Here is a 144179-nt window from a genome sequence, read left to right as displayed (position 1 = left end):
GTCTTTCCACAAAGAATACAAATGTATAATATGAAAATCCAAGCATCACCATTTAAAAGTGATGGGCAAAGTAAAAGTTTTGAATTTTTGTGTAAAGTGGGTCAAACTCCAAAGTCAAAGTCAAAAGGTTATGGACATGGTTTAAGTTTTTGCGGACAGACAGTCAAACAGACAGACAGGCCTTGTTGAATTGATTGTTTTAGTTCATTGTAGAAAAAAATGTTCAATGTTCACCTGGAAATTATTGTACATAAGGAGCTATGTGATAATTCGTATGTTGACCTCATTTGTCTGGGTTTTAGGCTTGAAGGACAATATGTAAATATATGAGATATTCAAGTTTCTTTTGTGAAATTCTATAACGGGTTAAAGTTGTACCAAATATGATGTATTTTATATTTACTTTGTAACATTCTAAGGTTGGCAAATGGAAGGATTTCATTATAGCCGACCGCTTGTAAAAAGATCGAGCTTCGATATTCAACATTGTTTTTAATGAATTCTGAATAGTTTTGTGCAAAAATCTAAATTATATAAATGAAAATAAACTTTAACTTTAACTTTTGTTAAATGAAAATTAAATTTCTTGGTACACAAAGTAAGGTCTTCTCACTAAACATTAATACAGATGTGAAATATGAAAGCCCTAGCACCACCTATTCAAAAGTTATGGCCAAGGATAAAATTTTTAAAGGTACATCAAACTCCAACGTCCAACTGTCAAAGTTGTGTTTTCTTAAGAATGGTCCAAGCACGTAGCAACGGGGGGAGGCAGGGGGAGGCAGGGGGGTCTCCCCCCCCCCCACTTTTTTCCCAACTTTTCCTTTACTATTGAAAATGTCTGTAGAAAGGTTGTTAGCCCCCCCCCACTTCTTACCACCGCACCACCGCATAGTAATATCAAGGAAATGTAGTAGTGAATGCAAAAAATTGGAAGTGAAAGGAAGTTGGCCTTGAAAAAAGTTGGCCACTACCCCCCCTCCCCCCCCCCCTCCCCCGAAATAAGGTTTTCGGGGGTTGGACAATTTCCTTTTTTTGCTTGTCAACTTTTTACAGGTTAGTAAAAAAAATTTCTCTGGTTGCCCCCCCCCTTTCAAAAACGATGCTAAGTGCCTGGTCTATTGTGACAAGGATTACATTTGTAATGGTAGGAAGCCATGGCCCTAACCGTTCAATAGTTATGACCAAGGTTAAAGATTTTTAAAACAATGTCAAACTCCAAGGTCAAAGTTCTTAATATCAAATGAAAGGTCTTGTCATTCATATTGAAAATATATTATTGATTATTTCTATTATAGTTAACTATAGCATCTATAAGTAAAAACATGAAAACTTTGAAACTTTGATTCCCTATTACTATAGCGAAGAACTTTACTTTGATCTACTATATTGAAAATTTTAAAACATTGATATACTAGAGTAACTGGAGTAAAAGCTTTGATTTACCTTAATAAAAATTTTAAAAATCATGTATTTACTATTGTTAAGACTTTAAATAACTATACATATTTATACCTAAAAATGAAAAGGAAAAAAGAATTTTTGCAAAAAAAAATTACCTTTGGACAACCGTAGTATTTTAAGCCATAAACACTTATCCAGCTACAAAACTTGCATGGTCCAATGATAAGTTTAAAATCTTCCGAGAGAAAAAAATGCTGTGTTGAAATTCAATCCAACTTGGTAAATATTACCTAATGAAATAGGGCCATATTGTATGAGCGTTGTATTATTTCTTTTAAAAAGCACGTAACTTTATTTTTCTCTTCTGACAATCATGTCTCCTTGACTCAAGGTTGACGGTGTGCTACTCTTAATCGATGGAGATTGTAATACAATACGAATACTGAATGACATACTTAGATTATATTAAACTAACTCAAAAGTTTCGAGATTAAAATAAATACCTACCTCCCTAATGTTTCTTAAGTTTACAAAGTTAACTTAATGTATGCCAATGTAACAGGGGTATTAAAGAAAAGTAAGTTATTCGTCAAATGAAACGCCTAACACATTTTATCTCTACACTCTAGCATAGAGGTATTATTTACAATATATCAACTACATTTCATGTTAAAAAAAATTAACCAACATTAAAAGACATACTTATATGTCCCGACTAAAAAAAATACTAGTATTTTTTTTGAAGCTATGAAAAATATAAATGATTTAAATTAAAAGCAAAAGAAACTCCAACACAATTTATTTATTTTTGTCAATTTAATGTTCCCTTCGAGAACATTTTACTACTAGTAACTTTAAGATTACAAGTGCAGGGCTGCAAAATCTAGACCTTTACTCGGCACGCAGGACCATTGACATGAGAGGGATCTTTACTCGTTTTATACGGTCTCATCCGAAGACAAGTTTTCCCTTATATATATATAGGACCCTCCTCCCCCCCCCCCCCTTCGATATAGACCCCTGGGCTTTTACGACTTTTTTCTCATAAATAATTTTTCATTGACATATTTGTGATAAGATCTATGCCAACAAATCAAAGAATTACCTAAAACAAACGTTCTATAAAATCTACCCTACATTCTATGTTAAATAGAGAGTGGGGTAGAAATTTTTATAAAATGTTAGTTTAAGCAATTTTTCTGAATTGACGGGATAGATTATATCACAAATATGTCATCCGTATATACTTTATGTGAAAAAAAGTCTAACAGGCCCGGGGGTCTATACTTGGGGGGGGGGGGTCCTGTCCTCAAGCACCTGTGGACTAATAGAGTTCCAAAACATCCCAGGTACAAATTGGACCCTAAGGGTTTGATGCTCTTTTCGCACTCTTGAAACCTGTAGATTAAATTCAGTCGATTCCAAGTGCAGCGTCAAAAACTTGTTTAACACGGGTAGTGACATTTCCAATCCTAAGTTTTTAGCTTTAAAAGTAAATGTCATGGGTCGTTTGGATATTATCTTTAAAAAATGTCCCGTCCTGCGCTAGGCGTTGGTCAATAATGCAAAGTGCATTAATCAAAATTTTGACACTTGTCTTTTAAGTGGATGATCTCTTTATCTGGGTGAAGAATCCTAAAATGGGGTAAAGCAACATTCAATTATCAATCATATATGGCATTTATGAAAGCATTCCCCCTTTTCAGTTTATTTTCTAATACAGGACTGCTGTTCTCGTAACTTATATCAAGTGTGATAAATAGATTAAGTCCTCTCAATTAAGACCCAGTTAACAAAATATATGGATCCTTGTTACTCGTACGGAAGTGTCCCTTTAAAAGTTATGTGTGTAGTAGAAAATAAATTTATAACACAAATAGAAAATGTATACTGAAAAAAAAAAACGTTAAGGATCATCATATTAAATATGTTTTACAAATACTGTATCATAGAAAACAGAATTCAGTTTTAATTTTAGTATCATATTTTTTATTTAAAAAGTGAAAATTAAACATTGGATGTGATAAATTTGTTTGAACACACGCTGCGAATTGTTCATTACGGTCACTTTAGAATTCGGCATGTTGGGGGTAGACCTCAACATGAGTTTTTTTTTCCAGAAGAGTCAAATTACGTCACTAAAATGATTGCCAGTATTTTGTATGACCTCCCCGCGAGGCCGTCCAAGGCTAGCCTGATGGATCTGTTGCAATTCCTCCTGCAATGCTGTCTGAAGCTCCCGTCGATTTTGGGGGAGTGTAAGATGAACTGAAATGCTTTGCTAAAGAATGTTCCAGGCATGTTCAATTAACTTCAGGTCTGGAGAACGACTTGGCGGGTCCATACGCTAAGTTGTTTCACTTTCCATGTACTCGTTTAATGATTCGGACTCTATGAGGTCGAGCATTATCGACCATTAAAATGAAATCTTCCCCCAGAGTACATGCAATACGTCTAACAATAGGATGAAGAATATCATTTCGGTATTTTAAACCTATCAGGTTGCCTTCAATAATGTGCAGATCAGTTTTGCAGTCAATACTTATGCCTGCCCAAATCACCACCAAACCTCCATTTACTCTGTATTTCTCAGAAGTGACACAATCAGCATATCTTTCAAAACTGGCGATCCAAACAAGTCTCCTGTCATCATGGAAGTCAAAACAAAATCGCGACTCGTCTGAGAAAAGAACAGAACTCCAATGACGTTATTGCCAATTTTTTGTGTTCTGTTGCCCACTGAAGTCGATTTGTGCGGCACTCTAATTTTAATATAGGACGTACGGCTGGTCGGCAAGCCTTGAGATTTGCTTCCTGAAGTATGTTTCAAACTGTTTGAGAAGAAATCCGTCTGCTCGTTGCTCTCTGATGCTCAGTATTAAGCTTAAGAGCACTTTGGAAGCGATTCGTCTCAGCAAAATTGGCCAAATAACGATCCTCACGGACTGCCGTACACCTTGGACGGGAGTCCCGATTTTAGCCTTTTTGACAATATTCTGCGTGTAAATATCGGTTCCATAACCGTTAATTCCTCTTTGGGAAAGATAAAGTCTATCTGCAATGTGACATTGCGTTTTACCAGCTTCCAGCATCCCTGCTACCATGGAGTGTTCGTCCATACCCATATGCCTCCTCATAGCGTCTTATCACCAGTTCTGGCCAGATATGCTGAAATTTTCTGATGTTCACTAAAGAAAACCCTCTTTGATACTTCTTTGCTCTCATTGTTCCACTTACTTTTTGAACGCCACGTATTTTCTTGACCAATATGTCCCAAAACTCATTAAACACTTGTGATCTAAGTATCTAATCATGTAAATTACATGTTTTTAAAACTACTTAAGCCTTGTTGTCACATAAATTCATGGGTATAAAAATATTATTCTTGTGTAAAAAAAAAAAGTTATCCCTAACTTATTTTGCCCAGTATATTTTACCGCTTCAACAAGGATGGCTTTATCATTTATAGAACAAATACAATACTTAGAAGGAAATACAAAGATGATATGCAGTACTCATAAGAGGATTCAAAGAAGTAGCATACATGGATAAATAAACTATCATTATAAATATTCATACATGTAGTTATAAAAGATAACTCATATTCACGCCTTCTAGCCTATAAAAAAGTTTTGATTTTTATCAGACATTTCAACGAAACGTCTCCACTTGTAATTTCATGACATCCAGTCTTTCTAGTCCTTTGATTTTAGATTAATTTAGTAAAAGGCGGACATATTTTAGTAAAATATGCATTGTTTATATAAATTCTTAGTAAATCAACAGAAAATTGAACTCTAACCAAAAGTTCGTAAAAAGAAATAATCAACATCAGCTGATATCCTTCATTGTTTCTGCAAATACCGTAAAAAATAAGCGGAAAGTTTTTATTTACATGTCATAAGCACCTTTAACCAAATTCACAATTTGGTAGTCACTTTTTATGTTTATAAGAAATTTACATGCAAATTTTGGTGTTAGTTAAAGATGGTTATGATATGCGTAGGAGTTATCTGACACAACCACCCTCTTGAGTTTTCCCATTACTCTAATGCTAGTACGGACCGTTGGTACTTAACTTTGTGCCCCTATATCATAACAAATACTATTGTATCATTAACCAACCAATATTTATCATTGAATTGGAACATAAGCCTACTGATTCATGCGAGTTTTAAGGGAAAAAATACTATCTGAATACTTGAAGTCATTGTTGGCCGAAAAACGGCCTTATAGAGAATTATCCTTTTTCAAGAAGTGGGTCAAACTCGTAGGTCAAAGTAAAACGGTTAAAAATATTTAATTCAGCTGAAAGGCCTTGTCACAGTGAATACACATGTGATGTATGAAAACCCTAGATTCAATTGATCAAGAGTTATGGCGAAGGTTAAAGTGTGTTATTTTTTGTAAAAGTAGGTCAAACTCCAAGGTCAAAAGAGCAAATTTTGGTGGCACATAAAGGAATGCTATGTTACAAGAAATACACCTGTGAAATATGAAAGCCATAACCCCACCAATGAAAACTTATCGGCAAGGTTTAAGTTTTTGCAGAAAAACAGACGGACGGACAGCTAGACAGACGGACGAACAGAAAGGGCAAAAACCGCCAAAACTTATTTTTCGAGGGCATACTTCTTTAACTTTGCACAGTTAAAAGTAAATCAGTGCTTTTTATGTGTATCACACTGATACTTCGAATTTTACGATTATAAATGAAAAGAAAACTAGTAATACAAGTCACCAAGAACGACATATAATATTACATGTCTGCATGCATTATTTATTTTAACTTAAATCAAATATAAGAGAGGTCTAGGTTTGTGAGAACTAGAGCTTAGCCTTGGTCAGAACTTTGTCAATCTTAATTTTTATACACACCGCGTAAAAAGCGGGGGGGGGGGGGGTTATATAGTTATCGGGATGTCCATCCGTCCGTCTGTATAGCTGTTCGTCTTTTCCTCTGTCCGTTACTCTTTGGGGTACCCATGTCTTATTCGCAAATCATCTTATACCACTGAATGAAATTTCATGAAACTTTCACAGAATCTTTGTTACATATTGCCATTGTGACCTCCTTATTTTAATTTTTAATCAGACACATACTAATACTAATTACTTTAAGCCACAATATAACACAAATTCTCTTTTGAAAATGTTCATATTATTTGAAACATTTTCCAACTGTATTTTTCTTCTACTTTTTAAGATTATTTTGTACTTCCATATTAAGAAGAGGTCTGGAAAAAATTCTGTGCTAAAAATAGACCACGTACTGCTATCCATGAACTACTTTCATAGTTCTTTTACACTCATTTTGAAGACATTAGTACCTTGTTTTGAACTTGAAATTACCATTTAAAAGTGCAAAATTTAGACATTTTCTCAACAAATAGTTGTAGAGAGAACATGAATGCACACTTTGCATATTTTTTTGGATTTTTTAAGCCTCGGCTGAATTCTGTAGCTTCGCAGTTCTAAGGAGCATATCAAAAGCATTTTCTGAAAAAGTATGGATTATATACACAACTTGCATTCAATTATGCATATTTATTGTATCTTTATCATAAGGACTTGAAATATGATCAAAATTAATATAATGTATTTTAGCCATTTGAAGAAATGTTTACATTTTGTTCTCATTGCACTTATGGTGGCCGTACATCCCCCTTAATTAAGTAGATTTTGGGAATATAATATATCACAACCTCCCAAATGAGGATATAACTTGTCTTCCTTATTCCTGCTTTATTTATATACCCATAAGTGTATAAACATCCAAAAAGGTCATAGGTATTTTAAAACAATCAATATGCTACAGAGAAACATTGGTCTTTTTTTCTGTGTTATCATCGTCTATGTGTATGGCTGTCCTGATAAATGTTCTTGTAATGGGACAGTGGTGATGTGTGAAAATCAAGGATTTTCGTTTGTACCACAAGATATCCCCGACAAAACGACCGAACTGTAGGTATTCTGTAAACCCTCTGGCATATTCATATTCATTATGTAGTAAATATATTTTCTTTTAATTATTTCTTCAAGCGAGGTGATAATTCTTTTTATGTCAATTTTCTGTTGTATATAATAATTTTAATCATTTCTTGATTGTGGGTACGTGGATTGCTTTCTTAAAGACAACCGCCTCGTCTTTAAAACTTTCATATCTTGTCAGTTTTCAAAATAATTTTAAAGCTTTTTGACTCATAAAGTTCCATTACAATTATTGTCTTCCTCGGCGAATATACTTAAAACATTGTAAGTTATAATGTAGTCCTTGTTTTTAAGCTCACTATTTTAAGTATTGTAAATCAACTATTATTCGCGTCATCTTTTATTCGCGATTCGTCAATTTGAAATCAATCTGCGACCATTAATTTTTTCTAATGAATAAACATTCTCTTCATGATATCCAAAGCAAAATAAATAGTTTCCGAAGATTAATATTCGAGAGTTTAAGTAGGTCGCGAAACTCGCATGCAGATATTTCTCTCAAACGATTTTACAGTATATTGAAGAAGAACTTGGATTTAATTCTGATAATTGTTATCCACCTTAATGAAAAATTTTCTTTCATATTATATGTCAGTCTAAATTTGAGATATTTATACAATCAGATTGAAATTAATTTACGTATACCTACAATGGAAACTTGTGATGTTTAATATTACTAGTATTCTTATACATGTACTTTAAAAGAGCTTTAGCAAAATTTGAATACTTCTTTTTTTATTTTACAAAAAATCAATATCATCAAAACATGGATTTTTTTCACACTTACTACAACCATTCCCAACGAATAAGTAAACTCCAGGCTTTCTAAACGTCACAGATAGCTGCTTTTTCAGTAAATATACGTACCTTGTTATTGATCATAACAAAAATAATTATGTTAATAAATATCTGATTATTCTCGCAATCACTCTGAAGTTGATATTAAAAATGCTTTTTCTATTTAAATAAATGACAATAATATCTGTGTTACTCTTAGAGATAAAGTCTTTCAACAATCTATTTGAATTCCCATTTAATTTTATTGCGCTTCGATTTTGCAGACCTATTTTTCGCATTCACACAGAAGCAGCATTTACTCAAAAACTTTCCTTTTCCTTTTGATATATGAAATATAACTAATATCTGTGAATGTATTCATACAAACTAAAACAAATTCTGAATGAAAATATAAATGCTGAGCGTGCTTAACATCATAATATATAAATATACATGCTTGTTTTAAAACCAACATACTACTAATGCACTGATGTGTGCTCATTGAAATAAGTACCAAATGTCTTGAAAGTTATATTTCTTATGCATTGACCATGTTTTTTTTTAAATAATACGTTATAATATACGAATTATTACTGACCAAATATCCCAAATTTATTAAAATATGCCTGGTCATTTGTACAGAATTCTTAATTAATTCTCTACTTCGTAGATTTTTAGGAAGAAATGAGTTTGAGAGCATAACTGAAAATCAGCTTGAAAAAGGTGCTTCCCTGAAGAAATTGTAAGTATTTAATTACCAGTCTGCTTGGAGATGATATATAGACCATGCCTGATGTACAATCTATTTAAGAAAATGGATTTTACATAAAAAAAAAACTAATTGAATCAAATTAATTACCAGAAATATTCAACACCATACATTTTTGTGAAAATATTTAACTTGATTACAATTTATATTTATAAACTCTTTATCTATTTATGCTTAAAATTAAAAAAAAATAGTTGTTTAAGGACAAAAATTAGTTGAAATCGATTACCAACAACATGTGTCCTAATTTTTAGCACGTTCTTTCACAGTATTTCCTCATTTTAGGTATTTGTACAAAAATAGATTAAGTCATATTCACCCTGACGCCTTTACCTACTTGAAACAACTAGAAGTACTGTGAGTACAAACATTTCGTGTTCTGCTTGTGTCAGATTGTTTTCAATATACATAAATATAATGTGGGCGAAGAAATTACAAATGATATAATAAATATAAAAATTATATATATATATATATATATATATATATATATATATATATATATATATATATATATATATATATATATATATATATATATATATATATATATATATATATATATATATATATATATATATATATATATATATATATATATATATATATATATATATATATATATATATATATATATATATATATATATATATATATATATATATATATATATATATATATATATATATATATATATATATATATATATATATATATATATATATATATATATATATATATATATATATATATATATATATATATATATATATATATATATATATATATATATATATATATATATATATATATATATATATATATATATATATATATATATATATATATATATATATATATATATATATATATATATATATATATATATATATATATATTATATATATATATATATATATATATATATATATATATATATATATATATATATATATATATATATATATATATATATATATATATATATATATATATATATATATATATATATATATATATATATATATATATATATATATATATATATATATATATAATGATGAATATGCCTAAGTGCCTCTCTATCATTCTTGTTTTCTTTATTCCTGTAGATCGGCATCATACAACCACCTGAAAGTAATCAAACGTCAATATTTCTGGAAAACAATTCGACTGAAGTTATTGTAAGCGTAAAACATATAACATAAAAGTAAATTTTGATATGCTTATCTGTAGATTCAGTAATTAACAGCAGTCTGACAAAAGCCAGCCCCTACTATTTCACATCGTCCATAGGTCCATAAGGTCCCTGTTAACAGTATTATCTGAGAATATTTTCTGTAATTTAATTTTGCAAACCATCTATTAATGAGGAGTTTCTTGTTGAAGCAATTAGGAACATGAACATTTGTATATTGAATTCCAGTACGACGTATATACATACAGTAAATTCATAACAGTCCGCAAACCAAATTATTGTATTCAAATGTAACATATTTTTATATGATAAATAAGATATATATATTGACATGAAAGAAAGGATGATTGAGAATTATATCATCGGGATTTTTAAAATAACATACAAGATAATATGGTTATATATCCCAACCTAAATATAAGTTATTTTGCTGGCTATTAGGTTAACGTAATATATCTTTTATGTTTGTCGACATATGTAACTGAACATATGATATCTATTCAATGAAATATATTCAAATTAGTGTATATATGTACAGATTTACTTCTGAGTTTCCTTTACAAAAGTAAAGTTTCATTTGGACATAAGAATCTAAAATTAGCTCTAGGAGTTTTTTTTTTTACAAATAGTTATTTGGATAATGTTTTGTAGAGATTTCAGCAAAAACAAAATTGAAATGATAGAGGACGGTGCTTTTGAAAAGCTTCCAAATCTTCAGAATTTGTAAGTAAAATTCAGAAAAAAATATTTGTTAAAGTTTTATTGAAAGCAGCAAATAAATATTAATATACGCTAATCTGGCTTTAAAAACGGATCATGTATTTTAAGTTCCAATGTTTCAGAACCACCCCTGGTATGCTAGAATATTTTCTTTTTTACAGACGTCTAAACAGTAATAAGATTAGAGCGATAAGCAATGACACTTTCCGCATGGTTTCAGGATTGGAAAAATTGTAAGTACTCGTGGTACATATGTTAGAAAAAAAAAATTAGTAGAATGTCGATTTTTTCTAAGCATTTGAATAGGAATTACTTTCTTTTGGTTTGTTTAATGAATGGAGTTTGTGGAACATATTTTACAGAGAATTGCAAGATAATGCCATTCAAACAATAGGGAAACTTGCTCTACGGGATCTACAAAATCTACGAATGTTGTATGTAAATTTTCCAGTTCTAGTGCTAGTGTAAAACATTTATGTCAAAACTGCAGATAAGGCTACTTTGTTTGATATTGCACCGCCAATTTGGGGTAGTGGTGTGATATCAGGATTGTACAATGCTGATTATGTGATGCTGCGATATTGATAAATTGATGTTAAAGATGTGATATTAAACGAAAACGATATCTATCACTTCGTCTAACTTGTGACTTCGTATTACATCATCGCATCGTTATTCTTTTGTCCCATTGTATCATCGATACATTATCAACGTTCCATCAATCAAAACTTATGGCGCGAAAATGAACAAATGTCAAAGTTCGTAATTGATACACACGCAGAATAATTGATATTGTAGGTCAATGAGCAAAAATGAATTGGAGACCCTTCCAACAGGACTTTTTAATGGATTGGATTTAATAGAAGAAATGCAAGTATTTCAGTTTACTACATGTTTTTACCTTCTGAAAAAGAAATAGAATGTGAATATTTTTTTTTGTAATTTTCAATCTGCAAGTTCACTTTTTTGTATTATATTTCACATTTTTCAGACACCTATTTATCCATTTATCAGACGTCTGTTGAAAACATTTTTCAGATTTCTATTTATATATTTTTTAGATTTCTATTTATACATTTTTCAGATTTCTATTTATACATTTTCAGATTTCTTTTTATACATTTTTCAGATATCTATCTAGTAATAAACTTGCTGAAATCCAGAAGGGAACTTTTAAGAATTTATCAAAAGTGAAATACATGTAAATACTAGTAACTTCTAATACTTTGCTAATTCTTTTTAAAAAATATTATTTTTATCTATGTTGATTATTTCAAGAAGAATAAGTGTTAACAAAATAACAGATATCATATGTCTTTTTTTCTGAATTACAGTGTACTCAATAAAAACTTAGTGAATAGAGTTGAAAGTCATGCATTTGAGTCTCTTCCTGCTTTAGAGAGAGTGTAAGATATCATATTCAACAATTAATGTGAGAATTATATAAAATACGCTCAAAATATTCAAAACAATATTTGAAATAAAATAATTATATCAACAACGGGCTTCTAATATTTTCAGATACCTAGACGCGAACAATATAAAAGAAATGCAGAAAAACTGTTTTGGTAATGGAACGAAACTTGATCGTTTGTATGTACATGTATTCATATAGATACTAGTATACTTTCCTAAGGGATGTCAAAAATTGTTTTCAATGCTTAAATATGTACTTTCTGCTGTGGATACTTTATATTGACCATCTTAGGTATCTGGGTTCCAATCCCTTGATATGTGACTGTGGAATGAAGTGGTTAATGGACTACGTGAAAACCCATCACACCTCGCTAGAACTAGAGAGCAGGGAAGGAAGTCGTGTCGATGTGCTTTGTGACAAACCAGATACACTTAAAGGGAGACGTGTTCTGGATCTTCCTGAGAACAGTTTTTACTGTGGTACTACAACACTTTTACCTTTACTCAGCTTATACAAAATATCTTCTTCCCTTTCTCAGTTGATACAAATATAGTCTTCAGCACTAAATTTAGCGAGTAACAACTTCCTACATTGCTTGTGAAATTTCTAGAAAACACACAATCCTAAATCATAGAGTCCCTTTGAGGGAAAAATTTTCGAGAGGGTTTTAAACTTCTAACTTAAATATATATGTAGATAACGGACAATATTACAGCTCAAAAATTAAAAATACAATTTTCGGAGCAGAGCAAACTCGGACCACTAAGACATCAGAGGTGGGATCAGGTGCCATGAAGGAGTGAGCATCCCTTGCCTACCAGTCAACCCCGTTGTGTACTCCGTGTCATGATCAGGAAATAACGGGACAATCTGTTAACAATTGAGTTTGTAAATAATAGCTTCACAATTAGTATGAAAAACGTCAGTCAGCCATTGACTTATAAATAGATTGTATTTGCTGACAAGGTCATTATATCCATCATAGAACTTAAGAAATGATGCGACTTTAAACTTTGAATTTCAATCACACAGAATGTCATTGGGTCCAGACTCGATTATGAACTTTAATTCCAGAATGTCGAATTCCTGGAATCATGTACAGCGGGACAGAAAACAAAACAATGAAAGGTTTAGGATGTCAATATTGGTCAGATCAGAAACCACACAGACATGACTATGACATGCTTGGTATGAACCAATCAAACTACTGCAGAAATTTTGACCGTGACAGAGCATGGTGCCTGACCAATCAAACAGATGTATTGTGGGATTACTGCTATGTCCCGGTTTGTGGTATGTCTTACATCAAGTTTACTATTGAGCTTTTCATAAAGGGTATAAGAACGTTCTTGTTTAGGAATACAAAAATTTACTGATATTATATTTACATACTTATATTACAAAAATATAATTTTCCATTCTTTTCTAATTTTCCAAGGAGGTGATTTGTTTTGCTAAAAAGGGACAATGAAAATCATGTTTCCATTTTTTTTTTAAACTAATACTTGGATATCAATAGTACTCTTTTTTCTTATAAGCTGTATCAATATGATAGTTTCTTTAGTTTAAATATTTCTAGAGAGATTTGCTTATTCTTATAGGAAACATAAAAATATACCAACATTTCAGCAAATGGTACAAAAAAACTTCAAAACTTTAATCATCTTCATTGGCGTCGGAAGCAAATTGAAAGTGGGGGGGGCTAAGTGTAAAAAAAAAATTTTGTACCTTCAAAAAAAACCTGACAAGCAAAAAAAAAAAAAAAGGAAATGTCCATTTCCCAAACACGAAAATCCTATTTCGGGGGGGGGGGGGGGGGGGGGGGGGGTTAGGTTCCTTCAGTAACCACCACTTTCCCCATTTTTAACCGATACTAAGACATATCTGTGGAAAGTGGGGGGGCAAAAAAGATATGTTCAATGTCTATACTAAGTATATATTTGGAAAAAAAGTGGGGGGGGGGGGGGGGGGGGGGGGGGGGGGGGGGGGGCCCCCCTAGCCCCCCGGTTCCGACGCCTATGATCTTGTCAAATACATCTTCATTTCAATATTGTAAGAGTGTACATTGAGAAGCATAAATTTAGAATTGTTGCGTGAAAAGATTTCAATTTCAAGCTTTATTTTGAGACTTTTTGAATTAAGATATAAATTAAAGAGTAATCCTTCCTGGCTTAGGATCGGATATCCTTAAGAGGAATATGCTACCTGATTTAAAGTTAACATATTCAAAATTGAGCACATTGACTTTCCATAGACTAGTTGGTTTGATCATGAATTACCGATACAAATTTCTGTGCGCCTATCTATTGTATTTAGTTATGATTTATTGAATGTTTAAATTATGAATTAGCGCATTAATATCTGCTGTAAAGTCGCTAAAATGAAAAGCTCGATCGCTTTTTAAGGTATATCACTCGTGAAATTTGTTATATCAAGGATTTTTTGAGAAGTATGTTTTGGATTAGTACTCATATAGAATGACTCAAAATCGCACAGAAAATAGGGGGCCAGTCTGCATCTTACTGAGCTATTGTAAAATTCTGTTGACCTTTGTGCACTTGAATTATAACTCTTTGTTTAATTACTTTAACCTTTATCATAGTTTGCCAGAGGTAACCACGGCAATAAAAACATGTTTAATCTTATTTTACGTAAAATAGCTTGAATAATATTTATCATTGAACAAATCTTGCAAATTAATGCGCGTAAATTATTGTGTGACCTTTTTGCATTTAAATGTAACATATCTGGAATATCAAAAATCTAAATAGGCAATAAAACATTTTTCTTGTATCAACTTTTTACGACTCAATTGCTGATCAGTCACAAGTATCGAGTAGTTTAAAATAATGAAAGAAAAAGTTGAGAACAGTGTTGTTAACTTTGAAATATTGGTCCAAATATGTGATTTTCAGGCGAAAAACGGTGTAAATGTTATCTTGACTTCTTTAACATATCTTCATTTCCCGGCAAAGTTTGTTGAGGGAAGGTGTAAATTTTGTTTTAAAACGTAAATTGAGACCTATATTATATATTCCTAGCAATATCATAACGGAAAAGATTCTCCGAGTAAAAGTATGTGGGGCTAAAGTTCCAAGATACTATAACTTAAATAAATGTGCAGATTTGCAGAATTTTCTGCTAAATATCCTTCCACCACAAGAAATAGTCCCTCATAAATCTTGCTTTTTTTGGTGGATTTTTGAGCGTTTTTGTTTTTTCATTAAATACAGTTTAAACTGTTGATTTTAAATGTGTTATTTAAATTGAATTATAATATATAGTTTTGAAGTAATAGGTTCTACGTGAACTTTTCTTAAAATCTGATGAATGACATACCTTAAATACAAATGGTTTTGAAATATTTAAATTCTGTATTTTTCGTGAGTAGTAGATTGTAATTTAAAGGGAAAAAATTAGTCTCAATGAATGACCATCGTCTGTCCGTCCGTCCGTATATCTGTTTATCCGCAAAAAATGCTTTGATTGGTACCCACACCTTCGATGTATTCGATGCTAAGACTTTATACTTCACATGTATTTATTGTTACAAACCCTATTTCTGAGTATAGAAATATTTTTAACCTTTCGAATTTGATCTTGGAGTTTTGTCTACGTTTGAAAACTTAATTTAGCCTAAGCCATAACATTTGAACAGTTGCTGATGTGGTCTTTTTTTTATTGTAATGTAACATGTAATGTTTGTTAAAAAGACCTTCCTGATGATACCCCTAAGTTTGACCTGGAGTTTGACCCATTTTGAAAAAAATAAATTAATCCTGTCACTCACTTTGGATTGGTTGGGCTTTCATATTTCATATGTTTCACCTTTGCTCGGGCATTCATATTTCATGTATAAATTAATGAGACGAATTCTTTCTTTTTAACAGCATTCTCTTCTTCTTTACCATATTTACATTTGAGAAACCATAACCTTTGCTATTAGCAGTTATGGTTGGCGTTCACAAACACATCTACTTAAGTTGATTTCTCAGTAAAAATATTAAATGAATAACGATATGATAAGTATTTAAATGATAAATGTATTTCGTGTATCAAAACAGGAAATATCTGTTATGATTTGAAGTCTTCGAGATCCTTGCACAGATGTTCCATGAAAACCTTTCATTGCAGGTAATCTTTCATTAAAAAGCCGTAGGAAAAAACTCGCATGTTTAATTCACTTTAAATACCGTTATTCATGTCTCATCCATACAGAAATATTCAAAGTCCGTTCTTTTTTCTCCTTGAGAAAGATTCTGTGTATCACATTAACAATACCTAAAATGGCTCTGAGAAACTATTTCTTAAAAACAAAAAGAACATACATTGATAATGAATTGAAAAATAATTGAGACATTCAGTGCTATAAGAATGCACATACAGGAATCATTAACCGCTTATCTGCGTCCTGAAGTGTAATATGTTTTGGTTTTTAGTGAAATTGATAATTTGGTCAGTTGTCATATTTCCCACGTGGAGAAAACATATGAGATAGAATGCGTTGATTCCTGGATGATGAGGAGGGCTATCGTGTCCAACCTTGTGGAGCATAATGTAATTAAAGAGCAATTAAGACTCAAGTGTAAGCAATCTGGACTTGTACTCACCATTCATTTTAGCAGAAAGTAGTATGCATAGTAAATTGGCGGTCTTATTCTTTTTGTATTTTCTTTTCTCTGTTATTCTACATTAGTATCTTATATATTAACTGTGCAAATAATGAATGTACTATCTACATTTTAATAAATAGAAGAATTTAACATAATATGAAAATTAAATCTTTTACAGGCTTTCCCTCGCCATGCGCTTCTGAAAATTCCTTGAAATTAGCTAAGTCAGGGACATACACCGGTTTGTTGCCTTATTCCCAACAGATTTTCTGTTGGTGAGGATGTTTTCCTCTTCTGCTGATGTATCAAAATAAATAAATAAATAGATAAAAATAAAATGATATTAATAAAAATAATTAACTTTCAAAATAATTATACTCATATATGGGAATGAAAAATAAATAGTTCATTAAATGATTTATAAAACGATTTTGAGCAACTTAAACAAAATTTCAGAATATTATTTTTCACCAAGACCTCTTCTGGGGTATCACTAAGTCTGAATTGACAGTGAAACAGCCAAATTCTCTATGAATAACGATTCTCTTTTTGATTTAGGTCCGTGATGCGCCTTGTTAACAATGGAATAGCTGCCATTACAGATACAAACAAATCAGTATGTTATACTAGCGACAAAAGGAGGTTCCTAAGTGCCATACAAACTAAACTAGAGGGAATGTGGGATAAAACTAAATTTCAAATTCATGAATGTGAGACGATATAAAGATATACATTTACATTATTTGTTTGAATTTTTTAACGAAAAGATGTACAAAATAGATAAATATTAATTTAAGCAAGACAAAATCCACTAATAAAATTCGTTTTCTTTCTTTTTTTAATTCGTTTTCTTTCTTTTTTTTTTTTTTAAATTCCAGGTCCTTTAACAATTACATATGACAAGATGGAAGGTAAGCTGGTTAATAATCTGAATATGATACTTGCTGAACGAATGATTGCAAATCAATAATCTGATTTCAATTCAATCAATCAATCACATTACATCTTAATTTCAATTTATTGACAAAGTTATTTTTCGAACATTGGAATGATTATAGGTTTGTTTTCCATTTTTAAAGGAGAGATGGAGATCACCAGAAGCACCGCAAAGAAGATAGAGATGTTTATACTTACAAATTTACACTATGGTAATAGAAATATAAAGTTTCCTCTAACAATCTTTTTCTTCGACTTTCTTGATTTGTATATTGACTTCGTATTCGTTCGAATAATGCTAAATGGTTCTATAGTAATAGGTGGAATTGCTGGTGTTTTATTGATTTTGGTGTTTGTCCTTGTGGGTCGCCTTAAATTTAATAGGTAGGTATGGTCTTTTTATCTTTTTTCTGACAGTTTATGAAAAAATAAAGTCAAGTACAACGAAACGCGGCCATTGACCTTTCCTTCTGAATGTCTAATTAAAAATGTACAAACATCTCTTGGAAATAAAAAGAAAGGGCATTTGATTTTGCTGTGAAATATTTTGAAATGGAAGTTTAAAAATGTATTTTTTTTAGCAAAATAATTTCCAAAGACAAAAAAGAGTTACCCAACAGAAGGAGTTATCTTAATAATAGACAGTCCCACGTTTACCACGAAATCGTTGACTTTGACCAGAGCCTGAAGATGCCATATGAAATAGAGGAAAAGAAAGAGAGGGAAGGTCATTCTTATGTCACTCTTCAGCAGAAGGAAAGTGGTCCCAATGAGACGCCTACAATGGTAGATGCCAGTCACAATCGGTTGTCGGTCTTGTATATAAATACCGCCCATTCGGAGCAATATGATAAGTCGTCAAAGAGTAAAGACACATCACTAAAAGAAACAAGTATGTTCTTCAAAATCACTTATTAAATAAAAAATACTGGGTTTTTTGTGAACGCTGAAAAAATTCTTGGATTTTTTACAACGTGATTTTTATATCAAATATAAAGCCAACTGTAAATAATACCCGGTAACTATATCAAATTTTTAACATAAGAAATTTTCCGGTTTTAAAATAGTGAAAGATTTTTAATCCTACTTAAAATATTTCTGCTTTAATGTCATGTTTGTTTATGGAAAATTGTCAGAAATATTATATTATTACTAAATGTGCATAAACTTTCAAAAAATTATAGATTCCAAAAAATCTTTTTAGTAAAAAAACAAACAAACCAGAGAAAGTTATTCAAGAACTGGTTTGTATAAATGACATTTCAATATCAAAGGGAATAGCACCTTGTTTATTCTGAGTATTTATGGAGAAGATAATGGTTATCAGAGAACTTCCTTATTTGAAATCAATGTCGCTTTTTTCCTGGTAAAGAATAGAATCATTTTTATTTAATTTTCACCAATTCACTTTTCAAGTTGTGTTCTACAAAGGAATTTAATGACAAGCAAAATGGATTGATTTTCAATTGCTATCTTTTAAATCTATTACATGTAGCTAAAAGTTTCAAACTCAATTAAAGTGTAAAAAAATCTCTTTAAAGGGGCATGGACACAGTTTCAACTGAATTTTAAAACTAATTTTAATGTTTACAATTCCCACCTAAGGCATAATCTAAATTTCAAAAATTCGTCGCATAGCATTTGTTGATTAAGGAACATAGTTTTTAAGAGAGGGCAACGCTCTCTTTCAAGGATTGATTAATTAATTGTATGTTGTTTAACGTCCCTCTTGAGAATTTTTCACTTATATGGAGACGCCACAACTTGCCGGTGGAGGGCTACAAATTTTGTCCTTTACTCGCTTGGCACTTAGGGTCATTGAGCAGAATTTATTTCTTGCCAACATATATTAGTATATAAACCTTCGTAAATAAATATAATGTTACATGGCACGGACCTTGTTTAAATAACAATGGGATTCGATTCCGCGACGTAAGGATCTTCCTTATTTTGCGACAACTGATGTTCAAATTTTTGGTCATTGGAAAGACCTCTTTCAATGAGTGTAATTAAAAATCAAATGTCCTGAAACTAACTTTTTGGTGCTGAACATTATGTAAAATAAAATCTTTTTCCCGAACTTTAGGTTAATAGAATGAGTGAACATTTACAATATTTTTACAATATTATTAATTTAAATATAGAAAATTGTTTCAGATTTTTTGTGCTGCAACAATCTTGAGAAAGACATTCAGAGACATTGAATAGCAAAAAAAAAAAAACTGTAGGCAATGTGGCCATAATGCTTTTCTGCCTACAAAAGTCCTTATTCCTGATGGTTTTCTTAATTTTTCATTGAAAATGACAGTTTAAAATATGGTTTTTCCATCTGTTTGTCCTACGCTTTTTGGTATACACCTTCTCTTACCAATCCTACATGTTGATAAATCTTCATAGAAGGAATTACATATTTCTTCGTTTGATAAATCTATACTTTTTCATCCTACACATATTTTGGGTTTCCCATTATATTCATGTAAAAATGGAAAAAATCATTTAATAATTCACTGCTGAAACTGTAGTTCATCTTCAAATTTGTAATATATTTTTCACAAGCAGTTTTACCAATGTGTTATGAAAATTTCAGTTATACAGGAATAATATCAATTTTGATAAAATTTGGATTTTAATTTTTTATACACAATCCTTTGTTATATAAAACTTCTCTGTGAATATAAATGTATTTCAATTACAACAACATTATACATGGAGTATCCATCTACATTTTTTTATATTATAAAAAAATTAGTTTGAATTTAAAAACAAATATTTAATGACCAAACATAAAAACAGTGGTATTGTGAGAGTTTGTGTGCCGTACAAATTATCTGGTATGTAAATGAGGTTTTCCTTTTATCAAAAAAAAAAAAATCCATTTTTTTTTTCATAAATACAAGGCTTTCCCAATAAATAAAAAATTGTAGTTTTTTCCCTTCTTTCACCTTTTATGTTTCCATCTGTTGTAAAGAATTTTTCAAAACGCTATGTCCTCCTAAAATTTTAGTCTGATTTCAATATTACTTGGCACACAAGTAAACTACACTAAGATACATGAATTGCACCGGTTTTTAGTTATACCTGAGCCTGTTTTGTAAGGTGAAAAACATTATTTTTAGAGAGATCATATATATCACACATGAAAATAGTGTGTTTTTCCATCTGTCTAAAGTAAACTTTTCACATTTTGACTTATATAACCGCTGGGTGAATTTCAATTTTTGAAACTTGCCACAAAGTTCTCCTTATAAAGGGGATAAATACGTATATATTGAGCAGTAAACAAACGCAGAATTTCAATGGAAAATTCAAATTGGGAACAGAGCAAACAAGGACCTTCAAAGATATCAGGGGATCAAATGCCATGGAGGAGTAAACAATCCCTTTTAACTGGTCATTCAACCGTGTGTTCTTTGTCATGATTGGGCAAATGCAAACATCTGTTGACAATTCAAATTGTAAATTAAGTCCTAAAAAATTAATCAACCTTCGACTTAACGATATGTATTGTAATTGTTGACAATATGGTTGTTGTATCGATCATAGAATTTGCGAAGTCTACTGTGGACCTCAGATTATTGATATCCTTAATTGTGTCATCACTTTATTCGTTTATAATTTCTCGTCTTTAAAATCTTCTTCTACAAGAACTTTTTCACAGAAAGATGAAACTTTAATTCACTTTGCAAGTTAGTGTAGATAAGTTTTTATAAATAAGGGAAGGTACCTAGATAATTGAAAAATTAAAGTAATTACGTTTATCATAATTTTTTTGTTGTAGGTTAGCCATTAAAGTCTTTCTCTACATAGGAATATATTTTGGAATATATAGGAAAAATCTTTAAAAATCTTCGTATGGGACAGGAAAGAGACGCATGTGCTTCTTTTATTTCGAGTTCAATGGATATATTGATGAAAGTGAATATTGTAAATTGACAAAATGTCGATAATTGAAGAACACAGCAAGAATTTTCTCTCTTGTGGAAGTTTTTGAACAAATTCTGCTTCTTCAAATGAATGCAAAATTGGGTCTGCTAATAACGAACCGTTATAAGTACCATTAGGAATTTTAACCGATTACAATTTTTGTAAGTCTCATTTTCCAAAAGCTTCAAAGATATTGAGAATCGATTAACTATGCAGTACCTGTGATACTCTGGATGTTTTGTAACAAAATATTTTGGCAATTGATCGTTGACAATCTCATACATGAATATTGAAACTCTTCAAAGATTTCTGTACACAGATTGTTTAAATTTACTATTCATTACTCTTTGCGCTTTGCGCTGTAATTTTAATAATTCTTTTTTATTTTGTTTTTACATAGGAATATATAGGAAAATTCTTTCAAAAAGCTTCTACACCTAATATAACTTTGATCCAATTTCAAAAAGACTTGGTACACATCTTTAAATTATATTAACATACATAATTCTGGTTTTTGATTTTGACAAACGATTTTTCTGTTGCTATTAAAAATTGATGATGCTTTGATCATCTTTCCAAACATTGCATCTCCTGCAGTTTTGTTACAATTTCAATAGGAATTGATACACACGACACAGGGTGTTGCCTTGATATTTGAAATTCGATAGAAATAGTGTGATTTTGAAAAAAATCATAGAATTTTGGTCCCCCCCCCTTCTAGTTAAATTTCAGGTCTGATCTGATAATGTGTTTTTTCGATACATCATGTCTCTATATCGCTGTGTGATTTTTGATTTCCCAATATAATCACATGTTTCTTAAAAATAGAATTTTCTGTGGAAAATTCCTTAAAAACGCTACTTTTCTACAGTTTTGTTCGATTTCAATATAACTTAATCACACAATGGACTATATCAAGATACATAAATAGTGCATATCAGTTTTTGATTTGACAAACGGTGTTGCCATGGTTCTTAAAAATAGAATTTATCTGTGAAATTCATTTAAAACGCTACTTTCTACAGTTTTGGTATATATATATAACTTAACAAAGTAGACTAAAGTTGGGACATAGAATAGTGCAAATCATTTTTAATTTCGATAACAGTGTTGCCATGTTTTCTAAAAGAGAAATTCTCTGTGAAATTCCTTTAAAACACTACTCCTTCTACAGTTTTGGTCTGATTTCAATATAACTTGGCACACAAGTAGACTATCGCTGTCACTAAGATACATAAAATAGTACATTGGTTTTTGATTTTGATAAGAAATATAACCTTGCCATGGTTTTACTAAAAATAGGAATTCTGTGAAATTCCTTTAAAAAGACACAACTCTACAGTTTTGGTCTGATTTCAATATATATAAACATATGAGTATGTTCATTACAAGGTATCAGTCAGATACACATTAGATACATAGAATAGTGCATCGGTTTTTGATTTCGATGACACATGTTGCCATGGTTACTAAAAATTACAATTGATAAGTGAATTCCTTTAAAACGCTAAATCCTTCTACAGTTTTAGTTTGATTTCAAAATAAGTTGGCACACAAGTAGACTACACAAAGATACATAAAAAAGTGCAATGGTGAGTGCATATAGGCAACACCCATCAGCCACGCAATTCTAAATTTATAGGACCCGACACAGTGCTGTGATTTTTCTTATTTCTCTTTCATTTTGACATCGTTTTGAATAAGCTATTGCTTATTGACATAATTTTTTTTAGCAGTGTGTTTCGGCAGTTTTATATCGTATTGATGTATTAAAAATCTAAATCAAGGTCCGCCTTCATCAGGGTCCTGCCGTAATTTCTGTTGTGGCAAAATAGCATTTGTTAGCAAATCACCAATACTTTTATGCTTAGCATATGCAATCATTGGTTTTGTTTCAAAAATTTGTTTACATGTTTCATCTTTCAAGATTAATGACCAGTATTTTAATACTTTGGATTTCAGACCTTTGATTCTTGGATCATACTTTGTAATTAGAACATAAGGTATTTCCTTTGTTTTCTTGGTTTCTTGTAGTGTTGTGACTCAGAAAATCTGTTTTCATGGGCGATTCCGTGATGACGGATTTATGATTTATGATGGCTCGGAAAACGAAATCAAACGGTTTTTCGAAACAGCAAATAGAGGCGCGTTTGGTCGTCTGACTGGGACAGCATGGCGTTGCAGATAATACAAAACATGCCAGTGTCCGTCTGTCTGTCTGTCTGTCTAGCTGTCCTTCTGTCTGTAAACAATTTTTCAAAACGCTACTCCTCCTACAATTTTAGTCTGATTTCAATATTACTTGGCACACAAGTAGACTACACTAAGATACATAGAATAGTACATTGGTTTTTGATTTCGATGAACGGTGTTGCCATGGTTACTAAAAATAGAATTCTCTGTGAAATTCCTTTAAAACACTACTCCTTCTACAGTTTTGGTCTGATTTCAATATAACTTGGCACACAAGTAGACTACACTAAGATACATAGAATAGTGCATCGGTTTTTGATTTCGATGAACGGTGTTGCCATGGTTACTAAAAATAGAATTCTCTGTGAAATTCCTTTAAAACGCTACTCCTTCTACAGTTTTAGTTTGATTTCAAAATAAGTTGGCACACAAGTAGACTACACAAAGATACATAAAATAGTGCAATGGTTTTTGATAAGTACAAACCAGTAGAGCTACAGTCTTGACAGAGACTTCTGGTTTTTGTTTTTAATCATCGGTGTCCGCTTTTGGTTTTAACATTTATAACAGAGTACTAGATTTACCGCTTTTTGGCAGGTGATACTGCTGATTTAGTAATAAATACCTATGTTGTCTAAAGTTTTTATGTATTAATGACTTCATTTAAACCAAGAAAATGTTCAGGAAATGTTATAGTAAATTCTGTGCACCAGTAAAAAAGAAATTGTTAAATATCCAAAATCCGGGACCGTCGGGAGTCGGAAAGACTAGATTTACCGCTTGCCGTCAGTATGTAAAGTTGTCGTTCGTATCTCTTTCAGTGTTTATAGATTACGCTACACTAAAAATGAGATCCATTACGACAAACTTTTGAGGTTCTTTATAATTTAGTTTTACTTTGAACGAAATCTAATATTCAAAATAAGATTACTTTATCATTACATTTACTTACATTTCAAATTATAAAAATTAGGTCAATTCAGGAGAAAGTGACATGCACTATTTGTGGCGGATGTTTATGCATGTTTTCTGTTGAATATCATCGGAGTAAATTGGTCGACACAGTAGCCTCGCTTTCGGCTCTATATAATCAACACAAATTACTGCACATGTTAAATGCGTGATGACCATGGGAGATTGAACATAGTTCAACTCCCAAAAACTTCTGAAAATTTAGTTGCAAATGCGGGGGTTCAAGTTTGACATAGGAACATAAAAGAGAAGTAATCAAAAAAACTTCAAAGTCATAATTAGTCATTTTACTATTATGATAAGTCTTAATACAGACGTGTGGATTGTTGGAATCGTCAATTACATGTACGTCACTATGGTTGACACAAACAACAATAAGAATTCAATGCAAGCTTCAACGCTAATCATTGTGGAGGACTATTCGTAATGGTCAGGGATGCTTACTTCCTATGCATCTAGGTACTACCTAGACAAAATAGATTTTAACCCTTAGTATAATGATAGTGATCGGGATGCCCGTCCGTCCGTCTGTTACACTTTGAGGTACCAATCTCTTCTACTCGACTCCTCCTATACCACTGAATGAAATTTAAGGACAGACGAGACGTTCCTTAATAACAGATAAATTTTTCTGAGAGTTTGTCATTGAGGTATTGCTAGTTAAACATGTTTACTCACAAAAAATTGAGGTACCTTACCAGGCATTTCTGCAAGATACCAGGGGTAGTTTTTCTTATATAATCCTTTGGGGATGAAAAATAATTTTCCAATTTCAAATGTTTAAGTGTTTGGATTTTTTAAAAACGTTTACAAACTGGTTTAGAAATCACAATGTTATTAAAATTTTGAATATTTTTCATACATTACGAAGATATACAAAACGGATTTTGAGGAACGTCTCGTCTGACCTTAATGAAACTTACATCACTTTGTTACATGGTGCCATTAACCACCTTTTATTTTGCTATTTGATCGAACACATATTTCGGTTTTCTATAGCAAAACATGAATACTCACTGCCATTTTTTCTATAATGTTGAAGGGTACCCATCTCTTATCAGCTACTCCTGCATTACCACTGAATAAAATTTAATTATGATTAACAGATTCTTGATTACATAATGTCATTGTGCACCTCTTATTTTACTTTTTGATCTGACATTTATTTTGGATCAACCAGAGCAAAACATGGACTTTGCTTTTTTTCTCACATTGGAGGCGGGGGTATATTGTTGAGTGAACTTGGTGCTCACAGTACTTCTTGTCATATTATACTATGGGTTAGAAAATTTATTAACGAATCAAGTGCCTGGGACACCTAGTCTCGAAATATTTATAAGCGTGTTCAATGTTAAAGGCAGAGATTTTTTACCTGGTGGTAATTCCAGGTGAGGGAGGGGCTTATTCTGTACAGGTGTGAAAGCCTTGGGGGCTAGCAGTCTACCTGTGGACATCTGTCTCCTAATCCCTATACACAGGAAGCGATTTAATACACAGTGAAATACCCCAAGTGTCAAACTTTTCTTGTATTGAGGATTTTGAGACAATTTTAAAATTAGTAGTAAAAAGTTTTTATTTAATTATATATTGATTTATTTTTTACTGTTTGAATACACCCCTACCCATTTAAAAAAATTATTATTTTATCACACTATAAATTCATATATTAAAACAAGGATTGGTTTAGATGTTAATGTCTGTGTTGATTTAAAAAAAAAAAAAACTCCTGTAACAACCAAATTAGACTTAATTCCTTCATCCCCAGGATCCCATCTATTAATAAAATGAAAAGAGAGGTGACTTTTGTGTTAATCACATTTCACTAAAAAAATATCTAGGTTTACCCAAACCTTATAAATAAGACTTTATCACCATGAAACATGCAAAAAAAGATTGTTTGTAAATTCTTATCTGAATAAAAAAGGAAAATATACATGTAAGTGACCCATGATTGGAAACATTATTTTTAGATTTAATTTATTTTCTTCACATAGTGCTGCTCTGGACTTTATTAATAACATTTCCACTGTAGGTTTACCATTTAGCATATTAAAATTAATATCGAAATTTCATTTGTAAAAAAGTTTCATGCGCTAAAGGATAATTTAAATAAAAAAATGCATATTATAATAATCCTTTCGAATACTAAAGGTTTAATTATATAATTCAAACATTATCAATATTTTCAAAGTAATACAGTTTCTGTATACTATGTTCAGTAAACATCAAAGGATCAAAAGTTATTTAGAAGGTCGCCACGAGTCCCAAACAAGGTGTTCAGGGTATACACAGGGACCAGTAAGTAAGTGTCAATCAAGTTCTAGCAACCAATGATGGACCTTCATGCACTTGATTGACAGGGCTACCCAGACCAGGTATTTTTGAAGGCGGTGCTTAAAATCTCTGCCTTTAAATAAAGACCATGCCTTCTGGCTTGGGAGGACAATCATGAATTAGTGAAAAATAAATGACATCTTTAAAAAAATACCTCTCTAGAACCATCCTTAGGTTGTATAGTTCAAAGCATGAAGCCCAACGTAGAACAAAGTTTTACATAAGAATGCATTTGAAAAATCATATAACAATGTTTTCTCAAGAGCTGCGGAACCAGAAGAGGTGAAACTTAAACTAAAGGAAGAATTATTGTTTTGTTTCTAATTAAATGAAATATTTTCTGAAAGTATATTAAATTTTGCTTAAATGATTAAGGAATTTAAAAGATCGCTTCCTAACTGTACAATTAAAGATAGAAGTGGTAACTATGCAGAATTTCAAATCTAGAAAGTCGCTGTTAATTCTATTATACCCCCCCCCCTTTTGAAAAGCGGGAGGGTATATATATATTAATCGGAATGTCCGTCTGTTACGTTTTAGGGTACCCATCTCTTATCAGCAACTCCTCCTATACCACTGAATGAAATTTAATGAAACTTTTACAGAATCGTTGTTACACAGTGCCATTGTGCACGTCCTATTTTAATTTTTGATCGGGCACATATTAGTTTTCCAGAGCAAAATATGGAAACAGCATTTCATTGTATACTATTGAATCAGCTCACAGCTAGTACCTCGAACTACATGTAGTTTAATCTAAGATTCTGAAATAAGCATGTTATAGAAGGATCCCTGCCAGAAAGTGTAGATCCAGCCTTCATGGGGTAGGATGTGGCCACAATTGGAAATCAAAGTTGCAACAGAAAGATGAAGTAAAAATTGTTCTTAAATATCATTAAAGACCTTTTTTTACCGTACGGTTATTAATTAACACATGTTAATTAATGTAGAGGTACTGTGTTTGGTAATCAGCAACATTATGTGTTTTGTGTCTGGTTTTGAGTTAATTATTTTAATATGAAAATTGACTACCCCCGCCTCCCATTTTTTTTCTATAAAGGCAATTAAAGTCCATGTTTTGCTCTGGGTGACTCGAAATAATGTCAGGTCAAAAGTTATATATAGGAGGTCAGAATGGCACTATGAAATAAAGAATCTTTCAGAGTATCATTAAATTTTATTCAGTGATATAGAAGGAGTTGCGAATAAGACATGGGTACCCTTCAATATTATAGAAAGAATGGCTGTGTCGATGTTTAGCAAGAGGAAACTCAAAACATGTATCCGACCAAAAAGTAAAGTAGGAGGTACATAATATATGGTGCTATGTAACAAAGAACTTGTGAAAGTCTCATTAGATTTCATTCAGTGGGGTAGGAGGAGTTTGTGGCAGATAGAGATTAATGGCTGGAAACGAAATGGACGTAAGCTGGACTGTGATATAAAAAGGCATCCCAAACACTATATACCCTCCCACTTTTCAAGCGGGGAAGAAACAATGATTCATAAATCAACATTCACTACTCCTGAGTGAAGTTGAAAGGGGAGTAACTGATACAATTGATCAGGTTTTTTAAGTTGCAAGAACTTGTTACCAATCCCATTGTATAAATTATACAATAAAATATGTTCAAAACAAACAAACAAAACAAGAGTTCGAAAAATGGAAAATCCCTTTTCTATTTATAGAAAGGAAAGCAAATATAACTTTTAATGCAAATTTTCAAATTACCTATTTCTTCATTTTTTAAATCATTTCTTTATAAAAAGATCCATTCCTTACTTAGGTTGGGGAGGTCCGGGTAGGCTCGGTTATGGTATAACCTCAATAACAGTCTAGCTATTTGACTTCTCTTTTTTCAAATTAGGCTTTCTAGCATTTGGAAAATGAAAGTTTATATATTGTATTTCAGCCCAAAGTAATAGCAACAATTCTTTATTATACCCCCCCCCTTTGAATAGTGGGAGAGTATATAGTAATCGGGATGTCCGTCTGTCCGTCTGCTACGCTTTGGTGTACTCATCTTATATAGTCGCATCTCATCTCATACCACTAAATGAAATTTGATGAGACTTTCACAGAATCTTTATTACATATTGCTATTGTGCAACTCCTATTTTACTTTTTGATCTGACAAATATTTTGGGTTTCACATGGCAAAATATGGACACTGCCATTATATTCATATGGGAGGCGGAGGGTATCATTTAGTGAGCTCATTACTCACAATTATAGTACCTCTTGTTAGTAATATACCTTTTTTCGTTCATTACGTATTACAAAATTTCTTGGTATTGAAGAGAGTACGCTATGCATAATAGTTTTAAACAGATTCCTTCTTATATAATCGACCGTGATATTTTTTCTCCCCAGTGTTCCCTTTCAACGGGAAAAATATGAAAAATTCTATTGATTTCAAAAAAGAGATATATAGATTAATATTTTGACAATAACAATTTAATGACAAACTTCAAGGAATATATGTTATTTATATATAATAATGAAATATATGGAGATCACGGACAGTTTTCGATCTCGGAATACTTCAAACGCTAATTAGCTTAGATTTTTTTATATAACAATACTGGAAATGAACTACAAAGTATATTTTAGGTTTTGGAAGTTTTTGGGAACAACAAGAAGTTAGTTTTGTTAAACAGTTTTCTTTTCTTGTAGAACAGCGTCTTAATACTGATGGATTTTTACAAAGTTGTTATAGAGTTTTTGAAAGCTCGTCAAAATGTGTTTTGTATAAATTGACGCATTTGATTTGAAAAGATATCTTGTTAAGCGATTGACATACAAAGAAAACCCAGTTTTACGTAAATATCGAATTTCTGCACATTCTTAAGTCAGTTTTATGTAAATATCGAATTTCGAATTTCTGCACATTCTTTGAATACTGTAAATTCACATATTTTCAAGGGGTCAAAGGATCAAACTTTTGTGATCTGGGGTAATAATATTGATTTGTGGGAATTTTATTTCGTGGTTGGAAAATGTTTAGTAGTAATGCATATGAAATTTTGCATTTCGAGGTTGTCATTAATTCGTGGGGTTTCTCGAATCCTCGAAAACAACAAAATTAAACCCCCACGAAAATTAGTGATTTCAATTTTTCATTAAAAATGGAAAGTATAACAACCTACCCCGAAATGAACGGAAATGTTTTATTTTGTAAGATGAAAGAAGAAGAACTCCCTCGCTTTGGAAAACTGGACGAGATTTCTTGGGAAACTTATTGATTAAAGATTAATTTAAATGTTTGATAACAATACTGGAATTAGTGGAATATGCATTCGAAATAATAGTTCTAATTTACTTCAAAAGTTTACTATGTGTTTCTTTTTCCTTTCAGTATACATTAAAAAGAATTGCGCAAAATCGGAAAGTCTCTTTTCTAATTATGGAAACGAAAGCAGAATTTTTATGCAAATTCCTAACAGGCTCTAATTCTATATTTCTTCAATAATACCTACTTATAAACGTAAGTTTCCGTAGTGTGATGGGAAGGTCCGTGTAGATTCGATTATTCTATCAACCCAATAAGAGTCTTACCATTTGACTTTCCTTTTTTTTATAGCCTATATGTCGATTAGTCTTTATAAAATGAGTCTGCTGCCATATCAGTACCGGGGTAAACTCTTCGCATTCATTACTCCTGGCTGCTTTATTGTCAGGTATTGGCGTTGAATTGTCGAATAATGGCAAGCCCATTTCTTAAGAAACGAGAAAGAAATATTCGTCAGATTGCTTTAGGACACTCACCTCTTTGTGACTAGCAACTTGATGTTCACCGAAATAGAGATTTTTTAAAAAAAAAGTTCAGAGAGAGAGAGAGTTAGATTCCCCGCCTGTATAAAAAACATATTGAAGTGAATAATGTGTATGATAATGAATTTATCATGTTTATTGGATTGTCAATCGAACATGTGTTTATATGCTGTTTATGTAGATCGTCACTTTGATTGCTTATTAATTTTATGGAATACCTTGAATGAACATTTCTTTCTAAAGATTGATTACACTGAACAGTGACTAAGTGAGCGGTTTTATATAGGGTCCCAGATATAGCGAGAGACTGATCGAATATGGCGGAAAAAATTCCTTTTATGAATCGTGTTCAGCTTCAACACACGTAGATGCCAATATTTTTTGTACATTCGATTTTCTTTTATGAATTCTATTGAAGATTATGTCAGACTTCGTGGGTATGAACATGTTTGAAAGGGAAAATCTGAATCTGTTTTTAGAATGGATAATGTGCATCATTTAGTACAGAGAATGAACAAAAACCCATTTAGAACCTATCAAGAATAAGTTTTAGCTCAACCTATGAATTGTCTGTTTCGATTTAATTTGTTTCATTTTTTGAATTTCTTACCAGGAATCAAATCTGTTATAACAGATTTTGGGATTCACTAAATTAAATTCAGATAATCTTAACAACACATTAAATTTATTTAAATGCACCCTCAAATTCATTAAAAAGAATTTACTTCAAACAAACACAGAAGGATATATATAGCAACATCCTCAACCAGACAATACAAACACAGTCAGATTGTAATAAATATATTTTACTTGTATAAAAATAAAATGTTATAACTATACAGCAGTCTTTACGTATATCACAGTCACACATCACATACTGAATACAGATTGGATTGAAGCGCTGTAAGAGTTACACCAATTGTAATATCTTGTCTAAAACTTACATGTAACCGTTATACATTCTTTTTCGTTCCTTCCTGTTCCTTCCTGTTCTACTTATGGGACATTTTAAAGATTTTAAACTAAAACTTTTCAAAGACATATCACTGCTTATATGTAATAATACATATAAAGGAATATTCTCTATATAGCTTCTAAGTTTAGATATTAAAAACAACAGTTCATAGAATACTCTTTCCCCTTTCCATCATACATGTTGTTGAAAACAAAGGTCTTGGATGTGTTTCAACAAAATTTGGGATATTGCTAGTTAAAATATTATATTTTACATTTAAAATTAAGAAAACAAACAAAACTTAAAATTAATTATTTTTAAAATTAAAGTCTTGTGATAATAAACTGTTATGTAAATGAAGCCAGATTGTCATACCACTACACCATAAGCTTCAAAATAACATTCCATAGACAGAAAATACTACTATGAATTAATAACATTACGTTTTTATGTATTGCACCTAAATGATTGTTTGAAAAATGCATAGGATAAAGCATGTTATCATCGACGACTACAAAAGAACTGTGACATAATAGCTATTGTTCACAGGGCTCAAAGACATGAATTAGAACCGTGACTATGATAAGCATACTGCTTACTGCACTCTTAACAGGAAAGAATATACAATTAATACTGGCAGAATTGCATTCAGAATATCTGAGTTTGTGATCTACTGAATATTGTTAAATTATGTTTGATGAAAACATATAAGCATATAATTATAAGATTAACGCTAAATGCCCCCGATTTAAACATGTAATTGACAAAAAAAAATTAATGCATGTTAGATGTTCATAAAAAACATTAGCTGCAGCTCTCCAAAAAATAAATACTGTAGATTCCTAACTATACGCGAGGAATTAATTTCCTTGTAATTTCGCAAGAAGCATCACTAGCGAGATAATATTACACACTTTATTTATAGGGTGCTGAAATCCATTCAAATCCTATTGATCAACTGTTCATTCGCGAATTAAAGAGCCAGTACGTGATAAAAAGTACTCGCGAAAAATAAGGAATCTACAGTATATTGACAGACTGGAGAGCTACAGTGCCACCCATTGAAAAAACTGTACATTTATTGCACACAAAAAAGTTGGTGTGCTGTTTCTCGATTTATTTCTTCATGTTTTTAAACTATCGTCTCAAAATATTACTAACCGTTTGTTCCTAACATATTCTTTCACTGTTTCAACAAAAAACATATCTTAAAATTGATTTTAATAGCCCTCCTGACCCTGAAATTGAGATCATCTAAATTGTCCTCTATTTATACATGTACTGCCATTGTCTGAACAATAAGTAGGAAAAACGTCAGTCAGATTGTGCATGTATGTATTTGCTGACAATCTCCTTGTATCGACCATAGAACTTATGAAATGATGACGTAAAGCGAGACTTTTTATATCCTCTTTTAATCAACTTGTTCGCCAACAAGTTACCTTGTTTTAGAAATTGTTTATACGTGGAGCATGCTCTAGTGTATGGAATCAACTGAGAGAGATAAACACCCGTATATAGGTGAAAAGGGTATATCGCTGCATAAGGGAAGTGAAGGAGGGAAAAGTGAAAGTCATAACATCATAAAGCTTTGTTGTTAGATTACTGTAACAAGGTTTCTGATGGTAATTAACGAATTCAAAACGCCTGTTTGGGTTAATACTATTTATTAACAATGATCGTAATTATAGTAATATTGCCCTGAAAGAAATAATAACAATATTGAGAATATCATAAAATCATTTATGCACAATTTAATATTATACACAATGCTGCATAAAGGGAGATAACTCTTACATTCATTTTACACATTTATCCCTTAGAATTAACACTTTGTTCATACAATTAAAATACTTTACAACAAAATATATATTACTTTTTTAAAAAGCTGTAATATCTTCATAGACATTATATACGGTAAATAGGCAGATATAGGAGTACTTTCAGGGGAGACAAATATAGTGGACAAAACTTTTTACTTTCCTGTCCACCTCTGATACAAATTCAAAAAATGCCTAACTCAAACAATTTAAACAAAAAATGTACGAAATTTGAAATAGAAACAGCCTCTTGAGGTCAGAGATATCTCTGCCCTGAGGTCGAAACAAACCTAGATCTCGGAGCCTAATTAACCTCATCAAATACATAGGCATCAGGGGTAATGGATACTCTTCTCTGGGTATATGATATTTATTTTTAACAGAAAATTATACTTCTTTATATACTGTACATGTACATAATTTGGCATATTCAAAATTTAGCGCAATCAATGGATATGGAGTTGTTAGCGCAATCATGAATTAGCGCTAAACATGTTTGTGCTGTATATTCTATTTCTAAATGAATTCTTAGCGGTATTCATGAATTAGTGCATCATTGTCTCGTGCCTTTTACTAATAAACAATAGATCATAAAAACAAAGAATGACCAGAAAATCCAAGAACATTTGGATGGAATTTAACAAACCAATAAAACACAAGAATGCCACACCTGAATGACCATAAACTTATCTAATTAGCTGAAATAAAAATATATACAAATAGAATATAAGATAATTTGATATTTTTTAATTAATACGAAATTAATTAATTAATTCATCACTCTTACATTACCATTGTCTTTTTCTAGTAAAATATCCAAATAGAACAAATGTGTCAGACTCCGTGGTATCTTTAATTCTAGCTCACTGGGATATATCGTGTCGACAAATGAATGCATGGGAATATATTATTCAATTTTTCCTGAAAGATTTGATCCACTCCCTTTCTTAAAAAGACATCAGGCTATATTTTTAGGGAAAAATATCTTTTTTTTCGTTAGTTTTCCTGGATGATTACTTCAAACGCTAATTAGCTTACAAAATTGGACATTATGGATTACATGATTTTTTTTAAACGTAAATGTTACATTAAATTTACAACCAAACATATCACTCAGAAGCACAAAGCTTGTTTTCACATATCGTATAAGAAAAGATTTATTTTTCTTTACAAAGAGATCTATTGGTGAAGCTCTCTCATCAATGTTATAGTATTCATCTTCAAAATTTGAATCTGTTTTTCTTTTATACGCGGTTGATACTGTTTTTTTTCTAGAAAGTGTTTAGGCTCTGCGGAAAATGTTTGATACATTGAACACAGTGTGCTGAAGTCTTACACAGATCAATGCAATTCAGAGGTTAATGTTATCAAAACAAAAATGGTAGTTTTTCGAAATGGTGGTAAAGTGAAAAGCTTTAAAATGTGTTTCTTTGATAAATCTGATCTCGAAATTGCTGACCTGATTCACATACCTAGGAGATAATTTCAAATACAATGGTAAATTCGATTGTATACCGAAATCAATTGCTACCAAAGCTAAAAAAATGTACTTTTTCTTTGTGGAAAAGGGTAAAAGAGAATAATCTCAATGTTGAGACTTCGCTCTCTCTGTTTTATACATATATAGGTTCTGTTCTGCATTATGGATGTGAGACATGGGGATATCATAAAGCCCCATATGTTGAGCAAGTGCATATTAATTTTTTAAAGGAAATTATGTTGCTTCGCAAATCTACAAATAATTAAAGTAATGGTTTATTTTCAATTTGGTAGATGCCCAATGTATATATTCAAAGAAAACTTCGACTTTGAAATTCTGGTGTAATTTTCTCAATACAAATACTAGTAATTGTTTTCTGCAGACATGTTTATAAACAAATGTTATGTGAGTATGAAGAACAACAGAAAAATTGTATAGATCTTGGAATTTTTTGGGAACAACAAGAAGTTAGTTTTGTCATTAAACAGTTTTCTTTTCTTGTAGAACAGCGTCTTACTGATGCATTTTTACAAAGTTGTTATAGAGTTTTTGAAAGCTCATCAAAATGTGTTTTGTTAAATTGACGCATTTGATTTGAAAAGATATCTTGTTAAGCGATTGACATACAAAGAAAAGTCAGTGTTATGTAAATATCGAATTTCTGCACATTCTTTGAATACTATGAAATCACATATTTTCAAGGGGCCAAAGGATGAAAATTTTGAGGTCTAAGGAAATACCGGGGTAATATTGATTTGTTGGGATTTGATTTCGTGGTTGGAAAATGTTTAGTAGTAATGCATATGAAATTTTACATTTCGTGGTGGTCATTAATTCGTGGGGTTTCTCGAATCCTTGAAAACAACAAAATTAAACCCCCACGAAAATTAGTGATTTCAATTTTTCATTGAAATTGGAAAGTTTAAAAACCTACCTATGATGAAGGGAATTTTTTTTATTTTGTAAGATGAAAGAAGAGCTCCCTCGCTTTGGAAAACTGGACGAGATTTCTTGGGAAACTTATTGATTAAAGATTAATTTAAATGTTTGGTAACAATACTGGAATTAGTGGAATATGCATTTGAAATAATAGTTCTAATTTACTTCAAAAGTTTACTATGTGTTTCTTTTTTACTTTCAGTTTATATGTAACTATTGCGCAAAATCGGAAAACCCCTTTTCTAATTATTGAAACGAAAGCAGATTTTTTTATGCAAATTCCCAACAGGCTCTAATTCTATATTTCTTCAATAATACCTACTTATAAATGTAAGTTTCCCTTATTTGACGGGAAGGTCCGAGTAGATTCGGTTATGCTATAACCCAATAAGAGTCTAACCATTTGACTTTCCTTTTTTATATAGCCTATATGTCAGTCTTTATAAAATGAGTCTGCTGCCATATCAGTACCGGGGTAAACTCTTCGCATTCATTACTCCTGGTTGCTTTATTGTCAGGTATCGGCGTTGAATTGTCGAATGGCCAGTGGCGGATTTAAGGGGGGGCGAACCCGGCGCGCGCCCCTAAAATTGTCAAAGTTTACGTAAATCACAGTTTCGTCTAGCAAATGTAACTATGTCTACTTGGTAGACCTCACTTTTACCCTACAAAATCTCTAGAACCCAGGAGCTTAAGGGGGCTTCGCCCTGGACCCCACCAGGGCTTTGCCCCCTAGGACCCCACCAGGGCTTTGCCCCCAGACCCCTTGTCTCTTTTTGGCGACCCCTCTAACTTCAATTCCTGGATCCGCGCCTGATGGCAAGCCCATTTCTTAAGAAACGAGGAAGAAATACATGTATTCGTCATAATGCTTTAGGACACTCAACTCTTTGACTAGCAACTTGATGTTCATTGAAATGGAGATTTTAAAAAAAAGTTAAGAGAGACAGAGTTAGATTCCCCGCTTATGTAAAAAACATATTGCGGTGAATAATGTGCATGATGTGAATTTATCATGTTTATTAGATTATCAGTCGAACACGTGTTTGTATGCTGTTCGTCACTTTGATAGCTTATAAATTTTATGGAATACCTTGAATGAACATTTCTTTCTAAAGATTGATTACACAGACCAGTGACTAAGTGAGCGGCTTTATATAGGGTCCCTGATATAGCGAGAGACTGATCGAATATGGCGGAAAAAATTCCTTTTATGAATCGTGTTCAGCTTTAACACACGTAGATGCCAATATTTTTTACATTCGATTTTCTTTTATGAATTCTGTTGAAGATTATACCAGACTTTTGTTGAAGATTATGTCAGACTTTGTGGGTAAGAACATGTTTGAAAGGGAAAATCTGAATCTGTATTTAGAATGGATAATATATGCATCATTTAGTACAGAGAATGAACAAAAGCCCATTTAGAACCTATCAAGAATAAGTTTAAGCTCAACCTATGAATTGTCTGCTTGATTTAATTTGTTTCATTTTTTGAATTTCTTATCAGGAATCAAATCTGCTATAAAGATTTTGGGATTCACTTAAATAAATTCAGATAATCTTAATAACACATTAATTTTATTTAAATGCACCCTCAAATTCATTAAAAAGAATTTACTTCATACAAACACAGATGGATATATATAGCAACATCCTCCAGACAATACAAACACAGTCAGATTGTAATAAATATAATATTTTACTTGTATACAAATAAAATGTTATAACTATACAGCAGTCTTTACGTATATCACAGTCACACATCACATACTGAATACAGATTGGATTGAAGCTCTGTATGAGTTACACCAATTGTAATATCTTGTCTAAAACTTACATGTAACCGTTGTACATTCTTTTTCATTCCCTCCTGTTCTATTTATGGGACATTTTAAAGATTTTAAACTAAAACTTTTCAAAGAAATATCACTGCTTAATAATACATATAAAGGAATATTCTCTATATAGCTTCTACGTTTAGATATTAAAAACAACAGTTCATAGAATACTCTTTCCCCTCTCCATCATACATGTTGTTGAAATCAAAGGTCTTGGATGTGTTTCAACAAAATTTGGGATATTGCTAGTTAAAATATTATATTTTACATTTAAAATTAAGAAAACAAACAAAACTTAAAATTAATTATTTTTAAAATTAAAGTCTTGTGATAATAAACTGTTATGTAAATGAAGCCAGATTGTCATACCACTACACCATAAGCTTCAAAATAACATTCCATAGACAGAAAATGCTACTATGAATTAATAACATTACGTTTTTACGTATTGCACCTAAATGATTGTTTGAAAAATTCATAGGATAAAACATGTTATCATCGACGACTACAAAAGAACTGTGACATAATAGCTATTGTTCACAGGGCTCAAAGACATGAATTAGAACCGTGACTATGATAAGCATACTGCTTACTGCACTCTGAACAGGAAAGAATATACAATTAATACTGGCAGAATTGCATTCAGAATATCTGAGTTTGTGATCTACTGAATATTGTTAAATTATGTTTGATGAAAACATATAAGCATATAAATTATAAGATTAATGCTAAATGCCCCTGATTTAAACATGTAATTGACAAAAAAAATTAATGCATGTTAGATGTTCATAAAAAACATAAGCTGCAGCTCTCCAAAAAAAAAAAAATACTGTAGATTCCTAACTATATGCAAGGAATTAATTTCCTTGTAATTTCGCGAGGAAATAATATTACACGCTTTATTTATAGGGTGCTGAAATCCATTCAAATCCTATTGATCGACTGTTCATTCAGGAATTAAAGAGCCAGTACATGATCATAATAGTACTCGCGAAAAATAAGGAATCTACAGTATATGGACAGACTGGAGAGCTACAGTGCCACCCATTGAAAAAACTGTGCTGTTTCTCAATTTATTTCTTCATGTTTTTAAACTGTCGTCTCAAAATATTACTAACCGTTTGTTCTTAATATATTCTTTCACTGTTTCAACAAAAAACATATCTTAAAATTGATTTTAATAGCCCTCCTGACCCTGAAATTCAGATCATAGAAAATGTCCTCTATTTATACATGTACTGCCATTTTGGTTTTAAGATAATTCAGTCCAATGCACTTCCAGCAGATGCGAACTATGAGAGTACTTGATGGAGGTGTGAGAACTTTTTTTTTATATTTATCTTTTTTGCGATTGAGGTAAGAATTTGGAAGAATTAATCCAGAAATAAGCGCAATTTTTTTGTGCGCAATAAATATACAGTTTTTACAATGGGTGGCACTGTAGCTCTCTGGTCTGTCAACATATTTTTTTTTTCGGAGAGCTACAGTTCTGCAGCTAAAAATACATTTACTATGATAAACAATGAAGCTTCATTGAGGCATTTAGGCCAAAACAAATTAATCAATAGTTTCTCAGGCACCGCCGCATCAGTTCAAAAACAGCCGCATTGATCAATTTTATTGACATATTGAAAAGGGAAATAACTCAATTTTCTATTTTTCTAAGTTGAAAAAGAAAATCGAGTTATTCCCCTGTTCATAAATGCTAAGAAAGACGTTTTTATTAGAAAAACAATATATTTCTTCTAAATATAAAGTGTTTTATCAGTTAACTTTTAAATAAATGTTTGGAATAACATTATTTAAAGTTGAATGCATATTATAACTAATTTCAGAGAATAAAACTTAAGAATTAGTAGATATTATGATTTTACTGCACAAATGACTTACAAAAAAAAAGTTGTAAAACCTGCTTCCCAAAAAAAAAAAAAAAAAAAAAAGAAGCCTGCCTGCCGCATTGAATTTTGAATTTTTTGGCCTGAGAAACTATTAATTAATTTTTTTTTGGCCTCATCTTGGAATCTCTACTGCACACAATAGATAACAAAAGAGACTACTTACTGAATGCATTTAAAAGAATTAAATCAGCTGTCAGATATATTTCCTAAGTTAAAATTTGAATTCAAATATCACCAATGCTGAAGACTTATTAATAATTACATGTATGTGAAATAAAAATTCATAAAAAAAAAACAACCTATGTTATATGAAGTTACCTCTGTGAAAAACAAAAAACTGACTCAATACATGTACACTGTATATGGTGATCAATAAGCAATTGATTGCCATAAATGCAAACACAAACAGATCTCTATCTTCTTTCTTTTGGTAGCTACCTTGTTTGACATCACGGATATCTCTTTTTTCCCTACATAACAACCTTTATGAATCTCCATTCTATGACAATCTCTATGTCCATTGTATACATTTTACTAATCACTAATCACAAGCCTTAAGCACTCATTTAGGTTTAATTCCACCATAATTCCACCCTTCTCTGGATCCATTCAGAATCTTCTTTGTTTAATTCCTGTCATCATCATAAGTTTCATCTTCCTCGTACATTTCATCTTCATCATCCTCATCATATTCCTCATCCTCAGCCCCGTAAAGGATTTGTTCATCAGGGAGGTTTATATCTTCATCAGCCTCTGCCAGCAATTCATCGGAGCTATCAATAGATTACAATTATTTAATTTTAGTTGTAACACGTCATTTGATTGGGTAAAAAATATAATCCATTTCGTATAACAAAAGTTGCCTATGTCACAATGAGTTTTGTAAAAAGCGTATTACTCTGCTTGATGTTACTTTTAAAATATGCTCAATATGAAGCATAAAATTTTCTCATTGTCAACAACGAAATTAAATTATAAGGAATGAAGCTTATTTCTATTTATGTTATACAATATAACATAACATTGGGCAGTTTATGCTTTTTATTAACCGCTTTGTGGTTTATAAAGTGTAAACTGTCCCAAGTTATGTTATATTGTATAACATAAATTGAAATATGCTTCATTCCTTAATTAACTTGTGAATAACATCAGCTATCTGTGTAACACATTATTTACGAACCAAATGTAAAAGCTGCTAAAAATTCTGATTTTATGAAAATAATGGTTTTATAAACATGATCTTGAATTTTCCAAGGTGACCCTGATCTAAAAACCACATCACAGCCTTTAGTCATAAGCACTCTTAGTGTCAAATTCCAATTAGTCTCCCTTTAAAAGTTCTAGGTAGGACGCAGATAAATCACTGTGTTTTCAGGGATGTTGAACTTGCTAGAATAACCCTGAGTCATGGTCAATAAATACCCCCTAGATCATATGCAACATAAGCCACTAATGCTTTTCATCATAAGATTGCCCAACACAGAAATTAAACATTTTTTTGAGCAATTTTAAACTTGATCAAATGATACCGCATGGTTCAACATCTTGACATTTCCTTCAAGTCAATGCAATATGAATTGCCAAATTTTCTCTAAAGGGAAATTATAAACTGTGCAAGAATCATATAATTTCTTTGACTCTAGACTTAACGGAATGACATTCAGTAAAGATCATGACAAACCTTCAGATCTTTTACAATTTTTCTGTCAGTGTCCTTCAACTTGTCAGAATGGTTTTGGGTCAAGGTCATGACAAGCCCTCGGGTCACATACTCTTAATCTAAATAAGAGCTTCTTCATTACAAAGGCATAGCCCTAACATGATTGCACAGACAAACAGGGTTACCCAACATACTCCCAAAACTCTGTTTGCAGTAGGTTTGACAAGAGTTTCAAGCAGAAAAGTACATAAATTAATTTGCTACCACATGCCAGCAATGGCATCACTACTGAAAAACTGAGGTATTGATAGATTTGTAGTAAGACAGGTGACTTAATCAAGGACATCCTAACCCTGCTAAGTCTCAGGTAAATAATAACAGTACACATACCCAGATTCTTGAGTGGGCTCATTAGAGGAGGGTCCTCCCTCCATGAATGGGAGGGACACTGCTTGATCCTTTCCCGAGTGTCTGGTCTTCAGTCTCAGTAGTCCCTCACAAAACTTCTGTCCCATCTCCTCCAACATAAAGGTAGAAATATGCTGGTCCTGTAAAGGTCAAATCATAATACATGTATACAGATACTAGTACTCTGAATTAATACTAATACTATTTGTTGCTGACCATTCTTCTACAAACTTAGCTGTCTGTTTCTCAACATGAACATCTTATCAGATAAGTTGCCCTTTTCCATTTCTAGCATTATACCACTCTCTCACAATTCACTGTTAGTGATTTACTGAAGAGTAGAAAACTACATCAAAGAAATATGATAATGGAAATGACATTATCGCAACACTGAAATATAACTAATTAGATTCCGACCTTGAATTTTCCGTCCTTGTCAATGCCACAGTATGAGCTTTCCATAGTATAACTGCGTATAACACCAATCTGTCGCCACACCACCACACGAGCAGTGGTTTCCTTTGCTTTCTCTACTACAAAGCTACAATTCTGCCATGAAAACACGGGTGAGGTCAGATGAAGGATTCTGGGTAATGTCTGGAAAAAAGAAAACTTTTCAGTAAACAGTAAACCTCAACAACTTTATTACTTGACACATTTATAAATCATTATCATTTTTAAGATTAACACTAAAGTTATGTTGATGGAATTCACTCCATAAACAGGGTCAATCAATCAATTTTTGTGCCTATAGTTACTGCAGTATATAAAAATGAACTAATTAACACACAGAGAGAAAAAACTTTAATATCCAAAAATTTACACACATTTCATAACACAAGCAATGGACAAGAACTGATCACAGCCGTTAACCAAGAACCTTGAGTGACCTAAAAATAAGCCATGAAGTTTACCTTAAATGAATTATCCTCTGTCTTATTTCCTGTGCATGCTGGATTTTTGGTGTCATTCTGTATGTAGGACAGGGTGGGACAGCAGCCATAAATAAAAATGTTCTTTCTTCTGGAATGACCATGGTAGTCACAGAAAACCTGAAAATCAGAGGCCAGATGCAGAAGGCAGACAAACTATATGTTGAAATATTTCAATGGGATTTTATTCCTTTTATTTAAACTAATGGAAAGCTATATATAGTTATTTTCTACGAATGCTACATGTTGAATTTTCATCAGAGTTCACTTGTTTTACATGCTTACCATAGGAACTTACCTAAAATTTTGTGTAGCCTATCATTTGTATACATTTTTTTTTACAATTAATTTAACCAGAGTAAAAGTATACTGTATTGATTTCGTTACGGTATTAAACCTGCTTTGCATAAATCGGCACTGCATGATTCTAAATAATCCTTTCACATAAATGACAATTTTTCACTGATGTAGCAAGAGCATACATTTTTAAAGAATAGTTTAGGAAAAGAGACTGTTTAATTTTTTAAATGTTATATGTAATAACAAAGAAGGAAAAGTATTAAATGCTTCCCGTTCGTTTCACATGCGAAACAATCTACGGCTAACGTAACGTAACGTAAATGACGAGTTTAGGACAAGGGTTGTCCATTAGTGTTTTAGTCTTTCTTTATAAGATGTTGATGAATTTTCATCTTCTGTTCAGTTTTATCTTCTGCTGCGGTTGAACATCTGGTAGATATATAGGACTGTAAAGGGTTGTATATAGCTAATCTGTGACTGTAATATATAGGTAATATCAAAATGTTAGTAATTCTTCAGCAATCAGAGTTTCTCTCTTTAAATTACAGGCAAAACATGAGAGCACAAAGTCACTTTACCATCCATTGATGACACCATCAGGATTTAGCATGGGGACAATCTTAAAGATGTAGGTCTCTCTCAGTAGCTGGGCTGCAGGTCTCTTGCTCAACAGGAAATCTATTGTGCCTGCAGAACCAGAATCCATATAGATTATACATGTATTATGCATTTCTTCTTTGATTTCATATAGAAATACAGGTGCCATATAAGTGTCATGCTCTGCAGGTTAAAATGTCTCAAGTTACCTTTCATGACCCAGCTAGAGTTACTTTCTCCTGGATGAACTCTTCCTGATAGAAATATGTATGGTCTACTTCCTGTGACAAAAAGTAAGTACAAAAATTAACTTATGTTATATATCTGTAACATGTAATGCTATTTCAAATATGTCATCAAAAAGTGAGCTTTAGTTACTAAAGCAAAGTGGATGTTTATGATGTTCTGACAGAAATTCTCTTTTTTTAAATTAATATGTGATCCTTCAACAGTCTTGCTCAGCTGTTTGGCCTGTAGTATGAGTGACACTAACTGGACTGTTATACTTACTGGAGTCATAAACAAGTCCAATTATGGGTGGATTTTCATGAAATTTATAGGAACTATGTGTTTTTATCTGAAGTTATTTTATCCGAGAGATTTTTTAAAAATTTGCTTCCAGTGCCAAGTTAAGGGACGTGATTTGGGCTGAACCAATATACTAACTGAGGTTATCTACAAGTCCTTTCTCAGCGACTTGGGCTGTAATACTTACTGAGGTCATCCACAAAGTCCTTGCTCAGTGACTTGGGCTGTAATACTTACTGAGGTCATCCACAAAGTCCTTGCTCAGTGACTTGGGCTGGGCTGTAATGGTGAGGACAGGGACCCCGTTACCAGTGATTGTATTACAGAGGGTCTGTTTCCTGAAGAAGATCTGAGTATGGTCTAGATACTGCTCCCACAGGTTCAGATGGGTCTGTAGAGTGGTAAATGTGTAAGGATAGTGGTATGCTAGGTAACAGATGTCTTTGTCATGTTTGAAAGTCACAGTGAAGGTGGCAGTATAATAAGTCTTTCCCTTGACTCCCCCCGTTGCCTGGGCACTGCGAGTGAAGTGATTTTTATAGTAACAGATGGTGGAGCCCTTCCTAAACCAATATGGCTTTCCATCCATGGCTTCAGTCACAGAAAACATCACCGGTTTCATTCCTACAGATATAGGAGTCAAATCTAGCTTTTTTTTTTTTTTAATTGAATAAATCAATATTACAATTGTACATTTTCCCCCCACAAAATGAAGTTCTTCAAGAAAAATTTAAGTTTGTTAGTATGTATTAGTATATTACAATGTTTATAATGTTTAACAATTAGTAACAAAATTTTATTCCATCACTTTTCATAATAAATCTTCTAAGGATCCTTAAGAGTATCTGAAACCTACCAAAGTTAAACTGGCTGTTGAGTTTCTCACAGTTGACAATGTTAAACCTATAAGGCACATCAGCAATCATATTGCTGACCTCAAAATAGAACCACTGGTGGTGGTGATTGGTGTTCACATCTGGGTTTAAAATAAGGTCATACTCAAACTCTCGAACCTATAAACAGATACAGAAATAAGGTCAAACTCAAACTCTTGAACTTATAAATAGACATAGTAATAGGGTCATACTCAAACTGTTATTACAGTAATACAGCCAGGTTTACTGACAGTGCCTTGTGTTCTTACCCAGATGGCCTTCCTGAGATTGCCACTCTCAAACTGTGAATTAAAACGTAATGAAGCAGACCCACCAGCCTCAAGTCGACTTCCTATCCTGTTGATAAAAAAAACAGGTAACCTACATTTTAGGTAAAAAAAAATCATGCAGTGTGTACTGCAGGTGCCTTTTTTTTGTAAGTACTTGTTATTGCAAAATAGCCCTTAAGCAAAAACAATAATATGCCAGTTGAAAGTCAAATAAGAGATTTACATGGATTTCAGTGCCATAAAATAAGAGATGGTAATTTTATTTTCTAGTGGTGAACCAAGAATAAGCCATGAAAGCCAAAGACTTATTCCCAATGGGGTCCTTATACTTATATTTAAAACATTTTTCATTTCTGTTGGTTAGATGTTCCAATCTTTGACTCCATTAAAATTAAATGATTCATATTGTTGCTTTAACTACTGTTACAACAAAATCTGGTGGTGATCTAGTACAATATCTACTAGAACTAAGTTGACAGTGTTACCTCATCTGGTCCCTGTTACTGAGGTTAGAGTTAGATGGGGAGTAGGCACTAGAGGCCCGGGCTACCACGGTATCCACATCATACACCACGCGGTCTATAACATGTTCTGGGTGGATCATTCTGTCTATGTCCTCAAACACTTTCATCCTACAACAAAACATTTTCTTATAAATGTACTAAAAAATTTCATTCTTATCCTTAGAATTCACAAAGAATACTGTATACATTTTGTTCTATACCGAGTTGAGGAGTGTATACAAACCTCTGAACTCCAAATTTTCTGTGATACAGTCCCTCCAGACTAGGTGGGGATTTCCCTCCCACTAAGTCTGGATATGCCAGCTTCTCAAACCTGAAGACACTCTTGGTGGCACCAGCCAGTTCCTGGAATACGATGGGGCTGTGAAGGCACTGGTCCATCTCCTCCTCATCACTGCTGTACCCCTCCCGATCAAGGTCAAACTCCTTACTGGAGGAGGGGAATGGGGTGATACACAACGCATTACAGAACTCGGTCTCTGCTTCATTCAGCCTCACTCCTGTACTGGCTGGAGAAGACAAGGAGGAAGAACTCTTCTTCTTTTTGTCTTTTGCTATTTTCTTACTTCCTTTCTGCTTACGAAGTGAGGAGGAGGAACTGTTTGATTTTTGCAGCAGTTGTTTGGGTTTGGCACTGGGCGGGGCTTTGGCTGGTTGAGATAAGGGTCCGTCCAATGAGAACACACTGGTTCCGGTTTTAAGGTTGATGGCAGTGGCGGAGTCACACCGCGTAGCACCGTAAGACTCGTAGTCTGGTGTATCGTAATGTAAGGAGCTGTAGCCACTACTTTTAGAGCTGGAGTAACTGGAGGCTGTTGGCATTCTGACAGCAGTTTGTCTGGGCTCAGGCTCAGAAGGAACAGTTCCGTAGGAGTCTATGTTACCCGTGGGGATATAAATAGAAGCTGACGGCTCATCATCATCCTGGGGCTGAAATTTATATTTTCCTTATCAGAGCAAAGCTCACTGAACTGGTAAGGGATAACCTCAAAGAATTTATTTTCAGAAATTGAATCTGATTTAAACAGATAAATTGTTATGAAATACTGAAGTTTTAACTTCTTAAAACAATCAGACTGACCTCAATTTCAAACAGTTCTGGGAAGAAATTGTCGTACATTCTCAGGTCCTCTGGAGTTCTCTTGTATGGCTCTGGTGCTTCAGTGGCATCATCCTCAGCCTAAACACGGGAAATTCATATATAGTCAAAAGACAAACTGACATACCTCTGGTATAAGCTTTTCTATAATCTGTGGGAAATGGACTACTTAAGTCATTTTCAACATTTTATCTGTATTCCTACCTCTTCTGAATGGTCCTCTGTTTTGAACCTTTCATCATCGGAATCAATGTCGTCATCCTCCTCTAGTGAGCTGTTATCACTGTCCGGGGAGTTACCATTAAAACCATTGTCATTCAACCCATCTACAGATAAAAAGACTTGTCAGATAATAAGACTCAGGGATACAATCTATGAAACATGATATTCCTTATATTTTTTATATACTATACTGTACATCATTTTATATTCAAGAGAACTTAATTTTTCCATATAAATTATGCAAGAAAGTTTTCTCACAAATAATTCATGACTATATGTATGTATTTCACATCATAAAATTATTTGTATATGCTATTTGTAACAATAATCAAACTTTATGAAAATTTTGATTTGGTAAAAAATACTGTAATACATGTCACTATCTCAGAAAATAAGGCGACATTAAAATACGATGCTCTGTGATTTGTATGTTAAATAACTCCAATCTTACCTTGTCCTGTTGGATACAGGTCAGACTCGGGCAGTTCCTGGCAGTATGGACTCTGTAGATTGTCTAGGGGCAGTTTATTTCTGGGACAGCACTTCCTCATGATAACGCTGGCCAGAAGAATCAAGCTCTCCATCTCCCGACAATCTATCACCTCCAGGGCACTGTCATACAGGACCTGGATCCCATTAGCATCAGCCAGGGCCTTCCTCCCAGAGCCTAAAGGAGGGAGCAGTAACTCACTCAGGGCTTATAGTGTTTTATCTAAACCTATCTTATTCCACATATTCTCCAAGCTTAATTTAAGAGACTCAGTAAATTTTAGCTCTCCGACCAGTATGGATTCAGGAAGAATGAAAATCATATTCTACCTGAATACTACTTGAATAAAACTACCCCTACACTCCTCAACTGAAATTCTTTTCACTATTGACCTGATTACCAACTTAAAACTGCTGACAACTACTGTTTAGTAAATATCCTCTTCCTGCTATAACCAATGTTTTTGTAAATTACCTTAGTAAATACTTTACAGTCCCTAGAATAATTGCAATACATTCTCTCGTTAGTCACTTTCAAATGTACATTTTCAGTTTTGAGGATAAGAGATGGATAGGGGTTTTGGAATTTATAAATAGACATTGGACTTTGAGAGTGTTCTTTTTACACTGAATTATATTCATAAGCTCGAGTGAGCTCTAATGCATTTATCAATTGATATTGATCAATTCGTTTATAAGGTCTTGGACAATTTTTTTGCTTAGACAGATTGAATTGAGATGCTTTTATAATGGACATTTTAAAGATAGAGATTTTCATAAAGTGTATGCATTACATGCCTTTATTCTGGTTCATAATAATAGCAACTTACATAACTATTCAACACACTTCCAAAATAATCCAAGTGAAAAGAAAGTGTTAACACATTTCACTGAGCGAGTCATCAAAACAAAAGCCAGTGCTTAGTGACTTATGAAGATTGGTGATATTTTTCAGGATGTTTAGGATAGCTTTCAGTGACTTACGAAGATTGGTGACATTTTCAGGATGTTTAAGACAGTTTTTGTGACTTACAAAGATTGGTGATATTTTTCAGGATGTTTAGGATGGCTTTCAGTGACTTACGATGTTTAAGACAGTTTTTGTGACTTACAGGGATTGGTGATATTTTTCAGGATGTTTAGGATAGCTTTCAGTGACTTACGGAGATTGGTGATATTTTTCAGGATGTTTAGGATGGCTTTCCTGAGACTGACATGTCTGTGTTTGGTGTCCAGCTGGTGCCATTCATGGTACAGTGCCAATAGATGTGGGACGTGCTCCCCACCTATCGTTCTTGCTGCATTGTTCCCTGATAAAATATGTCTCTTCATCTTAACATTGCCAAGGTACCAAAGCTTCACAATATAGCATACAACAATTACACAATACTACATTTCTGACAGTTTTACAAAAGATTTACAGACACTAAAATCATGCATATCTTTTCTTCGAAGATACTTTGCAAAAAAATGAACCCCAAACATTAAGCAGTAACATGTACTGTGAAGCCTTTACAACTTTGATTTTTATACAACAGACTAAGTACAGTGAGCTGAGTACAGTGAGAGGGGGGTGTTTACTTGACTTGGTGAGGTTTGTCAGGATGTCCAGCGCCAGCTTCAGGATCGCTGTGTGTTTCCTCCCACATTGCTGGATCACGCGGAACATGGGAGGAATGGAGTTCTGCTTCCCCAGGTAGGAGGCATTCACACCTGTCACAAAAACAGAATTATATCAGTCTTAAAAATAAAAGAAGTTTTAATCAAATTCATAAAGGTATTGAAATACATGTACAAACTTTTACCGTTTCCTTTATCCTTAAAAATAACAAGCTTTATAAACACAGGTACATAAGAAGAAAATGATATAAAAGCCAGACTTACTATTGTTTGTGTAGGCTTTGAACACCTGTAGTAATGACTGAAGATTCTTAAAGTTGTACAGATTATTCTTGATCAAATTCAGAGTGATTAACAGGACCAAGTTAAGTCTTGCTTTGGTTGCAAATTTACGGTCTGAAATAATAGAGAATGAAAAGACAATCACTTTAATTTTTAAACAAAAAAAAATCAATTTACAGACAAATAAGAATTGATTAACACTGCTTTTAGAAGTTCCAATATTCACCTTTCTGGGAGAGTTTTCCCAGGATGTAGTGAGCCAGCATCATGGTTTCGTCGGTGGACATTTGGTCCTCAGCCTCTCTATAGACCAGCTGGAATAAAATGTTGGTGGCATTGGCACTCACTAGCACACTGGCTCGTTTACCAACCTCTGTGAAAAGAATGAAAGGCCATTAAAGCAAAAGAACAGCTAATGTTTAATATTATCTGTTATACAAAGATGTAGCTTTGTAATATATACAGCTCATACAGGAATTGGTCTGATTCTGATATGTCTTTTAAAATGAATAATTTGGTCATGTATCACTCTTTCTATTTTCAACTATTTTTTTTCTTAATTATCTAAAGTGTGACATTAATTATTTTCTTTGGTTCACCATTCTAACATTCAACTGGGTAATGTGACTGACCATATTTCTTCCATTTAAGAATATACTTTGTATATCTTTATTTACTCACGAGTTTTCCCTACAATTTCTGCTAAAATCTGTATTGTGTTCAAAAGTACAGCTCTGTCACTTGTGTTCTATATATATAAAAAAATACAAGATATATCTATATTCATTCACTGTCTGTATTTTCTTTACAAGTTAATTTAAAATGGCTTGTTTACACAAGAGATTACAAGTAATCTAGCAGTGAATATACATTACTTTGAAGTAATCATTAAACAAACATAAAAGCCTGAAAACTGATCATGATATTTACCTTTAAAGTAGCCAGAATTAGATCGATCCATCCCGAGTTCTTAATGACTGTGTCCCTGTGAGCTTTGTCTGTAGGAAATGCATTCCTCTCGTTAAATCAAGTGTTACAGAAACATGGCAATCAAGCATCTGATTAATGTGATTGTTTTAGTCCATATTTAATAAGTGTCAGAAATTCTTGTTAGTTCACCCTCTAGAAATCCGTATAGCCTATTACACTACCAAAACCATGCTCAAATATTAAAATTTCAACGTCAATCAAATGGCTTCATGTGTAGTAGTTTTTTCTTTTTCAACAATTTCCAAGGAATTATAAAAGCATTCTCCAAATAATGCCCAAAATATTATTATAACACCTGATACATGTAATGCAATTCTTATACAATATTAAATTTTTGGGCCTTTCAGATTTGTCAGAATTGTTGTCAAATTGACATATATTATGTAATGATAAAATGATGAAGTCACCTCTGTTGTCAATCAATTACTTACATGCATCAGAATCTGTACTTACCAGGACTCTGTATATTACCAGAGGCTAGAAAATAGATTTCTCTCTAATGTCGTTAACCTTTCAACCTTTATTCTCTTTTTTATGCCCACATGAAAAATGGTAAAGTTTTTAGAGAATAATTGATTTCCTTTATCCAAAACTCACTGATCTTAATTAACGAATGCTGATATGAAAAACAATGTCAAAACATACCAGTATATGAGTAAAAAAAAAGATACAGTTTGTTTGCTGATTACAACCCTTTTTTTGTAGTATTCATATTGGCACATGTCCATATTAAGTACAATTGTAACCTACATGTGGAATCCTTGGAGGAAACATATTTTATTTGTAAATTTAATGGCTACCTTGTGAGTTGAGAATCTGGTAGATTTTAGTAGTGACATATCTAATCGACTGTAGGTCCTCAGTGCTAGTCTGGTTTCTTGCCTGCTTGCCCCCGATCTTTTCCAATTGTTGAAACAATGTCTGCAGTCGAGACCTACCAAATTAAGCAAGTAACAGAATTTTATAATGATAAGCAGATGTACTGTATAATGTGTATAGATATATTCATTGATAAGTTAGAACAGAACTGAAATAGAATGTCCTAAAATTTATGTATCTTTTATGCAAAGATTGCATAATAACACATGCCAAACATAGAATCTGTTTCATCTAAAACAAGTAGAAATAGAGCTTACTTACCCTAAACTTCTGTCCATTGTGTATGTCTTTATAAGTATGTATTAAAAACTTTATAAGGTATCATTTCCTCATCAAGTCCTATAGCAAGAGAAAAGAAAATGAATTACTATAATTTTAACTTGTTGATATCTCAAGGTTTTTTAAGTGCAAGTTAGACAGGTACCACTAAAATCATTGTTACCATTATCTCTATATCTATATACAGACTGGGTATAAAACAGTCTATTCCTTATTGACTGCTGATGGAATTACATGAGATCAGAAATAAATTAATTGTTTATGTTACTATAACCAAAATGGGCATCAAAGAAGAGGAATCTGCATACATGAAAAGCGATCACTCTGATTAAGAAAAAAAAAATAATCAAACAACTGAGCGTATCACTTTAAAGGGATTTTAAATTCTTGTCTTGCAGAAATTGTTGGAGATTTTAAGTGTTCTGTCATGTGTTTAAATATTCCATACTAAAACTGGAAAACTAAAATATTTTGTTTGTTCTGAAATTCGAGTTACAGTTAAATGTGAGTTTTTACCCCACTGTAAAAACAAATCTGTAACTACTTTCCTCTCATCTTGGTTAGAATATTTGAGATTCACTAGTTTACAATAAAATACACTGTAATAATCATAGAATGAATAAAACATGCAAAAATGAGGATAAAAGTAAAAGGTTATTGGGAATGTCAAGGTCAAATACTCAAAGGGAAAATTGAACTAGAACTGTCCAAACGGGACAAAATACCCCCCGCTGGGTTTTTCAGAAGTAAGTTTTTCCATAAGAAAGATATGGACCAGACACGAATTATAAATTTTTTCTTCCAGTGACCTTGAACTTCCCCAAATGACCTTGGGTCAAGGTCATGACACACCCTTGGGTCATGGGCAATCTTTGTGTGAAATGAGAACCTACCAAGTTTATCCATAAGAAAGATATGGACCGGACACAAATTATGAATTTTACTTCCAATGACCTTGAACTTCCCCAAATGACCTTGGGTCAAGTTCAAGACAAACCCTCGGGTCATGGGCTATCTTTGTGTGAAATGAGAACCTACTCAGTTTATCCATCAGAAAGATATGGACCATACATGAATTATGAATTTTTTCTTCCAGTGACCTTGAACTTCCCCAAATGACATTGGGTCAAGGTCATGGCACTACCTTAGGTCATGGGCAATCTTTGTGTGAAATGACAACCTACCAAGTTTATCCATAAGAAAGATATGGACCAGACACGAAGTATGAAATTTTTCTTCTAGTGACCTTGAACTTCCCCAAATGGCCTTGGGTCAAGGTCATGACACACCCTTAGGTCATGGGCAATCTTTGTGTGAAATGAAAACCTACCAAGTTTATTTATAAGAAAGATATGGACACAGACACAATTTCCCCCAAATGACCTTGGGTCAAGGTCATGACACACCCTTAGGTCATGGGCAATCTTTGTGTGGAGTAGTAGATTCTAATGTCCCTCTGTAAGAAAGATATGGACCGGACACGATTGCACAGACAGACGGACAGCTAGACAGCTAGACAGACAGACGGACAAGGTGATTTCTATATACCCCCCCAAACTTCGTTTGCGGGGGGGGGGGGGGGGGGGGTATAAAAACAAATCATTTTAAAATTGAATTCATTTCTCAAAAATGTATTAAGTTTGATAAAAATATGCTGAAAATCATTGGAAAAGTCACTGTAATAGAGAAGACGAGGTTCTTACTCTGTTACACCCTCTCACCATGGCAACATGTATCTTTGTCTGTTTGTACAATGTGCACTGCAATGTCCAATTTTTCAAATTTGCTCGCTGTGCTTGCAGTTATATTAACTGCTGGGAAATTATTGAAGATATTTTCATTATATTTTATTCATTTATAACATACAAATTAATTAGGACAATTAAAATGTATTTCAGAGACATGTCTCTGGTATTATGATTTTATATTGTTCACCATTCCTGTGACCTTGACATCACTATTGCTTATTTTGCAATTACCTTGGTTTCAAAATAACTTTTCAAAATAACTTTATCATTCTTCATACACTGATACAAATTAGTAAGAACATTTGAAATGTTTCATAATTTTCTGATCTATACTTTGCCTATATGTCCTTGATCTTTACAAGATGTTTTTATCCTGACACGTTGATCCAAACATATTTTTTACAGCAGTACTGTTATCTGTGGTCTCATAATCCTTAGTGAAATGCATTCTCCACAAACTATGTTCTCACCGACTGATGGTAACAAATAACAAGACATTCCAAGAAAAAAATTAACTTGTCTTGATTTTAATGGATATATCACTGTATAAAGCACATAAATAGAAGACTAGGCCTCTGATCAAATACCTTTATTCTATATATTAAAAAATTATAAATTTTAGCTTTATTTGATATAACCAACTTAATCTTGTCCAACATTTACCTTAAATTTAAAGAGTAATCATTATTGTAACAAGAATCCCCCCACCCCAACAATTTAAAGTTTGTTTTCTGCCACAAAGCAAACGTGTTAGATGTCCGCTCTACATATAAAACATGGTTAATTCAGTCATAGGATGTTCCACCCTTTTGTTCATAACCAAAAGAAAATTCCTGACCACCGACCTTTCATTTTGGAGAAATTTTACAGGAAACAAACATTTCTTTTAAGCTTTCAACATTTTTGAATAAACATCGCACTGTTCAAAGTTGATGTGGTAATTTGACATACATACAATATCATGTGACATCAGACTCTACAAATCAAATGACACGTGCTGTTTGATAGTACGGGGTGAAACGATACGCCTCTCCTTCACAGTTCGATACGTATTGTAAAATTTGGTCTCGGTTCGGTTATTTTCGATATGATACATTTTGATGGAAGGAAACAAAGTCAACTGTTGTGAAACAAAGTCAACTGTTGTTTTATGCATCCTTTTACTTAATCTAGTCAATTAATTTATGTGCAAAATGGATAGAATAAATCAATTTAATTGATTTGACTGTTAAAAATTATTTTACAAACTTTTAAGTCCACAAAAATTTACGATTTTTAACTAATTATACAGAGAAGCATGTTTAAACCTTATGCCAAACCCGACTGAATGATGATCCCGACCGAAAAAACGAACCAAACCGAAAGTAGAGATTTTGAACCATGTATAGAACCAAGAAAAAATACTGCGGTGAACCGTTTCACTCCTATCTGACAGGACCAATCTATCTAAAGTAAAACTGAATAAGAATCTGTGCTTGCCCTAAAGGTCGCACTGTCAACATAAGGTAAATGCAAACTGTGACACAAGGTCAAGGTCAAAGGGAAAGTGTGAGTCAGAAATTATGAAAATATTAATAAGTTGGTCTTAAAATTTGTGTCCCTGTAGGATTTTTTAAATTTTAATGTGAAATGTCCTTTCTTACAATTCGTAGAACACTGCAAAAAGTGATACAATTGAAGAGAATGGAAATATATTTTAGCTGGTATTGGTATCGAGTTGCAGTATAGAACTTGCAACCATAGACATGGCTTTTATATGTCTCTGTTGCAATACACATCGGGAATTATACTTACTGTTGATGCGAACATAATTTGAACAGGTGTAGGAAAATCACTATATTTAGCTATATAGCTAAATCTACCTATATATAGCTTTATTTACCTATATAATATAGCTTTATTTAGCTATTTCAGAGTAAATTTATGTTTTAAGAAAAGCAGACAAAAAGTTACATAATGAGGCAGTATTAGTTTTCAACTTTGAAATGGACTGAAAACAATTAACCAAAAACCCACTTTTAAAAATGTTTCTCCTTTTGTGCAATTGCAATCAAAGATCTCAAAGTTTTGGGGCTACGTATAACAGTTTATATGTGATTAAACTTGCAGAGATTTTTTACTGGATGGTAAATTCCAGGTGAGGGAGGAGCTTATTTTGTACAGGTGTGAATGCCTTGGGGGCTAGCAGTCTACCTGTGGTCATCTGTCTCCTAATCCCTATACACAGGAAGTGATTTAATACACAGTGAAATACCTCTGGTGTCAAACTTTACCTGTGTTGGGGATTTTGAGTTAATTTGAAAATTAGTAGTAAAAGGGTTTTTCAATCATATATTGATTTATTTTGATTGTTTGAAAACATCCCTACACACTTAATTAATAACATCTTTACTTTAGGTTTACCATTTAGCATATTAAAATTAAAATTGAAATTCCATTTGAAAAAAAAGTTTTATGTACCAAAGGTTATTTTTTTTAATGCATGTTATGTTATAATCCTTTCAAATACTAAAGGTACATGTATATTTAATTCACATGTAATTTAAAATTCTCATAGTAATACAGTTTCTGTATACTATGTTCAGTAATCATCAAAGGATCAAACGTTAATGAGAAGGTCACCACGAGTCCCAAACAAAAATGTACAGGGTATACACAGAGACCAGTAAGTAAATGTCAATCAGACTCCAGCATCCAATGATGTACCTTCATGCACTTGATTGACAGGGCTACCCAGACCAGGTATTTTTGAAGGCGGTGCTTAAAAATCTCTGCCTTTAAGCAGCTACTTTAGTCTTTAACAAAGAAAAGCAGTTTTGGTCAACACGATAATTGCAGGTTTGGTAATAATTCAGCACAAAGCAATGCAAACACACTTAGTAATGCCTTATCGCACTTCCAGTGGGGGAACAGCTATCCAAACAATAAAGGTGCATTTTTTGATTAAAAAGTTTTTAAAAGAGGCATTGTTTTTACTATCTATGCCCTAGGTTGTTTTTATCAAACCTTTCTAAAAAAAAATATCAGCCATAATTTTCATGCGACATTTTGTCTGCTTTTCATAAAACAGAAACTTATTCTAAAATACCGAAATAGAGCTACATAGGTAAATTAAGCTACATAGCTAAATATAGTGATTTTTCTGGACCTGTTGAACAGACTTTCATACAAAATTTATAAAATCAGCTGTAATGTTATTATGTGTAATCTTCGCTACCAAAGAATTGCAGTAAATTGTAAAAAGTGTTATATTGCACACTCAAGCCAACAGTCAAGAGAATTTAATTTACAATGAATTACTTACAGTAATAATACGTGTTTAATTACTCAATCCAACTTTGTCAGACATGTTGTTTTTTCAGTTGTCACGATGAGGGCGCCACTTGCATTTGAAGACAGGTTGTGTCATGAATTATTCGTTATAGAATTTATTTTCTCTTATTTCGTTTTTTATTAATCCGGTGTGTTTTTGATTTACATTTTTTCCTTTAGATTGTATATTTTGTAAATTAAATCATTGATGAGAGTGTTTTATTTGATTTATTAACTATTAATTCAAAATACCATTTTCCCTATTTTTTCTTTAGTTCATGTCAAGTAAGTAAGTAAGTAAGTAAGTAAATTTTATTTAAAGTCGGCATTGTATACATACATAACAATAAACATGAGCTCTGTAGAGCTCTTTAACCGACTATCACAGTTAAAATATCACAGAAAGACGTTTACACATAGATTATCATGCAAAAACACATGTACATATATACACATACAAAAATTATGACAGATAAAATGAATTTTAAGAATTTAACAAATTTTAAGAATTTATAGTTTCTTTAGAATAAGTTAAAGAAAAATAGACAACTTGAAAAGCAATATGATTGCATTAAGAGAAACAAAAATAAATATAACGTGAGTATTATAAATAAATAAATAAAAGTCATATGATAGTACATGTAATAAAATTAAGCACTAAGTTCAATTCATAAATTCAGATAAAAATAACTAATTGTATTATTAATAATATTAAAAATAAATAAATAAATAAAAACCCTGATAAATGAATAAATTTGAAAGTTTAGGAAATTTAAATTCACACAGACATAGCTAAACCAAATTGAGAACGAAGGAAAGAATAAAAAATAAAAATAAATAATAATAATAATTTTTAAGTAATTTATGTTCCTCATCAATACACATCCTGCCTAGTGATTGGGTCAGTCCCTACCTACAGGCAAGATATGCATATTGTGAGGTTAAAGGAAAAAAAAAACAACTAGAAAACAATGAAATAAAATGAGATAGGTGATATCATTAGACAAAATGATAGATTTCAAAAATAAATGAAAATTCAACTATTTCTAAACATTGTCTCATCAGCTATGCAGCCCTACGCTGTGGTTTCTGCAGGAACTGCATTTGCATTTTTCCCCCGTCCATGTCTCTATGAAAGTTTTAAATTGGCTGAGGGTGGAAAGTTCCCTAGCATGATTTGGTAGAGAATTCCACAGCGTAGCAGCTGCATAGCTGAATGACTGTTTTCCATACCTAGTGGTTCTTGGCCTAGGTAATTCCAGGGTCTTTTGATATCTAAAATTGTATGTTGAATTTCGCTGTTGAACTAAATCTCGCAGGAACAGTGGGCATTGATTGTTTATAATTTTGAAAACTTCAAGGGCCATGGCTCTCATACGCCTGATTTTCAGTGAGGGGAGGTTTGATTTTTCTAAGAGCTGGTCATAACTGCTTGTGTAGTCATTATATATGAATCTTAGTGCTCGCTCTTGAATTTTTTCTATTTTTTGGCAATTTTGTTCACTGCTAAAATGCCATACCAGAGGACAATAACTAAAGTTGGACATTATAAAAGAGTGGTAGATGGTAAGTTTACCCAGTTTACAGAGATGTTTCCCGACACGTTTTAACACATTTAATTGTCGAGCTGCTTTTTTACAAATATTTGATACATGTGTATATGAGAATTGAAATTTAAGTTAAAATCAAAAGTAACACCAAGCAGTTTCACTTCATCCTCACAGGCAAGAGTTGTACCTTTCAAGTTTAAAGTAATGTTTTTATCATGCGTCTTTTTCCCCAGTGCTATTGCTTGAAATTTTTCTGGGTTTGCCTGCATTTTATTAGCTGAAAACCAATCGATGAGAGTGCCACTTTCCTTTTCAAGAGTGGTAATAACATTTTGTAAGATAGGATCAGATTTGGATAAGGTATTATCATCAGCATAATTGTACAAATCTGAATTTTTTACAAAATAAAAAATATCATTAATGAAAATATTAAAAATGACTGGCCCAAGAATTGATCCTTGAGGTACACCTTTAAAGATATCCAACAAGGTGCTTACATTTTGACTAATTTTGACACACTGTTTTCTGCAAGATAAATAGTTCTTTATCAGATCTACCGCAGGTGGAGAGAGACCATAAGATTTTAGTTTGAGCAGAACAAGATCATGAGGGAGGCAGTCAAATGCCTTGGATAAGTCCATTAAAATAGCAGCAACATATTTATTTTCATCAAGAGCTCTCTTCCAATCCTCGGTGATTCTTAATAAGGTCGATTGGCAACCATACCCTGATCTAAATGCCGCTAAATAAGGGTTAAAAATTTTCTCAAAATAGTTCGATATTTGAGTGTTAATTGCATTTTCAAAAACCTTGGAAAGAGCTGGGAGGACGCTAACTGGTCTATAGTTTCCCTTATCTAAGACACTGTTCTTTTTGTGAATAGGGACTACTTGGGCTATTTTAAGGGAATCTGGGAAAACTGAGGATGACAGCGACATATTTACCAGTTTGGTCAAGGGACTGATAATAACAGGCTTCGCGTAATGTAGTATCTTTGGGGAAATCCCGTCTATGCCTGTAGCTTTTCTGGTATTGATCTTACTAATTTGTTTACTTATAAATTCTTCATCAATAGGTTTAAATTGGAAAGATTGATCACTGAGTTGTGGCAAGTTTTCCCTAATTGCTTTAACACTTGGGTGATTATCATCAGTGCTTAAATTTGAATTTCCTATATTTTTGGCCACATTAACAAAGAAGTCGTTGAAGATTCCTGGTATTTTGGATTGGTCAGTTTCAATCACATCATTTTCTAACAAGACTGTATCTTTCTGTGCACAACTGCCCTTGTTTGTTAAAAAGGGTTTAATAGTGGGCCAGAAGTCCTTAGATTTCGGACCACCTGTACATCTTTCCAAAAAGTAATTATTAACTGATTTATTCTTTAACTTTGTAACATAGTTCCTTTGAACTCTATAGGCTTCCCAGTTCTTACTTGACCTACAAGTTTGGTATTTGTTGTGTAGCATTTTTTTGTTATAGATAGCTTTGCGTAGTTCTTTGTTCATGTATGGAACCTGATTGGGTCTTATTTTTCTCATTTTCATTGGCGCATGCTTGTCTATAATGGTTACAAACTTGTTGCTAAAATCAGAAAATGCTAAGTTGATATCATTATGGTCCTCATAATAGAAATCCACCTGCGCAAGATCTGATATAAAAGATTCTTCATCGAAATTTTTAAAGGTACGGCACCTCTTCCATTTGCTATCTGGTTGTTTGATGTTGCATTTAAATTGAACACCTATAAAATTATGGACATCACTGAGGGAAGCAACAATAATAATAAATGAGTTAAAATATGTAAAAATGATACAGGTCACATGTTCTTTATATGTGGCATTAAAAAATATTTATCTGTTTAAGTATTTTTTAATCCGACAAAATTCTGAGCGAGATATCAAAAAATATTCCCGAGTTGTTGCCCGCAAGTGGAACTCTTTTGTTTAACCATCAACAATGTCGTTGGTCACCCAAACTGGCCTTCGGTGCTTTAAACGGCTTATTCCGCAGATAGCATCAAGGTAAAACATACTAAAATGGGAAGTGACTTTTTACGAAATACTTTTTTCTTTGCTGCCCATTCCTTTAGAAAAAGCAATAATAATAACTCGAATTTTCTCTATGAAAAAAAATCAACACAAATTGGTCTTGTGAAGTCTGGAAAACATGTCAGTACTCTGAACCGCTTTACAGTATACATAGATTTAGAAAAAAAATGTTATTTGTTTGTTTGGTTGGGTTTTTTTTTTTTGCATATTTACATTTATGTCACACATCCAGACATTTCAAGAGCGTTTGTGAACATGTACAGGGAAACCAGTGAATCAATTGTAATGGTTTATTGCTTGAGGTGTAATGTTAATACTCACTTTACAGGGGCTATTCCACAGCAGACCCAGACAGCCCAGGGGCTTTAGTGGCTCCTATAAAGAAATCAATAGAAGTACGGACACCAACGAGAGAAATACTAGTACCAGAGCAGGTATTAAGAAACATATAGATGATGATGAAAATCTTTAACAAAAGTACCTTAACTGAAGTGAAATGATCTACTTCAAAACATTCTCTTTTGAGTTAAATGGGATTAAGCATATATTGATTAAGTACACTTCTACTGCACTCTCTTTTACCAGATAAATTGCATATAAAACATCAATTGTGACTCAGGTAACAGTATCTAAATGATAATAGTAAATACATGTATCATGAACAAAAAGAATACACTCAATGCTGCATTGACTGTGTCAATTAACACAGGTGATATGAACAGCAATATCAGGGACCAACCTAGACCCAAAAATTAGGGAGACTTCACTTCTCCCTCAGAGAAATTTAGGGAGAAGTTTTGAAATTTAGGGAGACTTCTTAGCGCACGTGATGCTCACTGATCATTATAAAACTTTTTAAAAATGAAACTATTTCATTGTTTATAACTTGAAATACTTTTCAATAATTTTTTTCTGTATTGAAATCCTAGTAAAAATAATTTAAGAAGGAGAAAAAGAATCTGAATTTTTTTTTCCAATGACAAGGTACATCTAGCAAAAAAAAAAAAAAACAACAACAAACAAAACAAATCAAAAAAAATAAATAATGACAATGTAAAAGTTTTTTTTCATTTCTTGCATAATAATTAATATGCACAATTAAATTTTAAATTCTATCTTTTCATTTTAAATTTTAAGCCTCATGGCATAGTGATAATTTTGTTATTATCTCTTTAAAATTTGTTTTCAATCTTAATTTTTTTTTTTTTTCTGAAAAAGTTTTGATGTACTACGTACTGCATGCTGATTGAATTCTGTATATCAGACGTGTAATTTCTTAGACAGTCAATAACTACACAATTTAACAGTAAAATAGGTCTTTATTCACAGCATGAATTAATTATTTGGCAATAAAAAGATCTAAAATCATCTTCAACATCTTTGGCATGACATCGATATAGCTGACCAGCTGTTTTGTGTCTGGTTGTGCATAACTTGTAACGATGGACTTTATCATACCCGGAAGTGTAAAATCTAGAGGAGTTCCGTCACAGTATTCGATGCATTGGACATTAGTAGCGAAACAGGTGCAAGTGTCCTGCTGTTTCGTTTATTTCAGCAGTAATAAAACAGGATTTATAAACTACTGACGATTCTACCATCTTTCTTAATAGATTTGCTTCATGATTTTCAATAATGGGGTTGCAAATGTTAGGGCGACTTTAACTTCGCTTTCATGATAAATTACGGCGAAGTTTGGAGCCCAAAAGCGACTATTTCGCCTCAGTCGCCCCCTCGGTTGGTCCCTGAATATATATGTAATTCTTGAATACCATGGATATGACAGAGTAAGTTGAAAGTCCAAACTACTTTTTCTTGATGTATTTTATATTTAAAAGCTGGAATCCTTACATAGCTTGAAGTTTTTCCAAGCTCCATCCAGTTTTAGACAATGAGGTTTGTAATGTAGATACAGTTGTATCAAACAGTTTTTAAAAACATTCATAAAATAAACCTTTAGTTACATGTATGATCTGATTTATTTACTTGATCCAAAAGCATTTGAACAATTCTTCTTACCGTTATCTTGAACTACATGTAGATGGGACTGAAGAAAAATTGTGATATTCTGGGATTCGATATATCATTCAAAGGAAATATGCTTGATGAATAAGTGTTTGAGACTTTCAAACTATTGCAACATATCCTTGGTATTTGATATATCAGTGTTCTAGATATGAAGTTCATGCAATCGTAATATTTACATGTACATTGAATAAACCAATTTCCCCTTTTTTATTTTATGAAAAATTGTTTATTTCCTGAAAATTTGAAATAACAATTGTGTTTAATTTTAAGTTTGAAATGTCCACTACTTAATTTTTGTCTTATACTTGTACTGAATGAGCATAATTATAATACTTATGTTTGACTTGATTAGGCTGATATTTCCTGTCTGACTGGGGTACCAGAGGAACACATAAAGACACGACGAGTTCGGATCTTCGTCCCCACCAAAAATGCCATGCAGTCTGGTGTGTTTGGGACAAGACGATGGAAAATTGAGTTTGACACTCGTGAGAGATGGGAAAATCCATTGATGGGATGGGCTTCAAGGTAATGAACTTGTCACATGATTAATTGATTCACATTAATAAATACAGGTCATAAAGAACATCATACACAAACTAGAGATTACTGCCTTCATGTTACACTCATTTTATTCAACATTAATCCATTGTCCATTCAAAGTTTCTAAAATGCAAGGAGGGTAGAAAATGTTTCTTATTTAGTTCAAAACATCACTAGACTCTATATTACTTGAGTGGATGGATAAATGACTCTTAATTCTTTCTGTCTGTTGATTTATGTTAAGGCTGTTCAAAGTTATTTCTACGTTTAACGTCACCTCCAAAGTTCAAAATCTAGGAGGGAGGGAGAAAAAAAATAAACAAACAAAAATTTTAAACAATTGTGAATTTATTCAATGAAACCTATTCAGTACACTAAAAACACTACAATTGAGGAATAAGAGTTATACAGTATTGGATATGACACCTAGTAAGTTTTTCCCTAGCAGAGTTTTTCCTTAGTATGTAAATTGATTCCAGTCCTTTTGTGAGCAAACAATGTAGACTGAATGTGCAGGAAAGTGGCTTTTAACTAGGCCTCAGTTGTCCTTTGGATTTATGTTGCCACAAATCCATGGTGCCCTGTAGAGAAATGCTTCTTCTTGTGGGAATAGTGATCAATATCTACAATTAAAATTGTTGTTGACAATATTGAATACATTCTTACATTGAAATATTTTGAAATTAAATTATGCTGTATTTTTTCATAGTACTAGATCTACAAGCATTTAGTTTTGAAAGTGTAAATACTAATATTTAGACCACAGCTATTAGATTATTCTTAAAATACCTTAAACTCCACATACAGGACAGGGTTCTTCCTTTCTTGAAAGGTCTTATCTTCTGTAAGCTTCTCCCTGCTCAAATGGCAAAGACTTATGACTAGTATTACCTTTCCCCAAAAATGTAGTTATTTGTAGGTACATGAATTATGAAGACATCAATTATCTTACTCATTACTCTTCCTTTAAATTTTTACAGAAATATTTAATATGAAACTATTTAATAAAATTTAAATGATGCATCTCACTGCATATAAAATCTTGGTATTTTTGCACTCAGTAAAAAAGATTTGCAAATCTCTCCAAAATACAATGAAAAGTTCAGTCAACATTAATATATTAGGCCTACCACGAACTGAGAGTCTGTACATGTGATTCGAAGACTGACAAAAAGATCAACAAACTAGATACGATCTCGTTGCGAGCAACGAGAGGTCTTCCGTCCGATTCAGGAAAAAAAACTTGTAAAATCGAGCTGAAAACTGATTCAAAATTTTGATCACAAGGAGGATTGAATCCAGGTCGCCAACGTGAATGCGCCTTTTTTTCTCTTTTCTCCCCAACGCGCGAACCATTTAGCTATATTGGAATACTGCTTTAAATATACTTGTGTATACTTTTGCAACAGTACACCTGTCTAAGAATCATAAAAGGCGGGTCACTATTCATAATTTCGTGTCAAACGCCACGCGTAAATATTCGCACCTTTCCTTTGTACTGATCTATTAAAGAGGTGCAATAGCTTCAATGAAATTAATTAATAAAACATTCTTATCACCTTTTTTTTTATTTTGGCGTTAGGAAAGTATATTTAACACATTGTACACATTACATATCGTATCTAGCCCAGTAACACTAAAGCAGTGAAACGGAAATTAAGTTTATAAGATTGACACTGAATTGCAACGTACTACTACGTGAGAGTCCAAGTAGTTTTTTGCATTTCATATATCCTTATGTCAGAATGGTTTAATCAAACGCTCAGCTGCCTCCATAAGCCCCTACTCGCGAAATGGCGGAGTTGACAGAGACAGCCGCCATCTTGGACCCGCTTCAGATTTTCAAATATTAATATCTAGAGTTCAGATTAACCAATATCAAAACAACTTATATAGTAAGCATCAATAGAAGTGTCTCTTTTAATATTCCAAATATAAATGAAAAATATTGAAAAACAACGAAAGTTGAAAAATTGGACTTTTTGAATTGGCTTCCGGTAGCGACGGGAAGTACTGACGACGAACGAAAAGTCGCGTCCTGGAAAGTGTCGATCATCATCTATAAACTCTGAAAGTTTCAAATTGATATCTTTTACCGTTTTTGAGTTTAATCGTGGACAAAATGTCGTTTTAAAATCAGGAAAATGGTCCAAAACTTGGCACCAGAAAGGAATTTCCAAAAACTGTCTTGGAACTTTGAAGAGTATCTTACAACACATCTTTCCTGAAAATTTCATCTAATTCTATCCAGTAGTTGTCGAGAAATCGTGTCAGAAAAATAATAATAATAATAATAAGAAACAGTAGAATCACTATAAGGTCTTCCATGAAGACGGAAGACCTTAACTAGACTTTGTCCGTAACTTCAATCATAAAATCCTTTATTATTTACTTATATTTATGATCCCATATTGTTTAATTAACTACTTTTCTTTTAATAAGACACCAACTGCCTTTACTGGGGTATCCAACCACATTTTTTCTTACTACAGGATGCAGAATTGAGTCGCTAAATGTAGACCTAAACAGGAATGGATAACGGAATTCCGAATTGTTTGTTTTTTCAATGATGATTTTCTCCTAGACCTACGTGTGTGGGTGACGTTAAACATAGAATTAATTTTAAACAGCCTAAACTTAAGAGTGATAGGGCCATCTTTAATAAATTGTTCAGTTGCCCACACCCCATCTACTGATTAAAAATGGCTCAACTCAAATTTTTTTTTTTAATCTTCAGGAAATTACATATTCAGGAAATGATTTTTATTTTTTCTAACTCACTCTGAAATGTTTTTATCTTTTTAACAACTTTTATAATTTCATAAATACCTTTAATCATACCCCCGCTTGAAAAGTTGGAGATTATATAGTGACAGGGAATAGGGATGTCCATCCATCTGTACATCCGTCTGTTTGTTATGCTTTGGGGTACCCATTTCTTATCTGCAACTCCTCTTATATATACCACTGAATGAAATTTAATGAGACTCACACATAATCTTTGTTACATAGTGCCATTGTGCCCCTCCTATTTTACTTTTCGATCTGATGCATATTTTGGGTTTCCCATAGCTAAACATGGACACTACCATTCCTCCTATAATATTGAAAGGTACCCATCTCTTATCCACAGCTCCTTCTAAACCACTAATAAAATTTAATGATACTTTCACAGGTTCTTCATTTCATAATGCCATTGACTGTGCACCTCGTAATTTATTTTTTGATCTGAAACTCATTTCGAGTCTCTCAGAGCAAAAATGGACTTCACCATTATAATCAAATGGGAGGCAAGGGGCATTGTTAGTGAGCTCAGTGCTCACAGTACCTCTAGTTTTAGTTGCTAAGAATCATTTGAATTAACATTTTATATGCTATCTTTCTGTCTTTTAATACTAGTATTTGTCCCTCCCCTTACATCTAAGGAAACAATGAAAGCTTAGGTATGAATTTGTTAAATAACAATACTTGTTAAGATGAATTTATGTTTCACTTTAGGGTAAAAATATTTTTTGTAATGTTTCTTCATTGATCAATTATGTAAAGTTTTTTCTCTTTGTTTTGCCAAATTAATTATGTTTTTTGAAAAATTCATGAAAGAAATATCTGTATCTATCAATCAATCAGATATGTTTACTTTTGAAATTTACCTTTGTGCATTAAAATATTTTGCAATTTATTTTTTCATCATTATGAATATTAAGTCAGATTGCAAAATAAAAAACAAAAAAAAACTGAACAACCACAGAAAAGACCTTGTAAATATTATACCAAAACACTGCATAATGATGGAGTTTGTGCAATTTTGGGTAAAAAAGTTGAATTTTTTTCGGAAATGGATACTGCAGAAATGTCCTACATGTATGATGTGGTGTCTGTTATGTTTTAGTGCTGACCCTCTCTCCAATATGGCTGTAGAATTCAGATCTCCCGAGGATGCAATGGACTTCTGTGAAAAGAATGGTAACTTAACATTTATATTATGAAGGATCAATTATTTCAGGAAAATATGTTTTCCATTTTCTTGTTTGGTACCAGCTAGTGTGTGACTACAGTTATCTGTTTTGTTACAGGATGGGAGTACTATGTAGAAGAGAAAAAGGAGCCGAAATTCAAACCTAAATCATATGGAGCTAATTTCAGCTGGAACAAAAAAACAAGAGTGTCCACAAAATAGTTATTTGACTGTGCTCTTTATGGTCAAAATTGACTTGAAATAAAAATTATTTGTAAATAAGATTGAAAATAAATAATGTATACCCTACAAATGAGTAAATTTTGTTTTCCAAGTTAAGGCTATTTGATTTCCATCAGGTTTGAATTATCAAAATATCCTTGTAAAATATGGAAACCAGTTTGCAAAAATGCTATGTAAAGTTGCATTTTATTTTTAGTTGGCTGATGACGGTTTTGTAATGATTACCTTAAATCCTGTGCATGTCTTGTTGAAAGATTTCAGATACCTCCCTAACTATTTGCAGATATTTCAGTCCTTAGTTTACAGGTGTTGCATTGAATCATTAAACTACATTTATATGCCTTCTGGCTTCACAAGATGCAATAAACTGGTCCATTTATTTTTTTTTCTTCAGAACCAATGCATTTCTTTGCTATCAGATTTTTCTGAAATGCTACCAAACTCAAACAAGCAAATTCAAGGAATTGTGGTCCCCCACTTTCGGTGTTTTTGTGGAAGAGATGTCAAATATGAATGTCCTATCATATATCATTTAGAAATTATCACCAATGTTGAATTTTTTAAAAAATAAGGTCAATCGTGAAAGCCAAGGTCAAGGAGTCAGAATCATAGCATGCTCAGAATTATCTTGTTCATAGGTAATGTGTAATGCACATGTCAAATGTGAAAGCCCTATCTCTTCTCAATCAAAAGTTAATAGGAACAAGATGCATGTGTGAAACACTGATGGCCCCATATGGCAACAAAGCGAAGATTAAACTTTTCTTTTAAAAATGCAAATTAAATATATTGGTACCAAAAATTTAAGAAGTAGGTCAAGGTAAAAGGGTCAAAGTTCTTGGTATCCAATGAAAGGTCTTCTCACAAGGATTACTTATGTGAAGTATGAAATTACAAGCCCTTAGTATTTAAAAGTTATGGCCAAGGTTAAATTTTTAAAAAATTTAAAACTCCAGGTCAAGGTAAAAGGGTCAAAGTTCTTGGTATCCAATGAAAGGTCTTCTCACAAGGATTACTTATGTGAAGTATGAAAGACCTAGCCCTTACCATTCAAAAGTTATGGCCAAGGTTAAAGTTTTTAAAAAGTAGGTCAAACTCCAAGGTCAAGGTCAAAGAGTCAAAGTTGTTGATATCCAATGAAAGGTCTTGTCACAAGGAATAAATATGTGAAGTATTAAAGCCCTAACCCTTCAAAAGTTATGGTCAAGTTTTTTTTTAAAGTAGGTCAAACTCGAAGGTCAAGATCAGAAGGTCAAATATCTTGTTATCCAATGAAAGGTCTTGTCACAAGGAATAAATATTTGAAGTATGAAAGTCCTAGCCCTTTTCGTTCAAAAGGTATGGCCAAGAATATAGTTTTTTAAAAGTAGGTCAAACTCCAGGGTCAAGATCAAAGGTCTAAGTGCTTGATATCTAAAGGTTTTGTCACAAGGATTAAATATGTGAAGTATGAAAGCCCTAGTCCTAACCCTTCAAAAGTTATTGCCAAGGTTAAAGTTTTTAAAAGTGGGCTAAACTCCAAGGTCAAGGACAGAAGGTCAAAGTTCTTGTTATCAAATGAAAGGACTTCTCACAAGAATTACACATGTGAAGTATCAAAGCCCTAGCCCCTACCGTTTTGTAGTTATAGCGAAGGTTTAACTTTTGTCATAAGTATAGAAATCTCCTAGATCAAGGTCAAAAGGTCGAAGTTGTTGATATCCAATGAAATGTCTTGCCACAAAGAATACATGTTTGAAATATAAAAGTCCTAGTATACCGTTCAAAAGTTATGAAAAAAGTAAAAGTTAAAAATTTTTGTGTAAAAGTGGGTCAAACTCCAAGTTCAAAAGGTCAAATTTGGTGGTACCCGAAGAAAGGTCTTGTCATAAGGAATACACATGTGAAATATGAAAGTCATAGCTAAATCAAAAGTTATAGGCAAGGTTAAAGTTTTTGTGACGGACGGACAGCTGGACAGCTAGACTGACAGAATGACAGACAGACAAATGAGATTTAATGTCCCCTAGCTTTCGAGAAAGCGGGGGACAACAATCAACAGAATAATAGAATCTGAAACTTTACAGAGGATTTAGTTAAGGCATTAACAACCAGAAGTCTCTGTCGAGACTGAAGCTCTACTGGTTTGTACTTATAGCATAGGAAGAGAAAAGTACGGAAGCCCATTTAGGACCTATCAAAAAAAAATTTTTGAATTCGTTATAACGAATTTAATTTGTTATAACAGATTCATTGAATTCGTTATAACGAATTTAATTTGTTATAACAGATTCATTGAATTCTTATAACGAATTAAATTGGTTATTACAGATTTGTTGAATTCGTTATAACGAATTAAATCGGTTATTACAGATTTGTTGAATTCGTTATAACCAATTCAAGAATTTGTTTTAAAGAATTTTTGAATTGGTTATAACGAATTCAACAAATCTGTAATAACAGATTAAATTCGTAATAATGAATTCAAAAATATATATTATAACAAATTAAATTTGTTATAAGGAATTCAATGAATCTGTTAAAACAAATTAAATTCGTTATACCGAATTCAATGAATCTGTTATAACAAATTAAATTCGTTATAATGAATTCAATAAATCTGTTATAACAATTTAAATTCGTTATAACAAATTCAATGAATCTGTTATTACAAATTAAATTCGTTATAACGAATTCTAAAAATCGTTATAACGAATTCAATAATATTTTTGATAGGTCCTAAATGAACTTCCATAGAAAAGTACTTAAACACTTCGGAATTGAAACTTTTCAACAGCAATAAATAGAATAATGATCCTTGATTAAGTCTCTTTATGTTCTTAGTGTAGTCTACTTGCATGCCACATTATATTATAATCAGATTAAACTGTATTTGGAGTAGAATTTTGAGAGTATTTAACAGAAATTTCTATTTTTAGTAGAGTATTTAACAGAAATTTATATTTTTAGTAACCACGGCAACAACGTTCATTGAAGTCAAAAACCGATACACAGAATTATGTACCTTAGTGTAGTCTACTTGTGTGCCAAATTATATTGAAATAAGACCAAAATTGTAGGTGGAGTAGCATTTTGAAAGAATTTCACAGAAATTTCTATTTTTAGTAACCACGGCAACACCGTTCATCGAAATCAAAAACCGATACATAGAATTATGTATCTTGTAGCCTACTTGTGTGCCAAGTTATATTGAAATCAGACCAAAACTGTAGGAGGAGTAGCATTTTGAAAGAATTTCACAGAAATTTCTATTTTTAGTAACCACGGCAACATCGTTCATCGAACTCAAAAACCGAAAAGCAGAATTATGTATTTTAGTGGAGTCTACTTGTGTGCCAAGTTATATTGAAATCAGACCAAAACTGTAGGAGGAGTAGCATTTTGAAAGAATTTCACAGAAATTTCTATTTTTAGTAACCACGGCAACACCGTTCATCGAAATCAAAAACCGATACAAAGAATTATGTATCTTAGTGGAATCTACTTGTGTGCCAAGTTGAAAAAATTGTTTACAGACAGACGGGCAGACAGAAGACAGACGGATAGCTAGACTGGACGGACGCCGGACGCATTACTATCGCATAAGCTCTTCTGGTCTCTGACCAGTAGAGCTAAAAATTGTTAATTAATTACTAAGTATATATTTTAACAAACAATAAAAATTTTCAAGACTATCATGACGTTTCTCACTTTTAATTTGCAACAAGAATACATGTATTATCTTAAACCCCTTTTCTTGACCAAAAGAAATGTCATGGGACGACAAGGGGAAGTCGGAGTAGACATGCAGGGACAACGATAAGAGACAAAAGGGAGTGGACTGGGCAGTCAGGGATAACGACAGTGCAACATAGGAGAAAGTCATGATCAGGGAGTGACTGGAAAATGACAGGGGAACGACGGGATTAGGTTTCACCTCTCAAATATGCGTTAACATTGGTCCTTTCGATGAGATGTTGAGCTGCTTACGTCACACAGTGGGCGGGATCAGCTTTCTTTTTTTGCATCAGGCGTTGGTTTTGACAGCTAGTGAGAAATTTACATCACGGTAGACAGCACAAAAAGGTAGCTTTATATATTTGTCATGCATGTTTGCCTTCAAAGTAAAAGGTGTTGCCCTCGCTGTATAATAAACCTCTATCAATTTTGACTTCTGGTCTAACATTTCATTAAAATTTGTATATTTGTCTTTAGCGTAAGGTGCCACTTAGAAAAGGTTCACTTTTTTTTATTTTTACATTGTGTAAATTTTAAACTTTAAAGTGTAAATTTTACACTTTAATCTGTAAATTTTACACTTTAAAGTGTAAATTTTACACTTTAATGTGTAAATTTTACACTTTAATCTGTAAATTTTTTACATTAATCTGTAAAATTTACACTTTAATCTGTAAAATTTACACTTTAAAGTGTAAATTTTACACTTATTTTGAACAACCTGAACTGCAATAGCTTATGTTTGGACGGTCGATTTGTGATGTTTTACCTCTGACACTTGAGAAAAAGTATTAAACTGAGATGTTTACAATTATTTGTATATTTTTATTTTACAGTTTGTTTATTAGTATATGATAAACAAGGATGGACTATTTCCTCATGGGTCCGAGCATAAGAAATCAGATATCTGCTTTTGTTTCAGTATATATACATGTGTTTCTTTAGTTTTACTATAGTGTACCGAAAAGTTAAAATATATATCTCAAAGATTTTTTTTATTTGCAGTTCAATATATTACGTATAATATTAACCTGTTGGCTTTAAAATGCTGTGTGATCAAAAATTTTAAATTTTACAGATTAAAGTATATAATTTACACTTTAAAGTGTAAAATTTACAGATTAAAGTGTAAAATTTACAGATTAAATTGTAAAATTTACAGATTAAAGTGTAAAATTTACATTGTCATTAAAATGTAAATTTTACAGATTAAAGTGTAAAATTTACAAAAGTGTAAAATTTACATTTTATGAAATATTAAAATTTACACTTTAAAGTAAAATAAAAAAAAGTGGTGTCCACACAACACAACGTTAAAAATTGAGTCTTGTCTTATAATATACCATGCCTTTTATATGTAAGGCAAGAAAATTACGTCGACGTCCGTATTATGATGTCTATCGAACTCGATGATACACAAGATTTAGGGAAAAGGTTTTGGAAAAGTCAAATTGTATCAATATTACAATTCAAAACAAAATAGTTTGTTACAAAAGATTATTTTTAAAAAAACACGCGAGAGTTAAAAAGATGGATATGGAGATAACGAACAGTATTCAATCTTAAAGTCCATTAAACAATATACAAAATAAGAGCAGAGCAAACACGGACCTCCGAAACATTAGAAGTGGGATCAGGTGCCATGGAGGAGTGAGCATCCCCTGCCGACCGGTCACACCCGCCGTGTGCTAGTTGTCATGATCAGGAAATAACGGAAAAATTCCGTCGTCAATTCAGTGTATAAATAATGGACTAACAATTGGTATGAAAAACGTCAGTCAGCATTTGACTCAATGATAAATTGTATTTGCTGTATTACGCTGATAAACGGAAGTAACGTTAAACATAATAAGACCACCTTTAAAAATTGGTTGGTTGCCCTCTACAGCTAGACCGACTGAATAAAAATGTCCCAACTCAAAACTTTTTTTTTTACATTCCAGGTCACGATACTTTTTACTTTTTAGCTCATCTCAACGAAGTTGGGGGAGCTTATGTAATACCCTCGGCGTCCCAGATTAAGGTTAAGTTTTTTGGAGCAGTTTTCTTTTTAAGTAATTCTGTGTCCTATATTGATTATACATGCATGGAAGATGCTTCTAGAGTGTTACATTGAAAGAGTCAAAGTTTCAGATGCTGCAATTTCAGCAAAGGAATGACCAGGTTAATGTTTTTGGAGCAGGTTAACATTTTTGGTGCAGTTTTTGTTGTAGGTCTCATTTCCAAGGAACTATTAGCCCTATGATGACCAAACTTGCACGGATGATACATCTAAGGATGCACATTACCAGGCTTGCTTCGGATGCTGAATATGACCTACATTTTCCGGTTGAGTGAACAGGTTAATGTTTTTGGTGCAGGTCTCGTTTCCAAGTAACTATAAGCCCTATGTTGACCAAACTTCCATGGATGATACATCTAAGGATGCACATTACCAGACTTGCTTCGGATGCTGAATATGACCTACATTTTCCGGCGGAATTAACAGATTAATGTTTTTGGTGCAGGTCTCATCTCCAAGTAACTATAAGCCATATATTGACCAAACTTCCATGGATGATACATCTAAGGATGCACATTACCTTGCTTGCTTCGGATGCTGAATATGACCTACATTTTCCGGTTGAGTGAACAGGTTAATGTTTTTGGTGCAGTTCTCATTTTCAAGTAACTATAAGCCCTATCTTGACCAAACTTGCATGGATGATACATCTTAGGATGTACACTACCAGACTTGCTTCGGATGCTGAATATGACCTACATTTTCCGGTTGAATGAACATGTTAATATTTTTGGTGCAGGTCTCATTTCCAAGTAACTATAAGCTCTAACCAAACTTGCACGGATGATACATCTAAGGATGCACATTACCATGCTTGTTTCGGATGCTGAATATGACCTACATTTTCCGGTTGAGTGAACAGGTTAATGTTTTTGGTGCAGGTCTCATCTCCAAGTAACTATAAGCCCTATCTTGACCAAACTTCCATGGATGATACATCTAAAGATGCACATTACCAGGCTTGCTTCAAATGCTGAATCTGACCTAATTTTCCGGTTGAGTGAACAGGTTAAAGTTTTTTGGGCAGGTTTCATTTTTAAGATGCTATGAGCCCTATAATGACCAAACTTGCATGGATGGTATATCTTAGGTATATCTTATGCTGATGCATTTTCCGGATGAGTGAAGAGGTTAAAGTTTTTGATGAAGGATTCATTTCCAAGTACCTATGAGCTCTTTAATGACCAAATTTGCATGGATGATACATCTAAGGTTGAATTCTACCAGGCTGGCTTTGGATGCTGAATCTGAACTACATTTTTGAGGGATGAGTGAAGAGGTTAAATTTTTATGCATGTTTCATTTCTAAGTAACTATTAGCCCTATGTTGTGCAAACTTGCATGGATGATACATCTTAGGAATGCACACTAATGAATTTGCTCTGGATGCTGAATTCAACATATTATTTTCCAGATAATGGACCAGGTAAAAGTTATGAGTGCAATTCTATTACCAAGAAACGATGAAGAACTAGTTTGAAGTTTTTATATAGGGCTATTCCAAAGTATCAGATCAAAATTGCATAAATTTTGCATTTTTGAATGTACACTTTTTGTTGGGTAATTGTGTGACTTTGGCTTACTTAAAGACAACATTCGTTGAGGTGAGTTCTGTAATCTCTGATTACCTATGTTTATTCCTCCTATCCCGTCAACAAATATGTTGACTATTGTGTAAAAAAAAATTTACCATCTACCTACCGACCCAATGACTTTACCCTGAGTCGGGGGAGGACACTATATCCAACCACAAAAGCAAGTCCCCAGAAATCAATAATTTTTTACCTCAAACCTCGAATATTTGATCCTACGAAAATATTTTTTATTACCGTATTGTAGATTTTAAAGAAGTTGTGTATTACTTTTGGATCAAACCTCGTATTTGAAAAAAAGACAAACAATTCATTCTATCAACTTTTTTTTTATCAACCATAAAAGTATAAATGACATTAATTTAACAAAGCAATAAATGTTCCTGATCAGGTTTTCAACACAAAGACTCTCATTATTATTATCCCAAAGATTGACAAAATGCTGGTCACAGATTTCGAAACGAGGTTAATATCTGAAAAAGAAAGAAATTATTGCAATTTGCTTTCTTCAAAACGTTGTCTCGAATAATAGAAAAGAACTAATCTTCATTATCCCTCCGAAAAAAACCTCTCACCCCCAGCAAAGAGTAAAATTTTCATATGAGAAGATTATATCAATTGACGAAGTACCAAAATGATATGAAAAACAAATGACACTGGCTGGCTTATAGGCTAGTTCATTTCATCAATCTTCAGCGACATTACCAATCATTTTAGCTTTCAGATCTAAAATAATATCAGTTTAACAGTCTCGGAATAGGACAAAAAGTCGTGTGTGAGCTTACCGGCGCCATTGTCGCTGCAGACGGTCGGACATCCGGCCACGGTCGGATCTTCGTCACTTCCGTCATCGCAATCATTTTTTCCGTCACATCGGAAGCTGAAATCAATGCATGACATCGATCCCGTCTTGCAACCAAAAAAAGTCCAAGTGCAATTCTGTAGTGGAAAATTAGATACACATGAAATAATTAAGTCTATCAAAATAAAAGCTCTAAATGAGCTATGTATATACGCTCAGACGTTTTGCTACAGTACTATTATACTTAAAATTTTCGTCTGAATTTCTAGTACATTGTACATGTAATATGTTACTAATATATTAAAACTTGTTTATATATTTCTTTTATCAAAAAATTATAAAAACTATGAATTTAGCGCGTATTTGACATATATCTTGGCAAATGTTTTGTTCAAAATGATTTTCTGTTCTGAGGCTTTAGAGGCGCATAGACGCATTATTTACGCTTTTGAAAGATATTTATAATCGAAGTATTCTAGCTACATCATTTGATTTAATGTTTTGATTTGTTTAGACTCACTCGCTCCAGATTTCCAAGTATAGAGGGATAACATGTGACGTCAAAACAGGTTTTGGCCTCCAGTGCATCCCCAGGACACGTGGATCCGCCACCAGAGGGCGCTGGATTATTACAGGACCGGGTCCTCTGATGTGTCCCCATACCACAGGTCACAGAGCATGCTCCGTAAGATGACCACTGACCCCAGTTACCGTTTACTAGTGTGGGGATAAACTAAACGTATTTTTGTTGCAGCTTATTGAAAATTCTTTAATTAATTACTTTGATTAATTGAAGATAGTAAGTTTTAACATAATGATCATAAATTTTTATGTCCATGATATTTCCCAAAACATCCTATTTCTCTTTTCAATTTTTTATTTCTTTTAAACTGTTAAACCTGAATAAAACGAATACCTTACCAGTTTGACATTCGGTGGTACCCAATAAAAACAGGAGTCCCAAACAACATAGAAGTTTTGTCATTTTGTGGGAGCTGCTCGAGAAAAAAGAAAAATACCCTGGTCATAACAAGCACAAATAAAGACGGTAATGCTTATTTAGTGTTTCAAGAAATTTAAGAGATCACATAATATTTCAAAAACCGACCTACCCCATCCCCAACTAACCTGTTATGTCAAAGAAAGCTTCCTGTGCATTACGTTTGTGAACTTTATGTGTATTATAACTATGAAACAAGTGGAATTGTTTAGGATCAGTCAAAACATACATATTTAAACTAAGGATTTCTTAGATTAGTGCGCTTAAACTTAGAGTTCAGAAAAAATTAATGGCTTCTCTAAGTGACAAAGCCTTTATATAAACAACAGTAAGTTTCAATTCATTAAACACAATCCAAAAAAGTGAAATGTGCTTCATTGCTTGCACAGATGTGCATATCTAACGCAATTATTAAAATTTATTGGACACACTTTTTAAGGCATTTACTTGTGATTTAACATTAATCTTATTTAAATTAAAGTATTTTAATTCTTTTAGAAATGAATTTAACACCAAGTACATTTCTAGTCTTTAATTCTTGTAAATATTGACACTAAGGAAAAAGGCCTTTAATCATCAGACACACGACCATTATTATATTTTATTTATATCTATCTAATATCTTTTGACAAAGACCATAAATATTTGAACTGATACTGTGATACATTCGTCATGCCACATTAGTACAGGAGTGCGAATACACCGCTGTGTTCTCATTTCTTCTCGAAGTATTTGGAGGAGTTAATATTAAGGTATGAAATTTCCTTACAAAACAGCTTAAACGTAAATGTCATTGCAATTAAATAAATCGGTAATTTTCAATCTAGATTAATGTTTGATGCAATCCTTTCCCTCTTTTTTCCTTGTCCAGTAGATGGCGCTTCCATTAATCGTTGCTGTATCCCTCCTCATCTCCTCAGCTGTAGGAGGAGGTAGGTATTTTCTGATTTGTTGTTTGGCACTAAATGGCGCTTCAGGTAGTCGTTGCTGTATCCCTCCTCATCTCCTCGGCTGTAGGAGGAGGTAGGTATTTTTGTGTTTTGTTGTTTGGTAGGTGGCGCTTCCGTTAATCGTTGCTGTATCCCTCCTCATCTCCTCGCTGTGTAGGAGGTTTTGTTGTTTGGTAGGTAATCAATGGTATTTTCTGTGTTTTCTTGTTTGGTAGGTGGCGCTTCCGTTAATCGTTGCTGTATTCCTCCTCATCTCCTCGGCTGTAGGAGGAGGTAGGTATTTTCTGTGTTTTGTTGCTTGGTAAATGGCATCCCTGTTAATGGTTGGTGGATTGCGTCTTAATCTATCCAATAATGAGAGTAAAAATACGCTTATTGTAATTTCGATGAAGGATATGGAGATAATGAACAGTATTCAATATAAAAGTCCATAAAACAATACAAAAATAGGAGCAGACCAAACACGGACCCCCAAAACATCAGAGGTGGGATCATGTGCCATGGAGGAGTGAGCATCCCCTGCTGACCGGTCACACCCGTCGTGTGTTCCTTTCCTTGTCATGATCGGGAAATAACGGGAAAATCCGTCGTCAATTCAGTGAATAAATAATGGACTAACGATTAAAATGAAAAACGTCAGTTAATTAGCATTTGACATAATGATAAATTGTATTTGCTGACAAGGTCATGGTATCGCTAAAGAACTTACGAAATGATGACTTTAAACGAGACTGCTGATATTCTTGTTTAAGCGACTTATTTGTCTATAATTCACCTCTTTTTAGAAATTGTCCATACGTACAGCATGCTCCTTTTGCGTATCGAATCATTTGAGAGATATAAACCCCGTATGCAGGTGTTTAAGGTATATTGTTGCATCAGTAAGGGAAGTTAAGCTTGGTCGTTAGATTACCATTAACGTCTTTTTCAAGTGAAATATCCAAGTATGAAACAGATGTTTCAGACTCAGTGGTATCTTTTATCTCAAGCACATCAGATTATATCGTATGGACATAAGAATGGAAATTAACATTGTTAATTGACAGTACGTAAAATCGTTTGTAGGTCGAGATAACTTGGGTACTGAATTCATCCTGGGTTTCATGGAGAACAAGATTTCCGGTTCAGCGAACAACATTGAACTGTTTGTCACGACCACATCGAACACTCCCGCTGACATCACAGTTACCACGCCCCTGTTTGACCCCAGCTTCTCTGAGACTACAACTGTCAGCCGAGGTAATATCAAGAAACTGGAGTTAACAAACAATATCCGAGGCTCCGGCACAGCAGTGGAAAACAAGGGTGTTCGAATAGTCTCAACCCAAGAAATTACAGTCTACGGCGTAAACAAAGAGATGTACTCTACTGACGGCTTTGTTGCTTTCCCGGTAGATGCCATTGGTTTAGAATATGTTCTTGCCACTTGGAAAAGCGAGGCCGTGTTCATGATCATTGCTACTGAGGACGGGACAACAGTCCAAATTACCCTTTCTTCTTCCAACCCTACCGCTACATCGATCACTTACAATGGGGCTACGTATTCTAACGGCCAGACCCTCTCGGTATCTCTCAACAAATATCAAACTTTCCACGCTTTTTCTTCCTCGGGGGACTTTACTGGAGCAAAATTGGTATCGAACAAAGTGATCACTGTTATGACCGGAAATAGAAAGGTTGCCGTTAAGGACTCCATGACGAGGTCTAGCTCCGACCATTTAGTAGAACAAGTTCCCCCTATTGATACACTGGGTAAAGACTTCTTCACAATCAGTACACCAGATAGAAATATTGGAGATTACTTTCGCATCATAGCAACTGAAGACTCTACAGAGATCTCCTTGGCCGGATCGGTTTACACCACCATCAATAAATATCAATTTACGGAGCTGAACGTGAATACAGGCGATTACAAAAGTATCACTTCTAACAAGCCGGTAATGGTCACCATGTTTGGGAAAACTATCAGCACACAAACCGGTGACGGTCCGAATGGAGGAGACCCTCAATTCAGCATTCTCCCCGCCGTTCCACAGTTTCCGTCAGACTACACATTCAGCACGATCCAAACTCCAACTGGAGACTTCAAAAACTATCTTGTGGTTGTAATCAAAGATTCTGCCAAGAATGATCTAAAACTTGACGAACAGAGTCCATCAGGTGTAACGTGGTCCCCCGTTAGTGGATCTTCCCAAAACCTTGTGGTGGCCACTTTCAAAGTGAATCCAGGTTCCCACTCTATCTACAACACCAAGCCGTCTGCCACTTTCCTAGGTATGGCTTTTGGTAACGCCCAAACCAACTCCTACTCGTATGCTGCTGGGACTCGCCTCGCACCCATCAATGGGGTAAGCAAACATGACGTAAATAAATGCGTCCCCCGCCCTAAGAAGGAACGTATAATGTCACACATAACAAGCAAGTTAACAAAATTGCAGACACATTGTAGACATACTATAAATATGAAGAACAAAGCTTTTGTAAAGATAATGTACATGTATGCAATAAGCTGTGCATCATAAGGCTAAATTACCACTATTTTGAAAATATATACATATATACAGAAAATTTGGAAGTTTGTATTGAAGAACCAAGGGTAATGTCAAACAGAAGACAAGAATTAATGTACATTGTATTACACATTAAGACACCGAGAAGTGAAGTTAATGATCAAAATATCCCCCAATAGTAAAATTTCTCCATTGCTCTACTGGTCGAAGGCAGTATTGATATTGATATGTTAATATGTACTTCAATATATGTCCCGAAGCTCACTTTCTGTTTACTTTTAAACAGCCTTGCACGCCTTCTTCTACCGTGGCTGGTGACATTGTAGATAACGACTGTGATGGCTGGATTGATGAAGAGGAGAGTAATGGAATAGGTAAACAACTACAGAATAGAACTAGGGTTGGGATAGGTAAAAACAACTACAGAATATAACTAGGGTTAGGAATAGGTAAAAACAACTACAGAATAGAACTACGGTTAGGAATAGGTAAAAACAACTACAGAATAGAACTAGGGTTAGGAATAGGTAAAAACAACTACAGAATAACACTAGGGTTAGGAATAGGTAACATAGCTACAGAATAGAACTAACTAGGGTTACGAATAAGTAACATAGCTACAGAATAGAACTAGGGTTAGGAATATGTAAAAGAACTACAGAAGAAAACCTATGGTGAGGAATAGGTAAAATAACTACAGAATAAAACTAGGTTAGGAATAGGCAAAGTGTATAACTCAAAAAGGGTTTGGAATAGTTAAAAACAGCTACAGAATAGAACTAGGGTAAGGAATAGGTAAAACAACTACAGAATATACTTAGGGTTAGGAATAGGTAAAACAACTACAGAACAGAACTAGGGTTAGGAATAGGTAAAACAACTACAGAATATAACTAGGGTTAGGAATAGGTAATAAAGCTACAGAATAGAACTAGGGTTAGGAATATGTAAAACAACTACAAAAAAGCACCTATGGTGAGGAATAGGTATAAACAAGTACAGATTTATAGAATTAAGGTTGGGAATAAGTGAAACAATTAAATAATAATACTAGGGTTAGGAATACTAGTAAGTTAAACAACTACAGAATAATACTAGCATTAGGAATAAGTAAAAGAACTAGTGTTACAGATTAGAACTCAAAAAGGGTAAGGAAAAGGTAAAACAACTACACAATAGTACAAGGGTTGGAAATAAGTAAAACAACTACAAAATAGAACTCATTAGGAATAGGTACAACAAGTCCTGAATAAACTAGGGTTAGGAATACTATTATTAGGTGAAACAACTATTGAATATAACTAGGGTTAGGAATAGGTTAAACAACTACAGAATAACATTAGGGTTAGGAATAGGTGAAACAACTACAGAATGACACTAGGGTTAGGAATAGGTGAAACAACTATAGAATAACACTAGGGTTAGAAATAGGTGAAACAACTATAGAATAACACTAGGGTAAGGAATAGGTGAAACAACTATAGAATAACACTAGGGTTAGGAATAGGTGAAACAACTATAGAATATAACTAGGGTTAGCAATAGGTCAAAAAACTACAGAATAAAACTAAGGTTAGAAATAGGTGAAACAACTACAAAATAACACTAGGGTTAGGAATATGTGAAACAACTATAGAATAACACTAGGGTTAGGAATAGGTGAAACAACTATAGAATAACACTAGGGTTAGGAATGGATAACAACATAAACATAGAAGAACTTAGAGAGGGCTAAGAACAGGTAAAGCAACTACAGAATAAAACAAGGGTAAGGGATAAGTAAAACAACTACAGATTAGAGTCAGGAAGGTTAGGAATAGATAGAACAACTACAAAATAAACTCAAAAAGGGTTTGGAATAGGTAACATAAGTACAAAATAGAATAGAGGTAGGGTTAGAAATACTGTGGTTTCATCAATTTTCGTTGCCATCAATGATCGTGGACTCTGTAAATCAGATGTTTTCGAGAATATGTAATTTCGTGGACAAATGCATTGCCTATACAAATGAATAACATATTTCTTAATTCAATGAACATTGAATTTTGTGGATCTGCTCAACAATGAAATCCTTGAAAATTGGTCCTGAACGAAAATTGATGAAACCACAGTAGGTAAAACATATACAGAATAAAACTAGGGTTAGGAATAAATAAAACAACTTCAGAATAGAACTCAGAGAGGGTTAGGAATAGGTGAAACAAATACAGAATAAAACTAGGGTTAGGAATAGGTGAAACAACTATAGAATATAACTAGGGTTAGGAATAGGTGAAACAACTATAGAATAACACTAGGGTTAGGAATAAGTGAAAAAACTATAGAATAACACTAGGGTTAGGAATAGGTGAAAAAACTATAGAATAACGCAAGGGTTAGGAATAGGTGAAACAACTATAGAATAAAACTAGAGTAAAGAATAAGTAAAACAACTACATGAACTGTAACAGTCTAGAACTCAAAAAGGGAGAGAAAAAGGTTAAACAATTACGGAATAGAAAAAGGGTTAGGAATAAGAAAAACAACTACAAAACAGAACTCAGAGAAGGTTAGGAATAGGTAGTATAAGTTCAGAATAAAACCTAGAAAGAGTTAGGAATAGGTAAAAACAACTACCTACTGAATAGAAAAAGGATTAGGAATAAGTAAAACAACTATAAAATAGAATTCAAAAAGGGTTAGGAATAGATAAAACAACTATAAAATAAAACTAGTGTTTGGAATAGGTAAAACAAGTCTACGGAATAAAACTAGGGTAAAGAATAAGTAAAACAACTACAGAATGTAATTCAGAAAGGGTTAGGAATAGTTAAAATAAGCGCAAAATAGATTACAGATATGGTTAGAAATAGGTCAAAGAACTCTACAGAATAAAACCAAGAAAAGATTAGGAATTGGTAAAATAACTACAGACCAATTATAAAGGAAGCATTACGTTGTTCTCGCTTTGTTCGTGCGCATAATACATGTACTTAGTTCTTTCCCTCTCCTTGTAATGATCTATTAAAGTTAAATCTCAGAAGAAGGATGGGAAACAGAAATGGATATGAATGTTTGAACATTTTCACTGAAGAAGAGCACTGGATTTAATTTGTTACAAACTTTGCGTGTTTATGAATGACTTGCACTTAAATCAATACACACTCTTGCTTAAAAATCCTAAAATCGGTCAATATTTCTGTATGAATTTCATAAAATGATTTATATTTATATGAACAGAGCATAACATATCACATCTAGTTACATCAACAAAAGGCTTTCAAGACAGCCTCTGATTTGAGATATTATCTTGCTTATAATCTCTTCAATTTTACTGCTTTCGGAATCTTGCGGAAGATAAAAGATAATTGGTCAATGTATTTTGTCAAGATAAAAATACTTTCAACGAAAATCAAAAAAGAATCATGAAATTATAGTTGTTATTAGGTCACTGGAGCCCAGTTAATGTCTTTAGTCTGATAGAGGATTAAATCTATCTACAAGACAGCGTTCTAAGATTACCCCATTCATCTTTATCCAGACTGAAAGCATTTCACGGTGTTCGCCCTTTATGGAATATCTATTATACAACAGTAATAAAAATAGTTCCATGATTAGAAGAATTGTTCTTGGATTGGTCCGATAGTTAGAGCACGGCTAAACGTATTCTTTATGGCTATTTTTTTCTTTTTCCAGATGACGACGGCGATGGATCCATTGATGAAGATTTGGCCAACCTCCCGCGAAGTATGAAAACAATTTTACTGTCAAGATTATAATTATCCTTATATCTTTCATTATTAATTTGCACGTCGATATGAAAGATTTGGATGTTTAAATTATTAGCATTTCTAAAAATAAACTAAAAATATTACTTTATCTCAATTAATAAGGTAAAAAAAAATAAATCATTTGTTTTTAAATTCATTTCTGCATAAGCTATAATATAACTGGTGAGTCAATTCTATGATTCTTGTGTGCAGTATTCCTAATCTGTGCATCTTAAGATTTTTCAGTAATTATGTAGACTTATGCTATTTAAAATTTGGCTTTAGTTCAACGTCCCTCCGAGAACTTTTCGCTTATATTGCTTGTGGATGGGTGCCAAATTAGACTTAATATACTCGGCACATACTGCGATTACACCATGGAGATCTTTTCCTGTCTGCACCTACAGCAACAAGCAACTTCTGTTTATACAGTCTCATCAGAAGGACTGGTCTCAACGTCCCGCAGTGGGATTCGAAACTGCGACGTAAGGATCAACTCCTTACTTTGAGACTCTAGAGCAGATGCTATAACCTCTGCGCCACGCGGATGGCTCCGAGTAGGGCAGATCACTTAGATCTAATTATTGTTTGGAACTCATGATACAACACATGTATTTCGACATATTTACTATTGGATATACATTTTTATATATTTTGAAAGGCAAACTTTGCAAACAATTTAATTTACTTTGTTTTTCATACGGTAAGAAGGATGTCGAATTGTCTCTATTCCAAATGGTGCATTTTCATTCTCAAGATCAGTCACATGTTGATCTGCGTCAGCCATGTTTGCTTGATTTTTGGTTAACAAACTTTGAAAACTTTTTACTCATATTGGAAAGCGTTATAAAACCGCGATCACTATTTTTGACATAATAAACCCGTACGCTGAGCACGGGTTGGAAGATACCCTTAGTTGTCAAGGATCACGTACTCATATATAGCTAAACGTAAAGACGAGAATTGTACAACATGCCCAAGTTTCTTTTCTACAATTTTTTTATATCAAAAATTCTTAATACATGGTTTATGGAGTTATGTGAGTAAGATGCCGAAAAATCATGTATTGAAAACATAACAAAACCTGGAGCTGGAAATTCTTTTGGTGGCAGTAGGTGCCAAGGATGATTTAAATTCCTGTCGACTGGTCCCAACAGCAGTTTATAGTGGTTCTTACAAAATAAAAGGCCAAGAGTTTATTTAATTTTTCTTTGTTATATTTAAAAGGAGTACATTCTTAGCTGACAGTTGTACATTAGTTTTTGTTTTCTAAACATTACAGTCAACGGAAACTGGGCAGCTTGGGGACAGTGGAGCGCATGCTCACTGACTTGTAACTCCGGAACTGGTTCCCGAAGTCGTTCTCGCACTTGCACAGACCCTGCCCCGGCCAATAATGGCATTGACTGTGTGGGTAGCGGCTCGGAAACTGGTTCATGTACAGTTAATACGCCCTGTCCAAGTAAGAATTTGTCGAAACAAATACATATTACCATGAATTTATGTCTTAAACTATTATTATAAATTTTCGCGCAAGTTGTTACATACATAACCATTTTTTAACAGATTGTTCTCTAGATCCATGTACTCGCAGTAAACATTAAAGAAATCGTTAATGTTGCAACATGTTCAATAAACATTTATTTGGATTAAATAAACCTTGATCTTTTTATTTTCCATTGTATTTCTTGATTTCATTTTTTACTTAATTGTGATATGGCCATATTTATTACGTAGTTGACGGACAATGGGGATCCTGGTCGGCGTGGAATTGTTCTCGAACTTGTGGGAATGGGGTAAATACAAGGAACCGTGAGTGTGATAACCCTGCCCCACAACATAATGGCGCGGACTGTTCTGGTAACAGCACAGAGAGCGGTGCGTGCTGGGCGGGCACCTGTTATCCCTCTGTACTCGGAAATCTGGACAAGGTATTGATATTTAGATTTACAAAGTATATTAGATACACTACACTTTGAAAAAAGGCAATATAAACCCGGCATCTTGTTATTATAGTACTTAGTGCACTCAATAGGTTTGTTGTACTCTTCTAGCTTTGATTCAAGAACATCTCGTTATTTAAATCAACGTCCTATATAATTAATTTTAAGCTAATTTCTTCAAAACAGATTGATTCAAGAACTTGTTTTAAGGTTAAGGTTATGCAGCACCAGAGCTAAGATTGCAACTTGTGTATTTTAAAATTGGGGGAATTTTTTTTAATAACCTTTAATTCAAAGACATATCGGAAGGCTAAGTCATGTTTCTGTTTAACAGAGCTTAATCTTCCGAGTGACTGTTTTAAAGCAAAACTGGTACTTCACATTAGGGCCTGCTTGCTTGGTTTGGTTTGGTTTGGTTTCAAGACCCTGTTTTCTTACGAACTGGTTGGCTCTTAGACATCGCTGAATGTATATGTATGTTGGATATAGAAACGGCCATCCTTTGTCTTTCAATTATTTACAATTACATTTATTATTAAGTATGATTTGACGTGATGCATAAAAAGTACACACACGGTAACCATCTTTTTTCCAAATTACATGTAATTCCGTGGTGTTTATAATAAAGCTTTTATAATAATGCAATCTTCTGGCAATCTAAGTAACTGGTGACTTCCCTTTATTGACTTGATCACGAGATTGTGACAAATGACCGACATATTATTAAGTTGTCATCACAAACTATCAATAATTGTCATTTCTATTAATTCTGTAATAACTTTAGTAGAGTGAATGCATACAATCAATTTATAGCAGATAAACCATGGGCTCAAAACTGTGTTTGCACAACGTTCTGATAAATGAAAACGTTTTTACAATTATTATTCATAGAGAAAACGCTTTGGAACGAGTAGCAACACAATTTCTGTAAAGCATGCAATAAGAGCCTGGGTCCTTGACCATCCTTGTAATACACTGTTTAGATAATATCTGATTTGGCCCAGAATTTATGATCTGTAATATAATTTATCTTTTTAACAGATCAGAAATGATTTTTTCTACTTAGCCCAATAATCTTCATATAAACTTCGAATACAGCCTTCATACGTAGTTGAAATACTTTTTTGGTAATGATTTATATGAAAGATTATAACAATGATCTTTTTCTTCACCAAGAATTACAGACGACCACTTTAAGAGTGAAACTGCAAAAAGCTCATAAAGTGGGAGTAATGGAGAAACAAATGGTCTCTATAAGTCACGTATAATAAAATAATAGTTTAACAATTGTATTGCCTCTATTATGATTTGAATATCAGTTAACTTGAAAGAAAAAAAAAACAATGAAGTCTGCAACATTTTGTTCCACATTTGGATGTGACCGATCAACGGAATGCATTCTCCCCCTTTGCACCTGAACCCATCTCTGGTATTTCCGGGGACCTTTGTTTTATGCCCTGTTTACGGATTAATATTGTATGTAGATTTCACTGTTCGATTTCTTCAACTAATTTTTTCAGTCAAAACTTATTTATAAGGTGCATTTAAACATTTGAATGTTTTATTCGTAGAACTGCACTTCTTCTTCCTTTGGGTGTAAAACCGGTAACATCGACTGTGTGGATATTGAGAAAAGCTGTGATGGCGCTGTTGATTGCACCGACGGAAGTGATGAAGACCCCCAAGTAGCGGGCTGCACACCTGCCTGCAACAGAGCAGGTGCGATCTAGCGTCATTTCTAAATATACGAATAGAATTATAGTTTCTGAGAGAATTATGCAGTAAACGGTTTTGATATAAAATGTCTTACGTTTAAAATTTAATGTAGAAGATTTATATTGTTTTTGTATACAGGTTTCAATGATGGAAGATGCACACTACCGCTACTTGTGTCCGTGTCAGCCATATCCTTTATCTTCCGGAATTGGCGATTGCTTCTATAAACAATTATTTTGTAATCCTGTTTTGTTATATCTTTTATTCTTGTTTTGAAATAAATAATTAACACAAAGTACTATTGCTATTTCTGAGAAAAACCCCTCCATAAAAAATAAATGATTATATATTCTTTTTAACTTTTGTGTCATTGCCCTGATATGGGGAATTATAGAACACGATTTCCCTGTTTTGCTGTTCCTTTTCATAAGATGTAGCTGCAGGTCAATAGTTCAGCATGCGGTGAAGATCTTGTGTTAATGTACTCTAGACAGAATGATTATATCTTTATTCATTAAAATATAAATCATAATTGTACAGGCTTATTAGAGACGTCTATTTAGAGAACATCGTGATAACAGGATAAAACTTGATGGGTGGCGTTTCTACATCGAAACAAACAAACAAGTCAGAAATGATGAGCATTAAAATAATACAGAATGATATGTCAAAGAAAAACATTTTGAAAGAACGAACAAAAATACTTTATTTGATATATAATAGTATATCAATATAATTATTAGGGATGTCAATATTTTTTTTATTCATCGTCTAAATTTTTGATAATTTTTTTTTAAATGACACCAAAAGTTTTTTTTTCTCATTATTCTCTTTAAATGTTTGTAAAACGCTTGATGATTTTGATAAATAAAATATGTTCATTTTGACAGTCTCAATAGTAACACATACATGTATTATATAATGACCGGCAGTTACATAAAACTATTAAAAATTGATTTAGATTGCTAAGTAGATTTATAGTAAAAACTAATTTTTTTTTATTGATCAACATCTTAAAATAAACAAACAAAAATAACTTCAAATGGGATGATGTAAATGATGACGAGTAACAGCTTCCCCCCCCCTCCCCAAAATACAAGTTTGATGTTGGCAAATTTTCTCTAATTCACATTTCAATCCAGAGTCTTCAATATAAATATGACACCAAAAGTTTTTTTTCTCATTATTCTCTTTAAATGTTTGTAAAACGCTGTACGAAGGATAGTCAGAATATAAACAATGAACAAGAATAGGATTCTATCTTATAAATAAAGTATAAAGAAAAAATATTGTAAATGATCCAACATCTTTGTAATTTTGAAAGAATGTAAAGTGAACTTCTTCAGAAGAAAACGTTTGTTGTGGGCTTTAACTCTACTTTTAGATATATCGACGATGTATTATCAATTAACAATAAATACTTTCATTCAAATGCTGATTCGATATATCACAGTGAACTTGACATTAAAAAAAATCTGCAACATATATTTTCCTGGACTATGGACAAATGGACAATAGGGCCCTACTAAAAAAAAACTAAATTTTATGACAAACGAGATACTTTCAACTTTTCCATCTTCAAATGTCATTATATGTGTAGCAATGTCCCGCTATCATCTGTATATGGTGTTTAATCCCCCAACTTATTTGATACATAAAGCATCAGCACTTAAACCGAGACAGGCCTCTGACAAACACGTTAATATTACAGGAATTTCTACATATCGTCTTATGTCAGCATTTTATAAATTCTATAGTCGATATAATTACCTTGTTAGCAAGTATATCCCCTGCGTGGTTTGTATTTTGGCTGATTTGTTTCATACCAATTGTTAGGCATGAACTCAACATGTCACACCATTTTATAATAATAATTATGAATTACAGTAACATATATTGCTTTCTAATCATCAATCAAAAATACTCATTTGGGAAACCGGGTGTCATTTTTAGTGTTATAAAATATAAACAGTATTTGGGATTGTTCTTCCCTTCCTACCACTAATCTTAGTTAGTTCTGAAAATATGCTCTAAACATTAAATCACATCATGAAATAAAAAAAAAGTGCTCATCAAACTAGTGATATTAAATATTCGAACAATTTACTTTTGTATTTGCTACATTTACGGCGTTCAACTGTCACCTTATGGTCTTTGAACACCACTTTTTTCCGCTCTTTTTGTGAAAATATCACATTCACTTTGTGTATTAGATAACTCCTCTGCGTCACTGTCATACGTTTGTTGACGACCACGTCAAGACGTTATCCTGGCGCCTTTGTCGTGATGGTTTGTATACGTCTTTTTAAGACCACGTAATCTTGTTAGCTCCAGCTGTCGGTACATGGAATTACGATTCCAGATCTGGGAGGAATTTTCTGTTAAAAAGAAAAAAATGCTGGTTACTATTACCAATTTGGTACAAAATGCAATTTGTAATTATCAATTAAAATGTTTGGTAACTTCTATTTTGCCAGGACAGTGTGCTCGATTGCGAATCCAAGAAAATTAATTTTAGAATCAAAATCTATGTAACAACTTCATCTTGTCCTTATCGGTAACTCTTTACATATGCTTTAACCCTGTATCTTTACCACCAGCTTCTCCCAATAAATTGAGTCTGACTCTCTGGCAAGTAGTTCTGATCTAAATTGCAGCATTCAAGCTGTCTGAGAGTTTAATAAAAGTCTGAGACTGTTAGCGGTCTTTCAAAATGTTAAATACAGATTGGTCAAAATCTCGGCAAAAATTTTAAGCAGTCTCCAACAAAACTGAAAACCATTATCACCTGCATCTGGAGATTATGTCTTCCAGTTAATTCGATAAGCAAAAGTAAAGTCTCACCTAGGAACAATGAATAAAAAGAAAAGGCAAAGAACAAATAAATTGATCATACAAAGCTATACAATTTTCGTTTAAGTCAACATTCGCAATTAATATTGTCATTATAATGTCCTTCTTTACATAAACGTAAACGATGTGCCATTAAATCGAAAGTTGACAGACGACTTTCATAAAAATTGTTGGGGCCAATATTTTCACCCCGGATTGTCGACAGATTTTTTTTTTTTTTGATTACTCGATCATGATAAGGAGAACAATGTAGGTTTGACCAGTTGACAGGGAATGCTTTCACATTCATGACACCTTATCATAGGTCTGGTTTCTGTGCTGGATCTGATCATTTTAAATGGCATTTTACATTTATGAGAAAAGGGAGATGTTCTAGTATTTGAGTTTTTTTTAAACCAGTAATACTATTAGTCTTAATTTACGACATTTCTATAGCCTGTCGCTTGATTTGTCGTATACTGACAACGCTTTTGATAATACTTAAGCCCAGTATTTTGAAATATAATAATTTTCCCCTTTACCTGAGAAATGTCAGGTTTCATTTTAATTTTACTAGATGACATGTACATGTACTATATTTTAGCGTTCGAAAGAAACATAAGCAAAACATGGATGTACATGTTTTTCGCTGGCGACAGACGTTATTATGAAGCACTACTGACTACAAAACTATAATTTTACTTTCACCTCAAACCATGCCATTATTAATAAAGAAAGGCGGACAATAATAATATATAGAGAATAAATTTTTTAAAGATGTCAATGAATCTCAAGGATTTCTAAAATAAAAAAAAAAACATTCAACATTTATTCCATAACTTAACTGTATAAAATTGTAGTTAATTACTTGTGTTATCAAAGCTTAACGAAATCAAGAGATTTACTTTAATAAGTCTGGTCATATACATGTACATTGACAAGGAATACCGGACATGGCATTGAATACCGGGTATGGCATATTTTCCTTATTTTTATTCCAAGAAAGAAGGCAAGCTTGACTTTTAAGTATTCCAACTAAATTTAGACTTACTTTATTGTATGTATTGTTTACGATTTTTTCAACTTTCTACTTTTCTTAAAAAAAAAAGAGTGGGGTGAAATTTAAATGCATAGTAAGTTACTTGTAAAAACCGGTTTGTCATAGATATGAAATATGCTGTATTTTCAAAACTTTTGGTATATCCTTTAGAGCTACAAATCCCTTTGCGCTACATGTAGTAAAATATAAACTAATTGATCGTATGAAAACCGGTTGAAAACCATTTTGTGATAAACAAAGAATTCAAAAGTACGCTAACAATTTGTTACCAAGCAAACTGAAGATGTTAATTGAGTGCGGGACTAGTTCTACATGTGACGTATCTAGTGACGTCTACATAGTGCGCGGGAGTTACCTCTCAACAATAGTCCAAGGAGTGATGAGTAAACGTATGGAGGACCTGGAGTCGTAAGCAAACTTTACCTATGAACGAATTCTTTGTATCGGTATTTCTCGCTGACCCCGTGAAGGATTTCCGAAAGCGCGAAGCTCGTTTTCTAATATTTCTCATGAATGGAGCAGTGGATATCGTGTAGAGCACAGGGTTAATTGCTGAATTCAAAGGTAGTACAAAGACTGCCACCCAAGCGTAAACCTGAAAGAAATTCCAGTAATCAATAGGCAATGAATTTTATATATACAATGTACTGAGGAATGTTCTGTAAATATGGCCAAAAATATTAATGTAGGTCGAGTTAACGTTTGCAAAACAGATTGGCAATACCTGGGGTGGAACAGTTGCGCCACCTAGCGATGCAAATCCAAGAAGGATGATAGGTACCCAGCAGAAGAAATCGGACATGACAATAAGCGTCATTCGTTTGGCCATGGACTTGTCAGACTTCGCCTTGGACTTTCGAACGGCAGTAGTTGTTTGTTTGGCTACAAGAAACATCCATAGATATGAAATGAAAATGACTAAAAATGATATGAAGTTTAGAACTAGGAACACAAACACGGAATATTCCCATCCTTTTGGTTTATCCGGTGTTATATGAAACGCCAGGCACACTCCTGATCTCCCGTAAAAATTGTCAAAATAGTCCAGACCGAAAAGTGGGATTCCGGATAGCATTGTCACTACAATCCAGATACACGGCATCACTATAGAAGCTTGCTTTAATCCAAGACGTTTCAATTTCAATGGAAATATAATACAAATCAATCGGTCCAGCGTTATCACAGTAAGTGTAAACACTGAGAGCTCACTAGAGAATGTAGATATAAAGCCTGCGAATTTACACAACTCACTTTCCCGCCAAGATTTGTCGAATATGATATACTCTCCTCTGTAGTAGCTATCCACCACAGCAATGATTAATAAGTATACTCCCATGAAAAAGTCACCAACTGCCAAATTTGTAATAAGAAAAGAATGAACCTGAAAAAGAAGAATACAAAGTCAAGTGAAAGAGATCTCTAAACAAATCAACTTACATGTATATGGTTATGTTGAGGGCTCATGTGACACTATGAGGTATTATTTTGGCACAACAGGAATCCTACAAAGACTAGCATGTCACATCTTGTGGCCTACTTTGTGTTGATGTGCCATCTTTTTGCTAACTTTTTCATATGAAGTTTTCATTGTCTTGTCTTACAGATACTTTTTTCTAGTCAGTTTTGGGGGATCAGACAATATCATATTTTACGTAACTGCTAATCAAAGCTTGTGAATCTGATCCCCTTCTTGTTTGTTAAATTGTTTACATTTATACCGTCATTTTAATAAATGACATTATTCATCTCTATGAAAGTGTTTTATTTGGCTTATACAAAATTAGCAAAAACAAGCTGCGGTGAGCTTGCATATAAGCATAAGAATACATAAAGTCTATTACATGTGACAGTTGCAACCATTTGAATAATGAACTTCTCCCAGGATCGCTATTAACACGTTACCTTTCCATTCCTATCGTCCCTGATCCTCCAGATAAAGACCAGAAGGTTCCCAAAAAAGGCGACGGTCCCCAAGATCCAGATAGTGATCCGGAGGAGGTAGTTAGACATGAGATCCTCACAGGAGGAAAACTCGTCCGGCTCAGGTAGACATTTCTCCACCTCCCGAGCCAAACAACAGAAACGGAACTCGTCCACTTCTCTATAAAAACAATACAATTTATAATGTTTCCCGTTATAATGTTATCATTTCTCATGAAAAGAATGCTAAAAAATTCTCAAAAAATCAACTATCTAAAGGATAAAGTATTCGATGACCTGTTTTCACCATATTTTCATATAATCTTCAGAGGAATCGGGCAAATTGAAAATATCATGAACTTTTTGTTAGTTGTTATAAAATAATTTTATTGCTATGGCTTTATCATACCGACTCTATTATCGACCACTCTCTCATACACTTACAACATCTTTAATTTTGCCAGTCCATTAAAAGCACTTCCATCGATGTGCGAAATCTTGTTCTTTGACAGATCTCTAAAGAAGTAAATAGTGATAACAAATGAATCAACAGTTTATTCTACGTAAACCATTTAATTGCTTTTACCATTAATAACACTTGATGTATCTAAATTATGCCATTGGTTATAAAAATATAAACAAGGTTATTATACTGCATCAACTTATTTTGATATTTTTTTCATATAAATGACCAATAGACAGGGATAAGGCCAGGTTCTCTGTATACTTCACTCACAATGTTAACAAACTGTCGAGACCACTGAACGCTCCGCTATACACGTGTTCGATTTGATTCCTTGAGAGATCTCTTCATGAAACATAACAAGAATACAAGATAAATATCGGGTAAATAGCAAGAATATTAAAGTAGCATATCTATGTTGATGAAGAAGACGAATTATGATTACAGGCTAAGAGAAAACAGATTAGTGATCTTGGTTGTCTTACAGTCTAGACACACTTCTAAGTCCAACAAGGCCAAACTTATACAGACACCGTAGTCGCTGTCCGCTCAGGTCACTGTTAAAAATTAATTTAAAAAATTGGTTAGGTACTTGATTATAATTCAATAAGTCTCTTTATTTTCTTTTATTGCAACTGACGCTCAAAGGGAAAAGCAATTTTTATTTTGAACCATTTCTGAGTACTTGCAGTGTTAGGAGTTTTGAAAGTCCTGTCAGGGAGTACGGATAGACATCTTGGATGCGATTTCCTTTTATGTATCTATAAAAATAGAAAATCGTGTTTGTTCTTGCATGCGTCATAAAACATGAAAATGACTCAAATGAGCGCAATTTTTAAATTGTGTACTACTCTGATAAAAAGAATGAATTACATCCGAAGTATCAATAACCCTAACGTGCATTTTAAATAAAAACATAACTTACAAGCTTCGTAAATTATAGAGTCCAACGAACGCCCCCTCCTCTAATTCACTAATTAGATTGTACTCCAAGTTTCTGAAATGTCGCAAAATGCCGAATCGTAAACATCAATTACTTGTTTTCATTTGTAGACATGTATCATGATAAAATCATATATGTACCATAATAAAACGAAATAGAACTTTTGGCTCTTGCGTTTATTGGAATATTTTTCTCTACTTGTATGCACTTAATTTTTTCTTTGAAGAATGGGTTTGCTGCAAAAAGCATCAAACACCATTTTGTCATTGGTGTTGCAAATGCCCTTGCACTAGGTTTTCTTTCACCTACGGAATATCTCTTTATGACTGGAGACAAAACAATCCATACATGAACAAAAACCAGCATTAAATGAAATACCGCTTTGATAAATACTCACAAAGAGACGAGTCTGAACAGGTTTCGGAACATCCCCACGGGCACCTGCTTGAGGGAGTTGTTGCTGAGATCTCTACCAAAAAGATGTATTGAAATGAAAAGTACAAACCTAGCAATGATGGATACAAATTCTGTTTTTGTTATTATCATACCATCCTCGACCAAATTTAGAAATATTTCAACTATAATCAATTATGTATATATGATCCACAATTCAGATATACAATGTAAGAAATGCATTACAGGTAAACAACTTTTGAATAAATCAGGAATGATGTGTTGTCCAAAGAGTTGTTCAAGAAGTTGTCACTCAGGAAACTAAAAAGACAAAAATAAAAGTTTGTTCAGTAATCCCTTCCATATGTATTTTTTTTAAAGAATACTTATGCAATAAGAACAAATTGTAAATTATCTCACAATTTGGCCACGTTGTGTTCGTGGGGGAGATCCGTGGGTAGTTTTTTTAAACCCCTGCCACGACAGTCTATCTCGTCAGTGCGACATATACACTCCATTGAGAGATATGGACATGGCGCAGCTAAAGTGAAAACACATACAGATAAGTCAGTGCTACAGTCTATGAGGGGTTATCAAAAAGTCCACGAACTTTTGGGTAGATTAAGACTGCAGTGTTGCAATCTCTATTGAAATAACGACCACTACTGAAACTAGATATCATTGAGATGATGGCCATCGCAAAGGGCCCCGCTTTCAACAATGAACATGAAAATGTAAGGTAGTTTAAAAGGGTTTATTTTGAAGAGGAACATTGTGTACTACAGTAAAAGTCATTTAGTATGACTTCACGGATATTGCAAATTTACAGATATACATGTATATCGAAGTTATCTTGTATCCCCAGTTATATAAATTTACTGGAATTAAGGGGAAAAAATTATGCACCAAACAAAGATTTAAAACAGAGAGGCTAATTCTGACCATGACCTAAAAACTTCGACCAAGGTCACTGCACATCCATTGACCAGTGGCACTCTGTGAGTGAAGTATGAACCAGATTGGGTAAAGGAGAGAGATATGCTCCAGACAAGGATTTTTCATATAATTCTGCTATGACCTTGACTTTTGACCTAGAAACATGGTTCAAGGTCACTGCACATTGGTTACCCAAAGGCACTCTGTGGGTGAAGTATGAGCCAGATTGGGCCAAGGAGAGAAAAGATATGCTCCAGACAAGGATTTTTCATATAATTCTGCTATGACCTTGACCTTTGACCTAGCAACATGGTTCAAGGTCACTGCACACTGGTTACCCAAAGGCACTCTGTGGGTGACGTACGAGCCAGATTGGGCCAAGGAGAGAGAAGATATGCTCCGGACAAGGATTTTTCATATAATTCTGCTATGACCTTGACCTTTGACCTAGAAACATGGTTCAAGGTCACTGTACACCGGTTACCCAAAGGCACTCTGTGGGTGAAGTATGAGCCAGATTGGGCCAAGGAGAGAGAAGATATGCTCCAGACAAGGATTTTACATATAATTCTGCTATGACCTTGACCTTTGACCTAGAAACATGGTTTAAATTCACTGCACACTGGTTACCCAAAGGCACTCTGTGGGTGAAGTATGAGCCAGATTGGGCCAAGGAGAGAAAAGATATGCTCCGGACAAGAGATTTCGGACGGACGGACGGACGGACAGACTGATCACTATAGGGCGCCCGCCAAGCGGGGCCCTAATAATTATATCAATAGTGGTTGAGAGTGCATTTCAATAGCAAACATAGTTAGTAACCACTATTGAAATGCGACCACTATTGAAATAATTATATCAATAGTGGTCAAGAGTGCATTTCAATAGTAAACATAGTTAGTAACCACTATTGAAATACGACCACTATTGAAATAATTATATCAATAGTGGTTGAGAGTGCATTTCAATAACAGACATAGTTAGTAACCACTATTGAAATACGACCCCTATTGAAATAATCATTTCAATAGTGGGTGAGAGTGCATTTCTATATAATAACCATAGGAACACTATTGAAATACGAGCACTACTGGAATAATTATCTAATAGTAGGTGAGAGTGCATTTCAATATGGTAATCATAGGTTTCAACCACTATTGAAATACTACCAGTATTGAAAGAAAAGTTTCACCGCGTCAGCAACTTTTGAAATTAATTTCAATAATTATTTCAATATATATTTGATTCATTGTTCAAAGCACTATTGAAATCAATAATTTTATCCACATTGAAATCTTTATTTCAAAAGTGAACATTATTTCAATAGTGGTTGCAATCTATGTTTGTTATTGAAATGAATCTCGCCCACTATTCAAATAATTATTTCAATAGTGGGTGTATTTCAATAGTGGTTACTATTTATGTTTGTTATTGAAATGTACTCTCAACCACTAATGAAATAATTTTTTCAATAGTGGTTATTACCTATGTTTGTTATTGAAATGCACTCTCAACCACTATTGATATAATTATTTCAATAGTGGTCGTTATTTCAATAGTGGTTGCAACACTGCAACGCTGCAGACTGTTGACTGCGTATGGGAAAAATAGGTAGCATGTAATGTGCTTGTAGAAGATTAAGATTAAGATAGTACTGCAGTACATTGAAAAACCATGCTGTCTTTGCAATTGATTGTTAGTAAGAGAAGTTATTGCAAAGGTTAATGTGTGGTAATTATTTTTGTAAAAGTGGGTCAAACTCCAAGGTCAAGGTCGGGAGGTCAAATATGGTGTTATCCAAAGAGAGGTCTTGTCACAAAGAGTACAGCTGTGGAATATGAAAGCCATAGCCCCATCCACTCACACGCTATTAGCAAGGTAAAAGTTTTTGCGGACAAACAAACAGACAGACGGACGGACAGGGCAAATACTATAAACCCCCGAATCTTCCTAGTGTTGAGGAAGAATTAAAAAACAGTGTAGTGGGAAATAGTGTGCAAGTGGAAGATTTAATGTCATTATGATAGTTAAATGCAATGTCAGTTTATAATGCTAATATGCTTGTGGAAGAAAAGGCTGCATTATTTAAAGTACATGTGTATTTGTGGAAATTAGAGCATTTCTATGGTATATAGGGTGCTCATGTAAGATTAAAGCAGTACTGCAGTGTATTATAATGTGCTTGTTGAAATCAATCAATGTTTGGTGCTCGTGAAGGATGTGTACTCGTAAAAGAATCCATACGATCCATATTTGTCGTTTACAATTCATTGGTTTTATTTTCTTTAAAAACAAGTCAGGGACAATAGAAAGTTCGACATTTTGAGTGAAAGTCTTTTTAAAAAGGAGAAAGTTTTAAATTTATAATATTTATAAATATTAGATATAATAATTATGCTATCAAAGTGGATAAGGTTCAGAACTGTTCGGTTTAATTATAATTACATGTATATGATAGTTGAGAGTGTGAAATATTGCACATGTTTGAAAACACATGGTAAATAAAATGCACTAAGTATATATGAAACATTGATGCCCGTATAATATGAAAAGTTCAAATCCAAGGTTAAAGTTTTTCAAATTTTCAAAGGTCAAAATAAAAAAAAAATGCATGACACCCGAAGAAAGGAATCACAAGGAATACCTATGTGAAATGTAGACGCTATAGCAACAACCATTCAGAAAAGATGGCCCAAGATAAAACTTTTGTAAGGCAGGGTATATTCTGAGTTCAATCATTGGTACCGAGGGAAAGGTCCGGTAACAAGGATTTAAATGTCATTAGCCATTCAAACGTTATCAGCAAGGTCGATCTTTTTGCAAATGAAGATCAATCTCAATAGTTAAGGTAGATCAACTTAAAGGTGGTCAAAATATTTGAACCCCAAAAAGTTCATGTCTCAAGGAATATACATATACAGGTTATATAAAACACTAGCAACCATTCAAAAGTTATAACCAAGGTTAAACTCCAGAATCAAGGACATGAGTTTTAAAATATTGGTACCTAAAAATAGGTTTGTTCAAATCAGATATAAAAACCATAGCTATAATGATCATTCAGAAGTTATGGTTGAGGTTAAAGTTTGGAAAAATTTTGAAAAAAGTAACAAAAAGTAAAACTCCTTGTGACAGCTTAAGGTTTAAGGGTCAGATGTATTGCAATTGTCACAAGAAAAAACATATTAAATATACAAGCCCTTACGCCAACCATTCTTAAGTTGTCTAGGCAAAGTACAAGGTTTTGCAGACGACAGATGATCTTATTAACAAACAGACAGACAGACGAAGGGAAGAGCGAAAAATATTTTGAATCTTCGATTACTGGGACATCTTATAATAATGATGCGTGAGTTAACAAAGTGAATAAAACCTAAATGAAGGTGAAATAATTAAAAAAAAAAATAAAAGTTTTTAAATGAAATTGGAATAACACAGCTTGGAAGTTAAACAGGGCAGAACGGGACACATGTAAAGTGGGCAATACAGATATATCTGTATATATACATGTAGCTGGAAGGAAATAGGACGATAATGCTTGCGAAGGTTGCATTTAGTAAGGGGATGGTGATTTTACCAGAAAACATCATATTTATGAGTTTTTTTTTCTTTTCCTCAAACATTTCATTGTGATAAAGGACCAGCAATACACACATAAAGCCTTTTGGTGAAATTGGAGAATACGTAGCATTTAAAACATCGTAAAAATGAAGAACAAAATTAATAGGAGATGCGTAAATTTTCCAGACATTTATAGCTCAAACATTTTCATACATAAAATAAATATCTCGCACTGGAGTGCTTCAGCTATTTTTTTAAAGAATTTTTTGCTACAATTTAATTTTTTTAATATTTTCGGAGCAATAAATGTTTAGAATGATCTAGTTTGCAGACAAAATATTTCTGACACGGGACCCCAGTCATAAATTATGAACAGATGATCAAAAAGACAAATAATGCAGACTGACGTAAATTGCAGATATGGACTTAATTATAAGTTGTCGATTCAGTTCAAGTCGATCCTTCTTTAGCACGTTTCTCTATACTTTATCTGGGTTTTATGTGTTATGTTCATTACCAAGCACCAATTTTTTAGTCACAATTGACTTTGATATGAAGGAAAGCAAAACATTTGAATTTACGTGTATTTTACCTTAAGTCATTTGCATGTTTTTAATAGAAATTGCGTAATATATGACACATTTTATGGTTGGAGAGCAAAATTTTATCTCATGGTTGTCTCTCTGTAAACGGTTTCCCCCTTTTTGCCAAATTCAATTTTTTTTGTCTAGCACACCGGCATCTAGTTTGCCATCACTTTACCAAAAACAATTTTGTTAACATGTTAAACAGTTAGCACTGGTAATTCGAGTAAAAAGAACTCACGACAGCCGAGTTCGTCCCAGTACGAGTTAAGAGGACAGTCGATATTTCCATCACACACAGCATCCTCATCAATGCAGTAGGAATTACGGCATTTAAACTGACCAAGGGAGCAGTTTGCTTCCTCTACAAACCAAATTATACAACTGATTTGGAGTAAATTGTTTAATATCCAAAATTGCAATCCCTCAACACTTCTTTTTATAATCATTTGGTAATATTTATATTTTTTAAAAGAGAAAAATACATATTAAACCTTAGAATAAAAGTACTTTGATGTATACTTGATAAATTACAGTTTTATTTTGACCGGAAACTACAGATAATATGGCGGATACTAACTACATTGGGGGAGGTACAAATTGGACTCGTCAGCGCAGCCCAGTCTCTTGTCGGCCGACTTGTAGCAGATGTACTTGGAATCAATACACTGTCCATTATTGCAAGTAAATTCATCCACTTCACACGGGCGGTGAACTGTCAAAACCACAAACAGCGTAAGGCATACCACTAAAGAAACCCTACTTCTCAACTTGAAGAGGGATAAAAGAAGGCGACAAGCTATTCAACACTAAAATTGCTTCCCAATATTTGAGTAACTACTTTGCTTTTTTTTTGTAAAGGTATTACGAAAGAAGTCATTTGACATGTTCGTTGTATAGCGAAATTGACAGCAGTTTTATTAGCATAGAAGCCCAATGCTTTCGATTACTTACAGCAGTCTGTTTCGTCTGATACATCCGGACAGTCACGGAAGTAGTCGCACCAATAAACTTCCGGTATACATGGTCCACTCTTACAGTGTCTGTAGCCAGATGGACATTGTATTTTATCTTTTGATAGAAAGAAAACGAAACAATAACCAGAAACAATGAAGTGATTTGTAAAGAAATTATGTAAATTGATCTGAATAAGCAAATTACACGTATACTAATGGAACGCCAAATTATCACATATTTAAATATTTGAACCTTTCTTCAAATAATTGTACCTATCTTCAACTTCAAATGATTAATCAATGTCCAAATTAACTGAAGACAGATGCAAATGAATTAAAGATATGTCTAAAGGAATAGATGAATAGGTATAATTGATTTTAAGATAGGTACAATTGAATAAAAGATGAACCATATGGAGATAAAGAACAGTATTCAAGATCAAAAATCCATAAAACAATACAAAATAGGAGCAGAGCAAACACGGACTTCCAAAACATCAGAGGTGGGATCAGGTGCCATGGAGGAGTGAGCATCCCTTGCCGACCGGTCACACCCGCCGTGTGTCCCCTCTCATGATCGGGAAATAACGAGAAAATCCGTCGTCAATTCAGTGTTTGAATAATGGACTAACATTAGCATGAAAAACGTCAGTCAGCATTTGACTCAATGATAAATTGTATTCGCTGACAGTCAATTTATCGACCATAGAACTTACAAAATGATGACTTTAAACGAAACTGCTGATATTTTTGTTTTATCAACTTGTTTTTCATTAAATACCCTCGTTTTAGAAAATGTTCGTAAGTAGAGCATACTCTTGCGTCATATCAACTGAGATATAACTCCGTATGCAGGTGATAAAGGTACATGTATACTGCTGCATAAGTAAGGGAAGCTGACGATAGAAAAGTTATACAGTCATCACGTTTATCACAGAGCTTAGTTGTTAGATTACCATTAATATCTTTTTCAAGTAAAATATTCAAATATCTAACAAATGTGTCAGACTCTGTGGTATCTTTTATCTCAAGCTCACGAGGATATATCGTATCGACATAATTAATATATACATAGGTACAAGTGATTTGAAAATGGGTACAATTGAAACATATCCAAAACGGAATTGAGGAGGTACGAGGGGTGATCAAAAAGTTCGCAAACTATCTCTATATCTACAAAACCACAATTCAGATAAGAATGAAATAGGTACACACATAGCCATACACAAGGTCTATAAATAGCATATGTTGAATAAAGTTTCTCTCCTTGTTTGTGACGTCACAATGTGAAAATGACGTCACTATTTAGGTCACTTGTGACGAAAAATGGTTGTCTCAGTCGAACTCGTTCAACAAACGACTGTACAATTTATTGTACTATCTTAGAAATCCCTCTACAGTATCATATAATAATTTGTACACAATTTATTGAGATAAATGAGTTCCTATAAATTCAATTAATGATTGGATTAATCGTTTTAGTGAAGGAAGGCTGATGGTTAAAAATGATACTTGTCATCTTGCCCAATGAAAGCAAGTTTGAAAAGATATGTATTTTTAATTAAGCAATTTGCTATCAAAGACCTCCAATTAGCACTTTGAAAAATAGTTGAATATTTGAACAATGATATAAGTATTAAATACCTAAGATATCGTTTACTTTAGTTTTTAAACAAATCAGATATTAGATATGATAAAAAGGATGCACCCATTCTCTATCCACCTTGAATAAAGGTCTCTCCTGAGACAGAAGATTTGTGTTTTAATGGTCGCCATGCTTATTTTTGGAAAGGATGTTATTATCCACCCATTCTGTTGCCGAGATATGACCATTTCTGACAAATTAACTGTTCTTGTCATAAAAATTAACTCACATGGAAAGAAATATAAAACTCGGAAAAATCTTGTAACTTTTGTGATAGAACGCTACGGAGGGGGTCACGTGACCGCCAATATCACGCGATTCGCGCACGCGCAGAACGGTGGTTGATGTGCATTAAAATCGGGGAGAATTAATTTAAAATATAATCAACATTAAAACCAAATATTGTTTCTTGTATGGAAGTTATTCAATTAGTTTGCGAACGTTTTGATCACCCCTCTATTTCAATTTTACCTAATGTTCAATTCTTTTTCTACTATTGAAAATAATGAAGTCTCCCTCGAACAGCAACTTGAACATGAATGGAACTGCACAAAGCATTTGTTCATGTTGTTATTGTCAGTATCTTTATAATTTATGATAACAGATGGTTTGACGATATATACAGTTGATTTTAAGATATGAACAGTTGATTTTAAGTAAGGTACAATTAATTTTAAGATAGGTACAATTAATTTAAAGATAGGTACAGTTGATTTGAAGAAAGGAACAATATGTTTTTAAGATAGGTACAATTGATTTTTAGATAGGTACAACTGATTTTTAGATAGGTACGATTAATTTTAAGCTAGGTGAAATTGATTTTTAGATAGATACAATTGATTTTAAGATAGGTACGATTAATTTTAAGCTAGGTGCAATTGATTTTTAGATAGGTACAATTAATTTTAAGATGTGTTCAATTGATTCGAAAGTAGGTACAATTGATTTGAAGATAGGTACAATTGATTTGAAGATATGTACAATTTATTTTAAGATAAGTCAATTCATGTTAAGCTAGGTGCAAATGATTGAAGATTCGAATATTTGAATATATGTTAATTTGACGTTCAAAATCAAATAGCATATGATAAAAATTTAGGTATCAAATAAAGTTGTAAAGCTATCCTTCAGAAAATAAAAATGAGAACTGATATTACTGTATGACTAACCACAATCTTCCTCGTCAGATCCGTCGTAGCAGTCCGCCCGTCCGTCACAGCGGGACGAGGAATCAATACACTGTCTGTTCTTACACTCAAACTCCCCTTGTTTGCAGTCCCGGAAATACTTTTCTAAGATAAAAATATAATGAAAATATTTCCCTTTCATAATTCACAGGAACCTGATATACATCAAAAGAATGCTAAAATTTTATGTGATAGATCAATGAAATTTTCACTTTTCAAGTTTGATAAAATTCTCACCGAAATCCAATTAAATGCATCCTCATCTATTTTACAGTTTAAAAGTAGTTTCTAGTCAAAAAATTCAAAACAAACAAATAACAAAGAGAATAGAATCTAAATCTAAACATGAGCTGCAAAAAGAAACTGTATTTCTTATTCAAATGCAAACTTATGGCGACTTATTTACGCCATCCACATTACTTTTTGTTAACACAGCATATATCATGTCAAGTCAAGATACCTATCTCGTCAAGTCATGATACTGGTAACTTTCTTGTTTGTCAACAAACGGCGACTTTATATCGTGTCCAGTCATGATAAGTAATGGTTTTTTGTGATGGTTATTTTATTCATGACGCAAGATAAGTCATTCAAAATAGCTACCACAACAAATTGTGATATCTCATCTTGACTTTACAAGATATAAAGTAAGTGTTTGTCGACAAACCAGAAAGTTACCATGACTTGACTTGATATGCTATGTTAAAAAAAATCATAAATGAATGTGATATATGAACATATAAATCTGGATAACATACATATGCCACCATACAAACTAAACAATATACTAAACAATGTTATTAATTTTAGTCTCAGTTGAAAATGATTGCATATACATGATGCATCATTTTCAACCTCAAATTGAAATTAATAAAGATATTATTCTAGAATTGATAATACTAGTACATAATTCTGTATTATTACAATGAAGCAAGAATTATAAATCAGCTGACAATGTTTTGATCATTTAATTATTAAATGATTATTTTTTTAAAATAAAGATTATACGGAAAGTAAACTAAATTCTCCATAAATTAAGCTTGTTATTATTGTAGAGACACAGTATTTGAGTAATAATTGATTTCCTTGCTAAAAGTTTATTTTTGTCTAATTCTTCTGATGATGCATTTAAATAAAACCTCATCTTCGACACTTTATAATCCCTTGCACTTCTAAAAGGGGGATAAAATCTGACATGCAACAGACAAAATAGCAAGGAATAAGTTTCGGAATAAGAAAATTCGGCATTTTTTTTTATACAAATGACTAGGTAAAATGACCTACTGTTGATATATCATTAAATTTTATATTCAATTTATTTCTACATTTTTTTACGGAAGCCCTGGAGGGACATTGACTTACTTGTTATGACTAATTTGTTATAACTTTTTTGTTTTGACTTATTTGTTTTGAGATTTTTTTTGTTAGTTCTGACTAAGTGAAGGTAAGCTATTGAGAACGATTTATTGTACTCTTGTAGTTAAACGTACAAAACTGATGTGATTACTAAATTTTTATCTGTTAATTACGGACGCCCTTGAGAGATATTGACTTATTTCTTATGTGTTTTGACTTATTTCTTATGTGTTTTGACTTATTTCTTATGTGTTTTGACTTAGTTCTTATGAATTAACTTTGAATTCTTGTTATTTTGAATTTGTTATGACAAGTTTAGTTTACAAAAAGTGGCGTGAAAGATGAAGGCAACGTATAGTTTCAGAAAAACTTCACCAAGTCCTTGAATTTATTACTAACGAGAAAATGAAATAGTAGTGATTGTCAGTTTGTCAATCATCATGCAAACTGGAAGTTACATATAAGAATTACGTAATAACTTTTAGAAAATAAGAATTAGTTATAACAACAAAAAGAATATTTACTTTAGAAATCACAACTATACTGGACGTTAAACTACAATTTGTTAATCAAAAACCACAGTTAAAATAGGACTAAATATCCTTTTTATCATAAAAGTTAGCCAATCTATAGGTTTTCAATAGCTTTCTTACACTTAGTTATAACTAGCTACGAAACATTCACAACAAATAAGTCAAAACAAAAAGGTTATAACAAAATTAATAAGTCATAACAAGTAAGTCAATGTCCCTCCAGGGCTTCCGTATTTTTTCTTCCAAAAATATTCTTGACATTATTATTTTTACCACACATTCTTTTATCCTCATCTTCGCCATTCTTACAGTCTATGAAGTAATCACACACCGCTTTATGAGGAATACAACGTCCCTCTGGGCAAGGGAAGTAATCACGACCAAAATCGCTACAGTTTTTTCCGGAAATATTATCTGAAAAAAAGAAACATCTGCTTCAAGCCAAACAAACGACAGACAAACAATTTACTATATTCTAGTTTGGTGTTTTTTGGAAATGTTTTCGGCTATCAAAAATAACTGTCTTATGTTTTATGCAACTTGATAACGATCTCTCAATCTTTATCTTCAATATTCTCACTTGCCAGACCACCAAAAGAATTTTCCTTCCGTGAGCAAGACTGCATGATTTGATCGTAAAAACGACAGCGAGAAAAGTGTCTTAAATAACACAGCAACACCTAGCTTATCTGTTAGGAATTACACGTTAATCTGCACATTCTGAGAGGTTACAACGTGCAAAAGACGCGATTTCGTAATGTTGAAGTGTAAATTAAAGGAAAATAAACTCAGAAAACTATTTGTAGGAAATGAACGGTAAGAAAACCTGTAAAGCATGCTAATGGCAGGTGCCACGAAAAATTACTACCTGCTTATTACAATCTTTGTCAAAACAAACTTAGTAAATGCACTGAAATATTGACGTCCGAATACAAGGCAAAATAAATTAACCAAAGTTAATTGGGTAGTGTTTTGCATTGTTGTTCTTTCAGTTGAATGATTTTTATTATAGAAGGATATCTAAACATAGCCCTCTCTACTTTGGTGCCAGTCATTTTTGTCATTTGTATTCTTGATCAATATTTGGTTATAGATCTTCGCAAACGAAATACCTTCAAATCATTTAACTCTTACATTACATATCAACAGCATAATCCGATTAGATACGTTTTTTGTATTATTAGTCCCAACCGGAGACACCGAAGAAAAGGGGATCCCGGTAGGAGAAATATTTTGCATATGCAATACTCTCAGAATACTTGTTTAAACTGAAATAATATTGTATGTGAAGTATGAAAGCCCTAGCACTGACTCTTTAAAAGCTATGTCATAGGTTAATGTTTGATGGTTTTTGGGTAAAAATAGGTCAAACTCCAAGTTCAAGTCAAGAGGTAAAATTTGATAGTACCCAAAGAAAGGTCTTGTCAAATGGAATACATGTACGCCTGTGAAATATGAAAACCACAGCCCCATCCACTCAAAAGTTATGAGAAAGGTTAAGGTTTTTGCGGGCAAACAGACAGACGGAAGGACGGGACAGACACGATATACCCCCTTCTTCGATTGTGGGGGCATAAATCTAATATCTGGGAAAAAAGCAAATCAAATCGTATGTATGCCACGTTAAATTAAGATAAAAAAGTTTTCGATAATCTCTAAGAAGAATTAAATATAATCAATGATAAAATTATCCCAATTTTTTTTCTTTTTCACGTAGACAGTTGAGAATAATGCATTAATTGAACATGTATTTATTAAAATTCAAAATGATTTTCAAGAATTGGTATAGATCATCATGTTTATATTGATAACAATTGTTCCTAAAGATTGCCAGTAAAACTTAAATTTTAAGACTTCTCATATTGAAACGGGAATAGCTTACTGTTTTATAGACCAACTTTCAGATTTCTAATGCATAATGTAGTTGCAACCTCTCGTTCAGAGAAAGTAACATGACAAATCTCCGGCTAAATAAGTGGAGGTTACTTACAGCTGGCCTGTAGTTGATAGAGACAGGACATCTCGTCAGACCCGCGTTCATTGTTGTAGCAATCATTCTGCCCGTCACAAAGGTACTTATTATCGATACATCTCTCTATCTTCAGCTCATACAGAGATTTACAGGCAAACGAGTCTTCAACGGGACAAACAGGGGCTCCTTACATAGAATACAAAGGACAATTTTACAAAAATAATCAACGTCTTTAAACAAACTTCTCGTTATCTTAAAAATATATCGATGCAGAAAACGATCTGACATCAGAAGAATTGTCAAAGAATAACAAAACACGATCGTATGTCAAGTCAAGTTATAAGTAGACCGTGACGTAACGTCTCAGTTGTCACTCACCACAGCCCATTTCATCTTCACAGCTTTCTCCGCAGTCACAGAACCAGTCACAACGATTGGCCATTCCTAGGCAACGCCCATTTCTACACCGGAAGCCATTTTGACAGGAAATGGTACCTAAAATTTGAGTGAAACATAATTTTTTGTGACAAACTTTGAAAAAAAGATGTCCGTGGGCTAAACATCTAATAAGGAAAAAGATGCTCTGTGCTCTACCAACTGATCTCTCTGATAACCAGCGATCGTACTTGTCTCACCACTAGAAGATACTAGTATCTACGTTGTTTGATAACTGTGATTTCGAATTTTATTTTTTCGTTGACTATTGGCAAAATTTGCAGAATGTATACATACACTGTACGATTTCAGTTCGCTAGATAAGCAATAATGAAAATTGCAGTTATACATGTTCTATCTATCTCATACAATTTTAGATAGGAACAAAATTTGAGATAACCCTGTTAAAATTTTGATTGATTTCTTGCCCAAATTGATGAGTGATAAATTGATGATATCTCCCCGTTGATGCATATGACCTATGCTCGCACTTGATACACATAAAATTTCTATCGGTGCTGGTAAGACCTAGCTTAAAAATGACGAATGTTAACCCCTTTCTCTGTCTCTCACTCTACGGATTTTTTATTGGAATGTAATGAAACGAAATGTATATTGTTGCTGGAGTAATTTCTTATGATCTATATTATGCTACTTTATCAATGCTTCATACCAGATAAGTAATATTTTAAAGATGTTTTAATTCTTTCAATAAATTTCAATTTCTTTTTTAGTAAATGAAGCAGATACTAGTAAGCTCTTTGTATCGAATCTTTGTAAGTCCTATATAATGTACATGTCCAATTTATTTAAAAGGTATAGCTATCGACAGTAAGAAGATTAATACCTCAAACAAAGATTTTTACACGATGACATTAGTGTGATTTGGAAACGGATATTCTGAATTTTATTTCCTTACTTCTTTATAAGTTTCTTTTCTAGATCTGTTTTAAAGGGGTTTTTTTTTCAAAAGAAAAAAAAAAACCAAAATGCTTTCAAACATTAAAGCTTGTTTTTCTGTATTCTCTTTAAAATCAATAAAGATTTTCAGGAAATAAACAGTGCATTTTGGACGAGAGGAAGTACATTTAACATGTTTATGTTTGTATGAAGCTATTTTTAAATCGATGAAAAAAAAAGATTTTGAAAAAAAAGACTGTTTTTTTTATATATAAGATTATGATTTATTCTTTAAATTTGAGGCATGTGATTTAAGGTTGCCAAATATAGCCTTCAAAGATCTAGACTCACATTATCACGATATTCACAAAATCATCGTAAAGAATTACTATGGCAGGATAAAATCAACAACCCAAATGCTATAATGAAACATCTTTCAAATATTAGTCAAAGTAAACTCAGAATTATATATAAAATAATTATTATGTTAACAATTAAACAAAAAAAAAAAAAAAAAAAAAGCAAAAAAAAAAAGCAAAAAAAAAAAAAAAAAAAATTTAAAAAAAAAAACAAAAAAAAACAAAAAAAAAAAAAAAAAAAAAAAAACAACCCAGCAACAGGTTTCTCTTTATGGAAATTTAATATTCATTAGTCTTTTCATTGCCATCTTTTAAAAGAAGATGGGCGAACAAGGCGGGCAGAATGCCTATAGCGTCAGATATTAAGAAATCATATCAAATATGTGAATTGATTATTTAAATTAACTTATAATTATTTAAATTTTTGAAATTATGAGAAAAAAAACTTTTCTCAGAGAGAAAAAAATCTCATGAAAAATTTTCTTTCATAAAATTATTAGATGGTATTCGTGGGATTCGAACCCTAGCAATAAAAATCCGCCGTATCAGTAGCATACTGCTTTGAGACTAACGCGTTAACCACTATGCTACACCACTCATGGTGATTTCAGGCATTTAAATCATGTTTGTGATATGACCCGCGACTTTATGGACTTGAAGTATTTCTCGGAAAGATGCTTATGTTGTGTCATAAAAGTGTACTTTTAAGGTATAGTGGGTCTTCTCTCCATGTTTTTGAACAACAAAAAATGTGTATTTTATTGCACACTTTTAGGATCATCTTTCAAAAAAATGGAGAGAAGACCCACCCATATTGAAAAATTTTGTTTAAGTATGAGAAAATGATCGTTTTTCTTCTTTTTAGTGTGTGTAAGCTTTTTCATAGGCATATATTTTCAGTCTTTGTGAGATTTTTGTAAATTGTAGAGATTTTACATAAAGTATACTTTAATTTTAGATGAAATATCGAGTAAAATTTGGATTCAATTGGGATTAAAATTTTCACTTCTTATCTGTCGCACTATAGGCATTCTGCCCGCCTTGTTCGCCCATCTTCTTTAAATAAAAGCAATTCATTATTACTCAGCTTTCCAAAATTCCCTGGCATACTCAACAAACTAGACTGTGACATAAGTATAATTTTTTTTAAAGATCTACAGGACATCACTAATCATACAGCAAAGGAAAAAAATGTCTTCTGTACGATATAGAAAGATAACTAACAGCAGTCAAGCTCAAAAGCCTATAAAAACAATACGTATCGGGAGCAAAGCAAACACGAATCTATTAAGACAACAGAAGTGGGATTAGGTGTCATGGAGAAGTAAGCATTCCCTGCCGACCGGTCACAACTTCTGTGTGCTCCTTGTCAGAGTCCAGGGAAAAATCATTAGACTAATCAGTGTGTAAATATTGGCTTAACATTAATATGAAAAACGCCTGTCAGCATTTGACTTAACGATAATTGTATTTGCTGTCGGGTTCATTGTACCGACAAAAGATCTGATGATTTAAACGAGATTGTTGATATTCTTGTTTTATTAACTTCTTAGTCAAAAGATTTTTTTTTTATTTTAAAAATTGTTCGCACGTATAGCTTGCTACTGAGGGACATAAACCCTATATGCAGGTATAAGAGTATATTGCATTATAAGTCAAGGAAGTTGGCGGTAGCAAAGTTAATATCAACATGTTTTTACAACGTTTTCTTGTTAGGTTACCATTGAAAAATATCCAAATATGAAACACATACAAAAATCTTATTGAATATTTACAATCAATGATATGCCATAAGATAAGATGCAATTCTGTACATATATGTCATTGAATACATCTCTGGGAAATATATTTCTATACACATACAGAAAAGAAAATGTCGGTCTCATCTAGGCTTTCCGATAACATATGCTAAAATTCAGAAACCTCTTGCATGACTTTGGAATGCCACTTATCATATTCCATAAGATGGTTTGCCTAAGGAAGAGTTTTGACAATAATTCTGTGATGAAGAATTGTATTTACTAAAGCATATCCTCTTAAGAATAATTTAAAATCCATTTTTTGGAAAACGAGATATGACTGGTTGTGTTCTGGAGAAGTACAATTCTTATTTTCGAATATTTGACTAACCGGGGAGCAAAAGACATATTTTAATTGTAATTGAGCCATGCTTAACTACTGCGTAATTGTTGACTGCTGCCAGAACAGGGCCTAAGTATTTTTGAAAAGGAAATGGCCAAAACAACAAAAACAATCGAAGAAACAACTATTGCCTTTTAGGGTGTCAAATTTAACATGTTTTCGATTGTGTTTAATGCTCCAAAATACATTTTTTAATTTTTTGCACCTAGGTAAAAATTAAGCTGGTGTACCTTTAAGCCGTGATAAAGATCCTGTATTAGCTTAGAGAGGTGACAGCAGCCACGGCGAGGACTATGCAATGGACAGCATAACTAGATAAAATTGTTCCGGATACCTAATGATTAATAGGGATTTTTGTAAGTTTGACAGAATTGCAGACACGGTGACCAGATAAGAGGGAAATGGCGTGTTTCAACCATGACAAGATGACATGCAAAATTACAACAAGCCAACCAATTCCATTTAAAATGTAGAAACCTTCGATTTAGATCGACAGGAGATAAATAACAATACCTTTGGAAATAAAATAAATCAAATTTGTTCAGAGGCAGCATGACTCAAAACTTACACAAATCAGACAAGTGCTTTTATAGTTTACTTTCCCTGGGGGTAAAATCGAGGGATTTCTAATTTTGTGGAATGGCACCGACAGGAATCTGTTTAATAAGAACTTCACAAAATCAGATAATGATATGTATTAAAACGTATTCTTTTCGTTAGTATTCATTGATGCATCTATTCTGTTTGTCATTGCCTATTCCAATGCTGTAAGCCTCTCTTATTGAGGAGTTTTGTTTTCAAAAGAAATACATATTCCAATACAAAACTTATATCCAACGTTAAGCTTTTACATTTCGAAAAGGGTATGGTTATCACCATCCTGTATATAAGATACGAGAAAATTGGAATATTTATTTTGATATCAATTTTCCCCAAGCATGCAATAGCCTAAGACTATACATATTTTTAGGTTAATTTAAGCCTGACACAAAGAAAAAAGTCGACCAGGCTACTTGTACTTTAGCACGCTGTTCAAACAAAATTAACCAATCTGTCATTTATGCAAATGTGACAAATAATTTTCATGTTTTTGAAAATAAATGCGTAGAAAATACTCCAATTAACAGCTTATATTTTTTTAATTCAAAAAATAATTCCCTTGTCCAATATAATTGATACAGACGTTTTTTAATTCAAAAAATAATTCCCTTGTCAGTAGGCATGTTATGTAGATTTGCGCAAAGGTCATTTTGCGCGCACGCACAACACGTTTTTTGAAACTCATAATATAAAGTATATATTAGTAGTACAGACGTGATGACATGACAAAATCTTTTGAAATTTTGAATATAGTCATACATTAGGGAGATCTATAGCCTGATATAAAACAATTATCATGAAAGCATGTGCATGCACGTGTGCTTGCAAGAGTGCGCATTAGAAGACAGTTTAATCAAAAATAGAGGGATTAAGTGAAATTGAAGAGACTTTCAGTATTATTTTGTCCGATTACCAAGTTGCTGTTTTACAGTACTATTACTGTCACTGTTTTACATACATATAGGAAGAAACTGTACTCATAAAAATTTCTAATTCTGAATTAAAATAGCGATACATGTAACAACATAATGATCATGAAGTAAAGGTGATACTTTGTGAAGATCGATATAAATAGTCTGGACTAAGAAAAAGATAAACAATCCTTCCAAATAAAGTTCAACAGCCATTATCGTATAAGGCTAATAGTTCACATTCTAAATGTGTTTTTAACATGAGATCTTTGAAATTTATTATAAAAATCTCCAAAATCTTCAATATGATCCTAATGAGCATGAAAACAGTTTTAAAATGTAAAAATATATGAAAGTCCTCGACTGATTAAAGGTTCAAATCTGTCTCCATGACAACCCATTATTTCATTTTTTAATGTAAATCATTTAGATGTTAAAATCTTTCAAGTGTTTAACTTAAAAGAAATTCTATCTTTTTATATATTTTTATATATTTGAAAGCGATAAAAACATCGTAAATAACCACTGAAATCATTTTTTCTTCATTTCTGACTTTTGTTGATTTATTATTTCAGCTTTCCATTTAGAAAGAATGAAATTCTAATGCATCGACTTTTAACGAACAGCTTTTCTTGTAAATCCTTTAATAATTCTATTTGTGTGAGGGAAAACAGAACATGTAGCCCATAATTTTTCAGCAGAACTTTGCCCTCAAAATTATGTGTTGAAAAGGTGCAATTTTGAGCAATAACGGAAGGGAACAACTCAGAATAGTAACAGGGTAAAAATACTGCTACTAATGATCACTCCCTGTATTTATGCTCTTTAATGATCTCTTCAGAGATTAACGCAAAATCAAAGTAGTATTATTAAGCTGTCTAAATTAAGACAGATACATTTTTTCAAACAGATAAAATATGTCCTATATTAGAACACAGGAACTAAGTTTATAACGGGAAGAAAATGTATAGCTTTACCAGGAATCAAACCCGGGACTCCTGCATCACTAGTCAGGGGAGTCGATATCCACTGCTAAAACTTTTACAATAATCCCTTCTTAAATTATCTTCGCCTCGAAGACACAACCCTGACCTTAACCTGCAAGTACAGGGATGGTCAAGGACTCCATGTTCTTAAACAATCTGAGAGAATTCCCATGGGTACCAACTGCTCTCCGTTAATTGCAGACTTGTTTTTGTATTCATATGAAGCAGAATTTAATCAAAAACTTATTCAAGAGATGGAGAAAACACTTTGGTATTCTGGTCTTTAACTTGAAATTAAGATTATTCTGGTCTTTAACTTGAAATTAAGATTATATCAAACACGTTTACATTTAATCAATTAACAATAATTACTTCCATTTATATGTCGACTCTACACATCCCAGTGAACTTGAAATAAAATATACCATAAAATCTGTTTTTTGTCTAGATATTTAAAGGGAAAAAGACGTTAATTATAACATAATCACAAAAATTAACAAATAAACGTAAATACTTTATTTTTTCAGCTTTTCTGACGAGTATAGCAATTTATTCGTATCATTTGCTTATGCGGTTTGTGTCTCCTAGTTAATACTAAAGAGTATGTTCTACGATCGAACAATTTCCAAACAAGATATTGATTAATAAGTTGAGGTTGATGAATCAAAAATATAATCGGTCTCGCTAAAAGTCATCACTTTTCTAGTTCTATGGTCGATATAATGACTTTGTCAGCAAGTACAATCTATCATTCAGTCGAATACTAACTGACCTTCTTATAGCAATTGTTAGACCTTTATTCACACACTGAATTGTTTTTGGATTTTCCGTAATTCCCATCATGACTAGGAGAACACGTTGCGTGTGACCGGTCGTCTCTTTCATGGCACCTGATCACATGTCTGATGTTGTAGAGATCCGTGTTCTGCTCCTGAGCTCTATTGTTTGAATGGACTTATGCACTTGAAAACTGTGCAGTATTTCTATATTTTATATAATTTATACAAGATTCAAAGAAGTGTACGAATATGTCGAAACTTTTATTTATACTTCTTTATCCTGCTTACAGCTGTTTTTACATGAATTTTGTAATAAATTCATCAGTGTAAATATAAAATTGCTAGATGATATTTTCACGGAAATTGCTTCTGACTTATAAAAAAGTGAAAGAAATCATCCATAGTTTGAAGATATTCAGAGACTATGATCACAGTTCAAACCCTGTCTTCGTTAACTAAAAGATATGTAACTATAAAATTTCTTGACATTGTTTTAATTGAATTTTTCTCACTTACAGTTAGCCTCATCTGACTGATCCTCGCAATCTACGAATCCGTCACACACACTGCTCGGGTATCTATAAAAACCCGACCCACACCGGTGGTACAAGTCTGTAACAAATAAAAAATGAAGCATTTCATTATTTCTGAGAGAAACAGCAACAAAATAGGAATCTCATCAATCCTGCAAGCTCAGAGAAAATTTGCAACAAAACCTGCAACTCAAAAGATCCTGTAAGGTCAGAGAAACAGCAACAAAATCGGTAACTCAAAGATCCTGTAAGGTCAGAGATATGATATAGATGCATCCTTACGTAGTGTAGAATCAAATTTGTTAAAATCATTATCCCTATGAAAAGTGTAGGCAACATCTTAAAAAATATCCTCAAGAAGACATATGAATAGGAAAGGATTCTCAGTTAGAAAAGAATCAAATTTGTTAAAATAATCACAACTGGGGTAGGTCAGGCTATATCACACAGAGAAGAAAATGTTCTGAATAACAGGGCCATTTTGATTCAAGTGGGCGTGGTAGTCCATTGACGTCTTGATTTCAAACATGGAAAGACCATTCCACAAAATCTAAAACCATTTACATTATTGTTTTGTATAAATCCTGTGTATAAGTCATATTTTGTAGTACTCTATAAAAACAGGAAAACTCTTATATTTCATGCATTTAGAGATGCCCCCTCTGGAAACAAGACAGTAGAATTTTGTGTTTTTTACATATGATGTACAATAAAGTATTGCTCATCATAGATCATAGCTTGAGCAAAAAGTCTATTGTAGTATTTGTATAATTTGCTTTAAAGTGAGGAAAATCGGCACTTTCCTATACATGTATAATCCTATTGTTAATGTACCTGTATTTTGAGACGGTCCCTTAAAAATACATTGACGGTAGATTTTTCCCAAACTTGGCATGTACAATGAAGTCAATTTAAGTTATATATAGAATAATATGAGCTCCCTTATATAAAGAAATAATGAGTCGAATAAAATGGTTTAATTTAATTTATGGTCTCGCCCAATTCGCAAAATTTCTTAACGCTAAAGAGTTTTGGCAAGTCTGATAAATTGCATGATAAAATAGTCATCTTTAAAAGATATGAATTTTTCACAAATTGATGGTCGAATGTGACACTAGGCATTATATCCTAATAATTATTTTAAAATTTTTTACTCGCATAATTACATCATACGCACTGTATGGCTTTAATATGAGACACCATAGTTTTTAACTTATTCTCCGGATTTTTGCGATTTTTGGAAACGTTCAGATATTTATGTAACACTTACCGCAGTTTTCTTCATCACTTCCGTCAAAACAGTCCTTGATTCCATCACACAGCAAATCCAGGTTGACGCACTGTTTATTCCGACATTTAAACTGAGTGGGGTAACATTCGGGATAAGCTGTAACAATATAAATAGCGTCACATTTTATGTATGTTAAATAACGTAACAATCAGGGTATGCTGTAAAAGAATATTAAAAAAAAACACTTATTGAGAGTAAATTGTAACAAAATAAATAGCGTAACATCCAGTATTAAATAATATAGTCTGACACATCTGTTTCATATATTTTATGGGTATTTCACTAGAAAAGATCTATGATCAACGTGATGACTAACTTTTCTATAGTCATCCCTTATTATGCAGCAATACCTTCATGAGTTGCATACTGGTTTTATATCACCAAGTTGATTCGATACACAAGAGCCTGCCCTGCGTATGAACCTTTTTTTAAGACGAGGTAAAACATTGACAAACAAGTTGACGAAAGAAGAATATCAGCAGTTTCGTTAAAAGTCGTCAATTCGTAACTTCTATGTTTTTGTCAGCAAGTGCATTCTATCATTAAGTCAAATGCTGACGTTTGTCAAACTCTTTGTTAGACCATTATACAAACACTGAATTGTAAATGGGTCATATCTGTTATTTCACGATCATGACAAGGAGCACATGGCGGATGTGACCGGTTGACAGGGGATGCCCACTCCTCCATGAAACCTGATCCTATCTCTGATGTTTTAGAGGTCCATGTTGGCTCTGCTCCAAAATTTGTATTGTTTCGTGGACTTTTGAGCTTGAATAATGTTCGTTATCTCCCTTTATTTTATAAATAATATCATATATTCAATTCAATTGGGCGTTATTAAAAAGGTGATATCACGGATTCGAAATATTGATATCACATATTCGAATAGGTCACATCACCTATCGATTGGAAATTAATAAATGACATAAAATATCAGAACAGCGTCTCATGTGTCAGACTGTGGTATATTTAATTTCAAATTCGATTGTATGTTATACCTCGAGTCGACGTATGAATTGAAGTAACTATTGTTAATTGATAATACTTCGTCGAGACTAGTTTTTTTAGCCACCATCAGGTTTTTTCTATCATTTGATGACGAAAGCAGCATTTGATTGGTGCTTCAATTACTCAAAGTACTCGGACTAAATATCTTCTCCTCTCCAATAATTTTTGTGAGATAAAAATTTATTCTCTAACGAACTATACAATATTGTGTTTTTATAACCAAGATTAATGCAAACACGACCGAAGGCTTCAAATTAACCGTATTTTTAAAAATTATTTACCCACAAGGGCAGTTCATGTAGAGCGAAGTGAAATATGTCTAAATCGACACTCATTTAAAGTTGAAAACAACGATTTCGACGAACAGAGCTAAATGGGCGCAAAAAGTGATGCAGAAGTTGCTTCCATTGACAGAAAAGAACATACCAGTATATACTATGCAACTGACAATGTCATTCTGCAGTCTTCGATGACATTTTTAGACAAACTTGAACTGCTTAACACTAATGCCCCCATCCCCAAAAATAATTGGAATTGTTCTACGTCCAAGGGGCATAAATCTGTCAAAAATGGCAGGATCTTACCCATAACAAAACTTGACCTAGATACGGCTGCATTTCATTTCCGGAATTTTTGGTAATTATCATTTTTTCATTTCCGACATTTTTCATTTTTCATTTCCGACATTTTTTTGTTTTCATTTCCGACATTTTTCAAATACATATGTAGTACTTTTAGTAACAGATCTGAATACTTTACTTATGAATAATTTAAAGAAAAAAAAATCATAAATAAAAACATTGAAATCCGTTATCCGTTATCCGAGTTTTGTAAATCTATCAATGACTTGGACATAAGTGTGAAACTGTCACTGACATTTAATTTAGTGCACATTAGATATGATGAAAAACTTTATACTCATCAAACTCTTTTATTTAGAGCTACGTGTATGCATATATATGTGTAGATGTTTTTAATCAATATTCTGTACTAATACTTTTAAATTCCATTTTCACTTACTTAGAAAACATTGAATTGTCGCACAGGTGAATTCCGGAAATGAAAACAAAATTATGTCGGAAATGAAAACAAAAAATGTCGAAAATGAAATTAAAAAATGTCGGAAATGCTATGCATATTTCCGGAAATGAAATGCAGCGCTAGATACTGATCTGATAAATCTGTATACCAAATTTCATTTCAGTATGTATAACGGTTGTGAAGAAAATGAACGGAAAATAAGTGGACCGACAGACCGACCACAAACAGACCGACAGAAGGGGGCATAAAAATTCATTTTGATGGTATTAATATGGTTTTTAATGGACCAAACAATATGTAATTGTCAGCCCAAAATAAAACAATATTAAACCAAAGTTAAAGACAATTTAATCCATCATTGGAAACCATTTTGTCCGGAAAGTGCTTACATGTGTATCAAATGTTATCTACCTAACACATTGGAGAAATACGGCACTCTGATGCTAAGAACTTGATTCTTCAACATGAATTGTGCAGTGAGATATGGAAGTCGCGGAAATTAATTCAGATGTAACTTATAATTAACTTCTCTTCACAAAAGGTTTGATTAGATTTGTAGAATTAAACAAGTAAATCGCTAGTCAGCCGCGAAATTAGTTGATTTTTGTTCGCGATCTTGTACATACTGCCAGCATTCATCAATTTCCAACTCTGGTTTATAAATCGATAAGAAAAAAAAATAAGTAAGTTTTCTATTGTGAATACCCCCATGGTTTACGTTATTCAAAAAGTGTCTAAAGCAATTGCCGTATTAGACCATTACAAGAGAAAGTAAGATGATGTATCGAATAAATCAGTGGATTTATTCATTAATTGTGTAATTATTTTGAAAATTTTCTTCATTAGTGAAAGGAACTCCCTTTAAAAGTCCTATTATGGAGAAGAGCTTTCAGTGATTTGGCCCTTGTGGCCTCTTAAAGAAGTCGCTAAAGAAGAAAAAGAGAAACGTTGTTTTCATTATTGGATCCCACTCTTCACTAAAATTCTCATTCTGGATTCCTCTTCGTCCTAACATTATAACCTCATAAATTACGGGGAATATAAGATTATGATATTTAAAGTTGAAATTCAAATATATTTTGAAGTATTATTTTTTGAATTTAAAATATTTTATGTACAATTTACAATAAAATATTTTACGAATATATCTACAGGAAGAGGATTCAATCCGGATATAAAAAATGAAAACTTTAAAGTAACTCTTGTTAACTGATTAAGTGTTAATTAGACATAAAAAAATTAAAGTTTTAAGACATTATAAAGGAAATTTGGATGTAAAAAAGATACATAGCGGGTTCTAGTTAATGTTTAATCATGCCTCTTTCTTTACCCCCAACTAAGATATTAACAGTAGTGAAGGAGAAACTTCAAAAATACTGTGCAACAATATATTCAAGAAGTAGTGTAAATCAGATGTGGATACTTAAAAATTCCAAGGAACTTTTGGATAAATTGAAATCACAAGATCTTAAGAATTCAGCAGCTTAAAAACTTACGACTTTTTCACTTTATACACAACCATTCCCCAAGATAAATTAAAGTCCAGGCTTTTTGATAGCACTGACAGCTGCTTTTTCAATAAAAATGGATCTCGTAAATTTACTCATCTTGTCACTTATCATTTGCAAAATTATTTCGTTAAAAACATTCTGATTGTACACACAAGTACTCTGAAGTTGACATAAAAAAGATGCTTGAGTTTCTGATTGACAATATCTATGTTGTTTTTGGAGACCAGGTCTTCTAACAATCTTTTAGAATTCCCATTGATACCAATTCCGCCCCATCGTTATTAACAGACCTATTTTTGTGTTCATATGAAGCAGAATTTGTCCAAAATCTTACACGTGACAAGAAGAAATCACTTGTTCTGGCCTTCAACTCGACAATTAGATATATCGACGAGGCATTGCCGATAAAATGACCTTGTCGGCAAATAGAATTATCACTGAGTCAAATGCTGACTGGTGTTTTTGTACTTATTGTAAGTTCATTATTTATACACTGGATTGACGACGGATGTTTCCGTTATTTCCCGATCATGACAAGCACACGTTAACACGTGTGGCCAGTCAGCAGGGGATGCTCACTCCTTCATGGCACCTGATCCCACCTCTGATGTTTCGGAGGTCCGTGTTTACTCTGCTCCTATTTTGTATTTTTAATTAGACTTTTGATCTTGAATGCTGTTCATTATCCATATGTTTCCTGTAATTGTTATATTCCTGGTTCATCCGTTTCTTTGCCGTCCGTCATATATTTTTTCCCACAAAATACATTTAAAGTAGCAGCCTATTCATCGAATACACATAGGGTCGGTGGTGTCTTGAATTAGTGCTTAAAGATTTTGACATGTTCATTTTCGCTAAATTTTATTCTAAGGGGAGTTGAGAAAAAAAACTGTTTTCCTGAAGTCCTCCTACACTTTTCTCAGTTTCCATTGACATTTGGAATGCTATTAGAAATGTCATCTCGACGAACAATTTTTCTGAATTTTGATTGCACATGAAAGTCACAAAAATGGTTCCCTAAAGTTTCCTAAAATCTTTTAAAATTTCTATTTAAAAAAAAATATTTGTATTTATAACCCTCCTTTGAAAAAGCTATCGAGATGTCCGTTTAGGTATCTGTATGTCCGTACCTATCTCTCATTTGCTAATCCTCTTTTACCAATGAATGGCGTTTGATGAGACTTTCACAGAATCTTTGTTACACAGTGCCATTGTGACCTCCTATTGTACTTTTTGATTAGACATATATTTTGGGTTAGAGCAAAGCAGAATGGCCATTCTTTCTATAATATTGAAGGGTACCAATCTCTTATCCGCACCTCCTCATATACCACTGAATAAGATTTAATATTTTTTTTCAGATTCTTTATTACAATTATGCTTTTGTGACCTTTTATTTTACTTTTTGATCTGACACTTATTTCAGATCTCCCAGAATAAAACATGGACTTTCTTTCTTTTGGAGTAGTAGGGGTACAAAAACGAAGTTTACCTACTTAGACATTGTTCCCTGAACTCCTCTTTCAGTTTTGGAAATTACCAAATTATTTTTTTCATGTACTCTGTTTATGCGCAAAACGGTTTTTGAAAAAATGTTTTACTTGGGACTATGTAAAAGAATATTATTTTGATCAGAAAAGCTTACTTAAGCCAACGGTTCAGGTGAGCTAAAAAGGGGCTAGTGAAAAGATCACTTTCTGTTGTATTGCCAATATCAGGGAGAAAAGCATTTGCTATTCATTTCATATCGTTTTTCATTTCTATATTCTTAGTTCGTTAAACTGGAAATAAAAAAAGTATTGCAGATGCATCAAATAGTACATCATGCTAGATTCAACATACGTTTTGGCCACGCTGTCAGATCGGACTTATGGTCCACTTATAAACTGATGATTAAGATTGAGAGCAGAAAGTTTGATCCCCGTTATCTTAAACATGCTGAGTCTTTCAATATCTCTCAACAGTTCTATCTGTAGAAAATTCCTTGTTTTTTAACTTCACCCAAATAAGTAAGAGTGAGTGCTTAGACTTGCGAGCTACAGGTGCTTGGCACAACCGCCACCCATTTTACACTTTGTGCCCAAAGAGTTCTATTTCGTGTCTTTTTTTCAAAGAATTACTACATATAATAAAAAAATTCAAATATGGTTTTAAAACTTCACTCATTGTTACTAAAGAAAGTAACTTAATCATTTTAAATTTGACAGTCAACGTTTTGCAACTAAATTGGATATATATTCTAAAAGTGAAGATGAAAGCTACTTGTCAATCTGATTTAAAGGTAATTATATCTTTTTATGTTAAATTTACTTGATACATATTTAATTCGTGACCAATCGCAATTTTCAGTGAAGGTAATTTTATATTTTACACCAGCGACGGTTGACGTAAACGATAAAGAAATACACAAACAATTGATAGAAATCATAAGTACAGAAAAAGATACAAAAACACACGTGGTAGTATATTTTGATAGAAGGATGAACAGTATCATTAAATGTAATCATTTCGTAAGTTGGTCGATACAATGACCTTGTCATCCAATACAATTTTTTATTGAGTCAAATGCTGACTGACGTTATTCAGACTTATTTTCAGTCTATTATTTATACACCGAATATTGACCACGGATTTTTCCAATTTTTTTTATCATGACAAGGAGCACACGGCTGGTGTGACCGGTCGGCAGGGGATGCTCACTCCTCCATGGCACCTGATCCCACCTCTGATGTTCAAGAGGTCCGTATTTGCTTTGCTCCTATTTTGTATTGTTTTATAGACTTTTGATCTTGAATACTGTTCGTTATCTCCATATGTTTCATGCAAATTAATAAAGGAAATACAATGCAGGAGTTTATCAATTGGAGGTTAATTAACATCGATCTTGGCAAAATAAAGACAAAAAAAAAAGAGCAGATTCGTGATTCTAAATTTATCGGTTGACATCAAAGTCTAATTAAGGGTTTGTTGAAAATGAATACTTAGTATACAACGGTAGGTGAAAAGAGGTTAATACTTTTCTGAAAGATCAACCTTTACGAAAAGTATTTCGTACAAGGCCGGCTCTGTATGAAATTATGTTTAGAAATTGTGTCCTTGATGTATTTCAAAATCGACTTCAACTTTGAAATTCTAAAATGTACAATACCATATATTAGCCTATGAGTCGGCCCGCTTCAAAGTCGGTTAAGTTGCAATTGACCTGCTTACATGTAATTGTCAGTTCAACTTTTTTAACGCAATCATTTGAAAATTTTAAGTAGATCCCTTGATGTTTTAACCAGGTTTCAATTAAATATTTTTTCGACATGACGACGATATTTAATTTTAAAACATATGACCAAATAAGTTAAACACACTTAAGATACAAATAAAAATAGTTAAAGTGAAATATGTAAATATTTGTGCTTATATGTACAATCAAAGCATTTATACATGATTATATATATCAAGACTTCAATAATCGTCGGAAATGCATATAAAATACCACATTTCTTAATGACTCGTCTATAAGTCGGACATAGAGTTTTAGACCAAAATTTAACTCCCAGAAAAAAAGCGACTTAAAAGCGAGTATATATGATATTCAGATAAAAGGTCAAATTGAGACTTTGGTGAATATTACATTGTTCACACATTTTGTAGATGACAAAAAGAAAAATCTTTCAAATGAGTTATCTCCCGTATTCAAAATTTCCACACTTACCACAATTGATTTCGTCACTGTTGTCTCCACAGTTGTCCTCAATATCACAAAAGTTGTCACGTGGTACACAGTAATGATTTTTACACTTCCCATGGGTAGGAGGACAGGCATACGTGACTATTAGTACATGAAATAAAAGAATTTTAAGAATTAAATGTCAGTTTTCTAAAATAAAATCTTATATGTATCAATTTATTTTCACGAAACATTATCAAAAAACATCAAGTTATAAGGATTAAAGTTGCCTGACATCGACTTTCAAGCAACATACATTCAGTTCAGAAGTTTATTCATTACAACTGATACATTTTAATAGAAAATGGATTTTTTTTTCCGAGTACGAAGTTCTTACTGCAATCTTGTTCATCAAGTCCATCAGTACAATCCTCGACCCTATCACACCTTCTGATCAAATCTATACACGTGGTGCTATTGCACTGGAATTCTGTGCTCAAACAACCTGTGGAAAAACAATGATTCTTTCACGACTTATGATAAGATCTAAACACGTAGTGTTACTACTTTAAACTCTGTGCTCATACAACCTATCGCAGGGCTTACATACAATATTTGTATATTAATAAAATCTTAACTGTTTTCGTGTTCATGCATGGAACGAACTCAAACTACTTATCATTTTTAATAATGCAACATAGCACTTCAAGTATATTTACTAGCACTTAGCATTTTCAAAATCAAGGGATTTTTTTTTATATTACGCTCCAATTTTTAGTAGTGAATTAAAGCTAAAGTCATAAATGCATCAGGAGTTAATCAAAGTCCATATGTTGCCACAGCTCATTTACACAAAATCGCTTTTTGTTGATTCGAAATAAACAGAAAATATTATGCATACAGCACATACGTCAATTTATTTTTTCTTTTTGTATCTGAGGGACAATGCAACGAAAAATTCTTAAGCAAAACAAGTCTCATAAATACCTACGTATCTGAGATGTAGACTTAAAAATAGCTATAGTAGAAATCAGAGATATATTTTGTTCGCGCCATTACCTTGGGGATGGTTATTGATTGTAAAAGACAGTTACTGCTGCTGATAAAATGCATCGATCACGGGAAACAAGAAGGAAAATTTGGCTCATCTTATCCCCCACCTGACTGACAAAACGTTTGTTTACTACATATCAGAGGTAGCGATGATGAAGTAAATATCGAACTGTTCACTTCAAACCAGCTGGCAGAAATACTCGACTCTCAGAAAGTGACAAGAGTCATAATGTACAATGATATTGTTTTGAAGCAATTATCCAGAATATAAAGAAAACGTGTCCAGAAATAAATGTCATTTAAGAATAACAATAAATTCTACTTATTAAGTTATCCTAGAAGAGAAGAAGATAAAGACTGATCAAATCACTGGAAAACATATTGATATATAGAAAATGCATTTAGAAGCTTCAAAACAAGTGGCATAGCAAATTATTCTTTCACAAGATTTATGCAGGCAGATAAATTATAATTTATGGAAGCTCAAATGCATAAAGTAATCCGAAACTTTCATCAAAAGAAGTTAAAGTTTTTTATTAGCTCTATCAATAGAAAAGGCAACCAAAGAGCATTGGGAAGCAGCAAGTTCTCAAAGAGCACGATACCAGAAACAGGGAGCTGATGCTTCTGGACAAAGTCCAACTGTGTTGTTGAACATGAATAGCAACGCTAAATCAAAACATTCTAATATTCACCAGAAACCACGTGAATGGGGGCTGTCACAGACTCAGACAAGTACGTTACTGAGAAAGAGTTCAAACTTAAAACTGGTGTCGTTTTACTATTTACATGTACTATAGATACAGTTACTCCATCTACATTACATGCGTGTATGTAAATCAATTTTAGACTATCTCTTTCAGGTAGGATCTTCTTTGGTTTTTGACTACATCAAATATTCAATGTATATTTACTTACATCGCATGCATTTAAATGTAAGAGATTTAAAAGATCACATTTTTTTCTTTTCTCATCACTATTGTACAACTTTAAATGGCAAACTGAGTTTGAAATCTAGCAGGGACTATAATTTTGGCGGAATGGTGGCGTACACAATTGTTATGAGCCAAAAATCATAAGAAAGTGTTTTTTCTCTCTTAGTAAACGTTCAAAACTTTTTGTTTTTGTATCATTTTGTATCTCTATATGACTTATTCACCATATATAAAAATAAGAAAAATTTATACATAGGACGCATATAAAAATAACTAATATATCCTTAAAAATTGAGAAAAAGAAAGAAAATTTGGATCAAGCAAAATTCATTTTGTAAATTTTTTTATGTCAATTTGGTATTTCATCTTAAAGACCCTAAATGGTAATATCTTTGTTATGCAAAAATAAATCATTTAATGTTTTGAAATAGAAGAAGGCATCGCATGATTATATAGATGCAGTAATTTATTATTCTTAATTAGCCAGGGAAAAGGTACATGTAATGATCTTGACCTGACCTTGCCTCTAATATAAAACGGTCCAAACTAATCTAACTAATACAATCACTAAGTGATATTGTCTTTGATTTGTGAAAATTTCAATAAACTTTTAAATACAAGAAATATATTTTGTATGATGAGAATCCCACCTAAAGACCATGTGTAATGCTAGTTTATTATCAATACATGTACAAGTACTAGTAGTTAGTTCCAGAATTCGGAGAATTTTAATTGCAACGGTACGATTTAAACTCAATAAATTCTAAAACTTAACTAACAAGGATTCTGAGAGTATTGCATAAGCAATACATGTCCCCTACCACGTTCCCCTTTTTCTCTTTATAGGACAAGCTCGTTTGGAACTTAAATTTAGTGCATTACCCGATCGTAATCCCAGTTATGAAAAATTAAAAATGTCATAATTCCGTCAAAAACCAATGAAGTGAAACGAAATTCAAACTTGTACTATAACTCATCAAGATACACTCACATCGCAAAAATCAGCTCAATACCTGCAACTGTTTAGAAAAAAATGCGGAAAACCAAGTAGGACAGACAGACAGCCGGACAGACGGAAAGACAGCTAGACGGACAGACAGACAGCTAGACAGACGGACTGAGAGACTCAGAGGAAACCTATAGCCCCCTCAGATTTCACCGGTAGGGGACTAAAAATTCTAAAACTTTACTGTAACTTCAGTTTTGCAACAATGTTTAATCAGTTTCTAGTTTTTGGGTGCATCATGTAATTTAATAGTTTTCTTAATTTCTCTATCCCTTACCACACGTGACTAACCTATATCCTATTTCCCATTTACATACAATCCACCACTCACGACTAACCTATATCCTATTTCCCATTTACATACAATGTATCACACGTGACTAACCTATATCATCTTTCCCATTTACATACAATGTACCACACGTGACTAACCTATATCCTATTTCCCATTTACATACAAGGTATCACACGTGACAAGCCTATATCCTCTTTTCATATAATATACCACAGGTGGCAAGCTTGTACATTGTTTAACGTCCCTTTCGATAATTTCGATAATTTTTCACTTATATGGAGACGCCACGACTTGCCGGTGGACAGTTGCAAATTTTGTCCTATACTCGGTATTTAGGGCCATTGAGCAGGGAGGGATCTTTTTCGTTCCAGCACCAACTGCGTCACGGGACCTCGGTTTATACTGTCTCATCCAAAGGACCGGTCTCCACGTCCCACAATGGGATTCGAACCCGCGATGTAAAGATCAACTCCTTACTTTGCGACTCTAGAGCAGACGCTCTAACCAATGCACCAAGCGGGCGACGAGGTGGCAAGCGAATATCATCTTTCCTTTTTACATGCAACGTGTTAACATCATTTATCCTCTATACACACATGCATCACACGCGACCATCTTCCATACCCTATACGTACCACACGTGGCTATATCCTCGTCCAGACCATTGCTACAGTCACTTACACCGTTACATTTGACCTGGTTTGGGACGCATTCTTGACTTCCCAGGTCACATATGAATACACCCTCGGTCAGACAGTCTGTTTTTGTTGGATTCTCTTGCACAAGTGAAGGGTCTGAAATAGATATTTTTAGCTCTGGTAAATAGTATTTATTTAAAAAAACCAAAAGAATGGATATCATAAAAATTGGAAGTCCATAACTGCTTTCAATTGTGAACTGGTGGTTATGAATTGGTTATATCTGCATTTTGTTTGCTGTATTCATATACATATACATGTAAATACATAAGCTTTATATTATTATGGCACCTAGCGCCGTTATCGAAGATCTTGGGATGAATGGGTACCCAAGAGCAGGGTTCTGCAAACGTAATTTTGCTGTGTTGGCCTCGATCGAAACGTAAAGTAGAAGGTATAAAATTGCATTATGATATAAAGATTCTGTGTAGTCTCATTTTTAGTAAGAGAGGAGTTCAGAATAAGAGATTATAGGTACCACCAAGTGTTACTTAGGACTTAAGGACAAATACTTATATACTGTATATACCAGATGTTTGAAAATTATGTTAGATTATATTGTGGTCTACATTAATTTGCAGAAGAAATATTTTTAGAAAATGTCATTTGAAAATTATGCATATCGATTCCTCGTAAGACGTAGCACCAAATTAATTTCTTACGGAGATGGAAGGATTTCTTTCGAAATATCCAGTTATATTATATTATATAGGGAAATTAAGGCACCATTATATATTTCAAGAAGCACTGAAACCATTCAATTTCGTAGAACTTCAATACTTTTTCATTAGGCGAAGTGATTTAATGGTCAAAATTATGCATAGCATTCCCTCCGTCTAGTAACAACATTCAGATGAACACAATATCTTCATTAATGCCTCCCCGAGTTCAAGATCTATAGTACTTATTAAGGTATTGAATCGCTGGCAAAAGTTTCAGGTTTCAAAAGTCAGGTACGTGTACGCACAAGCTATATCTAACAAAGTTTTCATGGGAGGCGATAAAAAAAATATAACCAAAATGAGTTAATTTTAAGGAAATTTCTGAAATTTAATTTTATTCCTTTCCACTTTAAGTAAAATTTGGTTGTTATGAGATCGACATTGTTTAATACGTCAGGCTAAAAACTTAATCTTTATTTCAAAATGTTTTTTTCGATAGAAATAAAATCTGGAACATATCAAATCATCAAATAAAATGAGCATTCTAATTTGTCAAATAATTTTCACAAAAAATTTCTACACATAAATGATGCTTAAAATTCTAGAGGGCATTACGAAATTTTTATAAGAAATTTTGAAATTATAGAAAGATTATAGAAAATTATATATGGTAGGATAAGTTATTACTCATCCAAAGACTTCTTTGATAAATTTATTAAAGGAATTTTATACGGTAGATCTATTTGCCTTCATACTTTATAAAAGTTCTTAAAACCTTAAATATTTTAAGTTGTGATTATCAATACTTACTTTTATTCGATTATATCACTTGATTGATAATGAATCTGTTTTCTTTCTCTTTATTGGGTGTAAATTACAATAAATTCAATATCCACAGAACAGAGGAAACCTTTGACCACGCGGTCGAATTTTCCGCAAATTAATATTGGCTTCTGTAATTTCCATATCAGAGACACTGGCCGTGGAACTTGTACTGCTTTCCGCTTTGGAATTCATAATTGTGCAATAACAAGTTCAGAGAAAGAGCCTATTGTAGAAAATAATGGATTCATATGAATAAAAGCATAGAACCCTGCTTTTACATTCAAACATAGGCCTTTCGAATTGTATGTAAGTTACCAGTAAATATGGACTATACTGCCTTCACTGCAATCTCTGAATGCTTTCATCTATATACAAGGTTCTTGCTATGAGAGATGCCCCGTTCATTTTCTTCAATAATCTAACAGCGTTCAAGAAACGTTTCTAAACCTTTTAAGAAATTTGCCCTTAACTATTAAAATCACATCGTAGAATGCGTATTTCATCGTAAAAAAAGGAGATTCAGAATATTTAAAAATTCTAGAATATCCAAACAGCCATGATGTATTTTGTAATCTAATTAACATACTTTCTCCAAAATCTCTGAAAGTTAGTTATGGAATACATAAGGTGGATAAATAAAAACGAAAATGTTTGCCAACCAAACGCCTGTGGAAATATTTTTAATTAATACGAATTGATCTTAAGCTAAAATTATTTGTGAGAAACACGTCATGTTAACAAAAACAATATACGATCTATCAACGGATATGCATTACATTGTATATCAAATAATGTTGTACTCAGTTTATGTCTGTAGTAAGTTGAAAATCAGTTTTATTTGCAAACTGTAATCCTTAATTAACATCTTGATTCTTTTAAGCTTTTTCAATATACAAATGTAATTGCATATATAGGATATGACCTTCCTGTTACATATCGTACATTTCATTGCATTTTTGTAAACAAAAGTTAATGATTATGCCTTTGAAGCTGTTGGTGTCCAGGTTTGATCAAAACTTTTTTCAAAACCTTTTTACAAACTGATGGCATGTCTAAATGATAACCTTTGACAAGATCAGGGTAATTGAAGGTTGAATTAATTTCTTACCATTTTCTGTAACATTAGTTTGGACAAACATCAAGTTTATATTTGACACAAGGGTTTCTTAAAATCAGAGGATGTTATTTTAATGAAACATACGGAGATAACGAACAGTATTCAAGATCAAAGGTCCATAAAACAATACCAAATAGGAACAGAGCAAACAGGGGACTCCAAAACATCAGAGATGGGACCAGGTGCCATAATGGATTGGGCATCCCCTGCCAACCGGTCACGCACGCCGTGTGCTCCTATTTACTATCGGGATATAACAGGAAAATCCGTCGTTAATTCAGTATAAAATAATGGACTACTTATTAGTATGAAAAACGTCAGTCAGCATTTGACTCAATGATAAATTGTATTTACTGACAAGGTAATTGTATCGATCGTAGAACTTACGAAACGAGAATGCTGAAATTCTTGTTTCATCAACTTGTTTGCCAATAACTTACCTCGTTTATAAAATGTTCATACGTAGAGCATGCTCTTGCATATCGAATCAACTGATATACATATACTCCATATGACGGTGATGAAGCTATATTACTGCATAAGTAAGGTAAGTTGACGATAGAAAAGTTAAATTCATCACGTTTATCATAGAGTTTGGTTGTTAGATTCACAGATTGGTTGTTAGAATCTCACAACAACTGAACCTCGTGCACTGCAGGACATTTGAATTTAAACACCTTTTTATATATAATTTGTTTTTGTAATCGGAGTAAAAATAATCTCCATATTTTTATTTTCTTCTATCCAAACTTTTTTTTTCTTATAGAATGATTCTAAAACTATTCTAATAGTAAAGTTTTTTTTTATTATTAAAGAAAATTTCATTTCTAACACCCATTTAAATATAAAAAATATTCCAAAGCATAGTGACGAGTTTAAATACAAAAATCATTCATTTTCACAAGACAATACTTTTCGGTTCGCTACTGCACATGTGGGGAACAAATTAGACCGAAAAGCCTGCGCTACCGAAAATAAAAAAAAATATGCATAAAATGGACTTAATTCGAAGGACAAAAGAGCCGTCTGACGTCATGTAAATCATCAGGAAACTTAATGGTTATGTTCTCTGAATAATAGACTGGAATCGAAACGTCATGTTAAAGAAACAAATGGCATGGAAACACATAGACTATATTTCAAAGACTCTTCAATGCCATCAAACTTGACGAAAATAGGTTATCTGAGCGCAGTAGATATCATGCAGGCCATTGCACCGAGAAACTCTATTTTTTAAAAATAAATTTTATCATTTTTTGCAGTGATTTTTTTAAAAATATACGAGTCAAAAAGTAAAAAAGAATGTGTCATGAGACATAACCAACTGGTAAAAAGAGATTTTTCGCCAGTTTCACTTCTAATGTTTTGCATATCTCCCTCAATGCCAATTGTAAGTCACATTATAGGCTTAGGGCATGTACGTCCCACGGAATAAAGAACTGAACTAATTATAAGCATCTAGATCAATAATTGATTTCTAATAAACAATTAAATCTTTGAAATAAATAGGTTAAAAAAAACTCCACTTAAACAATTCGATTTGGAAAGCATAATTTACAAGTATCCAATGTAGTTGGATTATGTATAATTGGATATGAGGATCACATCAAAGAATATCAACGATAGGTTTGTTGGAAAAAAGAGCTTTAAACTGGTCTGTAAACAAGTGCAGTAGACTTGTTACAGTGAAGTACCATAGGATCTGAAAGCTGGCTTTATATATTTCTTTGCTGTCAAAGAAGTACAAAAACTAAAAAGAATGTCACAAATATTTTTTAAATACGATTTTCATTTTGTTTCACTAAAAACCCCATAATTAATATTTCATAATTAATTTTACCTGTAGTTTGTTCTCGATCATTCTTAGAAATGTAGCAGCTGCTGTTTATAAAATGTGTCTAAGTGTTAAGAATGGGTTCAATACATTGGAATATTTTGAAAAACATTAAGATTATAATTCAAAATCCTCCTTGCCCCTCCAAAACCATAGGAACAATTATGTGGAGCATAACTTTGATATAATTCACTCGTTACAAAGCAAAACCAAATCTTGCAAGAAATGTAATTTGGAATTCCAACCTGAATGATGGAGTAATGAACTGACAGACAACGCAATTGAATGACCAGAGCCCACTTGCATGATTGTTAACTATTGCTTACCGACCCAACACCAAATTAATATAGGAATTCGTTAACTTTTAATTACATAACTCTCTTTTACCTAACTATCCTTCCTATTACGTTCGAAATCATCCTCACTCATATCTTGTATATTGACTTTGGATTTATACTAAACATGTGACCACAAAGCAGAGAAAATTGACAAATTAGTAACAGATTTAGAATATTTTATTTATGAGACTATTAATACACCATTACCTAATGTTAGGTTATAAAGGACTGCATTATTACATCTTCTTGTAGATTGTGTAACATTAAATCAATTCTCAAGTAAAAACACTTTTCTCCTTGTCTTAGTTTATGTAACGATACATTTAGCGAATCTGTTACTTCGGTTCATTTTTGACAGTATACCGTTATTTTGCGGAGATGTTGGGATATAGCACCATAAATTGTCTCTGCGGCGGTTCTGAGACACCTGCAGTCCCAGACAATGCCTATCCGATCGAAAGCTAATAAACTAAGGAGTGAAGATGCCGCGATGTTTCCAATTCATCACCAGGAATTTTAAAAAATGTGCCCTTTATCTCGCTCAAAACCAACATGTGTTAGCCAAGAAAGAATATTATAAGGAATAAAAAAGAGTGTTTGAGGTGAGAAGTGGCACACCTATGAGATTTCTTTTTAAAAAATGAAATATGATTTTAAAAAAAGGTTTCATATTAATTAGCTAAAACTTCATGCACATGTTCCCGAAAACAATCCAAAAATGCGTCCTTTTACGAAATTAATTCTTTAAAAAAATTAAAAATAACAGTTAGAAAGTGCATGTTATCGAAATAAAGTTATGTAAAACGAAGATGTTGCAAAGATATCTTTGTTTAAACCTTAGTTGATAGCTTCAAATGATAGGACAAATTGGATGAGGACTTCTGCGTCGTTCGTTCGAACTTTGATTTCCCAGAATAAGCCAGTCTATTATTTCCGCAAAACACTTCAGTGATAGACATAAAGTTGTCTTCATTAATGTAAACGTTGTGTTTGGAAAATGATTTGAAACCCTCATTGCCCAACTTTCTCAAAATGTCACTTAATCCAAGAGAATTCATTTCCTGTCGATCACAAATCTTATTTTGCTGTAAAAACTCGACAGCTTTCACATAAAAATGGAACCTCGTTTGATTTACACATTGACCATTAAAAGGTTTTTAACTTTCGATTTACAACTGTAAAACGTTTAACACCCTGGTGCCAACTTTCTTATTTAAATGTGGTGCTAAAACACTAGAAAACGGTTTTCTAACAAGGAATTTTGATAAAAAACACGTACGATAACTTCTCTTAAAATACAATAAGGATGACTTATAGGGACCTGCCAATGGCTAGAGACGACATAGTATATTTAGCAGGCTTAATGGAAGTCAAGTATTAACAGGGAAACGTGTCAATTGGATCATAAGGATGCTGTTAGGCTGTAGTTTTTATATCTTTCATGATGTTTGTCGTCAAGAAGAGAGCAATGGTCTAGGATAATGGATAGACGACACGATTAAAAGGTCTCCAGTCAGAGAAGCAGCCATAAAACACTTGCTGAGTGTATAACACAATTAACGATTGTTTTATATAATGTTATTTTTAAGTTTCTGTAGTTCTAATTTTAATAGTTCAAATTAAATTATTTCAATTGCAAAAAAGCGAGTCCTGGGAAAAGGTTTCTGAGTAGTGACCAAAAATAAAAACGAAGGCCATTTACATTTAATCAAATGCTCAAATTTTAATAAAAATGTCATGCAGTCCTACCTTAAAAATGTCAAGTTTTTGTATTTACTATCAAGTAACCTTTATCTGTATACTTTTAGAAAAAAAAAACTTCTGAAAAAAAGGTTATTTAAGTTGTATCATTTAAAATAATGGGAAAGATAGGGAGAGTTACATTTTACTCTCTCATTCGACACAAACATTAAAACAAATATTTTTACATGGTATAGTGGTCAACAAGGAATGTCTACTCTTTCTAGACACCTGATCCTACCCTGGAATTACCAAGGCACCGTTTGTTATGACCTCTTCAGAAGATTTGTATTATTAATATATTTTTAAGATCGATCACTTTTTATTATCGCCAAATAAGCACCAGGTTCCGGGGCCATTAAGGTATGTCACTCGTGAAATTTGATAAATCAAGGATTTTTTGAGAAGTATTTTTTGGATAAATACTCATATAGTGCAACTCAAAATCGCGGAGAAAATAGGGGGTCAGTGTGCATCTTACTGATCTAAGGTACAATTAAGTTGACCTTTTTGCACTTAAATTTTAACTCTTTGGTTAATTACTTTAACCTTTATATTTTAACAAATGTAACCATGGCAATAAATATAATTTTATTTTACGCAAAATAATTTGATTTTACTTATCATTGAACAAATCTTTTTTTAAAAAAAATGCTCGTAAATTATTGTGTGACCTTTTGCAAAATAAAAAAACATTTTGATTGTAAAACAAATACTATTAAGGCAATAAAACATTTTCTTTCTGATTGACAAGCTTTTTATGACTTGAAGCTGATCAGTCACAAGTATCGAGTACTTTAAAATAATGAAAGAAAAAGTTGGGGTCAGTGATGTTAATTTTGAAATATTGGTCAAAATATGTGATTTTCAGGTGAAAATGGTGTAAATTTTATCTTGACTTATTTGACATTTCATTTTATTGGCAAAGTTTGTTGAAGGAAGGTATAAAACTTGTTCTAAAAATATAAATTAAGACCTACATTAAATATCCCTAGCAATATCATAACGGAAAATATTCGCCGAGTAAAAGTATGTGAGGTTAAAGTTCCAAGATATTAAATTTAATAAATGTGCAGATTTGCAGAATTATCTGCTAAATATCCTTCCACCACAAGAAATAGTCCCTCATAAATCTTGCTTCTTTGTAGATTTTTTGAGCAGTTTTTTCGTTGAATGTTAAAATATTAACATTGTTGAATTTAAATACTAGTATGTTATAAAAACTGAATTTTAATAAATAGTTTTGAAGTAAGAGGTTCTGCGTGAACTTTTTCTAATAAGCTGACGAGTGACATACCTTAAACTTAGACGAGCTCAATTTTAATCTAAGCCTCACTTTTACAAAAGGAAAGTGATATTTAGATCAAAAGTGGATTTTCCGTCAATTTTATGGACCATGACAAGGGGCACACGGTAGATTTGACCGGTCAGCAGGGGATGCTCACTCCTCCATGGCACCTGATCCCACTTTTAATGTTTTGGAGGTCCGTGTTTGCTCTGCTCCTATTTTGTATTGTTATATGGACTTTTTATCTTGAATACTGGTCGTTATCTCCATAGGTTTCATTTCCATATATTTCATACATTGTAGGTCAAGATCAATTTTAAGTTGATTGCTTTTTCAATGGCATGTTTTTTTTTTGTTTTTTTTTTGGACAAACGGTGTACATGCGTAAAACCAAAGACTATCTCTTTATTGCCATTAAATGCCGTGTACAGGGAATAGGAAGTAATATGTTAAGAGGATCAAAGATTACGTTATAGGGTTAGGAAGTCTGAATTAACTTTATATTTTACAAAATCTGTAGAGTTAAGCAATACATGTATATGTGAAAAATTCGAATCTATATCTCATACAGTTCTTGAATTATAGTAAGGTGTTATTGAAGGACTGGCAGACTTAAGATAGTGTAGTCTTTCTTACATATTTTAATTTTCAAAGAGATTTTCCAGGAAAGCATTATTTTGATTATAAAAATGGCAAGAGTACCATCATATTTTAGTTGACGTAAAGAACATCCTCCAACAACACGGAATTGTTTCTTTGTATGAATTTTTTAAGTCAAAAATTTTGTAAATACAAATATTGCCCCAATTTTTTAATAAATGCACCGTCTTTCTTGGTTTCCTTTTTTTCTTATATTTTACCAATTTTACTAAATCCACATTCTTTACAACCCTGAAGTTCTCTTCTCATTTTGACTGATTTAATCTCATTAAATGTTCTATAGTGATAAAGATTCGGATTGTTCCTAATTCACATGATATGTCAAACACCGACCTTTATATTTGCCAATTAATTACGCTGATCGTTTTTAGCATTACCTGTCCAATTTTTCTCAATATTGACGTTCGGAGGCGTCTTTTATGTTCTGCATCTACTGGTTTTGGGAAGATAACATTCTTACAGAATTAGAACGGAACAGTTTTATGATTTCCTGCGCTTGCTTGTCCGGCCCCGTGTGATTACATTGATTGAAAAGGTTAACGCAAAAGCTGAAAGACTAACATTTTGATGAAGCTAATTATTTGGCCAACATCGCGTTTGATCTCTTCGTAAATGATATATTCAAATCAGATTTAGTCTTGTCAATAAAATTCTAGAATAACGATCACTTTAACTAATGATGCATTTATATTTTATTTTAAGATTTGAAAATTTATAAGGCATCAATTTCTTTCTTTCAAACATCATTTTTTCCCCTCTAAATGCCATGATTCGTGCTTGCAGTCCTAAATATACAAAATACAAAATAAAAGTTATCACAGTCCATAACCCAAAACAAAATTTGTAACAAAAGAATTCGCCTAATATTCGAGATTTTTTGGTGTTATTTGGATTTTATTTAATTTCAAAAATCCTAACAAATTCAGGATGTGATCATTAAACATACGCTTCTCCTGATGTGCTAAATGTTTATATTTCTATATATAATGACTATATCATTGCAATTTATCAAATGATTACGCACTGTTATAAGTACACCCCGAAAACAAATAGCAGCAAAACACGCAATTGGTTGTAAACACTTACTAGTCATTTTGATTGCAGATTCAGTGCCAACAACTTATCAAGTACCTTATCGGCCTCGAAAAATTAATGTGCAATATCATTTAAATATAAACCTAAGATGGTGAAGAGCTTACACAATTCGGTTCCATCTTTGTCGCTTGTAATTACAAGCGTTATTGAAATTGATAAAATCAGCCATTTTAATTAATAAAAAGTTAGCAAAATAACAAAGTAGGTTTGGATATAGAAGATCAAAACAGATTTCTTTAATTAACCCTTCAGGTTGTTTTCTCAGGAAATTTTACAAATACATTTCTTACTACAAGTATGAAGTAGCTGTACTAACTTACCCACTCCTAAGGATCCAGTTAGTGTTAGGACGAGAGAGAACACGAAAATATCCATGTTGCTGTCTAAGCTCCTCATGGAGAAATCTGCTTACATTGTCCAAATGAGGCTATCTCACTAAATAATACAATCAACGCTTAGGTGACAGTAGAATTGTGATCAGCCTCTCCTGATCAAGAATGTACAAAGATAATTAATAGTTACACAGGTAGCGCACCTGAAACATAATTCAATTTTAGGAGATAAAAGACAAATTTGTTCTAGTCCTTGTGTAGGCGATCGCAGAAATCGAAGTGATTTCAAAGACACCACAAACAAGAGCATTCTGTCAGAAAAACTCAGTAATAATGCACTAGCAATTATAATATCTATGCGATTTTCAAAATGCCATAAAATTTTTAAAAAGTTCTTTTAATCAAGAGCCAGATACTTTACATTGTATGAGATAAAAAATTATATCTGTATTTGATTCATTAAATAAATGCTCATCGAAATGTTCAGATAGACTTGTTTTGTTTCTTTTGTCTTTCTTAACACATATTTTAAAAACATCTTCTTATATATTTACCTCATCCCTGATACAGTTAACCGTATATATATGAAGATTTTATTTTCTTTATGTTTTTATGAGTTATGTTTTCTTTATGTTTTAAATGAGTTTTGATTTTAATATTCCTCTAATTATTCCATTGCAATGAATATTAACACGCGTCATACCAAATTCACATCCTTTGTTTTTAACATACTAAACTAAACAAACCCAAAGACACCCTCTTATAAGTTCACCTCAGCCATGATACATTTCATCATATCTGAAGATTTTATTTATTTATAAATGTTTTATTTTAGTTTTGATTTTAATATTCCATTAAAACATATATGCATGCCATAAAAAATAAAACAAATCGAAATATTTAAGTTTTCAAGCTCATAAATCCTACGAATAAACACATTTGATTACCAATTATGATAAAAATATTCCAAGCGGATATCAAAAATAGTACTCACTTCATCTGGATGCATTATCCAAATGTCCGAAGGAATTTCAGTTAACAAATAACTAGGAATGACGGCCACTCGCTCGTTTTACAATTCTAGATTTGAGCCCAACATCCGCCTCTAATTTTTATATCTTACTCTCTAATTGTTCTCAACTTACAAAAGATATTTTGAAAACTTGACAGAGTGCGCCGTTAATAAGCGTGTGGTTACACAGGAGATTACAGCCTGCTGGTATCGACAGAGCTGATGGGTATGTATTCCTGCTATGATTGACATTTTTTGCAGTAGGCAGGAGGTATGGAAAAGCCCTGTCGATACGCATCGCTAGTCTTATCAGGAGCAGTTCACGGCAGAGCTGGCGCGCTCTCTGATACTTCAGTTACCGTGCAATCAAATATCAATTCGTCAGCCTGTCTCATCATATACATTATTACTTCTCATCACAAACAGATAGGGGCGAACGATCGTGAAAGACTTCCTGATATTATTAATGCAGTAGGAACTGGTAAATATGCAATGATACGGGGTGTGTTGAGTGGACAAGGATATAGGGAAGAAAAAGAGTCAACTATGATACAATATCGTTCAAATAAAACAAAGAATCCCATTTTAAAAATACATTAGTACATGTTTAACACCTCGAACAAAGGGTTTTTGCTGCTACCAAATCACTTGGTACACCCCAAGCCGAAGCTTCATGGTTAGGTGACTCTGCCATTGTGTGCATAATTATTGAGCAAATCATTACCAATGATAGGTTACAATCATGGACACAGGGCAAGGTCACCAGACAATGAATAATGGACCTGATGTGCTACACAGTAAAAAAAATCTACATAGTTACATAAATCAGTACAGGAAGAAAGAATTCTCTTTCTCTTCCCCCGTCTTTCCTTCTGAATTATTCAACTTTAGCCAAAATTAAAACATGAAAAAATTAAATTAAATCTGAGATTAAATTCAAAAGTAAAAGAGAAATTTAAGAAATGTCTAGTAATGGATTGAATATTTAGGATTTACCATTTACATTGGTACTTTAATCAGAATTATCGCATTGAGAATTGAGAAGAATAAAATTTTACTCACTATTTAATTTATTCTTCTATTCCAATTAAACAGATATGGACTGATTGGGATACAATAAAAAGTCTAAATGCAATTTTTAAGAAGTTCAAATACGCAGGAACCGTCCTATATACATGTATATCCAAACCTTAGCATGCAAGACTTTTTATACAAGTTCACTACACATTTAATAGGTGATGGAAACGAAAATCTTGAAACAATAAACTGAAACTGATTACATAGAAACAGATTCATATTCTTCTCAAATTAAGCCTTGAACTGAAATTTCTTTAAGTTTATAAAACAAATCTTTACAATTGATTTTCGAATGTGTTTACCATTTATATCATTTGTGTTTGATTAATTGAAGGATGAAAGACGGGAAACTGCGCTCAATTTGCCTCCCTTTTCCCTCATCTATCTGATGTTCTGATAATATGTGATTTATTAGCATTTATACGACTTTTGATTCAGCGAGTGGAACTTGAAACCTCCCGTCCGATAGCTCACTGCACCGCACTCAGTTTCTGTTCGATGGGATATTTGTTTTGCAAAGAAATTTATATATATATTCAAGCCAGATAGATTATATGTTTTAATCACTAAGTCAAGGGAAAGGATATTTTATTATAACCCCCATGCTTGAAAAGTGGGTATATAGTGATCAGGATGACCGTCTGTATGTCTGCACGTCCCTCCGTCCATCTGTTACACTTTGGTGTCCCCATCTCTTATCTAAAACTCCTCTTATACCACCACGTGAAATTTAAGACTTTCAAGACTCTTTGGTACATAATGCCATTGTGTACCTTCTTTTTTTATATTTTGATCTGACACTTATTTTGGATCTCTTATAGCAAAATATAGAATTTGTCTTTAAAATCATAGGGGGGCAAGGGTATCATTTTGTAAGCTCAGTGCTCACAGTACTTCTAGTCTTTGTTTTATACAAAATAAATGTCAGATTAAAAAGTAAAATAAGAAGTGGATAATGGCATTATGTTATAAAGAATATGTGAAAGTATCATTAAATTTTATTTACTGGTATAGAGGAGTTGTGGATAAGAGATGCCTATGGGTTCTATCCTTCAATATTATAGAAAGAATGACAGTGTCCATGGTTTGCTACTTTTTGCGTGGATCTTAAAAAAATTTAGAACATCAAAATAAACAACTTTTCGACACTTTATAGAATCAAAATAGATGAAAACTTTGCTTTAGATATCAAAGACAATTGTTTTTCTATAAAACGGACGCCGAAATTTTTTTAATAAAGATTGTGATTTGTCATCACCAAAATCACTGCCTCTATACACAAGTAATCTGAAGTTGATATTTAAAGAATGCTAGAAGTTCTTATTGACAACAATTGTTTATTCGTTGGAGAACACGTCTTCCAACTTTTTGGAAAACCACTCGACAGTAAATGTGCTTTTTTTTATTCATATTAAGCAGAATTTATTCAAGAAACTTCTACATGAGAAGAAAGCACTTGTCGTTGCCTTAAACTAGACATTCGGATAAACGACGACGTTTTATCAACTGACAATAGTTATTTCTATTCACAATATTTTCCAGCGATATTAAACTCTATGACAAAGGAGATGACTTAATCTGGTACATCGTCACAGTAGCTATAACGTGCATATAGTGTTTAGGTCTCTCAGCTTACTTTCTACTCAAGAGCCTACTCTGAGCACGAACAATACTAGTATATGAAACGACAGGCTACTCACACAGTAATTGGTCTTACAGGGATTTCCACAATCTCAATTCAAGTCAGAATTTTGTAAATTCAATGTTTTTTTTTACCTTACTACAAATATAACCTAGCACTGGGTTATATTTGGGTCTACATTTTTTCATATCAATTGTTAGGCCGTTGTTTTCGTACTAGATTTGACTAGGTATTTATCCGTCCACTTGACTAATGCATAGGTCCCACGGGATGTGATCGGTCCAAGGGGAATACTTTCTCCTCTTAGGCATATGATCCGATCTCTGGAATCTTAGGGGGTTGATCTGTGTTTATGCTCTATTCACAGATTTGTATTTCTTAAGTCTTTATGAGATCAATCTCTGTTTATTACCTTCACCTTTTTCATTGATTTCTGAGAATTTGATTTGCAATAAAACTGTTTTTCTAATTTGTTTTTAAATACATGTATGTATACAACAATAAACAATATTTAGCTGCAAAAAACCCCCGATATTAGCTTAATGTAGTTTTATTACCAATGTCTCGGTACAATATGCCATAATTTTTCATTGCAATGAATATTTATATGCGTCATTCCAAAATCACGTCCTTTGTTTTTCATGAACTAAACTACTCAAACCAAAAGTCATGATTCCCTTCTGATATGTTTTCAGTCTTTCATTAACTAATATAGACAAGAAGAAACTGTACAAGCTGGCACAGTCGTCTGATTTCAGGTAAGTTAACGACCTTCAATAGTTGATGTCGCAGCAGTAACGACCCATGCTTCCTGTAGGCGGTAAATAGTTAATACTGCTTCTTATAGGAAGAGGAATTTCAAGTTCTTATGTGCCCGTGACGACTTAGCTTTCTTACCTGCCCTTGACGACATAGTTTTCTTACGTGCCCATGACGACACAGCTTGTATCTCTACTTTTCGTGATCTTACATACGACATCAAGTGACGCAGTCTATACCTACCCACAAATCACGGTTGTACGAACGGTCACATTACCAATATATATTATTTATTAATCAGATCCTTTTAAAGAAGCCATCTCATTTATAAAATTATTTTTAATACGTTTGACTCTCCTTTGATCTGAGGATAAATATGTGTCATGTATGACACAGATGTCACAACTAAACAAGAGAAAGCTATCATGCAAACCTAGCAGAGTCCACATCCATAATTTATTTTTTTTAATTCTCTTTTTATTTTGCCTGATGCTCAAAACCCACAGGTATTAAAAAACTGATATTCCTATCCTTGCTGCCTGCGACAAAAACCTGGAAGTTATAAAAACACAAAATATGGACCACTGCAGCGGTTAAAAAATTCATAAATATTGACCACGGAAATATCAACCAAAATGACTTCAACTTTCCTTTAGTCAATTCCTTATTCTTTTTTATTTTCCACGTTCCTTCTTCTTTCTTTTTCTGAAAAACAAAAGGCACACGAAATCAAATGCATTGATAATCTTTATAATTAGCAAATTACCTTAAAAACACATCCCCGTATCAATTGATAACGCATGGCATATTCTCTTTTTAACTCTACCTTTCACCCACCACACAATTTTCATTATTCAGTTTGAAAGACTTTAATCGGGTTTTCTTTCCGATAAAACAACTGTCAGGATCATTTTGTATACCTCGTTAATCTCCCTTCCGATTGGTCAGAGAATTGACAGAGTGAGATTTGCAATCAGTGTTATTCCGCTCACGAAATAGTTCCTACTGAAAAGGCAGGCGACAGAGCTTAAATTTCAATAGGACCCATGCGTGTAATTGCCAGAGAAACTAATTGGAAATTACACTGATAATTATAATTATTCCATAAATTGTCCAAACAAGACTTTAGAGTAGCCCAACGTACGCATAGATTTTATCAATCAGTTTACCAGTTTATCAAAAATTTAAGAATAGTGACTAACACCAATAATTGACCTATAAAAAGATAATATATGCATGTTGACAAGAAAAAATATACGATACTTTGAGCAAAATTATCAAGAATGTAAATTAAAAGCATTCCCATTGATTGAAAAGTATTTTTTAAATAAAAAAATACTTACAATGTATCAGAAAAACTTTCAGTATGATAGTTACTAGTAATTTTTCCTGAGATACTAATAATATTTTCTTGTGGCTGTTACTTTTTTCAATTAACTTGATCAATATTAATGTTAAACAAATTTTAGTTTCCATCTATCCTGGAAAATAAAGGAAAACACAACAATCACCATTTTTGGACTGAAAACATGAGATATGTGTGATAACGAACAGTATTCAAGCTCAAAAGTTCATAAAACAATATAAATTCTGGAGGAGAACAAATACGGGCCTCCAAAACATCAGAGGTGGGATCAGGTGTTGATGGAGCAGTGAGGTTTCCTTGCCAAAATACACTTGATATACACCCATATATGTACAAATAAAATTAAACATACAGCATTTTAATTATGACATAAATATGAAGGAATTATATATGTCAGCCTAGACTCGTCCCTATATCCTGTACTATACGATGGATTCCTTTGGAATGTGAAAATTAATGGGCAGGATTATTTATGCTAAAAACACCCAATCAAGGCCAATCAAAGCAAGGCCAACACAGACCTTTGAAAACATCAGATATGGA

General features: G+C 32.8%; 6 protein-coding genes and 1 long non-coding RNA gene across 9 annotated transcripts in view; 3 read left to right on the top strand and 4 right to left on the bottom strand.

The window, feature by feature from the left end:
* Positions 1-1648, bottom strand: part of LOC134236396 (uncharacterized) — a 2696-nt gene extending 1048 nt beyond the window's left edge. Inside the window, exon 1 of the long non-coding RNA XR_009985608.1 lies at positions 1560-1648. This is a non-coding gene — a long non-coding RNA (uncharacterized LOC134236396). The remainder of the gene's footprint in view (positions 1-1559) is intronic.
* Positions 1649-10060: 8412 nt separating this feature from the next.
* Positions 10061-18743, top strand: LOC134236380 (leucine-rich repeat and fibronectin type-III domain-containing protein 5-like). The gene is made up of 14 exons (XM_062718542.1): positions 10061-10125; positions 10791-10862; positions 11021-11092; positions 11222-11293; positions 11658-11729; positions 11989-12060; positions 12194-12265; positions 12381-12452; positions 12568-12755; positions 13351-13569; positions 16716-16731; positions 17448-17567; positions 17969-18037; positions 18407-18743. Exons 2-14 carry the CDS (start codon positions 10816-10818, stop codon positions 18741-18743), a joined length of 1428 nt encoding a protein of 475 aa, XP_062574526.1. The 5' UTR covers positions 10061-10125; positions 10791-10815.
* Positions 18744-39808: 21065 nt separating this feature from the next.
* On the bottom strand, positions 39809-57141 carry LOC134236379 (cytosolic carboxypeptidase 1-like). Its single transcript, XM_062718541.1, has 25 exons — positions 56983-57141; positions 51913-51990; positions 51573-51706; positions 51226-51249; positions 50713-50780; positions 50464-50530; positions 50009-50155; positions 49765-49896; positions 49462-49593; positions 49044-49190; positions 47843-48058; positions 47374-47495; positions 47152-47250; positions 46294-47000; positions 46032-46178; positions 45526-45613; positions 45238-45394; positions 44619-45005; positions 44063-44134; positions 43835-43943; positions 43344-43353; positions 42939-43112; positions 42442-42621; positions 42007-42164; positions 39809-40729 (listed from the first exon to the last, which is right to left on the bottom strand). The coding sequence occupies exons 2-25, from the start codon at positions 51927-51929 to the stop codon at positions 40582-40584; spliced, it is 3642 nt and encodes a 1213-aa protein (XP_062574525.1). The 5' UTR covers positions 51930-51990; positions 56983-57141; the 3' UTR covers positions 39809-40581.
* A 3268-nt stretch (positions 57142-60409) lies between these two features.
* LOC134236395 (NADH dehydrogenase [ubiquinone] iron-sulfur protein 4, mitochondrial-like) lies at positions 60410-67430 on the top strand. Its single transcript, XM_062718566.1, has 5 exons — positions 60410-60564; positions 60920-61025; positions 62972-63147; positions 67052-67125; positions 67236-67430. Exons 1-5 carry the CDS (start codon positions 60500-60502, stop codon positions 67337-67339), a joined length of 525 nt encoding a protein of 174 aa, XP_062574550.1. The 5' UTR covers positions 60410-60499; the 3' UTR covers positions 67340-67430.
* Positions 67431-75044: 7614 nt separating this feature from the next.
* On the bottom strand, positions 75045-76785 carry LOC134236394 (coadhesin-like). Of its 2 annotated transcripts, XM_062718565.1 has the most exons (4): positions 76455-76785; positions 76054-76250; positions 75517-75670; positions 75045-75204 (listed from the first exon to the last, which is right to left on the bottom strand). In XM_062718565.1, the coding sequence occupies exons 1-4, from the start codon at positions 76516-76518 to the stop codon at positions 75119-75121; spliced, it is 501 nt and encodes a 166-aa protein (XP_062574549.1). In that variant the 5' UTR covers positions 76519-76785; the 3' UTR covers positions 75045-75118. The 2 variants fall into 2 exon arrangements, 1 of the variants encoding a protein (XP_062574549.1); XR_009985607.1 differs by lacking the exons at positions 76054-76250; positions 76455-76785 and having other exon boundaries at positions 75362-75644.
* A 127-nt stretch (positions 76786-76912) lies between these two features.
* Positions 76913-87719, top strand: LOC134236393 (uncharacterized). The gene is made up of 8 exons (XM_062718564.1): positions 76913-77465; positions 78549-79831; positions 80280-80367; positions 83669-83719; positions 85025-85204; positions 85480-85673; positions 87257-87404; positions 87540-87719. Exons 1-8 carry the CDS (start codon positions 77408-77410, stop codon positions 87626-87628), a joined length of 2091 nt encoding a protein of 696 aa, XP_062574548.1. The 5' UTR covers positions 76913-77407; the 3' UTR covers positions 87629-87719.
* Positions 87720-88324: 605 nt separating this feature from the next.
* LOC134236383 (G-protein coupled receptor GRL101-like) lies at positions 88325-138959 on the bottom strand. 2 transcript variants are annotated; one of them, XM_062718546.1, is made up of 26 exons: positions 138775-138959; positions 137769-137883; positions 127827-127985; positions 124300-124407; positions 123948-124064; positions 116658-116774; positions 115371-115466; positions 108121-108237; positions 107761-107928; positions 106044-106184; positions 103864-103986; positions 101048-101164; positions 100674-100808; positions 100335-100457; positions 95433-95553; positions 95259-95333; positions 95017-95088; positions 94602-94673; positions 94366-94437; positions 94162-94233; positions 93950-94021; positions 93658-93729; positions 93196-93394; positions 92018-92674; positions 91717-91888; positions 88325-89779 (listed from the first exon to the last, which is right to left on the bottom strand). In XM_062718546.1, the coding sequence occupies exons 2-26, from the start codon at positions 137842-137844 to the stop codon at positions 89658-89660; spliced, it is 3375 nt and encodes a 1124-aa protein (XP_062574530.1). In that variant the 5' UTR covers positions 137845-137883; positions 138775-138959; the 3' UTR covers positions 88325-89657. The 2 variants fall into 2 exon arrangements, with proteins under 2 accessions (XP_062574530.1, XP_062574532.1); XM_062718548.1 differs by having other exon boundaries at positions 89651-89779; positions 91649-91888.
* Positions 138960-144179: the final 5220 nt, after the last annotated feature.

Source organism: Saccostrea cucullata, unplaced genomic scaffold (assembly GCF_032062105.1).
Source record: "Saccostrea cucullata isolate Sc308-1 unplaced genomic scaffold, CSIRO_AGI_Scuc_v1 ctg270, whole genome shotgun sequence".
NCBI lineage: Eukaryota > Metazoa > Mollusca > Bivalvia > Ostreida > Ostreidae > Saccostrea > Saccostrea cuccullata.
The sequence above is the reverse complement of the archived record's forward strand: the minus strand, read 5'-3'. Positions and strand labels throughout refer to the sequence as shown.

Excerpts from the sequence above, each read along its gene's own strand:
- LOC134236380 (XM_062718542.1), top strand. The coding sequence starts at position 10,816 with ATGATAGAGGACGGTGCTTTTGAAAAGCTTCCAAATCTTCAGAATTT. Across the intron at positions 12,266-12,380 it reads CTTCCTGCTTTAGAGAGAGT|ATACCTAGACGCGAACAATA; the intron begins GTAAGATATCAT and ends TAATATTTTCAG. Across the intron at positions 18,038-18,406 it reads ACTTACAAATTTACACTATG|CAAAATAATTTCCAAAGACA; the intron begins GTAATAGAAATA and ends TATTTTTTTTAG.
- LOC134236379 (XM_062718541.1), bottom strand. Across the intron at positions 50,781-51,225 it reads TGGTAATATACAGAGTCCTG|ACAAAGCTCACAGGGACACA; the intron begins GTAAGTACAGAT and ends CATTTCCTACAG. Across the intron at positions 42,165-42,441 it reads ACAAGGACGGAAAATTCAAG|GACCAGCATATTTCTACCTT; the intron begins GTCGGAATCTAA and ends TGACCTTTACAG.
- LOC134236395 (XM_062718566.1), top strand. The coding sequence starts at position 60,500 with ATGTCGTTGGTCACCCAAACTGGCCTTCGGTGCTTTAAACGGCTTATT. Across the intron at positions 61,026-62,971 it reads AAATACTAGTACCAGAGCAG|GCTGATATTTCCTGTCTGAC; the intron begins GTATTAAGAAAC and ends TGACTTGATTAG. Across the intron at positions 67,126-67,235 it reads GGACTTCTGTGAAAAGAATG|GATGGGAGTACTATGTAGAA; the intron begins GTAACTTAACAT and ends GTTTTGTTACAG.
- LOC134236394 (XM_062718565.1), bottom strand. The coding sequence starts at position 76,518 with ATGACAAAACTTCTATGTTGTTTGGGACTCCTGTTTTTATTGGGTACC. Across the intron at positions 76,251-76,454 it reads TACCACCGAATGTCAAACTG|TAAACGGTAACTGGGGTCAG; the intron begins GTAAGGTATTCG and ends TCCCCACACTAG. Across the intron at positions 75,205-75,516 it reads CTGCAGCGACAATGGCGCCG|ATATTAACCTCGTTTCGAAA; the intron begins GTAAGCTCACAC and ends TTTCTTTTTCAG.
- LOC134236393 (XM_062718564.1), top strand. The coding sequence starts at position 77,408 with ATGGCGCTTCCATTAATCGTTGCTGTATCCCTCCTCATCTCCTCAGCT. Across the intron at positions 83,720-85,024 it reads TTTGGCCAACCTCCCGCGAA|TCAACGGAAACTGGGCAGCT; the intron begins GTATGAAAACAA and ends TAAACATTACAG. Across the intron at positions 85,674-87,256 it reads TACTCGGAAATCTGGACAAG|AACTGCACTTCTTCTTCCTT; the intron begins GTATTGATATTT and ends TTTTATTCGTAG.
- LOC134236383 (XM_062718546.1), bottom strand. The coding sequence starts at position 137,844 with ATGAGGAGCTTAGACAGCAACATGGATATTTTCGTGTTCTCTCTCGTC. Across the intron at positions 95,554-100,334 it reads CTGGGACGAACTCGGCTGTC|CTGCGCCATGTCCATATCTC; the intron begins GTGAGTTCTTTT and ends TTTTCACTTTAG. Across the intron at positions 95,334-95,432 it reads GAACACAACGTGGCCAAATT|TTTCCTGAGTGACAACTTCT; the intron begins GTGAGATAATTT and ends TTGTCTTTTTAG.